This window comes from Gossypium arboreum, chromosome 2 (genome assembly GCF_025698485.1).
Source record: "Gossypium arboreum isolate Shixiya-1 chromosome 2, ASM2569848v2, whole genome shotgun sequence".
NCBI lineage: Eukaryota > Viridiplantae > Streptophyta > Magnoliopsida > Malvales > Malvaceae > Gossypium > Gossypium arboreum.
Genome location: NC_069071.1, coordinates 68,508,661 through 68,652,839, shown reverse-complemented (window position 1 = coordinate 68,652,839; position 144,179 = coordinate 68,508,661). Strand labels below are relative to the sequence as shown.

At 34.7% G+C, this 144,179-nt stretch overlaps 5 protein-coding genes and 1 long non-coding RNA gene across 13 annotated transcripts; 3 read left to right on the top strand and 3 right to left on the bottom strand.

The window, feature by feature from the left end:
* Positions 1 to 1,389: 1,389 nt before the first annotated feature.
* Positions 1,390 to 3,308, top strand: LOC128284177 (uncharacterized). Its single transcript, XR_008274528.1, has 2 exons — positions 1,390 to 1,621; positions 3,024 to 3,308. It is a non-coding gene; the product is annotated as an uncharacterized LOC128284177 (long non-coding RNA).
* A 31,590-nt stretch (positions 3,309 to 34,898) lies between these two features.
* LOC108461166 (quinolinate phosphoribosyltransferase [decarboxylating] 1a) lies at positions 34,899 to 39,335 on the top strand. Of its 4 annotated transcripts, none has more exons than XM_017760897.2 (11): positions 34,899 to 35,091; positions 35,326 to 35,435; positions 35,526 to 35,674; positions 35,882 to 36,015; positions 36,106 to 36,169; positions 36,241 to 36,323; positions 36,723 to 36,806; positions 36,887 to 37,039; positions 37,370 to 37,546; positions 37,990 to 38,057; positions 38,975 to 39,335. In XM_017760897.2, the coding sequence occupies exons 2-11, from the start codon at positions 35,377 to 35,379 to the stop codon at positions 39,069 to 39,071; spliced, it is 1,068 nt and encodes a 355-aa protein (XP_017616386.1). In that variant the 5' UTR covers positions 34,899 to 35,091; positions 35,326 to 35,376; the 3' UTR covers positions 39,072 to 39,335. The 4 variants fall into 4 exon arrangements, with proteins under 4 accessions (XP_017616386.1, XP_017616395.1, XP_052880940.1 ...); XM_017760906.2 differs by having other exon boundaries at positions 34,965 to 35,091; positions 35,262 to 35,435; XM_053024980.1 differs by having other exon boundaries at positions 34,971 to 35,091; positions 35,323 to 35,435.
* A 14,272-nt stretch (positions 39,336 to 53,607) lies between these two features.
* On the top strand, positions 53,608 to 61,791 carry LOC108466927 (putative 1-phosphatidylinositol-3-phosphate 5-kinase FAB1C). The gene is made up of 11 exons (XM_017767309.2): positions 53,608 to 55,131; positions 55,360 to 56,148; positions 56,264 to 56,417; positions 56,521 to 56,865; positions 57,298 to 58,017; positions 58,095 to 58,426; positions 58,511 to 58,637; positions 58,720 to 58,884; positions 59,030 to 60,490; positions 60,605 to 60,871; positions 61,057 to 61,791. The coding sequence occupies exons 1-11, from the start codon at positions 54,650 to 54,652 to the stop codon at positions 61,309 to 61,311; spliced, it is 5,097 nt and encodes a 1,698-aa protein (XP_017622798.1). The 5' UTR covers positions 53,608 to 54,649; the 3' UTR covers positions 61,312 to 61,791.
* A 30,227-nt stretch (positions 61,792 to 92,018) lies between these two features.
* LOC108466423 (threonine dehydratase biosynthetic, chloroplastic-like) lies at positions 92,019 to 95,611 on the bottom strand. 5 transcript variants are annotated; one of them, XM_053024974.1, is made up of 7 exons: positions 95,456 to 95,611; positions 95,104 to 95,373; positions 94,328 to 94,499; positions 94,003 to 94,161; positions 93,268 to 93,450; positions 92,980 to 93,096; positions 92,019 to 92,437 (listed from the first exon to the last, which is right to left on the bottom strand). In XM_053024974.1, exons 1-5 carry the CDS (start codon positions 95,480 to 95,482, stop codon positions 93,437 to 93,439), a joined length of 642 nt encoding a protein of 213 aa, XP_052880934.1. In that variant the 5' UTR covers positions 95,483 to 95,611; the 3' UTR covers positions 92,019 to 92,437; positions 92,980 to 93,096; positions 93,268 to 93,436. The 5 variants fall into 5 exon arrangements, with proteins under 5 accessions (XP_052880934.1, XP_052880933.1, XP_052880938.1 ...); XM_053024973.1 differs by having other exon boundaries at positions 93,344 to 93,450; XM_053024978.1 differs by having other exon boundaries at positions 93,344 to 93,450; positions 94,003 to 94,112.
* A 5,692-nt stretch (positions 95,612 to 101,303) lies between these two features.
* Positions 101,304 to 102,713, bottom strand: LOC108466773 (uncharacterized protein At1g66480). Its single transcript, XM_017767142.2, has 2 exons — positions 102,048 to 102,713; positions 101,304 to 101,614 (listed from the first exon to the last, which is right to left on the bottom strand). Exons 1-2 carry the CDS (start codon positions 102,636 to 102,638, stop codon positions 101,528 to 101,530), a joined length of 678 nt encoding a protein of 225 aa, XP_017622631.1. The 5' UTR covers positions 102,639 to 102,713; the 3' UTR covers positions 101,304 to 101,527.
* A 2,094-nt stretch (positions 102,714 to 104,807) lies between these two features.
* Positions 104,808 to 108,118, bottom strand: LOC108462031 (U-box domain-containing protein 11-like). The gene is made up of 4 exons (XM_017762038.2): positions 107,584 to 108,118; positions 106,726 to 106,842; positions 106,241 to 106,636; positions 104,808 to 106,119 (listed from the first exon to the last, which is right to left on the bottom strand). The coding sequence occupies exons 1-4, from the start codon at positions 107,881 to 107,883 to the stop codon at positions 105,049 to 105,051; spliced, it is 1,884 nt and encodes a 627-aa protein (XP_017617527.1). The 5' UTR covers positions 107,884 to 108,118; the 3' UTR covers positions 104,808 to 105,048.
* Positions 108,119 to 144,179: the final 36,061 nt, after the last annotated feature.

Sequence of the window (144,179 nt, the reverse complement as noted above, 5' to 3'; positions counted from 1 at the left end):
AAAATCAGTAAACCAATCAAGACAATTAACTTGTTTCAAGGTTTGTAATCAACTTTGAATTAGGTTTTAGGGTGGATTAGCTATCGATTAACCAATTATTACCTCCTGGCCTCTAACTAATTAATCAATTGGTTGGTACTCGTTTATCTCCTAACCTTACTTTCTCAACCAGGATAAACTACGATTTACTTGGTTCGACTTATCTCCCAATCTCATCTAACCTATGATAACTTCTTAGGGTTGTCAAGCTTAGGGTTTAAGAACACGTAATCTATACCAACTAATGCTATCGGGAAACTCTAACTCCTCCATTAATCACATCCCCATCCACTCGTTAATCTCCCCTAAGGAATTTAGCCACTCACGTTATTCATTATCTCTAACTCAATTGAATAAATCATATAAGGAACACGATTGAATTGGAAGAGAAATGAGATTAGAATAATTATGGATTTGATATTGAATGGAGAACGAAGTAACAAATTGCTTGATCAGAATAATGAAATATTTTGATTGCAAATAAGAAATAAACGTAATACTTTAATAACATAAAATAACTCTTGGATCGAAACCAATTCCAATATGAAAAACAAATAGTTTAGAAAAGCTTAAAGAAAACTAATATAATCCTACTCCTAAACTACTAGGGTTTTTTATTGCGTCTAAGATAACTTATTTACATCAAACCCATAATGTCTTATTTATAGGAGTGTTGGCAGCCCAAATTAGATCTTCAGCATGTTCTAGGTCTTCATATAAAGTTAACTGTAACAAAAATAGCCTTGATATCCTTGGGCCTCACATCGACCTATGTCGCACTATAGGCCTTGCAGGGCGCGACACGATGATAATTTTATGCCTTCTTGGTTCTGTTTCATGCTTTGACAGGTCGAGAACCTTGTGCATCACTCGTCCCTTATTTCACGTCAATTGGCCTATAATTCATCATCCTACACACTTAATTTAACATATTAGAACTACCTAAGGCCCATGTCGGCTTAATAGGTCACAACACTCTCAAAATGTGTTAAAAACAATTATTTTTACTAATATTTAATTCTAACTACTAAATACCGAAAATATAAAATTAAATACTAAAATGCATAGAAAATAAGCATTTTAAGTGCATAAATGACTGAATTAATTACTACATTTGACTACAAGTCATTTACCCTGAAAAGGCATTTTGGTCATTTTCTAATAATTTAATTTCAGAAATAATAATGGAATGAGATATTGGATAATAGAAATATATCTTTGGGCCATGAAATAAAGAAGTGGGCCACAAATGTTTTACACTTGGACTTTGAGTGTTGGACATGGGGTTTTTGGTCCACTTGGTGTATTTTAAAAGAAAGAAGAGATGGTAAGAGACCCACTTCCATCCTCTTCTCTTGTTGTCGCCCCACATCTTCTTCCATGGTTTCTCTCTTCTTTTTTTCCTTTTCCTTTTCTCTTCAATTTTTCTAAAAACGCAACCACAAAATTTTGAGATTTTGCTAAAATCTCATGGGAAACAACCTCCATGCTAGTTTTCAATTATCATTCCTCAAATTTCAGCAAGGGTTTTTATAAGCTTTAGTGAAAGAAGTTGAAGCTAAAAAGAAAAAGCTTTAAGAAGGTAAGAAATTATGTTTTCTCCTTCTCTTGGCTTAGTATTCGTGAATTATGTCATTAGAAACCAATGAAAGCTTGATGATTAATATTTTTATCATATTTTAATTTATGAGAAAAATTAGAAATGATGGTAATAAAGTTTGCAAGCTTGGATGAAAGAAGATTCAAGGTCTTAGGAATTTAATCTTTAATTTTTTTTTACAAACAAGAGGTAAGTGCCTTTAGATAATATTACTTTTTCTATTTTAATGTCTAAAAATTGATGTAATGGTATAATGATGTGAGTTTAGTTATTTAAATGGATATGTGTATATCTTTCAAAAAAAAATGGATGTGTATAAAACTCGTCTTGAAAGTGGTTAAAGTAATAAGTTGGGATAATGGCTTGATTATGAAAAGTTATATTAAGTAAGGTGTTATGGTAAAATTTAGTTTCCATGAATTAATTTATCAAAATTATATGGCATATGTGATTATGTATGAATTATGATTGTAATAAGAACAATTGTATTAGTATGTTAATGATTAATATGTCAATATGGCCACATAAAGGAAATTGGCATGTGATAATAGATATATGATTTATTAATGAAAGCATAAATTAAAGATTGAATATTAAGAGTAAATGTGGAAATGTTGTTAAGAGCACCTAGTGCTTGAACATCTTGATAAATAAATATGCTAATTGATGTGGAAATTAAGAATGTGAGATAATAGATGAATGCTTGAAAAGTACCACTGTTGAAATTTTGATATGGGCTCTATATCATTAACTATGATATATCTTAAATTGTATGGAAACCATACTATAACTTTGGTGAAATTATGTTGTGGAATATCGTAATAAATTTACTGATTAATGAGGATATAATTGACATGACATAGGAATCATTAATGCGCGTATGTCAAGAGATGCGATTTCAACTGTGTTTAAAACCTTAAGGCTTAGCACTTTTGTGTGTTATGGATCTGTTTCTTCATGTCTTCTAATGTAAGTGCTTTTAAAATGTTATTATTGATGTCTTTGGGTTGAGTTCCCTGCGCATCCAGTCTTATGTTACTAGTTTATTAAGGGTGAAACACATTCAAATTCCATAATGAATTATTCTAAATTTGAATATAAGACTTTAAAAGAAAGTAATGTGTTGCATGCTAAGAGAAACAGACCTAAAAGGTTTATAACAAAAATAAATTAGTGCTTCATATAAGAATTTAATATATCATGATATTAAGTTCTGATTAATGGTAATACAATTATATTAATTGTTCTTAATCTTTGCTCTATTTTAGTCCCTTGTATTTAAAAAAATTGGAGACATTAATTTTTGTATTTTCATTTTTAATAGATTTTAGTTTTAGTTTTAGTTTAATTTTTTTTTTTTTTGTTTTTATTTTCCTATTTTTAGGTATTCACCTCACTTAAGGAGAATTTGTTCAAGATGGGACTAGTTAGGCAAGGATGGGCGACTTCAATCTACATTCTGAATGCTTATTCATGGATTTTTTCTTAATATTTGCTTTGCTTGGTACATTGAGGACAGTGGTCAATTTAAGGCTACGTTTGTTTCAATGTAAAAGTTTTTTATGGAAAATATTTTCAACCTTTCCCGCTGTTTGTTTCATGTAAAATAGGATGGTTAACATAAAAGGTTTTCTAGTCAATATAAAATTATCCTCTTATTCTCGTAAAATGTCTTACCAAATTTTTTTCCGTAAAACATTTTCCAAACTGATAAGGCTTTATTCATTGTAACACATCCATATCCGACCTGAGCATCGGGTCAAAACACTAAGATGTTACATTCCTTACTACATTTTCACTTATCAAATATTTTCTTATAAACTTTTATAACTTTTCAATTTAATTTTTGTCATAAAGTTCAATATTCACTAATTAATCATATTAAATCAATTTTCTGTCTTGTTACACTTTGATCACATAATTTATCTCAATATCTTGTCTCACATATCAAATTTCTATATTTTCAGGAAATCTGTCAAACAACAAAAAAAATATTTTATATTAATTCATCCAAACACCAGAAAATATTAATTTTTCCAAAAATCACTTTTCGGAAACCGTTTTCAGTGAAACAAACGGAGCCTAAATGTGGGATGAATAGAATTGCATGCATTTTTAAAATTTTTGGAATATTTTTCTTATTATTTTTAAAAAAAATGCATTTAGTTTGTATGAAATTTTGACTTGATTACGTAGTTGGAATGTTTTGTTATATCCCTTTCGAGATCATGAGCTTATTTAGTGAACATTTTTGAAACTTTTAAGTTGACTAAACATGGTATGTAGCTTTGATTTATGTTCTTGGGATGTTTGGTAGAATAATTGATTTTTCATATGATTTTTAGAGTTAAATCCCTTTTAAAATCTTACTATTTTTCATATGATTAATTTTAGGATTTTCAAAAGAATGATTTTTGTTTGAGTATGATTCTAAGGTATGACCTAAAAAAATTTTCTTTAGATTGATTAAACTTCATGAATACTTTTTTTTTTTTTTTGAACTTAAAATAGAACTAAAATATATGAGCTTTATTGAATATATAGTACGAAGTATGTGATTACACCATTGCCTATTTTATGATATTTTTTTAATGTAGAAGTTAAAGGCTTAGCTAAGTAAACGAGGTCATGTGCTTAGCTATCATCTACCTTCATGCCAATAGGTTTAGTGTTTCTTAGTACATTCCAATGTTATAACTATGAGTAAAGTCAAAAGTTGTTTAGATATGACTGATCGAGTAATTTGGGGTAGGTGCTTTGAGTTTTCATCTACACTCACGTTCAAAGATAATCACTCTAAATTAACAATAATATAATTATTATTCTCGAATAAAAGGAGGAAAGAAGAATCAATTTTTATTCTCAATTCAAAGAAAGTTAAGTTACCTTAAAAATATGAAAGTTACCTTAAAAATATGTTCTAACTCGGTTGTTTCTGTTGATTATTTTGAATTTGGTTATGTCTTTCTCATTTCATAAATTATTGTTGATGTTATGTTTTATTTAGTTTATAGAATTTCAACTTTATTCATTGTAATTTGTTCATGAAATCTAGTTGTATATAATTATGTTTCAACTATCGAAGTTAATTAGTTAAATATTTTCATAGGATACAGTAGTTAGGATCATTGTTTTTCTTGAAGGCAAGCAAATTTAAGTGCAGGGTATGATGAGTCCTCATTTTTAAATATAATTATACTCTTTTCACTTGTATTTATATAAATTTTAAGTAAAATGTAGTATTTAGTTGCATAATTAGAATAGATTCCAAGCATTGCATCATATTTACATTTTATATTATTTTTACTTGTTTTTATTTAAATTTTAATTATTTTAAGCAATAAATTTTTTAATAAATTTTTTTACTTGAATTAGGTCTAACTTGGCATGATGAGAAAGCTAGAATATGAGCAGAAGTAAGACGGGAATTGGGCATGCAACACAAAAAGGCCATCTCATTGGTCGTCTTTTCACGCACAATTTAATTTTTTCGCGCCTGAGTCAATTTAAGCCCTAATTAGGTCAACATAATGTTATAAATAGTCATCTTTAGGTCTCAACTAAAAAGGTCGAGAAGAATCAACATTAGTTTTATTTTTATTAAGTTGTTATTCTAGGTTTTCTTTTTAATTTTCTTTCAAAATAAATGTAGTTGCCATGCTAGCATGAGTTGAAGTAATGCTTATATTGATATTTGAGTTACAATTATTCAATAAGATTTTTCTTTTCTCTTAATATATGTCGAAACCATTTTTTAAAGAGATGTTTGAAAAACGGGGATCGACTTTTGAAAAACGAAAACGGGAGTCGCCACCAACCTTTTTTAGGTGTGATTGGATCACCTTATAAAACGTTTTGCTCTATGAAAATTAAGAAAACAGGTTCGGGAGTCGGTTACGTACGAGGAATGTTAGCACCCTCACAACGCCCAAAATTGGTACCAAATTGAATAGTTTTCTGTCTTAATGTCAAAAATTTGAAAGGATTTAAAAATAGGATCCTTTTTTTAAAACCGGAATTATTTAAGTTGAAAAATCAAGATTCCTTAGCTCTGAAAGAATACAAACATCACATCCAGCATGATAGGACACGATATTCTTAAACTCTCGTAACTGAAATCATCTCATGATTTACAAAATCTATTTAGAAGGATACTTTAGGCATTTAGATAAACGGAAAATCGCAACCCAGAATGTTAGGGCACTATTTCCCGAATTCCTAAATACAAAAAACATTGCCTCATTTTAGAAAACCTTTTGGATAAAATATGACAATTAAATGAAATATATTTTTTAAAACAATGATTTGAATAAAATTTAAAAATAATTTACTAAGAGTAATACTAAAAAAATTATTTAAAAATGAAAGAGTTTGATATGATACTAAAATTATTAAAAATTAAAATATATAAAAAATCAGGAAACATGGATTAAATCAAAATAAAAGGGTTGAAAAACGAAGATGAACAAAGAATAAAATAAGAACAAACCGTAGAAAATAAGAATGTAAGAGGAGAGAAATTTGAGTGAAAGCTCTCAAAAATTTTATTGTTTCCCAAAACTCCAATGTGTTTACAATGAAGGAGAGGCCTCTATTTATAGTTGAACCTCCTCAAATCCAAGCAGTGCAGATCAATTACATCAACAGCTTAAGATTAAAAGGTATCTACAAATTAAATCTCTAAGATTACAAAATCATATCTTCTAAGATTGCATATCATATCTAAGATTGCAATCATATCTAAGATTGTATCATATCTAAGATTGCATATCATATCTAAGATTGCATATCATTGAAGATTATATTTCCATATGAGTCAAGCTTGTAGATGGACCTTAAATCTTTTCAAGTAATGGGCCATTCCGATCGGGCCAAATTATATTTGTAATTCTGGACTGAACTTGGACTTCGGTTTTTTTTTTAGGGTTTATTATTTTTGTTTTTAGACTTATTTCTGGGCCCGGGCAAAATTGAGTGTCTCATAGTGCCCTCTTTGCTCATTCATTGTAACAGGAATAGAGCAAAGACTATAAAAGGACCAATTTTGTCCGGGCTCGCCGAGTCTTGAGTTCTTGATCCTTGATCTTCTTTAAATGGCCTCTTGACAGCTTCAATCTGCTTCACTGCGACTCAGGAAGGCAATATCTGCTATCTTTGATCTGCTCCCCGTCTAATACAGAGACGAAACACGTGAAAGCCAAATCCGCTATGTCTTCGATCTGTTCCTTGTCAACGCAAGGATGCCAAATCATCTTGGATCTACTTCGATGTGAAAACATCCGAAGGTTAGATCTGCTATGTCTTCGATCTACTCTCCGAAGAATATGGAGATGCCAAATTTGTTTCTTCGATTTGTTCCCCGACTAATACAGAGACGTCAAATCTGCTTCTTCAATCTGCTCCCTGTCTAATACAGAGATGCCAAATCTGTTATCTCCGATTTACTCCCCGTCTAATACAGATATGCCAAATCTGTCATCTTGGATCTGCTTTGGTGTAAACACATGAAGGTCAGATCTGCTATGTCTTCGATCTGCTCCCCGTCTAATACAGAGATACCAAATCATCTTGGATCTGCTTCAATGAAGGTCCAATCTGTTATGTCTTCGATCTGCTCCCCGTCTAATACAGAGATGCCAAATCATCTTGGATCTACTTCAATGAAGGTCAGATCTGCTGTGTCTTCGATCTGCTCCCCGTCTAATACAGAGATGCCAAATCATCTTGGATTTGCTTCATTGAAGGTCAGATCTGTTGTGTCTTCGATCTGCTCCCCGTCTAATACAGAGATGCCAAATCATCTTAGATCTGCTTCAATGAAGGTCAGATCTGTTGTATCTTCGATTTGTTCCCCGTCTAATACAGAGATGCTAAATCATCTTGGATCTGCTTCAATAAAGGTCAGATCTGCTATGTCTTCAATCTGCTCTCCGTCGAATATGGAGATGCCAAATTTGTTTCTTCGATTTGTTCTCTGATAGTACAGAGATGCCAAATCATCTTAGATCTGCTTCAGCGTAAACACGTGAAAGCCAAATCTGCTATGTCTTCGATCTGCTCCTTGTCAACGCAAAGATGCCAAATCATCTTGGATCTACTTCGATGTGAAAACATCTGAAGGTTAGATCTGCTATGTCTTCGATCTGCTCTCCGTCGAATATGGAGATGTCAAATCTGTTTCTTCGATTTGTTCTCTAACAATATAGAGATGTTAAATCCTCTTGGATCCGCTTCAACGTAAACACCTGAAGGTCAAATTTGCTATGCTTTAGCCTGTTACCCTACTGATTAGGGGGTTAAGGCGCATCAATCTTCATTGTCCTTGAAGGACATAACTCAGATAATGTGTATGAGTTCATGCCTAATGATTAGGATGCTATGATCGAAGTGAGTCAAATGCTCCTAATTAAACTCGTTATAATGCAAAATGTTTATGAATATGACCCTATTCCGATGTCACCACTCATTCTTTCGTCAAGTTTATCCTTATTTCTCTCAAAGTATCATTCCTACTCAAATTTGTGGGTTTGTACCATTCCTCAAATGCTATGACCCACCAAAATGTCTCAGAAGATGATCCTCTCTTAGGATCAAATCGTTTGATTTGTCCAATCATCATTTTGGACTAAAGAAAGAATTTCCTCGAGTTCTTTCAAACCTCACTTACTTGAATTCTTCGAACAATTGTTCTGTTTTAGTTTCTTGTATTATCTAGAAATTTCCAGAGTAATGAGCAAAACTTCATTTGTGAAAATTATTTAGTTCATCTATCATTATTTTAATGCAACATACTTTAAGAATAATGGAAGATGAATTTAATCTTGAGAATAATTAGATTTGAATAAATTTGTCAAAAATACAAAGGAAATTAATCTAAAAGCCTATCTTTGAGAAGAAAAAGAATCTAAAGATAGCAAACAAGACAAAAGTTAAATGCCCTAGATATCGCCTCTTGAGCGTTTATATGCCAGCTCTATGAAGACTTTCTTAAATTCAACATGTGTTTAAAAGATCTAAAGTACTTTGTTGATGCCCCGATATGCAATGCGCTTCACTCTTCGTTGAATCAGATATAGCAAGATTACCGTGTGCTTTTCAAAATTTGAGCTGCCCTTTCGGGTTTTCAACTCAAAACTCCTTTGGTCACAATGCGCCCTTTGCGAGTTTTCACCTTAGCCTCTCTATTTTTTTTTCGAAAACTCAAGGCACCCTTTGCGGGTTTTCACTCTGAATTCTTCTCTCCTTTAGACAAAGTACTTTTTTACTGAGTCTGAATTCACTGGATTGGGCAAACTCTTCCCATCCAGTTTTGTTAAGATCAATGCACCCCCAGAGAAGGCCTTCTTCACAACATACGGCCCATCCCAATTTGGCATCCATTTTCCTCTAAAGTCCTTCTGAATAGGGAGGATCTTTTTTAGCACAAGATCCCCCTCGTGGAATTCTCTTAGTCACACTTTCTTGTCGTAAGCTCGCATCATTCGCTTCTGATACATCTGACCATGACGAATGGCCTTTAGCCTCTTTTCCTCAATCAAGTTCAACTGATCATATCGCGATTGTATCCATTCAACTTCATTCAACTTTATCTCTGCCAAGACTCGAAGAGACGGTATTTCCACTTCAATGGGTAACACTGCTTCCATCCCATAAACCAACGAGAAAGGAGTTGCCCCAGTAGAGGTTCTGACAGACGTTCGGTAAGCTAAGAGTGTAAATGGTAACTTCTCATGCCAGTCTCCCCCACTATTTTCTTGATGTTTTTGTTAGCAACTTCCACTGCCTCATTCATCTTTGGGTGATACGACGAAGAGTTATGATGCTTAATCCTGAACTGACTGCAAACTTCTGCTATGGTTTTGTTGTTCAAGTTCAGTGCATTGTCTGATATGATCTTTTCAGGCATCCCATACCGACAAATAATCTCTTTCTTCAAGAAACAACTTATAGCCGACTTAGTAACATTAGCATAAGAAGCAGCCTCTACCCACTTCGTGAAGTAATCAATAACCACAAAAATAAAGCGATGCCCATTTGAAGCTTTTGGTGATATTGGCCCAATGACATTCATGCTCCACATAGAAAAAGGCTATGGAGAAGTCATAACGTGTAGAGGTAAATGTGGTACATGAATCTTGTCTCCATAAATCTGACATTTATGGCATTTTTTGGCGTAGTGGATACAATCCCCTTCCAAAGTAGACCAATAATATCCAAACCTCATGATTTGTCTAGCCATCGTGAAACCATTAACGTGCGTCCCACAAACACCCTCGTGAACTTCTTCCAAGATTAACTTAGCTTCCACGGCGTCAACACATCTCAACAGTACTTGGTTCTTTCTTCTTTTGTACAAGATGTCCCCATCCAAAACGTAGTCGCAGGCTAATCTCCTTAAAGTTCACTTATCATTTTTAGTTGCCTGTTCTGGGTATTTACGATCTCTCACATATCGCAATATATCCTGATACCAAGGGTTATCATCCTTTTCTTCTTCCTCAATGTTACAACAGTGAGCTGGAGCCTCGAAGATACTCATCTGAATGGGTCTCATCTCCTCCTCTTTATTCACTTTAATCATTGAAGCCAAGGTTGCTAGAGCATCTGCCATCTGGTTTTTGTCTCGTGGGATATAATTGAAAGTGATGTCATCGAACTCCTCAAGTAACCCTAAAACTACCTTTCAATAATTGATCAATTTAGGATCCCTTGTCTCTCATTCACCTTTAAGCTGGTAAATTACCAACACAGAGTCTCCATAAACTTCCAAGGTTCTTATTCTTCGCTCTATAGCCACTCGGAGTCCCATGATGCACGCTTCATACTCGGCCATATTGTTTGTGCAATAAAAATCCAACTTGCACGTGAATGGATAATAATCACCATTTGGGGATACCAAGACTACCTCAATTCCATTTCCCACTGCATTGGATGCCCCATCAAAGCTCAACTTCCAAGGATAATCCTCTGTAGCTGCTACACACATCAACTCCTTATTTGGGAAATCAAAATTCAACGGTTCATAGTCTTCTAGAGCTCTCCTAGCCAAAAATTCCACTATCGCACTTCTTTTTATAGCCTTCTGGCTCACATAAACTATGTCAAACTCTGAAAGCAGAATTTTCCACCTCTCTATTCTTCCATTCAAAGATTAACTTAGCTTCCACGGCGTCAACACATCTCAACAGTACTTGGTCTTTTCTTCTTTTGTACAAGATGTCCCCTTCCAAAACGTAGTCGCAGGCTAATCTCCTTAAAGTTCGCTTGTCATTTTCAGTTGCCTGTTCTGGGTATTTACGATCTCTCACATATCACAATATATCTTGATACCAAGGGTTATCATCCTTTTCTTCTTCCTCAATGTTACAACAGTGAGCTGGAGCCTCGAAGATACTCATCTGAATGGGTCTCATCTCCTCCTCTTTATTCACTTTAATCATTGAAGCCAAGGTTGCTAGAGCATCTGCCATCTGGCTTTTGTCTCGTGGGATATAATTGAAAGTGATGTCATCAAACTCCTCAAGTAACCCCAAAACTACCTTTCGATAATTGATCAATTTAGGATCCCTTGTCTCCCATTCACCTTTAAGCTGGTAAATTACCAACGCGGAGTCTCCATAAACTTCCAAGGTTCTTATTCTTCACTCTATAGCTGCTCGGAGTCCCATGATGCATGCTTCATACTCGGCCATATTGTTTGTGCAATAAAAATCCAACTTGCACGTGAATGGATAATAATCACCATTTGGGGATACCAAGACTACCTCAATTCCATTTCCCACTGCATTGGAGATGCCCCATCAAAGCTCAACTTCCAAGGATAATCCTCTATAGCTGCTACACACATCAACTCCTCATTTGGGAAATCAAAATTTAACGGCTCATAGTCTTCTAGAGCTCTCCTAGCCAGAAATTCCACTATCGCACTTCCTTTTATAGCCTTCTGGCTCACATAAACTATGTCAAACTCTGAAAGCAGAATTTGCCACCTCGCTATTCTTCCATTCAAAGCTGTTGACTCCATCATATATTTCAGAGGATCTAGTTTTGAAATAAGCCAAGTAGTATGATACAACATATATTTCTTCAACCTTCGAGTCGTCCAGATTAAAGCACAGTACAATTTCTAAATTGGCGAATATCTCATCTTACACTCTGTGAATTTCTTGCTGAGGTAGTATATCGCCTTCTTCTTTCTTCCCGACTCGTCATGTTGGCCAATCACACATCCCATAACATTGCTAAACACTGATAAGTACAGAATTAATGGTCTACCTAAATTAGGTGGAGATAACACAAGAGCATTTAACAAGTATTGCTTAACCTTATCAAAAGCACTCTGGCATTCCTCATCCCAAGTACCTTGGTTGTGTTTTCTAAGGAGGTGAAATATAGGGTCACATTTCTCAGTTAATTGTGAAATAAACCGAGCAATATAATTCAACCTTCAAAGAAAACCCCGACCTTCTTTCTGAGTACGCGGTGAAGGCAAATCTTGTATGGCTCTAACTTTGTCTGAATCAACTTCTATTCCTTTTTCACTGACCACAAAACCTAGTAACTTCCCCGACCTGGCTCCAAAAGTGCATTTTGCCGGATTAAGTTTTAACTGAAATTTCCTTAATCTCAAGAATAGTTTCTTTAAAACCTCAATATGTTCCTCCTCTGTTCAAGATTTGTCAATCATATCATCAACATACACCTCAATTTCCTTGTGCATCATATCGTGAAATAAGGTCACCATAGCCCTTTGGTATGTTGCCCCTGCATTCTTCAATCCAAACGGCAATACTTTGTAACAAAAGGTGCCCCACAATGTTATAAAAGGGGTTTTATCTATGTCTTCTGGATGTATCTTTATCTGGTTGTACCCCGAGAAACCATCCATGAAGGAGAACAATGAATATCCCGCTGTGTTGTCTACCAAAGTGTCTATGTGCAGCAGAGGGAAATTATCTTTTGGGCTAGCTTTGTTCAGATCTCTGTAACCAACACACATTCGTACCTTCCCATCCTTCTTAGGGACTGGTACAATGTTAGCTAACCATTCATAGTACTTCACCTCTTGTAAGAATCCTGCATCGAACTACTTATTGACTTCGTCCTTTATCTTCAATATGATATCTGGCCTCATTCTTCGCAACTTCTGTTGGGCTGGCTTACAATCCTGTCCTATTGGAAGACAATACACCAAAATATCGATATTTAACCTTGGCATATCTTGATAGGGCCATATGAAGATATCCTTGAACTCACGTAGCAACTCAATCAGTCATTGCCTTGTGTCCTCGGCAATATGCGTGCCGATTTTCACTTCTTTCCCTTCCTCTAAGGCTACATTCTCTATTGCCTCTTTCTCATGGGGCATGATTTATTTCTCCTCCTGTTTTACCATCCTTAACAGATCCGGAGACACATCACAATCCTGGACATCTTCAAAATCCTGAAATTCCTTTAAACACATGTCTTGCTCACAAGAGAAATCAGGATTTGCAATATCAGTGCTCATGTCATTGATATCTAGGGACCTGTGAAGTATAAAGAATATACAAAGAATGAATGAATTTAAGAATGATTATTTATGTGCTACGAATGAAAGAATAAGAATTGCAAAAGTTTAACGGAATATTGGTTGATAAAAATGAAACAATACTCGTTCAAATTGATAAAAGTTATGTTTTATTAAAAAATAATAGATGATCGTAAGCCCATTCCACAAATGTAATCCTATTACTTCTAGGCCCTAAAGTAACAAGAATGTTTCGAGAATTATTCTAAAAAATTCCTAAAGACTACAGGAAGTTCCTCCGCAGTCCAATTGTTCAGAGAGCTTCCCGGTTCGTAAGGGCGAATGCCTTCAAGGTTTCCTTAATTATTCCTTCTTCATGTATGGCATTGATGGAATGATTTTCATTTCCAAACACCCCCAACTCCAGGTAAGTTATCCCTCCTAATACAAAAGTCTAGGATATGTAAGGGAGTGTCTTCTTTTCGCTCAGTCGTGACCCTCTTCTCTCTTTCTTTCTTTCTCTTTTTAACCTTAACTAATTAGGGTCTTTTTATAGATTTAAATGCATGTGACGTGATGCAATGCAAATGCATGAATGTAAAAGAAAAGGAGATGTTGATCTTGAATTCAATTCTATTAGAATAACTTTTCTAGAAAATAGATTTCTTTACATGAAAATAGATTACATATGTGGTCTTGCCCTTCATAGTCCAAATAAACGCTGATTTTTTCTTCATGGTCGAATCTTGTAAATTCTCCAAAATATGCCTTTGCTAGCTTCTTTCTGCTTAATCTGAGCCTCGATCTCTTGCTCTCTTATCTCATGATACTCATCAAAAAATGTCGGCTCTTGGATAATTTTCGTTGGCAATTAAATCAAGTCATGATTCCTTCGTAGAATTTCGGCTTTCTCTCGTCATGCTCTTGGATAACCTTTGTTGGCTTGAATCTCTGGCAATTACATCATGTATTCCTCCGTGGACTACCAGCTTTCTCTCGTCGTGTTTACTTGGACTATATTCAGACGACCGCACTATAATCTACTTTATCAAGAAATTCGTTTCCTTATGACAAACTATTCTATTTAGGAATTGAATTTCGAATCAACACCTTCTTTTCTTTGATGTAATGTAATGCAAATGTATGAATGCAAAAAGGTATCGATCTCGATTCAGTTTCATTTTAAAAAACGTTTTTTAAGGAACAAAAGTCTTTTTATAAAATGGATTACAAATACGCTTTCACTCGTAGGCCCAGAGTCTTAACCCTATCTAATAACAAAGCTAACTCTCAACCTCTATCTGAACTGCCCCGCTTTATATTACCTTAGGACGAGTAACGGTGCATAGCCAACGACTCCCCAAATCCCAGGAAGAGGTACCCAATCAAAACTACTGCAGCGATAAAGGACTTCATTAGGAGTCATCCAAGGTGCTTTCCACAAAACCTCCTCCTCTCGTAGATTCTGAAGAATATCTATCCACCTTTCTTCTGTAATATCGTCTCTCCTTGGTGTAGTTGCTGCTTCCATTAAGGGGGAATAACCCTCAAAGAACACTCAGCAAGGAACCTTCTCAAGCTTCCAAAAGTGACTATGGAACCATACTAACAACAACTGTGCGCATCCAATGAATCTACTTCACCGGCTCTCCGACATGTACTTCAGGGATCTAAATGTCTCAGCTAGGATTGCTAGCACCGGTGTGTTCTGTTTACCAATACGATCAAAAAAATCTGCGACTACCTCATCTATTGCCTTCGGGAAAATCACCAAGCCGTAAATACTTAAGGCCAAAACGTTGACCTTCTTCTTCACATCTGGGTGTGTCAATATCAGATCCCTCAAAATGGCCCACGGAATGCACTTACTATCGTCTTTTTGCTGCACTCGAGCTACAGCCCACTACTCACTCATCCCTGTGATCATCACTAATTTCCTTACAAAAATTGGGAGACTAGCAGGCCTAACATAAGCTTTGTTACCTTAAATTCTCGGACAGCGAAGCAAGGTTGTATACTCTTCCAAAGTAGGCACTACATCTACCTCTCCAAATGTAAAGCAACTATAAGCAGGGTTCTAGAACTGTACCATAGCTCGAAACAAATGCTTATCTACCTTAATGTCTAGCAAATAAGAAAGATCTCCATAAGTCTAAAAGAAAAGCTATCTAGCCTCGTCATCTCATTGGGCCCAAATATCCTTCATCTCCCGAAAATATTCTGTGTCGAACTGATACGAGTAAAGTCCCACAACTCTGATGTATATCCCTCGGTGACACTATCTCCTTTCTCTAACTGGGTTTTCTCTGACCACGCACAAACGGAAGAGTTGTCCTCCACTTTAAGATATTCGTTCCTTTTTACAAAACTTCCTAACTCAGAAATCGAACCTTGAATCGACACCTTTTAATGATGAATGATATGCGATGATGACAAAATAAAAAAAACAAGTCAGTATCATATAAAAAGATGTAATAAACAAGCACTTATAAAGGTAGGTACTAAAGGTCATCACCATACTACCTAGAGCAAGCACTTAAAGTTCACTATATGTAGTTCAGTTCTAAAGCAAGGGTACCTAAACCAGCAGATTCCTCGATCCTCACCCATTATAGGCTCATATGGACCAAGTTCGATTTAGAAGGATACATTTCCCTATGACCATGCGAAGATGAAAATCTCACGAAGACATAGGTACAGATATATCCCGGAAGTAATCCACTAACTCATGCGGAGGTGAAAACCTCACGAAAGCTTAGCTTCTCACTCTCACTTAAGGGTGGGACCACAACAGTCATGCAAATACAATGTGTGTGAGAAAAATAACATATGCAGCAAACACATGAAAAAAAAAAAGTTCATAGTTTTCAAATCGAGTTTTCAAATTTCGATAAAAGGACAGAAATCAATCAATTTTACGGCTTGACTATTTATTGGTCCCTAGCGGAGTCACCAAGTTGTTGAAACCATTTTTTAAAGAGATGTTTGAAAAACGGGGATCGACTTTTGAAAAACGAAAACAGGAGTCGCCACCAACCTTTTTTAGGTGTGATTGGATCACCTTATAAAACGTTTTGCTCTATGAAAATTAAGAAAACAGGTTCGGGAGTCGATTACGTACGAGGAAGGTTAGCACCCTCGCAACGCCCAAAATTGGTACCAAATTGAATAGTTTTCTGTCTTAATGTCAAAAATTTGAAAGGATTTAAAAATAGGATCCCTTTTTTAAAACCGAAATTATTTAAGTTGAAAAATCAAGATTCCTTAGCTCCGAAAGAATACAAACATCACATCCAGCATGATAGGACACGATATTCTTAAACTCTCGTAACTGAAATCATCTCATGATTTACAAAATCTATTTAGAAGGATACTTTAGGCATTTAGACAAACAGGAAATCGCAACTCAACATGTTAGGGCACTATTTCCCGAATTCCTAAATACAAAAAACATTGCCTCATTTCAGAAAAACTTTTGGATCAAAAATGAAAATTAAATGAAATATATATTTTAAAAATAATGATTTGAATAAAATTTAAAAATAATTTACTAAGAGTAATACTAAAAAAATTATTTAAAAAATGAAAGAGTTTGATATGATACTAAAATTATTAAAAATTAAAATATATAAAAAATCAAGGAAACATAGATTAAATCAAAATAAAAAGGGTTGAAAAACGAAGATGAACAAAGAATAAAATAAGAACAAACCGTAGAAAATAAGAATGTAAGAGGGAGAGAAATTTGAGTAAAAGCTCTCAAAAATTTTTATTGCTTCCCAAAACTCCAGTGTGTTTACAATGAAGGGAGAGGCCTCTATTTATAGTTGAACCTCCTCAAATCCAACGGTACAGATCAATTACATCAATAGTTAAGATTAAAAGGTATCTACAAATTAAATCTCTAAGATTATAAAATCATATCTTTTAAGATTGCATATCATATCTAAGATTGCAATCATATCTAAAATTGTATCATATCTAAGATTGCATATCATATCTAAGATTGCATATCATTGAAGATTATATTTCCATATGAGTCAAGCTTGTAGATGGACCTTAAATCTTTTCAAGTAATGGGTCATTCCGATCGGGCCAAATTATATTTGTAATTTTGGACTGAACTTGGACTTCGGTTTTTTTTGGGGGGTTTATTATTTTTGTTTTTGGACTTATTTCTGGGCCCGGGCTAAATTGAGTGTCTACAATATATTTTCAATTTTTGTTCTTATGATTTTTTTTATTTATTATTTTTGTTGTTTCAATGTTCATTATGAACTGACTACTCAAGCAATGGTCAAGTGAATCAAAAGCTAATAGGTTATTAATCAAAATAACTTAGAGGTAAGTTTAGGTTAGTGGCAAGATTATTTTTTCAATTCGTTCTTCATAATTTGGGGGAGATTTAAACTTCGAGAGTGTTTGCTTAACCTTGGCAATCTAGTTGAATAGTCACCTAAACCTGCTAAGATATACACCAACTAACAGTGCTCCCAATAATTTATACACTAAGTTAGGTAGTGAGAGTTGATTAGAGCAATGGTTTAAGGTTTAGTTAATTCCTATACAATATACACTAACATAAGGTTCTCTAAACACCTGTAAACCATACACCAACGCAGGTACCTATATTTTGATGTTCATCTCAACCATAAAGCTTAGACTTATCAATAATTGGATTGTATAGTAAACCAAAACATATGAATAATAAGCTAACCCATAATTAATATATAATGAACCCTAAACCCTTACCTCAAAATTAAATAACATAAACTACAACTAATGAACCCAAAACATTTAATGTAATCTTCTTCATGGAAAAGTGTATAAGTCCACTTCACCAGTTTCTTCACTTCAAAATCCACATAAAAAATAATGCAAGAACCAAGAAAATAGCTGAAAATATTCTCTTCCTCTTCATTCCCCTCTCTAATGTTCTTGTCTTTCTTAAGAGCCCAAGCATTACAATTTTATCACAAGGAACCTTAGGAGGATCATACTAAGAAAAAATTAACATAAACAATGTTGAGTAATATTTTCTCGTGTCTTATTGATAGGAATGTCGAGGTATTTATACATGCGGTTACAGGTACTATTACAGCTCATAGCAAGCCCACTACTTTGTCATGATTCTATTACCTTCGGTACTAACATTTGTTGTCCCTAGTACCGACATTTGCTGTCTCTAGTACCAATATTCTCTGTGAACTCCAGGCTTGCTGGACACGTGTCTACAGAGCACACGGTCCTTTCTGTTCCTAGGACTGATATCCTAAGTGGGATCTTTACCTGTTGAACACGTGTTTAGGTGGCGTACGAGGTACGCAGCCCTTTCTGTGCACTTCTTGGGTGCATGCAAGCTAAGGTCAATGCCCTCCCTAAATTCCTGCGAGCTTGATCTGTGACCCATACTCGCAGACCCCTTTAACGAGTCATGTCTATGAGCTCTCCTTACGAGCTATGTATGTGAACCCGTCTCGTTGTCCTCTTGTTATTCTCCCTCTACTTACTCTTCGAGTGGGATCTATTCAGGTTATGGATCAAAAACTCGGATCCTTTTTATGGCTCGTGTCATGGTTACTAATGTATAACAATCTAGTCTCCCCCTCAGTGGGCCTAAAGGGTGTTATAAAGTGGCACTTCTTAAGTCCACTTGTCAAACTCAAATGCAGCTTTCTAGGTACGATATGAGCTGTGATACACAACAGTTGTTTTACCATGTGGGCGTGCTGATATCAAGTATATGTATCTAATAGTTGAGATTTGATACGTTTTTATCTATCCATCTTTGGGTCATCAATCTTCCTTGGTCATGTGAATTGTCAAGAAGCGGGAAAGGAAATCCCTCTTTAAAAGAAGGACCTTCGGTGTCCTAATTTTCACACTCAACATTTTCAAAAATTTGTGACAAAGGTAATTCCAAAAAACACTTGCTCTTTGATTTCTATTTTTCTTTTCTTTCATTGATGGTATGGTGAGAATGAGAGGAATTGGTAAGCGCCTCGTCTTAGTCTATCCGTCGTGGGCACGACCGTCTCTGATTCTGGAGACAGAGAAATCCGACGCTTACACCACTAAATAGGTGGAGTTGGAACGAGTCCTGGAATGTGGAGAATATAACTCCCCAACTTTGCGTATTAGTTCTACCTTCCGGAAGGGTCACATCAGCTATGTGAGACCACTGAAGATAGCTTACTATTTCCGATGCATGCACTTGAGGCTGGGTTTCATTTATCGCTACATCATTTCTTCTGCAGCCTTCTGGATGACTACAGCATTGCTTATGTCCAAGTCTCAAACTTTTCTTAGTAGCTTGCTATGGCGTACTTCCTTAACAGCTGTCAACGCAGTGAGGTACCTATGCTCGATATTTTCCAACATTTGTACTAGTTGAAGGGCTATGATTTGGAAAGTTCGTCGGGATTCTACTACTTCTTCCCTGTAACAACCTTCGCCTGAACCAAAGAAAGTATATTTGGGTTCACAATTTGCTTGACGAAGACTTTGGGCTCCCCATAAAGTTGTCTTCACCTAGTAAAGATATGTGCATGTTTTAATGAAGCCTCGCCATGGATGAAGTTATTACCCAGTTTCAAAGGCTTCATGCTAGTCGCCCGCTGATTATGCAGACTCTGATCACAGTGAAGAATGTCTTCAAATATTGTTTGAAGGGTTTTAGCCCTATGGATGGAGGCCTAGTGATAACCAGGAGGTCGTTGAGTTAGTTAGTGCACTGTCTGAGTGTGCTACTTAGCCTCATGACTCATTCGATCGGTTGGCTCAGATACTATTGGGTTATATGTCGAAGCCCTTTAACTTCTTCTATGACTTTGGCCAGATGAAGCTTCATCTTTTTGCTCTTACTGAGTTTACACAATGGGGTTGTTAGGCCAGATACTGATTTGTTAACTTCTCCCACTGATCATAGGGTTATTACTGGTGCAGGAATTGATCAAAGCTCCGATGACACTTTAAATAGGATTAATAGAATATCTCACAAGTTCAACGAGGTCACTGGTATAGATTTCTTGGTAAGTGGGGCGTGTAAGAAGTGCAAGACTGTAACACCCCTTACCCATGTTCTAAGCTGGAACAAGGTACGAAATATTACAGATCATGAAAACATGAAATCACACATTTACCTAATCTTACGTAATTAATTCCTCTAGCTTGAACAAAAATAGATAACATTAACAGATATACATAAGTAAAAGTAAATTATCAAATTTTGAAAAGTAATATTTTAAAACAAATTAATTATGACACATAACAAAATGATTCAGCCCTCTATACATGCCATAATTCCAAAATAGTGTTTACAAAATACCAAAAAGTATTGATAGTGTAGATGGGTCTCCGACGATCTCCAAATCTCGAGTTGGCTTAGTAATTCTATAAGACAAGAAAAAGAAAAGAAGGTAAGCATATAGCTTAGTAAGTAAGTACGAAATTGATATTCAATTTATCAAAGTAAAACAATCATACTAGTATATAATCACATATTCAGGACAGGCTGTTTTCTAGAGTCCCGGTTTAAAAAAAATCATATCTCGAGCTACAAAACTTGAAATCCAATTCTGTAAATTTTCCCTGAAACTAGACTCATATGTATACTTACTAATTTTTTTCTAGAATTTTTTTGGTCGGGTCAATTAGTACAGTTTATTAGTTAAAGTCTCCCCTGTTTTAGGGTTTGACTACTCTGACCCCTGTGCACTACGAACCAAATTTCTCCCTATACAAAATTCAAACGACCATGTCGTTTGTTTCCCTTAAAAATAGACTCAATAAGGAATCCATGAATATAAAGTATGACTCTTAATAATTTTTTTATAATTTATGGTGAATTTCTAAAGTTAGAACAGGGGATCTCAAATTCATTCAGACCCTGTTTCACAAGAATTCAAATATCACACAATATAGAATTCTTTTGCCTCCCCTGTTTCTTTTATGTGAAAATATACTCATTAAGCTTTATTTTCATATATCATTTGATTTTTATTCAACTTCCATGATTTTTGGTAAATTTTAAAATCATGCAACTACTCTGTCAACAACTTTTTTTATTTCTAACATTCACTCTTGCATAATTTCACCTAGTCCTTTTTGTTATACCAGAATTCACTCAATTATCGAGCACATAGCTCCTAAATTTTCATAAACATAAATTGGCACATATCTACCTTATAATAACTTTCACATATTACCACTTTATCGATTTTCCCCTTTGAACTCAACAGAAAAATAACAAATATACCATTGTTTACACATATTTCCCCTTTCTACACTTATAGCCGAAGCTATCGTCGACACGATAGCTTCGCACTTAGTACTACACATGCGGCCAACAATCCGGTACACGTAGTAACCTACACTTAGTACTACACACGTGACCTTACCATCTGATGCACGTAGTAGCCTGCACTTAGTACTACACACGTGATCGAAGTCATTGAGTACGCATAGTAGCTTGCACTTAGTACTACACATGTGACTTAACAGTATGGTACACGTAGTAGCCTGCACTTAGTACTACACACGTGTATTCACAATAGCTCATTCGTATTGTTCCTGTTCCGAGGGTTCAACTTGAAAATCTTTCCTTTTTCACCGTTAACACTTATTCATAATCTAATTAAATTTGCAAGTTTCCATCATTTAATCATTCTATGGACAGTCACCAATTCATATGATAACAAAATAAAATAACATAAAAAAATTGATAAATTATTCATGTACAAACTTACCTCGGTGCAAACTTTAGAAATGTTATAATTTAGTCCGAAAGCTTTTCTTTTCCCCGATCACGATCGATTCCATGTCTTTCTTGATTATGAAGCTTGAAAATTGAAGAAACCCTAGCTATGAAGGAGAGCAAAATTCAGCAGCAACGAATTGAGAAGATGACCATTTTTGTGTTATTTTTCCCATTTTATTTCATTTAATATACAAATGACCAAAATGCCCTTACTACTAAACTTTCCAAAAATTCTATCCATGTCCAATTTTTGTCCATAAACTTAGAAATTGGTCAAATTACTATTTAAGACCTCCTAATTAATATTCCAAAGCAATTTCATACTAAAACTTCTAGAACACAGGTTTTGCAAATTATTCGATTTAGTCCCTAATCTCAACTTATGCGCTTAATGCATAGAATTTCATCACGAAATTTTCACTCAATCATGAAATCATATCATAAACCTCAAAATAATTATAAAACAATTATTTCTATCTCGAATTTATGGTCACAAAATAACTATTCCGATTAGGCCCTAAATCAGGTTGTTACAAAGACTACCGCGGAGCTGTGCGTATTGGCTCTGCGAGTAAGGAGGAGGGGAATAGTGCATAGTAGGAGCATCGTAATAAAAGGAGAGCAGAACTTGTTGGGGTTGCTGCTACTGTCGCTATAACCTCGAGTCCTTCCAGTTTTCCACCATTTGAGCTTGCCATATGTTTCCCCTGCTAGTTCGATGATTACCATTGATGTGGATACCCCCACCTGCTGCTTGTGCTTCCCCTTCTGTGCCCGTCATTAGAGAAGTGTCGATCAGGGGTAATAGAGGTTCGTTCCCTTGGCATAGGGACTCAAGCATACAGGGGTACCCTTACAACCCTGATGTTATGACCCTTAAATAGGAGGCTTTAGTGCTAGAGGCTGCAAGACCAAGCAACGCACAACTACCGTCAACCTCAAGCCTGTGTTCTTCTCTACAATTCTTACTTTCTGATGCTAATATGGTGGGATTGAGGTATGGGGAGGCCCGTCAAAGGGAGCTCATGGACACTAAGGTGGATTTGGCGAGAGTTCGCGAGCAGCATCACCAGATGATGGAGGAAAATGAGGTTATCATTACGCAAAATGAAGATCTCACAGAATGTTTGGCCATCGTTGAGACTAAAGTGGAGAGGTTAGAGCATACGGTGCTCGCTAAAAGGGAAAGCAAAAAGGCTTTGCAAGCTAAGCTATATAGACTTATAGAGGAGTACGTAGCAAAAATGAATAGGATTATCTGGAAGTGCTAAGATCAAGTAGTTAACATGATCAAGGAGCAACTTTGGGTCCTAGAGGATTTTAAGAAAAAAATAGCTAAGAATAGTTTAAACTCTATGTCAAAGCTGAAGATCAATATACTATTCCATGCCCAAGGCATTGGTGGACCCTTCGATGTTCGTAAAATGGATCTCAATGCTCCCGAGGGGGTGAATATGAATAAGCTCGCTTTGATGTGTTATGTCCATCGGGCGCTATGTGGGACTCCTTTGTGTCTTCCTAGAAAAATTCTCCAGCTTTCTACTTAAAGGATGACTCAATTGAGTATCACACTTTGGTCCCTTCTACTGGAAACGTGACCTCATTTGTTGTTAATGGTGACATGGCCCGTACTACTGGTAATGATGATGTGGTTCAGAGAGCCGAAAGGGAAACTGATGTACTTTAGCTTTCTAATTTTTTGTACATCCTTCATTGAATAAATTAAAAATATTTTTCTATTATTATAATGTTGTTATCTTTCGTCTGTTTTTTATATCCTTTACACGACTTTATTTTTATTGTAAAAATATTAGATAACTTTGCAAAAGTCGTTAGTTGGGAACGTTAATTCGCGAGCTATTTAATACTTAAGAAAAATCTTGAAGGATAATAAACTAAGGTTGTGAATCTGCAAGCTATTTCATACTTAAGAAAATTTTGAAAGATAACATAGCTGATTTACTCCGCGAGTTGTTTTATACTTAAAAAAATTTTGAAAGATAACACAGATAGGGATGTTACTCAATGAGCTGTTTATAATTAAGAAAATTTTGACAAATAACATAGCTGGGGATGTTACTCTGTGAGTTGTTTTATACTTAAGAAAATTTTGAAATATAAGATAACTGGGAGTTTTTAATTCCCACTAACTATATTGAAGGCTGTTGCTCTTCGCTTATGAGCCTTAATATGACAATTGGGAACTTTGCTCTTGCTAACTGTGTTGAGGCTGCGGCTCTTCATCTGCGAGCATTAAAATGAAAATTGGGAGCTTTTCTTTCACTAACTCTGTTCAAAGCTATGGCTCTTAGCTTGCGAACCTTAATATGATAGCTAAGAGATTTGCTTCCACTAATTGTGTTAAAGGCTACGAATCTTCGCGTGTGAATCTTAATATAATAGTTGGGAGCTTTGCTCTCACTAACTGTGTTAAAGGCTATGGCTCTTCTCCTACGTACCTTAATATGACAACTGGGAGCTTTGCTCTCGCTAACTGTGTTGAATGTTGTGGCTTTTCTCCTACGAACCTTAATATGATAGTTGGGAGCTTTGCTCTCGCTAAATTTGTTAGAGGATGCGGCTCTTTGCCTACAAACCTTAATATGACAGCTGGGAGCTTTGCTCTCATTAACTGTGTTAGAGGCTGCAGCACTTCATCTGCATGCCTTAATATGATAGTTGGGAGCTTTGCTCTCACTAATTGTGTTGAAGGCTATGACACTTTGCTTGCGAGCCTTAGTATGACACGAATGTTATTTGGAAAATTTTTTTATATGTTATTTGGAAATTTTTTTCATTCATTAGATAAGGAGTTATACATAGTATTTTTTTAGATGCCAGGTATTCCAAGTTCACGGTACAACTGTGCCCTCTATCCTTGCTAGTTTGTATACTCCATAACCTATTTTTCTATCACTTTGTATGGCCCTTCCTAATTTGGGGCCATTTTTCTTCGTTGGGAAATGAGTAGACTAACCTCGTTATTTCTTAAGACAAGATCGTCAACTTGAAATTGTTTGTTTCTGACTTTGGAATTATAATAGCAAGTTACCTATTGAGCGCACACTACGTTTCTGATTTCGGTTGTTTCTCTAAGTTCGTTAATCAGATTGAGGTTAAGCTTGAGAGCCTCCTGAGTAGCTTCCTCCTTGAAATGTTGTATTCTGTGCGACCTTAAACCAATTTTTGTAAGGATTACTGCTTTTGCATCGTAGACAAAAGAAAAAGTTGTTTCTCCTGTTGCTATGTAAAGTGTAGTTCGTAAGGCTCCTAAAATTTCGTGCAATTCTTCCAACCAAGCGCCCTTAGATTCTCCATCTTTTTTTCTTAAGGGCTATTAGAATTTTTTTTTTCATCGCTTTTACTTGCCCATTGATCTGTGGCTTTTTACTGAGCTTTGAGCTAGAGCTATTTGGAGGTCAATATAGAATTTTTTGAATTTTCCCTGAAACTGTGTGTCATTGTCTATGATGATCATGCGAGGTATCCCAAACCTACAGACAAGTGATTTCCAAAGGAAAGACACCATCTACTTTTCTGTAGTGGTTACCAAAGCTTCAGCTTCAATCCACTTGGTGAATCTACGGCCACTATTATGAATTTCTTTTATGTCGTGGCTATAGGGAACAGACCAAGGGTATCAACCCCCCAAATTGCAAATGGCCAAGGACCCAACATGACTAGAAGAGGCTCCATTAGTTGTCGTCAGACTTTGGCATTTCTCTGGTAAGAATCGCATGTACGAACTAACTTGTAACAGCTCATTTTCAGTAGTGTCAAAAATAGTGGCTTTGGGACCAAGACTCCAATGAGTGAGTAAATACTTTAACATTTATTTAATGTCTATAAGGTTAATTTAATTAACATTAAATTTTCATTAAGAAATTTTGAAGTTTAAATGGTTAATTAAATAAAAAAGATTAAATCGTAAAAGTTACAAATGTCAATGTTTATTAGCTAAAAGTATTAAATTATTATGGAACATTAAACTAATAGACTTAATGGATAAATCCACCATATCATTAGTTAATGGGTGAGTATGGCAAGGTTTTTGGTGTTATTTTGATAATTTAAAAGGGTTAATTTTGTAATTATGTAAATTAGAAATTAAGTAAAAGATGACAAATAGTGTATATCATCTTCCTCCTTTCTTTTTATTTTTTGAAACCATGAAACCCATAGCCAAGGGAAGAACTAGGTTCAGCCAAGCTTATTTCTATTGCATGGTATGTAGTTTTGCCCCTGATTTTTATGTTTTTGAGCTCGTATTAGCTTAATCTTGCTAGCTTGAGGGTCAATTTGTAAAACTGTTAAATGTTTAGGGACTTTCCATGAATAAGTTTGTAGTGTTAGTGAATTTAATTGATGGATTATTAAGCTTGGTTGTTAAACAAACATATTTTGTTAAGTGATTTTTAATGAATTTGAGCTAAAGGACTTATTTTAAAAAATGGTAAAATTCAATGATAATTTTATGAATAATGAAATATATGGGTTGCAAAAGGACCTTAAAGAAAATCAGCTATCATGATATTTCATTAATTGTGGTTTAATAGTGAGTTTGAGATTTAAGGACTATTTTGCATAAAAGTTAAAATGTTAAGGGCAAATTAGTAATTTTACATTAAGATGGATTATAAGTTAGAATCTATAAAGCTAAGCTATTGAATTATTTAATTGAGTTAAATTATTATTTAGATCAAGAAAAGAATCAATCGGACTTGAATTAGGGAAAGGCAAAATATCGGGTTAGCTGTCAATTTAGTTGTAACAACCATGGTGATCGAGGTAAGTTCGTATAGAGATAAAAAAAAATTGTCATTTGATGTTTAGAATTGAGTTTACTTATTGTAATATATTAGATTTACTTTGACTCGATGATTATGATAATATTTCGGAATGTTGAAGGTTAATTAATCTCGTTTGAACCTTAAGAATTTTAGGATACAAATGACATGTCATTAGGGATTTAATGTTTTGGGTGCTAGTCTTGAATGTCCTACCAATGGCTAAGGTCCTACATTTGTTGCAGATTCTCCACAACTCGTGTGAGCAGTATTGTGTAGCTAACATTCCAACCCACAGTTCGTGTGAGCATTATGGAAAAAGGAAAGGTTACAGCTATATGGAAAGGCACACTCTGTGTGAGTATTCCAGAGTATCCAATGTAATTCTGGGTAAGAAAAAGGAAATCAAAAGACTTGTATACAATATCGTAGATATTTATGTTCATAAGATAAGAAAGTTAATATGTGCCATTGATGAAAAGATTATTGAATATTCATATGAGCAAGGTAAATTAATGCAATTCACTTCGTGGTATTTGTCGTGTTTTATGATGTTATATGATTAAATCTTCTACTAATAGTGTGGATTATATTTAATAGGAATATCAAGTATTTGTATGAACTACTAAGTATGATTGAATGTTTAATGTGGTGAAATGGTAAGTTTAATTTTCTCTTTCACGAGCTTATTAAGCACGAGTTGCTTACATAGTTATTTTTCCTCTATTTCGTAGATTGTCGGAAGCTCGATCAGTTGGAAGCTTATCGAAGTTCTATCACACTATCCAACAATCACTTTTTTAGCTTTTGATTATCTTGGTTATGGTTAGAAATGGCATGTATAGAACTTTTTATAATGGAAGTTTTTGAATATGCTAATAATCAACTTGGTATGAATATTCCTTTGGAGTATACATTTTGGTTGTTTGGACTTATAATGCTTTGGCAAGTTTATGTCCTTTGGTTATTTTTAAGTACTTTGAAATATATGGTTTAGTTGGCTTGTTTATATGTTAAAAGCCAAATGATTATGGTCAGTTTGGTATGTTTATTTTGAAATTTTGTTATTAGGTAGCTAAATTATCTATGTTTTGTGTTTGGGATGTGGCATGGTAACCTTGTTTTGGTTGATGTTGTTTTAGTATAAATGAGGTGTCTTTGAATGGCATATTAGTTAAGAGAACTAGGTTGATTGAATTGGTATATTTATATGTGTTTGAAATGTGTTTGGGTCTATTTAATGTATGCACAAATGATGTAGTTTGTTGGGCAAGGTTTGGTCTTAAAATGGCTTGTTTTAAGGTCTAATTATGGAGAACAGGGCCTGGACACAGGCTGTCACATGGCTGTGTATTGTTTATTATTTCAGGGCGAGTATCACACGATCTAAGACATGGTCGTGTGTATCAAGTTAATGAGGTACACGGTCTGGCACGGAATCTGCAACACGACCATGTGACTCAAGTTAATGAGATACACGGTTTAAGACATGGGCTGGGACACGACCGTGTGTCCCATTGATCAAGTACTACACGGTCTGGGCTATGCGACACAGCAGAGTGACCCCTATTTTCAAATTTCTAAGTTTTTTTCAAATTTTCTGCATTATTTTAAATTAGTCCCAGATTGATCCTGAACTGTTTTTCAAGCATCGATGGCTCAATTTAAGTCTCAAATGTGTTTGTTTCTTGGGTTTCTAATGAGCTTTAAGTAATTAATATTAAATAGCATTATTAATCTATTTTGATGTTATTTGTTTTGATTTGCACGGCAATACTCTGTAAACCTAGTCTAGCAACGGGAACTGGTTAGAGGTGTTACATAACTGGTAGGTGTCTTCCTAAACTATAGGCCAGTAGTACCCTTTTCTAAAGATTTTCTGTGGAAGCAATCTACCTCCTAAGTGATTGCCACAAATTCTCTTATGGATCTTTCTCATAACATACTCCATTTTAGATGGCGATAAGCACAGCAATAGTGGATATGAAAAGCCTTTTCTATACAGTACACCCTCCAAAAGGGTGTATCTATTAATCGTAGGATAAAACATGTTTTAATTTATCATGCAATGAGCTTGCAGTATTCAAATATTCAATTCATATATTGGGATTTTAGCAAATATTAACGATTTGTGATAATGGCATACCTCGCAGCCTTGTGTTGTAGTTTTACGAGCTCTTTTCTATCTCGAATGTCTTGTTCATCTTGGACTATGCAGATTATTGGTGTCATCTAGGTCTCCTTCTAAGCCATGCAGTGCACTTCGGGCTCGTCGTAACTCAAGGTTTCCCTATTCTCGAGCAGGATTTTTCATCTTTGGTTGATGATGACAAAAGATGTTAATTTTGACAAAGCGTCTGCGCGTTGTTGTCATTTCTTGGGAGCTATTTAATTTGAGCTTTGTTGAATCCTATGAGTAGCTGAGTCACCATTGTATGATATTTTTTAGCACTGCTTCTTTTACGTCGTATTCACCATTCATCTGATTTGCCACCGATTGTGAATCTGTATGGACAATTAGATCCTTTGCCCCTAGTTGTCGTGCTAACTGCAATCCTGACACCAAGGCTTCATACTCAATGATTTTATTCAATGTTTGGAAGTCAAATGATAATCTATACTGCCACTCGTTGCCACTAGGGTCAATTATGAGTGCTCTTGCCCCTGATCTTGCTTTGGCTGCGAAGCCATCAACATAAACCAGCCAACTTTTTAGATTGTCAATTACATGTGTACTTTCTGGGGAGGGGTTAGCTATTAAATGATGTTCAACAAATGAAAAAGCAATTTTAGTATAAAATGTGAAACACGTGGTGCCTCATCATAAAATATAACTCATTGAATCATTAACATGTCATGCTTTGTCATAATTATAATAGATCAAGGTGTTAACATTCGTAAAAGTTCATATAGTGTACCATTTTTACAAGACATATGTTATCCACCAATTTGAATCGTAGCCCACATTACCTACGGCGTCGACAATTCTTTCGAAGGAACATTACACTATGAAATCAGCCAGCACCTTTCCCTTTATTGCAATTTGCGGGGTGAAGTCAATCCTATATTCAGCGAACTCAATACTCCACTTCGTTACCCTTCCCGAAGTATCCGCGTTGGATAGTACTTCTTTCATAGGTTGATTGGTGGTCACAACAATCAGATGGGCTTGGAAGTATGGTCATAATTTGCAAGCTGCAAAAATTAAAGCATAAATGCATTTTTCTATTTTTGAGTACCTCAATTCACCATTTTGGACTACCTTACTGACATGTATACTGGGAACTAATGGACACCCTCTGGCTTAACTAGTACCATTGCAACTATCTCTTATGAGGTAGCGAAGTATAGATAGAGTGTTTCTCCTACATAAAGCGATTTCAACAATGAAGGGGATGAGAGGTATAGCTTCAGTTCCTCGAAGGTTGCTTGACACTCTTCTGTCCATGAGAAGGAGGCTCTTAAAGCTTTAAAGAATAGGACGCACTTGTCTGTCATCCTCGAGATAAATATGTTTAGTGCTACTACTCTCCCAGTAAGACGCTCTATATTTTTTATCATCCGCGGAGGGGATATTTTCATGATTGCTTTAATTTTCTCTGGGTTTACCTCTATTCCCCTTTCTAAAATCATAAAACCTAAGAACCTGCTGGCTCACACCCGAAAAGCATACTTCTCCAGATTTAGTTTCATGCCGTGAGCTCTTAGGATTGCGAATGTCTCTAATAGGTTTCGCACGAGCTCACCCATAGACGTACTTTTTACTAACATGTGATCAAAGTAGACTTCTAGGTCGCAGCCTATCTGGTCCTTGAATATCCTATTTACCAACCTCTAATAGGTTGTGCCCGTGTTCTTAAGACCGAAGGGCATAACTTGGTACCAAAATAATCCCTTTTCTGTTATGAAGGCTATTTTTTTCCTGGTCGTATCATTCCAACATGACCTGATTGTAACCCGAGAAGGCATCCATAAAGCTCATGAACTTGTGGCTCGCTGAAGTGTTGACCAATCGATCGATCGAGGGTAGGGGATATTATCTTTGAGACATGACTTATTGAGGTTGGTGAAGTTGATACACATCCTTTATTTACCGTTCACTTTCTTCACCATTACCACATTCAAGACCCAATCTGGATATTCTACCTCCAGATGAATCATGTCGATAATAGCTTAGTGACCTTCTGTCTCATTACTACTACCACTTGAGGCACAAACTTTATTCTCTTCTATTTTACTGGCTTCGCCTCTGGGAAAATGTTCAGCTTGTGAACAATTACTTAAGGGTCTACGCCCGGCATGTCTGCTATGAACCAGGCAAAAACATCCTTATTTTTCCTTGAACATCTTACTAGCATGTTCTTCTCTTCCTCTTTCAATGCTGAAGAAATTTTGACAGTTCTCTCTTCGTTGTCATAAAATAGCTACAAGGTCTCAGTATGCTCTGTAGCTTTAGGTTTTTTGCTCATGTACTCGTCTCTTACATCCAGACTATCCAAATCTAAAGCTTGAGTTGCTAACTTAGCCTTTTACGAGCTCTGTCCCTCAACCACAGGTTCTTTCGCTTGCTTGACTGATAACATGTGACATTGCCTTGTGGTGCGCTAATCAAATCGTGGAAACCCAACCCTAGTCTTTGTTGAGAACTTAATTTTCATATAGAATATTGCGATCACCATCCTTGCCATCCTCATTATTGGTCTTCCAAAAATGGCATTGTATGGCATCAGGTAGTTCACCATATAGAACTGAATATACTCTATGGTAGTGTGTTCCCCATCCCCCAAGATGACTGGCAATGTGATTGAGCCTTTCACCTTGACTAGATGGTTCATAAAACAATACAACAGACCAACTCTAGACAATACTTGGTCTTTTAATCCCATTTTCCTATATGCTTCCCAGGATAGCACTTCCACTACACTAGAGGTGAGCAAAATTCAATTCGATTTGAAAAAATCAATAAAAATTCAAATTTTGAATTAAATAGTTCAAGTTATTCGGATCAACTCGAATAAAAAATTAAGTTTTTCAATTCAACTCGAATATGAATTACACAATTTGAGCTATCCAAAAATTCTAATAAGAAAAGGCAAAACTACGTCATTTTGGTAAATGTTTACCTTTTCTAAAGTTAAAAGTCAAAGCCATTAAATTAAAAGGCAAAACTATGTCATTTTGATAAATGTTTACTCATTAAGTTAAAAGGTAAAACCATTATATTTGTTTATGCAGTTAAATAATCTTGTACTTTGTCTATTAGTTAAATAAGCAGTCCATGTAAACGCAACATTGAGTATAAATAATAGGAATCGTTAACTCGATTCAACTTAACTTGAAATTTTTTTACTCGATTCGGTTCAATTCGGAAAAATTTTAAATTGAGTTCAGTTGCTAAAATAGAATTCATCAACTCGACTAAATCAAAATTTCTCACTCGATTTGACTCGGTTCGATCGAATACTCACCCCTACACTACACTGCCGCTATCAACAAATATTCTTTTAACCTCAAAACTGGCGACCGTTGCTAAGACCACCATTGAGTCATTTCCTTCTTTGTCACGCACCAACTCCTCATCATCACCATCAAACTCGATACTCTATTTTTCCTGTCAGCGCAATCTCTTGAGAGCGCTAATTGACATTACGTTCCTCATGTGTGCTCTTATTTTTGTGTTAGAACCTGCCCATTCGTCGTCTGTTCTTACGATCACATGGATGGTGCCTCGAACCTTTTGATTGCCCTTAGGGTCACCACACGAGCTTTGACCTTGTTGGGCACTACTTTGATTCACGTATTCTATGAGCTCACCATTCCGAATCGCTTCCTCTATGGCATCTTTTAATGTAAAACAATCTTTGTTCTTATGCCCCATATCATCGTGGAAGGTACATTGATCCCTCGAGTTCACCCTTCTCCCTAAACTCCTCATCAAGGATGGCTTCGGCAAGATGTCGAAGCTCTTAACCTGACTGGGGATTTAAGTTCACGTAGCATTCAGGGGGTATAAGCCTCAAACCTTCCCTAGCGAGTGTATCTTCTGGCGTGCTCTTGCTGTGGTCTTTGGGATGCCCTAAGGGTATCACTCTAGGTCTGACTTCTTTGCGACCTGTCATTTCTTACTCACAATGACTGGCTAGGGGGTCCTTGCCAGTTGCGAGGTCTCTCTCTATTCCAGAACTACCTTTCTTCCCTAAAAAATGTGGTATGTGATACTCTCTTGATTTATTTTACTTCTGTGAACTTGTGAGCTCGCTCATACAAATTAGCTAGACTCTAGAGTCTATTATCCGTAAAGGAATATTGGACATGGTTGTTTTGCACTCTTATGATGAATGCATTTATGGCCCACTAGTCCTCTAAGTTTTTTGTGTTTAGGGTCGCCGCATAGCATCTTTTTACGTAATCCTAAAGGGACTAACCTTCCCTCTGCTTCACGGACATCATGCCCATAAGTGTATTCATGATTTCCCTATAGGCCCTAAATCTGCCCAAGAACATTTGACCCAACTATGAGAAGTTTTGGATCAAAACTTATGGAAGGAAGATGTATTAGTCATTGGCACTTCCTTTGAGTGTTGTGGAAAAAACTTTACACTTTGCTGCGCCCAATTCTCCCAGCACGTTCATATAGTCTTTGTACTATATCAAATAAGCTCACAGGTCCCTTCTTCCTTTGAACATATCTTTCGGGACCTTGAAGTCACGTGGTAAGCTTACTGTCAAAATATCAGTGGCTAGTGGGTTATTAGAACTGAATAACCAGTCCATGTCTTGCGCTTTAGGGTGTAACGCCCATATGTCCCTCCTTAGCTCATCCATCTCGCTTTGCCATTCTTTCGCTGGGGTTTCGTCCTATTTGCCTACGTTGTCTTAAGAATTAGAATTATCAACATGCATCTTCCTTCGCAACTCATCATTCTATTTCAACAATTCATATTGAAAGGCTTGTTGTTCCACAAACCGTGCCTCTTGAGCGAACATCTATTCCCTCATAAACTTCAATTGCTCTTGGATGGCCAAGAACTGTTGGGGGTGCCTATTGGTTGAGAGTGGGAGACAGCTCCTGGCCAGTAGAAAAGATCAAATCCAAAGGAACAAATGTTCCCCGATAAACAGCATTGTCAAAGTTTTTCAGTCTATCGTCGAACCATCCAGCAAACAAGTCTGTTTCGTCGTGCTGGGCACCAGAACCTGACACTTCAGCCTGTCCTGGTGATGATTTGATAGGGGGATTTTCATTCGGGTGAGCCATTTGTTTCCAAAAATAAAGAAACTTAATCAAACTCGAAAATTCTAATGATCGGAAGTCTGTCCATGTTCACCGCACCAATTGTTGAGTAATATTTTCTTATTTCTTATTGATAGGAATGTTGGGGTATTTATACATGCGGTTACAGGTACTATTACAGCTCATAACAGGGCCCCACTACTTTGTCTTGATTCTATTACCTCCAGTATTGACATTCTTTGCGAACTCCAAGCCTATTAGACACATGTCCATGAAGCACGTAATCCTTTCTATTCCTAGGATTGATATCCTAAGCAGGCTCCGTGCCTATTAAACACGTGTTTGGGTGGTCTGCGAGGCACGCGATCCTTTTTGCGTATTCCTTGGGTGCATGCGAGCTGAGGTCGTGGCCCTCCCTAGATTCCTGCAAGCTTGATTTGCGACCCGTGCTCGCAGTCTCCTTTAGCAAGCCGTGTCCTGAAGCTCCCCTTGCGAGTTATGTCTGCAGACCCTCCTTGTTGTCCTCTTGTGATTCCAATAAGATTGGCAACCAAAAAATCTCTTACCTAATTTTCATTTGACAAAGACATTTTCAAATCAGTCGGCAATCCACAATGACATTCTCGAATCACACTAGTAACCTCACTTTTTCTTCTTTCCCTTCTTTCCTCCTATTTCGTTCCCTTGAAGATTTCATTAGTTCAAGTTTGAAAAGATGACGAATACAAACCTTACTTTTAAATATTCTAAGGTTCTCGTGAGATTTATGGGTTTTATAAATAATTAGGTTTATGATTTTTTATTAAATTAAATTATGTGGCTATTATTTGGAAATTAAGTTGCATATTAAAATGGCCACGTAGGATTTCGTTATTGACAAAAAAAATAAATTTAAAAATTGAGTCCTCGTTTTGTAATATTTCATGGTTGATTCATGATAAAGAAAATAAAAAGTAGTTAAGTGTATTGCATTTTATTCTTTGTTTATTCAATTGGCTAAAACGATTCTCCCCGCCCCAACACCCGAACCCCCAACCCCCCAAAAAAAAAAAAAGGGGTAGAATTGCGTTTTGGGTTTATACTGTTGGGGTTAAGGAGAAGGGTATTGGGCAACCAGTGCCAAATTCCGAAAATTGGGTTCTCCATATATCAGTTACCAGTAAGGTAGTAACCTTCAATCCACCTATTTATCTTGTTTTCATGTTCTTTTCTTCTTCTTTTTCTAAACTACTTTTCTTGGCTAGAATAACTGTATGGGTCGATATTCTTAATCTAAAACCCTTCTGGGTGGCCTTTAAAACATCTACTATTTTGTTTTTATTCTGTTGCTTCAGGTAGCAATTTCGCATATAGTTTTCTGACGTTTATGGGCTGTTACTGAGAGGTATCTGTTAGCAGGTAATATCAGAAAGCTCACTGGACTACAAGAGCTTAACACAGAGAGATTTCATGTCTGGAATTCTTTCTTTTTCCTCAATAGTTTTGCCTGATTGGTGTTCAACTTCAAGGTAAATTGTTTTCTTCTTTTTTTATTCTTTTAATTATAGAATGCCCTTTTTGTTTAGTAGTTGGTTGAGCCTGATTTTATTGGTCCGTAGTTGTAGGCGTGGTGTTAGAATGGCTGCTGCTCGCACTACACATGCTGGACTGTCGTTGGAAGCCATGGCAATAAAGCCTCCCTCACACCCTACATATGATTTAAAGGGCATCATTAAACTTGCCCTTGCTGAAGATGCTGGAAATCGAGGTTTAGCTATCTTTTTTTTTTTTTTAGTTTACAATGTTCTTCCTTGCTTTTATGGTGTTTCCGTTATCAGTGTTTTCATATTTCATAATCTTAGCTCCCCTAAGTTCATAATGATAAGCTAAAGGTTTTGGTGTAGAGGGTTCAAGTATTCAGTTATATCTCTCTCTTTTTTTTTCTACATTATGTTTCATTTGGGTTCATTTGCAGGGGATGTAACTTGTATGGCCACCATTCCAGTTGACATGGAAGTGGAAGCCTGTTTTTTGGCAAAGGAGGATGGTATCATTGCTGGCATTGCACTTGCAGAGATGGTGTTTCAAGAGGTTGATCCTCCTTTGAAGGTAAAGACCTGCATTTTCTGTCTTTGGATCATCTTTATGGTTTTTGTGCTTGGACCACACACTCCATCCTTTTGTACATTTTGATATCAGGTGGAGTGGTCTCGAAAGGATGGAGAGTATGTTTGCAAGGGACTGCAGTTTGGAAAAGTTTATGGTAAGTCAATAAGGCGGTTTCTTAAATTTTTACAAGAAGGACTACTAAAATTACACACTCTCTATATATAGGAAGAGCACACAGCATTGTTGTAGCGGAAAGAATAGCTCTCAACTTTATGCAGCGGATGAGTGGTATAGCTACACTAACTAAGGTGCTTCCATTTCTTTGAATTTTGTAAATGAAGTAAACAAAAGAGTTCTCATAATCATAGCTATGTTTCTTTGTTGTAATCAAACAAATCTTGATTTATCATATAGGGCAGATGGCAGGATGGCAATAGGAAAACCCAAACTGCTTATGTTTCATTTTAGATTGCTGTGGATTGAATGCAAAACATTATGGTGGATGAGTATAAATTTTACGGACAAAATAAGAATCATCAACTGTTTATGTCATTATCTAGTCAACTATTTTAAACTATGTCATGAATTGCAAATTATAGCATGCATGTTCAATAACTATACTAAAGAAACAAGACACCTAGCAAAAGCTTATCATTGCAATAACTTTTTGAGGGTAGAGTGTTTTAGAATGTTAATTGTTCCTGCAGGCAATGGCTGATGCTGCATACCCTGCATACATCTTAGAGACAAGAAAAACAGCTCCGGGCTTACGTTTGGTGGACAAGTGGGCAGTAAGATCATTTCCTTGATCTTACTGTTGGTTCCTTCTCTTATGCCTTCGGTTGATATTGTTGAAATTTTCTTTCTGTAGGTACTAATTGGTGGAGGAAGAAATCATAGACTGGGTTTGTTTGATATGGTGTTGATAAAGGATAATCATATATCAATAGCTGGGGGAATCAGCAATGCCCTTAGATCTGTTGACCAGTATTTAGAGCGGGAAAATCTTCAAATGGAAGTTGAGGTAATTTCTTCATATGTTAGAAATATAGTCAATTAAATTTTTGTGCAGTGGACTAGTTTAACATAATTGGGTACAAATCTGTTAATTTCTGTGTGGTAAATCATGTATGCTGTTACATGATTCAACTCTCTGTTCCGAAATTCGAAGCATTGCCGAAAAATATATTCAACTGGAATTTTGTGATCAAATACAGCTTTCTTCTTAATTTGCAATGCTTTGGAGTGGTTCTCTTCTCTCTGCATGCGTGTCTGTGAGTGTGTGTGAAAATGAATTAATCTGTCATTGCATTGTGGCAACTGTAACAGATATGTTCACAATGTCTTTTTGAAGGTTGAGACCCGTACGCTTGCGGAAGTAAAGGAAGTATTGCAGTACGCATCACAAATGAAGACTTCATTGACCCGGATAATGTTGGATAATATGGTTATACCTCTTCCAAATGGAGATGTTGATGTGTCTATGCTTAAAGAGGCTGTGGAGCTAATCAATGGGAAATTTGAGACAGAGGTATCTCATGAATCATGATTTTATTGTGTACTTCTCAGTTCATTTATTTAGTGCCTGCTGACTTTGCAAGAAGGTATTGCAAATGAATTACTCCTGCTGAAGTGATGTGTTACTTATCAGATGCTTGTTCTTTCATTTTCTTTATTTGAGAGTCATGGAGGGGTGTGTGGCGCAATGGTTCACTCTATTTGCTTGCTGTTTTGGTCTTTAAATATGTGAAACATGAGCAAATTATACAAAAAAGATTTATATGAAAGCTCTTGCTACTTAAATTTTTTTTAAGAATTTCTAAATTGTAATTTGTTTTTGGTGATTTACCTTGGCATTCTTGCTCATGTAGTTGTCAAATGCCATCTATAGTTTTACATGGTAACTTCTATTTTAATGTTCTACTTTGAACTTTTCTGATGCTTGTAAGTGATGTATCTATTTCATTGTGGTAGGCATCCGGAAATGTGACTCTTAAAACCGTACATAAAATCGGACAAACTGGAGTTACCTACATATCCAGGTAAGGCAGTGCAACTTTTTTATTTTGTAATGTATATTGTTCTTGTAAACAAAAATATTTTAAGTTACTGAACTTTAGCTTGAACCATGGAGGTGATTATCCTGGAAAAATCTTATCATCCTCTCACTGGGTTTATTTTACTTCTAAAACTGGTTCTAGTGGTATTGAGAAGTGCCAGAATTCAGTATAAAGATAAACAGATATCACTTTCCTAGACAGATATATACATGTATATACGTGCAAGCATCAAATATCCTAATATTTAACAAGGGCACTCAAATGAGTGAGAATGGGCCCCATTGCTGGTAATTAGGCTGTGCTACTATTTTCTTTGGCACCTTTAGGGGAGCATGTCTCTAGACCTACAAAGGTTGATAAATTTCTTTGAATCATTAAAAGTTCTATTATAAAATGCAGGGTCTATTCTTACACCAACGATCTATTCTTTTGCATTTAGACAGTTGAGTTTATTTTAATGGAACTATTTATCACTAAGTTATCCATTGCTCCAATTCAAATAGATATGGGGGTTAGGCATCAAATTTGAACTTTATCAAAAGCATATGGATTTACCTACATTTGAAATGCATGCCAAACTATATCAATTAGAGATGTAGGAGGAAGTGTGGATTTCAAATCCATGATTTCTCATTATTGGGTTTTGTTTTTCTTTCAAAAAGTTATGACTGATATTGGTACACACTCAGAGGGATCCACATTTTAGTTGTATATAGAACTTGAAAATGTTGAGAAACTATGCAAGCCACGTTGTTTCAAATAGTATAAGAGGGTTCATTCTGTAGGAAGTTGTTTAGAACTTTCTGACATTTTTATGGAAATGTTAGCCTAAGTTATTAACCAACTTGGTACTAAAACTCTTGGTATGTCGTACTGTTCTAACCCTTGGGTGTTTGCAGCGGTGCACTCACGCATTCTGTGACAGCACTTGATATATCACTCAAAATTGATACAGAATTGGCACTTGAAGTTGGAAGGCGAACGAAACGGGCATAGTCGGTTCATCTTTACGCCCTTATTGAATAAGGAAAGCTCTTATCTACCCCCAAAAGGAATTATTTACGAATTACATCATTAGTTTTTCTCTTCCCATGCTCTAATAATGGTTTAAAGAATTGATAGACGATAAACCGCTTTATGAAAGATATAGGGAGTATAATTGTATGCATGTTGCTAATGTTATTTGGACTCTTCTTAATGTACTTACATGATGTCTTGTAAAATAAAATTTGGTGCAACACATGATGTCTTGTGGCCCAAGTGAAGCATTGTCTGATGATGATATAATACCACTTTAAAAGCACAGTTTTAATTAAGGATTGGTTCAGAGCTTTAGTGGGGGGAATGGGGATGGTTAAGCACATGACTTTGCATCATCATGCATTACCATTGCCAACCATTACTTATCAAACACTAAAAGTTAACAAAAATTAATAATAAAAAACTAGATCACTTTGCCATTTCCAAAAACATGGACAACTTTCCTTATCTTTAAAGGAGTCACTAATTTATTATTTCATTTTAATTATTCTAATTTAATTTATGATTTTGACCTTGCAGTGCATCCTCACCTTTTCTATTTGATGGAAAATTGTATCTATTGTCAGATCTAATTGGATGAAGTCAATTTTAGTTTATATATATATATATATATATATATATTCAACAACATTTATCTTCAAATAATAATTTGAATAGAATGAAATTAGATTCTCAGAAGTTAGTCCAGTCCAAACCTAATCCATCCACAAATTTAATCAAAAATGTGAGGCTCGTTATTATTATCAAATAACTATGAAAGTAATTATTCTAAAAGTAAATAGGAGGGAGGGGCATCAACCATCAAGAACGAGTCAAATTTTGGAAATTTCAAAATAAACAAAATGGAACTCATGAGGGTTTCTTCTCTCTTTTTTTTTTTTTTTAAATAAACACACTTGTACAACTCACTATCATGTGTAATAAAAAAAATTTAATTCACACTTTAGTTCTTAAAAGTATATATATTTTTTTAGTTTGGTCTTTAATTTTTTCTATTTCACTTTAATCCCTAAAATTATCAAGTATTCACAAGTTAGTCCTTTAGACATGAAAAACTAACGGTTGAGATATCCATTAATCATATATTGTCACATTTCATATGATGATTTCATAGTGATATCATCATTGGAAAAAACTTAGAAATGAAAAAGAATAGAAAATTTTTACAAAATTATTAAAATTATTTAAAATAGAACAAATTTATAAGATTACAAAAGAATAGAAAAATAGAAAAAAATACTAAAATTTTTAATATATATTAGGAATTTTAATACTTTTAAAATTTTATAAATCACAACTCGCTGAGAGCTTGAACGTGAGATGGTTGTTTTTGGAAGGATACAACATACGATGATTGCTTTATAAATCAATCAATTGGAATTTATAATTGGTAGATCTTTTAGGTGATAATTTGATTTTTTCTAAATTATTTAAACAATGAAAAATAATTTTATTTGAATTAAATAATAATCTAAATAATATTTTAATTGCTTCAAATAATTTTTAATATCTCAATACAAAATATTTGTCTCTGGATTAGTATCTTCATAACTATTGTCAAGTGTTTAACCATTTTAAAGAAATTTGATATAAAATAAAAAGAGCATGTGCACAAAGATGTATGAAAGAGGCTTACTCCAAACATTAAATACAGAGCCGAGTCAAATAAAAATTTTGCTCATAACATTGATAAAATACTAAAAATATATGTATTTAAAATATTAAAATTTTGGTACAAAATTTATTCAATTTTATTAAAATATTTTAAAATATTATTTTATAAAAATTAATTGTATTATGATATACAAGTTTAAAATCAATTTTTAAGAATTTACATGTGATTAGAGAAGGTAGACTTTATTCCAAGTTACAACAATTTATAAAATTTTTAATAATATGATTTTTATATTTTTTTACAATGTTCTACAATTTCTAATATTTTATATAGTTTTTACTTTTTACAATTTTTTAAAAATTCTAACATATTTTAATTTTTTAGATATATATTTATCATTTTATTCATTTTTGCATTTTTATATTTTTGAAGTTTGTTAGTTTTTACTTATGATGGTATTATTGTGGTATTGATGTATGCTACGTGATAATTTATGATTATTTGGATATCCCAGCTAATTTTTAAACTTCAAATGATTGAACCAAAACGTTTGATAACGTTAAAAACTTAACTAAGAATGTTGAATAACATTAGAGATTAAAATGAACGAAAAAAACCTTTAAATATTAAAGTGGGAAAATAATATACTTTAAAAACTGAACTAAGCAATAAATCTAAAAATCCACAAATTAAAGAGATAAAATTTTACAACTAAATATTGGGTGCAATGGTACATTGTGCTTTTAATGGGAGGATTTTGATTCCAACCTTTAGTATAAGGTTGTTAGGAGAACAAAACATACAAAAATAGACTTCATTTGGTTTTAGGAAATTAATTGAAATCTTTTTCGTTTTCTTGAAAAATGGAAAACATTCAATAAAACATGTATGAGTGTTTTGTTTTTATTTATCAAACATATTTTTTAATTTCTAAAAAAAAAATAACAAATATTTTCAGAAAGCAAAAACAACCCTGTACTTCTTTATTAGAGTTGTTTTATTATATTGACAATCCAAAAATAAAAAACATAATGTTAAGCGAAAAACATCCAAATCGAATGAGGTAAGAGTTGATTATCATCATCATCATTTATGAGCGCCTACCCGTGAACTATTTGAATTAAAAATTCAGTTCTATCTCTTTTGAAAGCTTGCGAAGACTAATTTGTAAAAATGATTAGAACTTTCTGTCATCTTCTTCCTCTTCTCTTAACATTACATAAATAAATGTGAATATATACAGAAATTTTAAATTCAAGCCTCTTTCTATAAATTTAATTTGATATTTATATAAATATATATATTGAAAACCACTTTATTATATTTTTACTCAAGAATATAATCTTACAAAAATATAGAAGTTGATGTAAATTTTGACATCTTTAGTTTCAGTCTTACCTTATGTAAAATGTATTGCGTATTTATTTTGGTTTGATAGTTATTTAAATTTATTGTTAAGTTCATTATCTGAACCAATGCTTGTAATAATTAATTGTATTAGAATTGTTATAAGTTGTTGATACTGGGTAACAATGAGGAGAAGGTGACTTGGAAAAGAATAATATACTTGTTCTCTTGTGCATTCAAGTTTACATAGGGGGTTGTCCTTATCTTATAGCGCCACGTAGCAAGCTGCATGGTTGTGTGGACAAGTTAGAGGCTAGTGGTCGCATGCTAAGTGCCAAACGAGTACTACTATTGCAGGTAGGTTGTTGTTATGATACGTGTTGTGTGGATTCACTTGTGTCATAGGTTGTCTTGTTCTGACCACCATACTATTATTAGGACATCACTGTTTTTTGAGAGGTCATCATAAAGAATTCAAATCAAAATACTCAATGATCGTGTAATGTAGAAAGGAGTATAACATATATTTAAAAAATTATTTTACAAATTTATAAAATAATATTCATATTTAATATTTTAAAATTTTAAAATTTTCAATTTGATTGATAAAAGACATTGTATGGGAGAAGGAAAAATAAAGGTGTTTTGTTGATGGATAAGTTTATAGAAACAAAATGATTAGGTTTTTGGAAGTAGAAATGGGTAACTATAAGTTTTGTATTTCTTTAAATGAAATTTCTTAAGAGATTTATGTTTCTTCAACAATTGAATCTGATCCATTCAATCAATTTTTTGTTAGGTAAGTTAAATATGCAAATTTTACAACAATATTTTTATTATTTATTTCAGTAGGTGCTGTTATTCAATTTCTTACCAAAATTTCATTTTTCAATAAATATTTTACAGTACATTCAATTAATTTCATAATCAAATTTTGCACGCAAACATTTAAAAATAAAATAAAATACCATTCTAAAACACAAATACAACAAATATTTTAAATTACATGTAATATATAAATCATTATTAATTTTAAATTTCTTAATAAATTATATATTTATATGCAAATAAAAATTTAAATATGATTTTTAAATTGTTTAATTGAACATAAGATAAGAACGTGGTAAACTTTGAAATCTTAAATTCAATCGTCTCTGTATAAATTTTCATCCAATTTATAATAACGGTAAAATAATATAATATAATACATTAATTTTTATATCGAAATAAATATAAAAGTTCTTATAATAGGAGAGAAGAGAAGGAGAATAAGGATGAAAATTTGTCATAATTTTTAAATACCAAATACAAGCACGTGTTAATTCAATGTATTAAATTTGTATGTATAGTGATATGAAAGCACAACAACACTTTTTCCCCAAATTGTGAAGCATAGTTTTGATGGAGTACCAAAAGGGTTATTTTTAGTGCTAAACCCTTTTTCATTTTTAAGACTAATTATTCCATCATGAATAGCAAAAAGTGGATAATGACATTATAACATCATCACTGCTCTTTCTTTCAATTTATTTTGTTGGTGGATAATGGAATCAAATTACATTAATAATGGACTAAATCTTTTATTTATTATGTGTAACATCACCAATGCACTATTATTTTATAATTATTTAGGTAAATTGTATTCTGGAGGATGTTGTGCTAAAAATTGAATTACATTTTGTTCCCTCTATTTAAAATATGGGTAAACTAGTTATTATACATAAGATCAAAGAACTAATTGGTTCTTTTGTTAAAAATTTCATCTATTTTTATTGTTAAAATTATTCCATGTACGTCAGCATTAGATACACATGACATCTCAAATTTAACTTTTTGATTATTTCGTCAACCACTCTAATTTTTAATAGTAGAAATGGATTATTTTTTTACAGAAAATATCAGTTTGCTCTTTGATTTAATGTACATGGATTAATTTGTCCATTTTTTCAAGTAAATAAGACAAAATACAATTTCACTCCTACTACAAGTGTCACAGGGCTAGAATTTTAGTTTAGCAAACCAGACGGCCTTAAGCGATTCTTTGCTTCAAATCCACCTAAGTCAGCCTAACTCTCGAAAATGAGAATTCACAAAAGAAATTGTCTAGGGCACTGAAATAAAGTGGAAGCAACTCGAAAAGGCGAAGGGACTTGAATCGAACAAAAAAACCACAAGAAAGATAATAGCACACCAAGTGTTTGAGTAAATTCTTTCAAAAACATTTTTAACTCAAGAATGGAAGTGATTACAAATGAAGGAGGGGGGCTCTATTTATAGTTAAGTTCTCTCAGATCTAATAGTACAAATCGAATTACATTAATGACTAAGATTAGTTCTCATCTACAATAAGAGAGCCTTAAGGGATTAAAACTTTATACATTTTTATATTTTATGATTTACAATAATTATCTTGGTACAAAAATAATTTACTAGAGTGTTTACATTTTAACTAGGATCCAAGTAGATGGACCTTGAGTCTCTTTCAAGCAATAGGCCAATATTGTTGAGCCGAATAACCCTAAAAGAACATGAAGGATCTGAAATGTGCGCATTAGTTGTAGGCTGCTTTGCACGGCCCATGACATTCTCCCCCACCTGTTCTTGTGATGCCCTTGTCACATCTTCAAAATGAAACTAACTTATCTTCTCTTGGAATTGCCATAAAGCCTTATCAAGTTCCTAACTAGCCTTATTATTAGAAAGTCCCTTCCATCAAATAAAGTACTCATGACTCGACCTATAATACTTCCATCGAATCACTCGGTCTACCATGATGCATCCAACTTCATGATCATAAGAGACTTTTACCCCCATTGGTGATTGTTCGAACTTATCTCGATTTGGATCCTCTTGATCCTCATAGAATGGCTTAAACATACAGACATTGAACATCGAATGAACCTTGAGTTTTGTTGGCAACTCTAGGTTGTAGGCCACCTTACCTGCCCTTTTCAAAATTCTAAAAGGTCTCTCATACCGTATACACCTCAAACAGTTTAATATAATTCAGCAAGAAAAGCACAAGCTCTTTATGATGGATCTGGTGCCCTAAGTGGAGTATATTCGTTTGTATACTTGTATTTTTCAAACAAATTGGTTTAATAAAATTATTCATAAATTACAGTAATATCATTTGTATATTGTCCTTAATGATTTTTGTATGTAAAGCAAAATAGAAGAAAATATTAGCTCACTAACTATCTAATGTTTAACTAATACTAAGCGATATTACGTGATTAAATTGTAATATGGAAAGACAACTTATATTAGTAGATGAACTTAAACATGTCCTTAGTCTAATCGAAAATGAGCAAACTGATTGAAAGACTAATATGTCGTTTATAAAGTCCAATTGGAGAGATGTTTTGTCCTGAGCATTAGAGTGAATGACTCCTAGAAGATAGAGACATAGATGTGATTGACTGGACTGACAGCACATTAGATGGGACCTAAGTAGAATAGATCCTGAATTTTTTTGTGGATTTATTTACTTGTGACGTTTATAGTGTGGCATACCTTAATACTGAATGAATGATAGACTATATATGTGTGACTCGTATATTTTGATGTAAGTAAAAGTCTGAGTTCAAATAGATAAGGAACTGAAAGTTGGTGCATTTGGTATACGACTTTTGTAGTATGTATCATCATTCACAATAGTGAAATTCATAAACCAAGAAATGGGTCAATGATATCCTCTCATTGGCATTACATGATAGATGAAAAGTAAATGTGGCCACAAGTCATTTGTCTTTGTGATAAATGACTTAATTACTATTTAATAGTAATTGACTTTTCATTAATGAAGATATAATTATTACTATGAGATAAAATAGGATCATATTAGTAGAATAGATTTATCTCAAAAAGATTAAGGATATCCTGTGAAGGTAACACACTTATGACAAGGTCAATGAACGAGCACTGATCGAGTAACTTTTGTAATGGTATGTAATTGAGGAGAGCTCAGTCATGATACTATAGTGGAATGACTTCATGACTAAATGAGTTTATAATTAATAGGTGAAAAGCTGGAACTTAATTATAAACAATTTGAGCCCTAATTACATATGGCCAATCAGTTCATCCACTAGCTCGTTGAAACCATAAATAAATTGCATATAGATCCAAATGAATAGAAATGGATAGATATGATGAAATTAGAGAAATGAGTTAGATTAAAAAATGAATATGGTTTTTCATTAAGTGTGAAAATGACTTGAGAATTAATTTAAGTTTTTGAATTATTATTTAATTAAATAATTGAAGTTCAAACATGGAATTAAATTAATTGGTCATTGTGAATCTATTGAATATGAAAATTAAATATATTTTCTCATAGATTCTTTTACAAGAAAGTTACCATAACTTTAACGGACTTAGAAATAGATTGAAAAATTATTTAATTGAAAAATTAATTTAATAACTAATATTTATTTTTGGAAGTAGAAAAATATATACTAGGTTGGATTAAATTATAAAGTGCAGGGTTAAAAGTTCAATAAGCACATATAATTGGACCAAATACATGAGAGGCCCAATACTACCCCCTCTCTCTTAGTTGACCTAGGAGACTAGTTTTTCTATCAAATAAGTATTATTTGTATTCTACAAATTCAACTAGGATTCTCCTATCTCACCTTATAAATAGATAACATTGGTATGACTAAAATAACATAAGTTTTCAATATTATTATTCTTCTAAAAAACAATCAGAATTTATTTCTAAGTATAAATTCTATTTTCTGGAAATAACAATTCTACTAGTTTCTATAAGAGAGAGTTCGACTGAAAGTAATAAAATTATTTTTGGTTGTATTTGATTCAAAGCTGTTTGAGCTCACACTCGAAGCTATTCATGATACGAGAATAGCAAAGAAGATTGTTCGGTTGAAAGCCAAGAACATCAATGATTCGTCTCACTCAAAGCATAGATATTTTCAGGAAAAGTTTATTTCTATAAATATCACAAACCGGTTCAACTTTCAAATTTTCATTTTTTCACTATGCAAGAAAACTATTTTCAAATCGGATTTTTTTCAACACTTTGGTCATTACTCGTTTCACTTGATCAAAGGCTTTCTGACGCTGTTCATTCCAATCCCACATCTTATCCTTCTATCTATTATATCCATCGGTTTATTCAATCCATCTTTCACTTTTAAATTTCGTTTAGTTATTTATTATTTTTAATATTTATTCTTAGTTCTTAAATTTCTTCTTTTAGTGTGTTTGTTTTCTTTAATTTCTAAATTTGTTTATTTCTTCTTTTAGTTCAGATCCAAATCTTTCTTTTTCGAGTCGAACAACTTAAACACGATCCTTTTTTCGCACCTACTTTATCATTTGGTATCATATTTTGGTGTCTTAGGTGTTCTTTATGTTCTTATAAACTGATTTTTAGCAAACGGCCTCAATTTTTTTTCTTTTTACCTAGAAAGTTTTTCGAAAAAAATATTTTTCAGTTGGTAAAAGTTTTCCAAACGATTTGACATTTTACATATTGATTTTTGGCACACTCTTAGAATATAAAAAAAAAGTATTTCCAATAAAAAAAGTGATCGAAAATGTGCGAATGGAAACTAATAATGATAAACTTTGGGCAAAGCATAGATGTCATATTTGTAAAAAAATCTGTACGAACATGTTGTTTCTAATGTCGTTCAACCTTCTATTGTTCATGGACTTGTCAAGAAAGACATTGGTACAAAAAAAAAAATCTTCTACTAGCTTAAACGACTTATGGCAGAATAAAGAGAATCAGCTAACAAATGCATGTGGTGTGATATGAAGGATCACAAAGCCTCTAAATGTCCAACATATTCATTTAAGAAAACATCCTTGCAAGCCGAAGAATGTAAGTATGACACAAAGCCTATTGAGGAGTCTTCGTCTACTGCTATCATTGACAATGATAATATAAGTGAGCAAGAAACTTCGAGTGACACCGTTTGTAAAGACAATAAGTGTGATTTTGTGCCTATTGTTGAGTCTAGATCTAACATTGCACCTTGTTTCAAAGTTGATGTCGAAGAAATTGATAGTAATAGCGGGAGCTATTATGATAGTAATAGTGCAAACTATGATGATAGTGATAGTGAGCTTTGTGAACTGGAAAAAGTTGATAGTGAGATTGTTTCCTAAAGTGTATGAATCTGGATGGGTTAGATATCTATTCTCCTCATACATGGTTATATTCTGATGAATTCAATGTTCAAATTTTTTGTGAGGGGTTGAATGAAAATAAGGATGATTTATGGAAAAAGATTGAGAGAAAAGAGACTTTGAGCGATAAAAGTCAATTTGATGATTGAACTTTGGTGAGTAAAAATTCCTATGAGGTAAAATTAGAGAGTTCAATTCACATTGAAAAATAGAAATAAAAGACAGAAAGAACCTAAAGAGAGGAATGGTTGTGTTTTCACTAACCTTAACTTGAATTTGTCTAGTGGACTTGTTTCATTCTTTTAGGAATTTGTTGATCCTTTATGAGGAGCTCTATTAAACCATTCCACCTATGATAAAGATTCTTTCTTATTCAACCAAAGACAAGATTCGAGTATGAATCTTTTCAAGGAAAAAGGGAATGATACATCCATGGATGGGGTGAAATTTATTAAATTCCCTTCACTAAAGCTATTAATTTTCAAGTTTAGAAAATTAATCGACTTGCGACGACTTGTTGGATAGGATCTAGACATTTCTGGCTTTATATGTCTTCATAGAGTTTGAATATCTATAAACGCACTTTGAATCACTCAATTTTGATTTCAAGAGTTCAAGTTACGACTGTTTTAGTAAAGAATGTGCGAGCAGAATTTCTGGACGAGATAATTATGAAAATTACAAGTTTCTGGCTTTTAATTCGTGTTTAAATCAAATTGAGTTCAATTTTTAGGCTTAATTTTTATTATATATAAGTCTAAAATTTTATTTATTAGGTTTTATTATTTTCTTATTTATCTATTCGAATTTGGGATATTGTTTAAGTATTTTTAGTTGTTTAGGAGTTTTTGTTTCTTAATCAAACAAGAAAGTTTAGTTTAAAACTACGTTTTGTTTAGATTAATTAAAGTTTCAGTATACTTTAGAATTTTATTTTTATATACTTAGCTAGCCTATATAAAGACTTCTTCATCGTTCATTAAGCAAATAATTGTTTTTTATTAATAAAGTTTTCAATTCTGGGAGTTAGTTTCTTTGTGCAAGATTTTTTTCTTATGATTTTTAGAAGTAGCTTTTTTCTTGATTTTTCTTCAAGGAGTCGTGAGAATTTATTATTCACCCTTCAATTTGCCAATAATTATTTCTTAGAGGGTGGATTAGATCCATTAATTGAGTTTGTTGGGATTTAGGTTTAATTGGACATTTGTCCTTCTATCTATCATATCTATCATTTTATTCAATCCATATTCCACTTTTAAATTTTATTTATTTATTTATTTATTATTTTGAATATTTATTCTTTATTTTTAATTCTTTTTGTTATTTTTTTCTAAATCTTTTTGGTTTCTTCCTTTTAAGTCACATCCAAATCTTTATCTCTCGAATTGAACAAATTGAATACGATCTTGATCCGCTTCCTTTAGCCTCCTTTTTTTGCCTCCTTTCGCTCAATCCTTTATCATTATGGCTTCATTTTCTTACTTCATCCTAGTTTCAAGAGCATCATTCTTTCCCCGTCAACTTACCCATAGTAATATTGAAGAGCGTTTGCAACGTGTCCATATTGGAACTAAGGGCGTTTGCCACATATTTCTTGAACTACTCTTTCATAGGGTCTAACTCATTTATATCCCTCAATTGTCTCGAGTGTTTACTACATTTCACCCATGGATTTCTCGAGGTAGATTGCATGATTTTCCAAAGTCGACAACATACCCTTGGTCTATTATTTTTCCTGCCCTTCCCAGCACGAGTCTCCATTGGGACATTTTGCTCTTTTACTCCTTTTGTCATTTTAACCGGTGCCTTTGAACACTGGCTTGGGTACCAACCGTGACGGGGTTAGAATTTTAGTTTGGCAAACTGCCCGACTTAGGCGATTTCTTTGCTTCAAATTCGCATAAATTAGCCTAACTCTCAAATTACATCCATGACTAAGATTAGTTCTCATCTACAATAAAAGAGCCCTAAAGGATTAAAACTCTATACATCTTTATCCTTTCGGATTTACAATAATTTTCTTGGTAAAAATACAATTTACTGGAGTGTTTATATTTTATCTAGGATCTAAGTAGATGGACATTGAGTCTCTTCCAAGTAATATGCCAGTCTTGTTGGGTTGAATGACCTTAAAGGAACATGAAGGGTTTGAAATGTGCGCATCAGTTGCGAGCTCCTTTGTGTGGCCCGTGAAAACATGAAAACAACTTTATTTATTATATATACAAATAATTATATTTATCTAACATGAAAACAACTTTATTTATCTGTTTGTTTTTTAAATATGCACAATTAAATAATTGAATTAAAATTAAAGTTTCACGTGAGCAAATGTTAAAATTAAATTTTTAATATTATACTACACATTAAATCAAAATTCATCTATAATTTTAGATTTAATCAATTTTTTAGTTTTTATTGTATGTAGAATGGTATGGTTCTAATGAAATGCAATCAATATAATTATATATGTTAATTTACTATTTGATCATTGAGTTTGACTTTAATGTTTAATTTAATTTTTGAATGTATTTTTTCTTAGTTATTGAGCACATGTGTTAAAGATTTATTTAATCACATGATGCCATTTAGTTTAGGTGCTAAAATATATATTGAAATCAAATATAAGTATAAATTAGAAAAAAAAAGTTAAAAATCAAATTCATCATTAAAACTAAATTTAAGAAGGAAATAATATATTAAGTTGATAAGGGTATTTTAGGATTTTCAATTTGAAAAGACAAAAAAGAAAAGAGGAGAGGGAAAGGAAAAAGTTTGTTTTACCTCTGATTTCTTTTCCGTCAATTTTAATCTGCAAAACTAGAACAAAGGAAATGTATGAGTGGGGCCTTGTAGTCATTTGACAGCCACTATCACATTTATTTATTTATTTTCCTTAATAAAGGAGAATGGCATACACCAAAAGTAAATCAATAAAATATATTCTGATAAATTGAGTGTAATAGTAAAATGTACTGGTTGAGATGACATTATCAAAAAAAAAAAAAAAAAAACAACCTTAATTGTTAAAAATAAATATGATGAAGAAGAAGAAAAAAACTAGGGGTGGCTCATCCCTTGCTTTAATTGATTATACTTTATGTACAAATTAGCAAGGCTGTAATTTTCAATGCTATGGAATATATTTCAACTTCTAATTTCAGAAATTTGGGTACAATAGGCTGACAAACAAATGGAATAAACTGGAATCCAGGTATTTTTGTTTACATTATAACTTAAAATTGCTGTTAATCATTTGATTCCTTTTCTAATTATTTTAAATACTTTTATGATGTGAAAATGGATATTTTATATTCCAAATAATTTAAAATTTTATATAAGAATATTTTAAAAAAATTCATATATTCTTATTACCTCAAATATTATTATTCTTAAAAATTATTTACTTCAAAATTTTATCATTAAAAATAATAAATCCAAAATTTTAAAACTCAAAATAAAAACTAAACCAAATAAAACAATTCAAAATTTAAAATCCATTGAATTGAATTCACACTAATTTTATATGATTGACATATGCTTAAAATTTTGTTGGAGATTGTTAGTTTGTAACCTACAATATTATCTTTGAGTATTTGGTATATTGGTAATATATATATATATATATATATTTATTTTATAAATAATTTTAAAAATTAATATGTGTTTTTAAATATATATTTTAATATTTTATTATCTCCATATGTGATACTTGTCAACTTTCTATTTATGCTTATGGATTTTAAAACTCTATTGATAGTGTGCTAAATATTTTCTCTTGTTTTATAATATTCATAAATATCCACTTAAAATATTGGATCAATTTAAGATAAAATTTTGAAAATAAAAATATTTAAAAAAAAACTGGAATGAGTTGAACTCTAAATCTAGTATTAAATCAAATCAATTTTATCTTATCTCCAAGACCTATGATTGATGTGTAGATTTAACTTGTATGACAATTTTGTCGTATGTATGTGTACATGCGAGTTATAATAATATAAAACGATAAAAAATATTGTAGCATGATAATGTGTAGCAAAAAAATAATGAATTGTTGATTGAATATTAGTTTAATTGGTATGAATATTGTTGTTAATGTAAGAGAACGTGAGTTCGAATATGTTAAAAGCATATTATCATCATCTTTTTTATTAGTTAGAGAGGAAGAATGAGTAATTTTAAATATTTCAAAAAAAAAAAAAAAAGCCGAGAGAGTGGCAACACACAAATATGCACAAATAATGCTTTACCAAACCCACCTTACCTGTAAAATTTGGTCATGAGACATGCCTTACTACACTACCTCTATATAGAGATCTGTTAAATTAAAAAATAAATTTAAACATAAGAATTGAATCATTAATAATTTATCTAATTAAAACAAGACTCATGGTGAAATTAATACTGCCAATTAAAAACCATGAAACCATGTCGTTCCGTCCATTAACAGCCACCCGTAATTAAATATGCATTCAATTTAATTCATTAAATGCTATGTTAAAGTTGAATTCGACTCCCTAATTCAGATTACTTTGATTTTTTTTATTTCTTTTTATGATTTAAGATAAAATATATCAAATAATTTTTTTGTACAACTAGATCGTGAATTTTATTATATAATAAGTTAAATATGTAATTATTATATTTTGATAAAATTTGAGATTTAATTTTATATTTAAAATTAATTTTTATTTTTATTTAAAATCTAATCGTAGTATTTCTGTTAAAATTTAATATTTTAGAAGTTTGATTAAGTTATATGATATGTTAAATTAAAATTTTGAGCAAAATTAATAATTAGATTGAAAATTTTAAATAAAAAATAAATATGAATAAAATCTTAAATTTTCAATCTAATTATTAATTTTGCTCAAAATTTTAATTTAACATATCATATAACTTAATCAAACTTCTAAAATATTAAATTTTAACAGAAATACTTACGATTAGATTTTGATGTTATGAAAAGCGTTGCTAATATTTTAATTTAAATTAAAAATGGATGAAGAAGTTTGATGTAATAAAACGCATGGTTTTTAAGTGTATTTATGTTAACAATATTCTAATAGTGTAAATAAAAAAGAACTAAAATTTATTTTTCATGTCGATAACAGTTTGTAGTTAAAAATAAAAATAAACAATTTGTATAAAAATATGTTTATATTTAAATAGTTCGTTATGTTATTTTTATATTTATTAATTAAAATAAAGATAAGGGTATAAGAAAAATAAAAATAAAATTGGTACAAAAAGAATAAATCATTGATGACCCAATCAGATTGATCTCTCAACAAAACCCTAGTTAAAACAAAGAAGGAAAGAATTAAAAAGGAAAGAGAAATATTATTATAGTATAGAGAGAGCGAGGGGGGGTTGAAGGATAGGGGGAAATGAAAGAGGAGAGAAAAGGTGATAAAATAATAATAAGGAAACGAAAAGGGGGAAGGAAAATAATAAGAAAAGGGAAAGGAAGAGTATAGTTGAGGAAGAAAAGGAAATAATAAGAAAAGGGAACCTTCTCTGCACTTCTTCTTTTCCTCTTTTTTCTTCCTATTTTGCCTCCTAATCTTCTCTCTTCTCTTTTACTTTTAATTTCTCTTTCAATCACTAAGCTAGCTTTCTTTCTTTATTTTTTTTCCCTTTCCTTGCCTTGTTTTACTGCTAAATTTCATCTTCTACTGTTTGAACTTTAGTTCTCTTTATGTTTCTTCTGAAAAACTAAAACCCATCATAAGTCACTGTGATTTTGGTGCTTGACTTGATCTATGGATGCATAAATCTGGGATTGGTTAAGCTCTGAACTTTCCTTTTTCTTTTTTTTCATTTTGGGTCAATTTTCTGCGGGATTTTTGAATTTTAGGGTTTATGTTGTAGTTGAATTCGTGTTTGAATTTGTTGGGTTGTTGTTGTTGTGATTTTTTTATGTGTAAATGTTGTTATTCTGTGATTTGTGATGTAGTGAAAAAGAAAAGTTGTGGGGAAGATCGATTTAAGTTTCTTCCTTGGAGTATTTTTATTCCATTTTCTTAAATTGACACCTTTGAGAAAAGAAAAAAAAATTGAAGGGGTCAAAATAAATCAATTTTAAGCTCATAAAAAATACTTACCCTGAAAAATAATTAAAACTCACCCTGAAAAATAATTAAAACTCACCATTTTTATTGTGGGTTTTCTTATATTTTTAATATTTCCATATTAAACTGCTGATTATTATTATTTTCTTAAATACTGATTTTTAGAAGGAGGACTAGGAGAAAGAGCGTAGTTTCTTATTGTGTGGGGGTTGTTTGGGATTCTTCTGGGAGTACCTGATAGTTCACTATTAGATCTAATAGATAAAGCTAGGTCTTGGATTTCATTGGGAGCTAGTGATCTTTCCGGTTTCACTGGTGAAGAATTTCTGATGCTAAAAAACGGTGTTTGCCAAAAAATGTGTTGCTCTGAATGTTATACGAAGTTTGCTGATGAATTATCTCATAGATACCCCTGCCAAAGCTGTGGTCGCTGGTTATGTTCTAAATGTGTTGAAAGATATGAATCCCATGTTGTTGATGATGTATATCAATCAGATAATGCAAAAAGTAATGATTTTTCAAAGATGATGAGTGTTAAATGTTGCAAATTTTGCTGTGATGGGGTTAATGCAAGGCCTGAAAGTGGAGGAAGGAAGTATTCTGAGAAGGTGCATCCTTCTGAGTCTCCCCGGGAGAGCCTGGAACCACCATCTCCTTGTTCTATGAATAGTGAATCCATTAGAAGTGATCATCTTGCTCAACATCTTGAGGCACATGATTGTGGGTTTCCTCTGCCGGTGGTAGCTGGCAAGAGTATGACTTCAGTTAATACTCATCGTTCTCCCATATCTACTCAGCAATCTGCCAGCAGGTATACTTTTGCTCAGATAACATAATTATGCTAAAAAAATATTATTTATGCATATAGGAAACACCTCATTAACCTCCTAAAGTTGTTATTTTTGTTATCCTTATTTTGTCCCTATGGGGACAACCGATAAAATTTAGCCCCTGGTAGTGGATTTGTTGTTAGTTTTTATTTATTCTTCTAACCCTCCGGCAATGAATGTATTTTTATCTGTGGGTTTCTTTGGTGTAGGAGTGATGAAGAAGATGCTGATGGTTCTGGTAAGCAGTTTTATAGCCCTTCAGCTGAATACAGTCAAGATGTTTCGGATATAGATTCTTGTAGTATTAGTGCTAGACATGAGTTTAATAGTTGTAAATCTGTGGGATCAAGTCCTTCAGTTAGCCCCTCTAGGAACAGTTTTACTCCTTATAGAGATGGGCATTCTGTACAGCAGAGGCAAGAAGGGAGCCCAATGGCTCAATGTGTTGGTCCCTTTGATCAAGAAAACATGGCTGTTTTAAGAAAGCCACCAGAGACAGTGATGGAACAAGAGAATACTGATGATTACTCTGATGATGCGTCTATTGTGGGTAATCAATCTTCAAAGTTGCAAAAGCCATTAGATTTTGAGAACAATGGCCTAATATGGTATCCGCCACCCGCCGAGGATGAGAATGATGAGGCAGAGAGCAACTTCTTTACATATGATGATGAAGATGATGATGTTGGGGATTCTGGTGCAATGTTCTCATCAAGTAGTAGCCTTTCAAGTATGTTCCCAGCAAAGGAGAAACAAGAGGGAAACAAAGAACCTATTAGAGCTGTAATACAGGGACACTTTAGGGCTCTTGTGTCACAACTTTTACTGGGTGAAGGTATCAAAGTTGAGGATAATGCTGGAGGATGGCTTGACATTGTGACAGCAGTAGCATGGCAAGCTGCAAATTTTGTGAAACCAGATACTAGCAGAGGAGGCAGTATGGATCCTGGGGATTATGTGAAGGTCAAGTGTATAGCATCAGGAACACCCAGTGAGAGGTGGGGGCTGCTTTAACTTTCTTCTATTATTCAATAGTTCAAATGTTCTATTGTTTTTCTCTTTTTGTCTCTTATTATATGGGTTCTTAACTTGTGAATTCCATCATTCTTGCAGCACCCTTGTCAAGGGAGTGGTCTGTACGAAAAATGTAAAGCACAAGCGTATGACCTCACAATACAAAAATCCTAGATTACTTCTTTTAGGAGGAGCCCTTGAATTTCTAAAAGTTCCAAACCAGCTGGCTTCTTTTAGTACATTACTTCAACAGGTTCATTAAAAAATTTTATCCTCTTTATGCCAGTCAATTGAAGCTTTTTACGTGATCAAAGCAATTGCATATATGTGTGTTCTGAATGTTTGCATTTGGACAGGAAAATGATCACCTCAAGATGATCATTGCAAAGATCGAGGCCCTACGGCCCAATGTTCTGCTGGTAGAAAAGAGTGCGTCTTCATATGCCCAAGAGTATCTACTTGCTAAGGAAATTTCGTTAGTGCTCAATGTGAAAAGGCCATTACTTGAGCGTATAGCAAGGTGCACTGGAGCTCTTGTTTGTCCATCTATTGATGATTTATCTACTACACGATTGGGGCACTGTGAACTGTTTCGGTTGGAGAAAGTATCTGAAGAACATGAGATGGCCAATCAGTTTAACAAGAAACCATCAAAAACACTGATGTTCTTTGAAGGTTGTCCAAGGCGTTTATGTTGCACGGTAACTTTTTCTTTTTATGCATGTGATTCATTTGTTATGTCATCTGAGTTTTGGTTTTTGAACCAAGCTTCCATATTCTTCTGTAGGTTCGATAGGGTGTCTATATGTTTAAGTTATGATCATTTTGATGCTTTAGTTCCTTCCAGTCCTAAAACTGTTCTTGTTATATATTCAGTGCTGAAATTGTAAAAGGAAAGTAGTGTAGAAAGATTGCAAGTAATCTTGTTACTTTTCCTCTGATCAGTATTGGCTGTTGAGGGTTGTAATTGGTTTGTTTATGTGAATGGTGAAATAGCATGGAGCAAGCAAATATATAGACGTTTTCTTGTTTGATAAGATAAATGTTAAACTTTCTTATGAGAATGTACTGTATTCATTGATCTGTATTTTAATGAAATATACGTGATCTTCTTGCCCTGTTTCTCTTTATAGGTACTGCTGAGGGGCAGATGTCGTGAAGAACTAAAGAAGGTTAAACATGTTGTTCAGTATGCTATTTTTGCTGCCTATCACTTATCTCTTGAGACTTCCTTCCTTGCTGATGAAGGTGCTACTCTGCCTAAGATGAAAGTAAAGCATTCGATTTCCATGCCAGAGAAAATTCAGGCTGACAGTAATTCCTATCCTCCATCCAGTTTTGATGCAATAGTCAATGCTTCTGCTCAGAATGATATATCTCCTTGTCTTGATCCAGCGCAAGGAGGAATGGGATCATTGTCTGAGCAGTGCGATCAAAGTCATCTTTTTCCTTCTTCTGGTGGTTCTATTCTTGATGTATACAATGATGATTGGTCACCAATTGCGGGTTTGGACACGTACTCTTCAGAAGATTTCAAGGATTCAAAGCTGTCCAGTATGTTGCCTGATATTAGAGATTTTCCACGATCTGAATTGCAAGAAACCATGACAGAAGAGGAGACTCGTCTTGGTGAGATTCATGAATTGGTAAAACCTGAAAAGATTGATGAAGATGAGAATTCCAGTGAATACTTTTCAGCCACTGATACACACCAGAGTATATTGGTTTCATTTTCAAGCCGGTGTGTGCTGAAAGGAACTGTATGCGAACGTGCGAGGCTCTTGCGAATAAAGTTTTATGGTTCTTTTGATAAACCACTGGGAAGATATCTTCATGATGATCTGTTTGATCAAGTAAGTCATTCCGATTTTGCTTCATCCGAAATTACTGGTTCTATGTTTCACTTATTTATTTTAATTGTTCTTTGCAGGCATCATGTTGTAGGTCATGTAATGAGCCAGCTGAAGCCCATGTAATATGTTATACCCACCAACAAGGAAATCTCACAATCAATGTAAGACGCCTTTCCTCTCTTAAGTTGCCTGGTGAACGAGATGGGAAGATATGGATGTGGCACCGGTGCCTAAAGTGCGTTCATATAAATGGGGTTCCTCCAGCAACTCGTAGAGTAGTTATGTCAGATGCTGCATGGGGACTTTCTTTTGGAAAGTTTTTGGAGCTTAGTTTTTCAAATCATGCGACTGCTAATCGTGTCGCAACATGTGGTCATTCATTGCAGAGGGACTGCCTTAGGTTCTATGGGTAAATTTTGAAAAACTTTGAATATTTAACCATTTTTTACCATTAAGTATGATGTTGGTAGTTATGAGGAGTATCTTTTCCTAGATTTGGCAACATGGTTGCATTCTTCCGCTATTCTCCAATCGATATTCTATCGGTACATTTGCCCCCATCAACACTTGAATTTAGTGGAAACATTCAGCAGGAATGGACTAGAAAAGAGGCAGCCGAGGTTTGTTATGTATTTTCCCTCTTGTTCTTATACCTTTGGAATCAGCTGATTATGAAATGACTGACTATTCTTTCTCCTGTAGCTAATGGTCCAAATGGAAATGTCATATATGGAGTTATCTGATGTACTCGACAGCATTGAACAGAAGAGTAATTCTGCTGGCTGTCAATCATCAAATGCTAGTGATTTATCAGATCACATCGTGGAATTAAGAGAACAGATTCAAAAGGAGAGAGATGATTACAATGTAAGAACAACTACATACTAGTTACCCATGTGACCCTGAATATTACTTGGTAGCATGTATTTGATATTTTTTATGTATTTTATCTTTGGTCAGTGCTTTTGAAAGGTGAATTTTACCATTTGTTGACCTCTTTTTTCTTTTTTAGGGTTTGCTACAACCAGTTGTTATGGAATCTTCACAACTGGGTCCAACAGCTGTAGACATCCTAGAGCTGAATCGCTTAAGGCGTTCACTTCTAATCAGTTTTTATGTTTGGGATCAGCAACTTCATTCATTGGAGTCCCATATTAAGAAAGGTTCTGCTGTCAAAGTTAAAGCAGATCATTCCAATGATGGTAAACTTGGTGCTTGCGAGCAAAATGTCTACAGATCCCCAGATTCACAGGAGCCTTCTAAGAATGACATACAGTCAGAGAATAACAATATTCTATCAAACTTGGAATCTGTTGTGCCAAAAGAATCTGACTTGGTGTTGTATAATAAGATAGACGAGGGTGTGCAGTCAGATGGAAACATCACGTCTCCTGCATCTGCTTTATCTGAACGAATAGATTCTGCTTGGACGGGTACTGATCTACTTACCTTGAAAGTTCAAACCACAGAAGCATTTCAAGAAGATGAGCTCCCAGCTGGTTTGATTAGGCAAATGAACAAAATCAGCGATATTCGTTTGAGGAATGTAGCATATCCAAGGAGGCTTCACTCTTTTGATTCTGCATTGAGATTCCAAGAAAAAATTAAAAAAGGATTGCACCCCTCTTCAAGTCCTTTGTCAGTGCTTAGATCTTTCCATGCTTCTGGAGATTACAGAAGCATGGTTCGAGATCCTGTTTCTAATGTAACAAGGACTTACTCCCATGCATTGCCACTAGAGGCACAGAAGTTGAATTTGTTACTCAGTTCCACACCCACTATGATCACCTCTGCATCTCATGTGGCTGAAGGGACTCGGCTGCTTCTTTCGCAGAGGGGTCATAGTGATATTGTTATTGCTGTTTACGACAATGATCCTGCAAGTATAATATCTTATGCCCTTAGTTCCAAAGAGTATGATGAGTGGGTTACTGGTAAGTCCAGTGAAATTGGAGGAGGCTGGAGTGTTAGTGAAAAGAGCAAAGAAGATTCTGCTGCTTCCAGCTTTTCACCCTGGCAGTCATTTGGCTCTCTTGACCTGGATTATATACAGTATGGAAGTTTTAGCTCTGAAGATGCCTCATCATCTGTGGGTTCCACATTTTCTGATACAAAAAGGTCTCCACATTTAACAGTTTCTTTCGGAGATGATTCTGCTGCTGCTGGTGGCAAAGTGAAGTTTACAGTGACTTGTTATTTTGCAAAACAATTTGATTCTCTTAGAAGAAAATGTTGCCCCAGTGACGTGGATTTTCTGCGCTCCTTGAGCCGCTGTAAGAAATGGAGCGCACAAGGGGGAAAGAGCAATGTGTATTTTGCCAAAACATTTGATGAGAGATTCATTATAAAACAAGTGCAAAAGACAGAGTTAGAATCATTTGATGAATTTGCTCTGGAATACTTTAAGTATTTGACAGATTCTGTTAGTTCAGGAAGCCCTACTTGCCTTGCGAAAATTCTTGGCATTTATCAGGTTTGTCCTCACACTTTACCTTTTAAAAGCACAGTTTTTGGGCATCTAGTCGAGTTGTGGAGGGTCAAATATATAGAGCCTTGTTATAATTCTTTGTGGTTTGCTTGTTGACAGGTCTCTGTAAAACACCTGAAAGGTGGCAAAGAAACAAAAATGGATCTTACAGTGATGGAGAACCTATTTTTCAGGAGAAGTATCTCAACAGTTTATGATCTTAAGGGTTCCATAAGATCACGATACAATCCGGATACATCAGGGACAAACAAAGTACTGTTAGATATGAATCTGTTGGAAACGCTGCGAACAGAGCCTATTTTTCTTGGAAGCAAGGCAAAGAGAAACCTCGAGAGAGCTATTTGGAATGATACATCTTTTCTGGCAGTAAGTTGCTTTTTCCCATGAGACCTTGTCAAAAATGGTTTGTAGTCTTTCAAATTTATTACTGGTATGCTGGAGTAATAACAAGATTTGAATGTGACACTGTATCTAAAATATTCACAGTTTTCAGCAAGTTCTTCCACTGATTTAAGATTATTAAGTAATAAACATTTGCTGTGTATTTTCAGTCGGTCGATGTCATGGACTATTCATTACTCGTTGGGGTGGATGAGGAGCGCAAAGAGCTGGTTTTGGGAATTATCGATTTCATGAGACAATATACTTGGGACAAGCACTTGGAGACATGGGTTAAGGCATCAGGGATACTAGGTGGCCCAAAGAATGCATCCCCAACAATAATTTCTCCGAAACAGTACAAGAAAAGATTCCGAAAGGCGATGACTACATATTTTCTAACCATACCCGATCAATGGAGTTCATGACCTGTTTCATCATTGATTCATTGGTTGATTAATAACGGCATAAGAAACTGTAATTGCCTGCTAAATTTGAAGCGAGCTCGCTCTCCCTCTCCCTTTGGGTATTCTTCTATTCGATCCTTGTGTTTTTCTGTCAACAAATTCTTTTGGTTGTGGTTAGTAAATAGGCCTACAACTAAAAAATGTACACTATGGGGAGAGAGGGGGGGACATTGTTTTCTTTTTGAGGACTCCTTTTAATGACCTCTGAAGAAAGGGAAGAATTTAGGGCTGTGTGTGTATATTTTGTTGTGCATGTGCTAAAGTACTTTTTTTTTTATTTTTTATTTTATTTTTTCCTCCTTAACATTAATTAATTAGGAGTTATGGACTCTGTGGGAAACAGCATGCGAACAAAACTTTTGTACCGTAAGTTGTAAATTTGTAAGCAGTGGTTGAGATGGAAAGGCTATTTAATTTTCCGTATAAAAATAGGTTTTGAAATGGGCATCTCAAGTACTGTTATTAGTGTCCCTTCTAGAGGATTTAAAAATCAGAATATAAATTTCTTATTAAGGACTTCAATTTGAACCACTAATAAATTTAAGAATTTTATGTTTCTTTATTTTCTTTTTGCAATCCAAATTTAATTATTAATGGAGGAGCTATTTATGCATTAAAAGTTGAAGGACATTTTGTTACTACTTTTTTAATAAATAATACAAAAAAACATTTCCAACAAATAACTTATTTTAAAGAAATAATGTGGGAGATAAAATAGCATTTTGAAACTGTACCTCGCCTAGGCGAATCCAATGATGCCAAAATACAAGTGTTTTTCTTTCACCATATATGATGAATTTAATTACTACTAGTTATTGGTTAAATTATGTTGCTTAGTATATGTACTTTTTTATAGGATTTGAGATTTAATTCTTACACTTTAAATGTTTAAAATTCTAGTTCAATTATTATTGTTGTTAGTAGTTTCCATCAAAATTTGTCCACGTAACACGTTTATTGTCTATCAATCATATATTACTTATGAGAACAACCTAATTAATATGTCAAGTTGACAATTTTGACAAAAATACTAACAATGTTAATTATTGGAGTGATGTTTTAAATTTAAAAGGTAAGATTTAATTTTAACCTTTTAAGTACATGGATTAGATCTCAATTTTTTATCAAAGTACAAAAGCTATCGGATATTTTAACCAACTTAATTGTCCAAACTACAACTAACATCATATATATATATATATATATATATATATATATATTCTTTATTTTCTACTTTACTGTAGTTGTAAACTATTAATCAAGGTGTCACGCCTCAAAATATAGGGATTAATTGAAATAATTAACCAAAAATGACCAAGGCTTGATGGTTAATTAGTTAGTATTCCCTTAATAATCTAAATTTTAAGCCACCCTCTTCCCATTTTCTTTTCTTTTTCAGCAACCAAAGAACAAAATCATACTAGGATATCTAACAGTTTGGGCAAAAATATTACAAGTATAAGTAACATCCCAAATGGTTAAACATCTATTTTCCCCGATTACCTAGGTTTGAATCACGCCATTCTCCTTACTATTTCTTTTATTTTCTGTAGAATGGATTAATTGCTCAAACAACCCCTAAAGTTTGAAAACCCTAGATATTTAGTCTCTTTTCCAAATCATAATAGAACTATAATTTCCCTTTCTCAATTAAACTAAAAGTTTTGCTTCATTTTCCCTTTCTTTTCCATCTTCTTCTTTGTAAATATTTTTCTCCCATTGCTGAAAATTATCTTTCTTTATGTAACCTAGATCAAAGTCCATCCTCGATATTAACTCGTTTTCTTGACGGAATCGAAATCATTGTTAGAAACGTTCCCAATCCTTGTCAAGAATCGGTAAGTTCAATTCAAACCTGATTAATCTCGAATTCTTGTAGTAATTACATCCATTGTTAATCGTTCATCCAAATTAATAAATCCTCTACGAATCTTGCCAAAAATCTTGATTTTTCTTGAAATCTGTTATTAATTCTCGCATAGTTTTTGGTTGAAAGACTCGTTGTAGGTATCCCAAATCAGATTTAAACGTGAGGATTATCGCTTAGTCTCCTAGTAACAGATGTGTGTTCTTTTACAAGTGAATTGAGACAAAACCATGCCTAGGATAGGGCCACCTGTGTGGACTATACGACCCCCTCACATGACCATGGCCACTTTGAAACCCTAGGAGTTTGATTCGCACACGGCCTGAACCTCTCCCCACTGCTTGCGACACGATCGTGTCTCCCAGGTACAATGATTTTGCAAATTCCACACAGCCTCAGTCTGTTACACAACTTGGCCACATGGTCGTGTACCCCCTCCACACAGCCTAGGCTTCTCACATAGTTCGGTCACACGGCCGTGTGTCCTTTGATTCTTAGATTTTATAGTTTTGCCCAGAAAAAAAGAAATTATCTATAAATCTAAAAAAAAAAATAACATGCAGAAAATACTGCCAAAGGAAAACCTAATCTTTAAACTCAACAAAATCTCAGCATGGGTGATTAGCTCGTTTCAATGACTATAACTAATTCCTATTTTGGGTTTCTACTTAATCAACTAGTCGTTACCTTAGTAGGATCTCTCGATCTTCCACTAAACTAATGAGTCGACAATAACTACTTATTTCTCAACCTCACAGTCCAGACCGGATTAGGGTAAGGGGTTCATGAATAGGCAATACCTATTTTGGGTTAATTCTCACCTAGATGACTTTCTAGGGTGTCAGACATAGGGTTTAAGAAGTTCTTATCCCAAACAACTACTCCACTAAGAAACCCTACATAGAAATTAATTAATCACACTTCCACTCACTAATCCCCTATAAGAGGATTAGTTCCTCATGGATTTCATAAACACAATAAAATTGATAAAATAAATAAACATTAAGAACAAATTAAGAATAAGAGTTTAAAGAGAAATCCTAATTGTATTCAATAGATGAAGTGCATAATCCACAAATCAGCTTTGCCGATGAACACGACTGAAAATAACTAAAAAGAAAACCTAAATCTAAAAAGAATTGAAAGCTAAAAACTAAATTACAAAGAAAGTTCTAAATTATGAAAAGTTGTCATTTTTCAAGTGTCTAAAGAGTCTATTTATAAATTTATGGTTGACTGTCGTCCTTAGCCCTAGGTTGGCTAACTTTTTTCTATAAAAATACATTATGGGGACCAAAACGCCCTCAGCTCATAATTCTTTTTTGTACAGGGTCGGTGTCGCAACATTTAGTGCCTGTGTCGCGACATCAAAGGCAGTTTGCTTGGATTCGAGTTCAACTTTAAGGGTGTGTTAAGACATCATTTGGCTGTGTCGCGACACCAAAGGCAGTCTTGAAATTCTTGTATTCTACTCCCTATATTACGACATTAAACTCCCGTGTAGCAACATGGCGACTAGCCTTGAGCTATTATGCCTTTGAATGGTGTCCTGCACTCTCACTAAGTACGTTAGCCCTCCTTTAGGCCTTATTCGACCCCTAAGGTCATAAAATGACTCAAATTACATTTTTTATTAAATTAAAACTAAATTGGAAAAACTACTTAAAACATAACAAAATTGTTTGTATTCAAACTCATTAGGTATGAAAACTAGTTTAATCTACTTCAATGAATTGCGACAGATCAAATCCAGAATTGGGCTTCGAACCTTCATATTAGAAAAGACAAATTCATAAGGGTCATCAACACGCTCGAAACTAAGTTCAACTTTCCGACATTCTGGTCTCTATCCCGAGAAGATGTTTGTGCACAAAATCAGCCTGTTGACACAAAGATTGCATGGATCTAGTATAAATAGTTAAGAGTGGGACGTTTACTAGAATTGAGAGAGATTATTATTGTTAGACATGTCATAAAATATTGTTTGTAAGGATTAAGCCTCAATGGTCACCAAGCTAATGAACTTTTAATGTGGACGAATTCTCAGAATGTCTTTATTGCTGAAGGGGTTTGGCCCAATAACTACTCCAATGAAGATCTGGCATGAATACTAGTAGGGAGGATGAGAGAACATCATTTCTTTTTATATGACGCTTGTGGGATTTGCCCACGACACTGGAATATTATAAGTCATGGTACATCTTCTACTTCTCCCAGTCGAGCTAACTCTCTTATTGATGGTGCAGGGTCTTCTTCAAATTATTACACCACTACGCTCGTTCTAGCAAACAATATAGAAGTCTTAGCTATTTTATATGAGGCTCATGCAAATGAATGTGCTACTGCTGCTCCACAGAGAAAAATAACGGTTAAGAAAACTCAAAAGAGACCAAGGGTGGAGGGGATCACCCAAGATACTGAGGACAGTGATCACCCACAGCTGGCACTATGTAGACTTAGAAAAGGGTCTGTTCATCTGAGAGTTAACACTTCTTTGTTTGCTGTTGGCAAGTTCTACCTTGATCTGCTGAACACGAGGTCCATTAGCAATAGAGAATTGTTATTTAATCCATAAATCTTTTGCAATCTCCATGTAAGTTATAGTAGATCGTAGGGTTGGCTCGATTGTGTTGAGCATCCATGAAACCAACATAGAGTTTACAGTCCACCAATCCTCCAATTCGGAGGAATTATCATTAGTTTGTTCAATCATTCCATCAATAAATCCAAATTTCTTCTTGGCCCTCAACACAATTCGCATCGCTTGAGCCTATTCATCATATTTGTCTCATTTCAATTGCACTTAAGTAATTATGTTACTAGGATTATTACTCGAAGTCAACATGTAGGTGGAAACAGGTTTTTTTCTGTCGCTATTTATGACTATTTTTTTTCTCTGGCTCTTGATATATTCCTTGATTTCTTTCCTAATAGTCATTTATCAATGGAAAAAGAAAATCCATTGTTTGATATCATTTTGAAGCCAGAGTTACATCTAGAAATCAAAGAAAGATAACCTTCCATTGCTAACATTAAGAAAGTGAGAATTATTTACCTAGATGTTATCCTAATCAATCTTTGAACTAACTTTTCTTTTCCTTTTTTACCTTGTAATAGGCCCAAGATAACCCTCCATTGCTAGCTTGCCTTTGTTCTTTGTAATACTTGGAACATCTCAACAAGGGTCTGTTTCACATGATTAGTCCAAAAATTAGTTTAAGGTATTAAACATACCTTTCTTGATTAGGACAAAAATTAGTTTAATATTGACTAGGGTTATATCTAAGTAAAGAATTCTCACTTTGTTGATGTTGTAGTTAGAAAACACTAAATAAATTTTCTAAAGAGAAATACCAATCATAATCATTTTGTGAAATATATGTTGGTAGAAGATTTAGATGCCACAACGCCACCCAAATCGACGTCTTTAGTGTTGAAAACGATATCGTATTGATTGTTGCGACAAAAATGACATCAACAACCTTCCACCAGTGAGACAAGGTCAAGGGTGGCCGAGGAAGCCTGAAGTGGGGAAATGGTGGATACGAAGTTGCATATAGTGGCATCCCCATAGTGGAGACCATACCAAAATAGGGGAGTGGTAATAAAGCCTCCATCATAGCCAGTGGTGAAATAGGAGAGTGTTGTGGCAAAGGTAGTGCCAACGATGGATACGGTGGTGAAAGTCATTTGTGTTCACACTAAGTCATATTATTCACTATCATGGGGAACAAAAATTTGTATTCTTCAAGTACTAGTGGATTTTTAATTGAAGGAAAAGAGTGTTAGAAAATACTCATTAGTGGAACATCAAACTTAAGAGAAGTTGAAGAAATTAAAAAGTGAAGATGAAGAAAATAGGGTTTGGTAGTAATTACTTGCATAATATTTTGGTTACTGGTATTGAATGTGATAGTGGTTAAGGGTGCATATTTTACTAATTCGGTTATTATATATCAAGAACTGAATAAATTAATTAATTCATCAAAACCAATTTAAACCGAATCGATTTTGAATCAAAACTGAATAAATCAAACTGAAATTTTCTAGTCCAATTGAGTTGATTTTTTAATTTTTTTTATGATTTATTTATTTATAAAAGAAAAGAAAAACTACCATTTAAATGATTTTTAGAATTTTATTTGATTCTAACCAATTTTTTATATTATTATATTTCTAATTAACAAATAAAAAGTAAAATAGTTATAAAGTAAAATAATATGCTAATAGATTTATATTAAGTAATAAATAGTGGAGGTACTCTCATAGTGTTGGAAGAATTGTAGAAAATATTGTTGAGACTTTGGATAGTGATTCATGACTAGCACTTCTATTCTAATGTTCTTTTATTTGATTTGTAAGTTCTATTGTGAACTTAGGCATGTGCCTCATTTTTCATGAAAAAGATAGTGTCCTTGTTTGGAAATTAGTTGATAGTTAATTGCAATGGCTGATTTGATTAACTAATTTGATCAACTGATTTTATTGATTGTTTGTTTTTAAGTGTTTGGTAAAATTTAGCTAAAAGCTGAAAGCCGATATGTGTAAAATGATAAATAATGACATGACACATTTTATTATTAAGTATATATTTGTTTATAATCTTGTTGTCTTCATTAGGTGAAATTATTGAGATAAAAACACTATTTCCAATAAATTAAAATATCCATTATAGAATTAATTAGTTAATATTTTTGAAAATTTAAATAAATAAATTTCTTAATTTCTTTATTTGCAAATATTAACATTGTGGAAATTGATAAATATTAATAATGTACAAATATAATTGTAAACTATCTTCTTAGCGATAATTATGTCATGTTCTTAGTATGTAAATTAATGATAATTATGTCACACTCTGAATAAATTTGTCAAGTAGCATATTTCAATTAATATAAAGTTGAATAAGAAATTATTTACACAAGTAAATTGAAAATAAATTAAGAGTACATAAATATTCAAGGATGAATGGGCTCGATTAAAAATTTCTTGCAACAATGTTGATTTTTGTAGATTCACGGTGGATTTTTTTTTTAGATTTACTTTGGACTTTGGAGGTAAAAATGAAAATGGGAAAACGAAGGCTACTGATATCTTGACACCCTTATTAGGTTTGAGAGCATGTAGCAAAATGAGTAATTTTTGAGTAAGCATGGTCAGATATATCATTTCACATATCTCATTCCCAATCAATTATTGAAAAAAGTTGGTCATCCAAGTGTTTTCTGTTTTGGAGGTTTTAGCTCAACAAGCTCTTGCAAACCTCCATTTACCAAACACTACAATTAAAGAGTTTTACTACCCAATCCTTTATTTGTGCCCAAATCAACTAAAAAATGGCCAAAATTTTGTTTACCAAACACTTCGATACTTTTTAAAAAGCATTGGTTAATTTAATTGTAATTTATGGTTTGTAATTTAAAATTTTGAATTCATTATTTGAATAATTAGATTTATATTTTAGTCTAATTGGTTTGGGTTTTGTATGGGATATTACTTATTTGGTATTTGGGTTTGGATATAAGCGTGGGTATAAGATTTATTAATTAAAATTAATCAATTTATTCTATTTATTTGTTTTGAAAATTTAAAACCAAAAGCCAAAAGAATAAACCACTGAAATCAATTAACTACACCAAATAAACTAGAAAACCAATTAAATTGAAAATTTTAATTGGTTCGGTTCAGTTAAACTTGATTAACCAAAGTTTTGTGCACCTCTAATATTGGAAAGCATTCTATTAATTTTTTTATAATTTTTAATTTTAAATAATTTTTAAAATTTAAAATTTTAAAATTTTATTAAAATAAAAATTTAATCTAAAAATTACAACATAATTGTTAGCGTGTCATGCCATCAATTGATATGACATGTCACATTGGATAAAATATTAATTGTCGGTTAACGAGATAATTTAATTAATTTTAATCTTATTTGAAATTTTGTTCGTGGCATTACTAATAAAAGTAAAAAAAAAAAAATTAAAGATTAAAGTGAAAAAAATACAAACGTAAACTTGATTTTGCAATTCCACCTCCTTTAAAACATCATTTTGAAGTCTGTTTTGCATGGATGATTATTATATTAGTTTTTTTGATGATTGTTGCATATTCACTTAAGAATGCATAATTGTGGCTAATGAAAAGTTTGAGCATAATTGATGATTGAGTTTATATAGCTAGGGTTAATATGTTGTTAGCTAATCTAGTCCTGATCAATTCGTTTATTATGTAATAGGATTATGTGAGTTTTTTTGTTATAGGTTTTGTCAAAAATGGAAGATTTTTTTAGAAATTTTGACTATTCAACTTATTGTTGCGACATACATTTTAATAGATTTGTATAACAATAAATATATCTTTTGTGATTTTGATTTGTAATATTATGAATAATTTGTTATTATTTTGTGTTAAGCAATAAATGCAAAGTTTGCTATAAAAGGAATTAGATAAAATTTTGTTAGAGTCCAATTGTTAAAAGACAAGAACAAAATTAAAATTTTATCTTTTAAAAGTCAAATTTGATTTAAGTTATGAAGTGAAATTCGAAAATTAGAAATAATAACATTACATGATTACAATATTAAGCATAGACTAAAGAATTGAAGAACTATTTCTATCCGCTAATAATAAATCACGCATTGAACTTGGGAGCTCTTCAAAGTAGAGTAATCCTAAGAAATTATTAGGAGCATATTTTACCATTTGGTCAGCAACTTCGTCTAAAGATCCCCTTTTCGTATACCACGGGATGGCCGAAAAGGCTATGCAATTCCACTATTCCAGAGAACCTAAAGTGATGACGATGACACACAATTTAAAATCATCATGATCAACAAACACGGTTGCCCAACTTCGACCAGCATGTCCTCCAAAAAAATCCCATCTGGTCCTATTATAAGCTATTTCTAGATCAATCTTCAAAGTCATTCCTTTGAAACTCCACATAAAATGAACAACCTCCTGTGCAATTACAATGTTATCCGATATACTCCTACCAGGAATAAAGGTTGCTTGACTCTACTTAACAAGCTTTGCCATCATCAAGCTTAATCTGTTAATTATTACCTTCGTAATAACCTTATATAATACAGTACACAAGCTTGTTGACTGAAATTGTGTAATTCTTTTTGGAACTTGAACTTTTCGTAAAAGAATCAATAAAGTTCTTTTAAGCCATGGGGTCAATTGACACCCCTCTAAAACTTGCCTCACCATACAACAAACCGAAATGCCAAGTATATCCTATTGTGGCTGATAAAATTTGGCATAAAAACCATCGACTCCTAGTGCTTTCCACCAGGCCATTGCAGAAACTGCCTTGCAGATTTCCTCATCACCGATTCCCAATAATAGATTAACTTTCTCAGTTAATGAAATCGAAGGGAACCTTCCTCGACAAGGGTAGACTCAACTCATTGAATAATCCATAGAATAAGGATCCTTAAAAAAATCCACCACATGTTGTTGAAGGACCTCTGCATCGGAACACCATTCCTCATTTTTAACTTTAAGACCTTCAACCTTATTTTTTTTCTCGCCTAGCCATAATACGGCTATAAAAATATCTTGTATTTCTATCACCACTTGTAAGCCATTCCGTTCTTTATTTTTGAAACCATAACAACTCTTCATGCTTTAAAACATCCTCAATATTTTTCCATGATTCTAACTCACGCTCTTGAAGTCTTTATGAGTCTCTGAATTCCAAAATTCCTTGTATATGCTCAAGTTTCGAAATCAACCTCTGCTTATGGACAAAAATATTTCAAAGAACACGCTTATTCCATTCTTGGACCTTTTTTGGAAATGCTCTAAGTTAGTAAACACATCCATATAATTTTTCCAACTGCTATTTACAAGACCCTTAAACTCCGCATGAAGCAACCAATTAGCCAAACAACGAAAAGGTCTAGTACCTCTGCTTTGCAACTAATTGTGGGAAACCAAAATTGACCAATGATCCGACTTCAGATGATACAAATTACTTATTGAGCAATTTGACGCAAAAGCATACCAACTCAAATTACATATAGCTCTATCCAAACATTGTGCAAGATTGGCTCTGCTTTAGGTGAATCGAGGCCTGCAGAAACCAAGTCTTGAAGACTATTATCAAACAGGAAATTCTGAAAACCATTATATCCATTCTTACGCTTGTTGCACCACATGCCCATTTCCAAAGCTCCAAAATCAAATTAAAATCTCTTTTTATAACCCATGATTCCCCAATAGTTTTAGCAAGAAAATCAAAATACTTATATAACTTCCGTTGCGTTGCTGGTTGTGGGCTAGCATACACTATTGAACACAAAAACTTAGAGGGTCCTTGTCTGTTTCTCACCCTCATAAGAATCACCTATGGATGCAAATCCAGAATATCAACGAAGACATTGTCACACCAAAGAATCAAAATCCTCCCAGAAAAGCCCATTGCTTCAATTCTTAATGAATTTGTGAACCCAATTTTGTAATAATTCTATTCGCTTGAATACCACTGACCCGTGTCTCAAAAAACACATTACATCTAGGCAAAACTCTCTCCTATAGCCACAAAATTATGGAAAAAGGGATGCCCTATTCCTTGGCAATCCTAGAAAAAGAGTTTTAAATCCATAAACCGAATAACAATAGAAAACACGAACAAGCCAACACAAGTTGTATAAAAAAACTTAACAACTAATCTCATTATTACCAATATCATCATCATCCATAACTTCCACATCCAAAAGTAGCACATCCGTCAGAAAATCAGTATCATGTTCCCGCATAATACCCTCTACTCCACCATGTGATTCACAGAACATCCTAGCTCGTGATTTGATGATTTCTTCCATTAAATGTTACCGTCCTTAAAAGTTTGCACATATGGGTTTAAACACCCAATACTTGACTCTCCAAATTGAAACACACTTTTTTCTTTCCCTTTTATAGCATCGTACTCTCCACTCTCAACCACTCGAATTACCCCATGTTTGTTTCTGTCCAATTTCGACTGGAAAGTTACAAGCGAAAATTTGAAACTTTTATCCTAACAGTTGGGACAAGTGGGCCTATTCCAGAGGCATCATCAAACCCATTTCCCCTATTCTTAACAGTTGACCCAATATTGGTATTAGTGGGTCGTTATACTTTTGGACCAACTCTAGGTTTACCTCTAATCACAATCCCTTTACTATTAGATTTAGCTTCATCCCCAAATATGTCTCTTTTTGCCCAAATTTCCCAGCCTTTGTGATATGGTTCTTCCATAAATCATGCCTTTTGATTTGATTAGGCTGGCTCCCTCTATCCACGATGCTAATTTTGGGATTAGATTCACTCAAATCCACTGTCAGAGCTAAAAACCATGAGCCTCATTGCCAGAAACATCATTTCTCACTATTCTCGTACTCCGAACCTTCCATATTTGTCAAGGCTCCACAAGCATCCATGGCTCATATGTTTCCTCTTCTGCACACCATTGAGGACCAATTTTTTTTACCACTGGTTCTCCCCTGCCAAAACGTCTTTAATGAGTTGCTCTTATTTCCCGTGCACAAATCTATATTATGGCCATAAATCCCACATTTAAAGTTGACAATTAGAAGTGAGTCATATTCGATTCTCTGAATACAAACACTAAACTTGATTTTCGAGACAGTGGTTTCTTTAAGTCCACACATATCACTAACCTAGTGAAACATCCCTGCCTTCCACTACTTGTAGGGGTAAGTGTTTGATCGAATCGAGTGAAACAATTTCAAGTTAATTGAGTTGACAAGTTGATACGAGCAACTCAGCCTAATTCAAAGGCCATAATAGAGATGAGCTTAGTTTCCTTCAAGGCTCAATTACAAGATCCAAATCTAAACAGATAAAGTTAAAACTCAACTTAGTGGTTCAAGACATTATCACGAAGAAAATTCTAGAAGAAGAGTTGAAGTTTCAATATGATGAATTCTGGAGTAATGATGAATTAGAAGAGACTAATTATGTTCGTAGGCCTAAACTCTCAATCTATGATGACAAGCTTAGGCATTTCACTTCAAGTACCCCATTTGATCTCACAAGCCCAGACGTTTCATATTGGGTTTGAGTTTTAAGCTTAATTTTTATTATATATGAGCCTCATATTTTATTTATCAACTTTTGTTATTTTATTATTATTTTATTCCAAATTTTGACAATTATTAAGTACTTTAAGTTATCTAGGAATTTTATGTTAACAAGAAAGTTTAGTTTAAAACTACTTCTTGTTTAAGATTAAATTAGAATTCTAGTATACTTAGGAGTTTTATTTAGAATTATTTAGCTAGCCTATATATAGGCCTTTGCATTGTACACAATACATTCAATTCATTATTATTCTATTCCTCTTTTGAGTTAATAAATTCTCTCTGGGTTTTTCTTTTCAAGAATTTCTCTCGAGTTTCTTTTAGAAGAGTTTTAGCAATCTTCTTAAATTGTGGGGATCATCTTCAAACTTTTTCTTGCCAATGTTTCTATCTTGAAGGGGAAATTAGAGCCGCTTGAAGGGGGTTGTGGATTCTTCGTGCTTCCAAGGCTTCTTAGGACTTCTACGTGCCACGTTCTATCTTTCCATTTATCTTCTTTATTCGCTTCCTTAATCTTTGATTTATTATTTTATTTTAGTTATTTATTTTAATTGTTTTATTTGACTTGGATTCAATTTCGTTTCAGGTTGTGTCAAAATCCAAGTTTCTTTCCAAACGTCTAGAGCCTTAAGTCAAATCTGCGACTTTGACAAACTTTACGATCCACTTTCATATTCATCCATCTCATCCTTTATCATTTGGTATCAGATTTGGGCGCTTTAGGTGTTCTTTTTATTTTATAAACTGATTTCTAGAAAACAGACTCAAAATAATTTTTTACCCCTACAGTTTTCAGAAAAAAATATTTTTCAGTGGGTAAACGATTTTCAAACGATCTGAAATTTTACATACTATTTCTTCGCACTATTTTAGAATATAAAAAAAATATTTCCCACAAAAAAATGTTAAAAAAAGTACAAAAAAATAAAATACAAAAAAAATAAGAAAGAAAAAAATTCTGTAGGTTAAATTTTGTGCTGAAACTTTCTAGATCAAATCTACATAATTTGAGGAGGTTTTAGTTTAAATTTTGTGGTTTTTGGAAATCGAGAACACCTCGAACGAATTTTGTCAAGTTGCTTTGCAGTTTTTCAGGTTTTCGGGTTTCAACTGTAACACCCTATACTCATAACCCATGCCGGGGAGGAGCACAAGGTATTACCTAACTTGAAATCATGCATACAACCAATCTCAAGTCACCGAGACTCGATCCAAACTTAAAACTTTTTCTATTTCTACCTTAAACTTCTTATTATGGGCCTATGAGCCTCAAATCGATCATTAAAAACCATTCGGGATTATACAGGGTCCTTAAACCAACTATGAAAATTTGTCCTTAAAACAGGGCACATGCCCGTGTGGAAGGGCAATACGCCCGTGTAACTGACTCAGCATGGTCGTACTGATGGCCCGTGTGGCTCACACGGCCTAAGCACCCTGGGACACGCCCGTGTCCCACACCTGTGTAGAATTAATTTTAATTCACACCTACAGGGGTTTTCACATGGCCAGACACACACCCATGTCATTGGCCTGTGTCCCTCACACGGCCACGACACGCTCGTGTCCCAGCCCGTGTGTAAAAACCTGGGTATTTTGTTTCTGACGTCAGCATGCTCATAATGTCACACGGCCAAGGCACACGCCCGTGTGCTAGGCTGTGTCCTCCACACGGCTGAGACACACGGTCGTGTCTCTGCTCGTGTGTTTATTACCATGCATACTGACTTGAAATTTTTACGTGCAGGGGACACAGGACCGAACTAGATCCCCATGGGGCAGACCGTGTGTCACACATGGCCTAGACACATGCCCGTGTGCCTACCTGTGTGGACAATATAAGGCTATTTACCAAGCCTCATTGCCACCCTTACCTACCTATTTTCATACAAATGCCAACCAATACCAAAACGAGCAAAATTTCTATAATCCAATCAACCAAATTAGACATTTATTCAACCATGATAATGCATATTTTATAAATTCAAAATGAATATTACTGTCATTCAAAGCTTAATACAAATTAAAGGGTTTCCAACCCAAGCCAACACATTTGGCTAAGTCTCAAAGACACAAAATAATAAAGTCTGAGTCCTATACATGCCATATTCAAAAATATAAATCCAACTATACAGAATGCTTCGATTGATAGTGTGATCGATATCTTTGACTTCTGGAATTCTTGAGCTAGTTAGGCGGCACTGTAAGAAAATGGAAAGGAAAGGAAGTAAGCATAAAAGTTTAGTAAGTTGCATATAAGTAAGTACACAACCACATGCTCATGATACCAAGGTAGGCATAGGCATAACTTACTCATTACCATCCATACTAGTCACATATTGTTCAATGAGCTCATATATCATACGTACCAATTAGGTACTTGTACCACTCGCAACACAGTTATGCTTTCCTCATTAGCTTAAGGACATAACGTTCATCGTTGAACCATTTGGAACACTACCGGATATTGATTAAGCCTTAAACGTAGGTAAGTTGCCGATGCCATGTCCCAGACATGGTCTTACACTGGCTCACATCTCAAGTCGATGCCATGTCCCAGACATGGTTTTACACTGACTATCATCTCGTAGACGATGCATGTCCCAGATATGTCTTACACTGACTTACGTCTCGAGGCCAATGCATGTCCCAGACATGTCTTACACTAGTTCTCATCTCAATGTTGATGCCATGTCCCAGACACGGTCTTACACTGGCTCTCATAATATGGCTGATGCGTGTCCCAGACATGTCTTACACTAGCTACAATAACCCATATGTCACGGCATGAATATTCAATTTATTTCCTAGGTTCAAACAGGAACTCTACTATCTCTATTATCATCATACCATTTCAATTCCACAATCAAGAAATTCATGCTATATTAATTCAAATACAATTCAACACATACATTAGTAATGTAGTTGTATTATTTACATACAACTTACCTCAGATTACAAAATGTGATGACTAGTCAATTTAGTCGATTTGCTTGGCTTTTCACAGATCTAGATTCGGATTTGGCAATCTTTGATCTAAAATAGAAAAACGTACTCATTTAATCACTAAATAAAATTAAGCAATTAAAAATTCACATCTTCAGTAAAATAATTGTTTTGCCCTTAAACTTTGGAAAAATAACCATTTTACCCCTATGCTCGAATATTGATTTTTATCAAATTTCTTTGCATCTTAAGCTTAGTTGAACTCTTTTTACTCTTATAACAGCCTCGCATTCTCTCTATTTCACACATTTATCAATTATTTTATAATTTGTGCAAAATAGTTCCTTTAGGTGTTTTCATGGTAACACCTTTCATAAAAGTTGTCTATTACACAACTAAGACTCATATTATTCCATAAAATTTCAGAAAACACCCTAAATTCTCTCATGAAAAAACCCTAGACCTTCAACCATTTTGGAAGATATACCCCTCATTTGAAAGCTCATGCTTTAAGGGTCTCAAAAAAAATAAAAATCATCAACAAAGGACATGGAAATCACTTACTTGTAAGTGCTTCAAGTTGTTGAAAATTTTAAGCTCTCAAACCCCCCTTTAATGGCCATTTTTTGGTGGAAAAAAGAGATGAGAAAGAGATGATATCATTCTTCTTTTATTTATTTCTATTTTAGTCAAAATTGGTCACCTAACCCAACAAATTTTGAAAATTTTGACCACATATGACTCCTATGGCAGGCCACTCTATTTTTAGGGGTCTAATTGCCCTTTAAAATCCCCCAATTTTTCTTCTCTAGCAAAATTACACCTTTAGCTATCAAAATAGAACTTTTGTACTTTATGCGATTTAGTCCTTTTTCATAATTGGGCTCATAACTGTCAAAATTAACTCTCCAAATTTTTCATGTACTAATATAAGCATGCCATGACTATAAAATAATAATAAAATAATTTCTCTGACTTCGAATTTGTAGTCCCGAAACTACTATTTCGACTAGCCCCAAAATTAGGCTGTTCCATCAGCAATTTTCGTTGACTTTTAGCTTTAAGTTTTCATTTGTTTTTATTTTTTATTTGTTACTTTATGCATTCTAACACTTTCTTGTTTCTTGTGTTATTAGGTTAAAGCACGTTGCATATTACTTCCTCCATGCAACAGAATTCTTTGATATCTAAGCTAATTTTGGACTCATAGTGCTATTAGGTTTGCTTTGATAGTTTGATTCTAATACATTCTGATTGATTGATATAGACACTTTTTAAAAGACTCACAAGATTAATTCTTACCTTATTGAGAATTTTTTTTTGAGTGCATATAGGTGAGGTTTGCTTAATTTTTTCTTTTGAAGTGTTGTGCTTTTCCAGGCTTTCACTATGACTCCTGATACTCGTGCCCGTAAAAACCATGATGAGATACCATTTGATGACAAAGAACAAGATGTTACATTAAAGAATATTGTTGTAACGCCCCAAATCATAAATATTTATTTACGTATGTTGTGACATACAATTGTGTATCTGCTTCAGTGGTTATGTGTTCTTGGAGAGTCTAAAAAGTCTTGGGTTCAAACCTTGGCTTGTGTAAAAAAAATTGTTTTGATTGGTTAAACCCTTGGCTATAGTCAGTAGGCTTTTAAATAAATGTGCTTAAAACATAACAGAAAGGGCCTGCTAGTCTAGGGGGTAAGTGGTGTGTTACCTATGCCAAAGGGCTGAGGTTCGAATCCTGGTGGGCGCAGTGGGTGTTTTATTTTGGTACTAAGTCGTGGGAGTGTTGTGGGTTGGCTAAAACATTGATGTGGTTGAGGGGAATTCAAATTGAGTAGTTGATAGGAGGTGTGATCGGTTGGAGGGATTTTAGGAGAGTATTAAGGGATTTTGAAGTTGTAGGGAGTTGGTGTCGAATGGGGACTCTAGGTACTCAAAGGAATCGACCTTGGGAAAGAATAGGGTTTTGGTACGTTTTGGCACTTCGTTTTGGCTGCTTCTGTTCTTTGTAAACCGATTGGTACTAAGAGGTTTTTGCTGTATCTTTCATCTATTTTGCTTATTTCGGGTTACATTTTAGGTCGCTCTCTCTTTTAGTTTGGGGTCTGACAAAATCGCCTCTTTTGCACTTTGTTGTTGTGATCGATTCTGATTGCTCCTCTCCCTCTTCCAAATCGGTTTTGGCCTTTAACCGAATACTCCCTTCTTTCTTTCTCTTGATCCTTTCTCCCTTTTCTCAATCAATTTCCTCTTTGGCCTAATACCCCATACTTCTTCTTCTTCTCTCTCTCTACTCTTTCAAATTTTATCAAGTATTCCCTCTCTTATACTGTTTGAGCTAAATATCCCTTTTTCCTCTTCTTTGACACCGTTTCTCATCTCCTCTCTCTTTTATTTATGACGTTTTTTTTCGGGTTCTAGAACTTCTCGAGGAGTGAAGGAGTATACAGTGATTTTGAAGAGTTCAAAACCTTTCTCTTATCACTCGATTGAAGGTAACTCTATTCTTAGCCATCGGGTTCAACCGAAGTATTTGACTTGCATCATAGGGTGTTGGCTGAATGCTTCTTCCCTACTTTTGGGTTTTGAGTTTCTATAAGTTAACATATGTTGACTTAAGACTTGTGTTTAAGCAATCTTGATTAATAAAATCCGTTTGTAAGGAAAATATCCGTCAAGAAGATTATAATCAACCTTCGTCAGTGGTTTAAGCGGGCTAAACCACACTCGTTCAATCAAGGCAAGTATCAAATATTATTTTGGGTTAAGTGTTAAAAAGAGGGTGATTAACCCTATTGATTTAAAGATTGGCAGGGTGTCTTGATTGAATATAGGTTTGGTGCTCGTGGGCTTCTGCGCCTTTTTGAAAACAAGGTGTGTAAACACTACCAAATCGTAAATCAGCGAAAGCAGGAAAATGTGACCATTGACGCTACACGAGCATGTGGTCGCTCGTATGTTAATCCTTATTCCTAAACCTTGGCGATTGATCGTGGAGGCCACTGTGAGCGATTTCATAGGCTTAGGCTGTTTTGGGCCTTATTAGGCCGAACTAGGCCGTGTGGGCCCCACGGGCATGTGAGCCCTCATGGGTCCGTATTATGGGCCTTGGGCCCATCTTTACTGTTTGACTGTTAAGGTTGCACGGGTCACTGAGACGACTGTAGACCTACTGTTAGGTCGGTAAGTATACCTAGGCCCCAGATTGATAAAATAATTGTTATGCCCCTATGTGGTAAAATAACTATTATGCCCTTATGGGATGTATCACTGTAATTGAGCATGCCATTTTATATATATTACATACATGTATGATATTATGACATGACGCATGATATGTTACATGGGGATGGGTTTATTATGATTGGAGGAAGTGTACTGTACTGGCAGCTCTGCTGTAAATAATGTTTAGTGCTGCAACTGGTGCTATTGTGGAGTGTAGGGATGGGTGGGTTAATTTTTTCCCCACATGAAGTGTAGGGTTGGACGGAGTGGAGTGTAGAGACTGGTTGGGTAGGATCTTTGATTGCATATCTATACTGTTACTATCACTAAAATAGGTTAAAGCCCACACTGATACTGATACTGAAATAGGCTAACCCCAACTGAAACTGAACTGTTACTGAGATGGGTTTATGCCCAGACTGTGTTTGCTTATTGTATGATTAACTGATTGTTATTAAGGGATTACATACTGAGTTTCGTAAACTCACCCTTCTGTTTAACTATACAGGTAATCTCCAGGCTTAGACAGGTTGGTGCTGCGAGGGACTCGAAGGTGGCTACACAGCCACACATGCTTCCATATTTGACTTTTAATTTATAAGTAATTTTAATTTGGGTATTTTTATGTAATAAGGCTTCTTTAAGTTTTTTAATCTTTAATTTGGGGTTTTATTATTTTGGTTTATATCTGCTAGTAGTAGGACGAGAATTTTCAAAAAATAAAGGCTTTCCAAAACATCATGATTACGCAACATAGTTTAAAAAGCTTCTGCAAGAAATATTGTTTTAAAATTAGTAACAATTTTATGAGGTTAACATTTCGATAAATGACTTATTTTTGGAAACCAAATAAAATGTTTTTAAAAGTCTCATTAAGAACCCACGACTAAGGTAAACGAGGAAAAGGTTTTTCGATGAAATCACCCTTTTTCAAAAAACACTTCAATGGGACATTGCCAGATTCGACAGTAACGTCTAGGCCAGGTTTGGGGTGTTACATTTAGTGGTATTAGAGCCATGTTGCAAAAACTCAGCTGTGGATTTGAGTTTCTTTAAACTTAGAATTTTTAAAAGAATCATTTTAAAGGATTTAACGTATTTTGAAATGTTTTATTGAATGTGTGGTACATCGAGTCTCAGGCGTCGACTCTGTAAGTCTTCTAAAACTATTGCTTGTTTTAAATTGAAATACTGAGACTACTGTAGGTAGTAGACTATACTGAAATACTCTATTTAGGGTAAACTGAAATTGTAGTAAGACTGCGATTCACGAAAACGAACTCTGAATTACTGATACTATTTTTTCATAAAATATCCGTTAATAAACACTGGAACAGTAAATTGATACATAAAACTGTTAATAAAGATAAAGCGTAATTCGATAATGAGCATTAGAGGTACTCGTAGAAGGGGTACAAGAGGCCATGACGAAGGCCGTGGAGGTGCTTGGGCTGGGTCTTCATCATCTGGCCACATGTCTAATGTTGAGGCTAGGGAGGCACCGGCTTCACCGGAGACTGAGACTAGGTCTCATGATTGTGCAGTTGGGAACGATGCATTGTCCCAAGCTATGTTACGAATTCTGGAGAGGATTGCTAGGCCCAATACTGGTACTGTGGGCAGTGGGTCAGTTACGAAACGACTCCGGTCTAATGGAGCTGAGATTTTCAGGGGTATTGCTAGAGTAGATCCTAATGCGGCTGAATATTGGATTGAGGCCACAGAGAGGATAATGGATGACCTCGACTGTACCCCTGAGTAGAAACTAAAGGGTGCTGTGTCACTACTGCGAGATGAGGCCTATCAGTGGTGGCTTATAGTTAAAGAAGGTACTCAGCCCGATCGGTTGACTTGGGAATTCTTAAAGACTATTTTTCAAGAAAAATATATGGGCTCTAGTTATGTGGATGCCCGAAGGAGAGAATTTCTAAATTTGACGCAGGGGGATAAATCAGTGGCCGAATATGAGGTTGAATTTTTACGATTAAGCTACTATGCGCGAGGAATGGTGGCGACTGAGTACAAGCGGTGCGTTCGTTTTGAGGACGGCCTTAAGGATAGTCTAAGGGTTCTGATAGCTCTGCAGAGTGAGTGGGATTTTACTATTTTGGTCGATAAGGAGAAGATCGTCAAGGATGTAAAGCGCGTTGAGCGCCAGAACCGTGAGAAGGAAAAGGGTAGGAATAAAAAGGATTCTGAGCCCTCATGTTCATTTTTGAGGCATAAGAAAAAAGCCAGAGTTGATAGGTCAGTTAGAGTTGGGCCTCCTGTTGCTGCTACTAGATTGCAGCCCTATGTTGATTGTGGGAGACGCCATTAAGGCGAGTGCTGGAAAAGGATTGGGGCATGTCTGAGATGTGGGCCGTTGGAGCATCGTATCAAGGATTGTCCACAGAGGCCCGATCAGATGTAAGCTACTAGTATGGGTACTGTACAACCGCCGAGAGGTGTTCAACAGCCACCGAGAGGCCATGGTCAGGCCAGATGTGGTAATGGACTGGGCCGTAGTCAGAGGGCACCGGGTATATGTGCTGGTCGTACTGAAGCGAGGCAACAACTCTGGTTTATGCTGCAAGTCTCCAAAAGGATGGAGATGCTCCAGATGTTATCACGGGTACGTTCTTTATTTATAATCTACTCATTCCTATATAGCCTGTAATGTGTCTAGGACTTTGGGTATCTTGGTTGAGAGTACTTTGAGTGAGGTTATTGTGTTAAGTCCATTGAGGCAGTCAGTCAGGGTAGATAAACTGTTTAGAGATGTGCCTTTGGAGGTACAGGTAGTTATCTTTTCGGCAGACTTGATGGAACTCCCTTTTGGAGAATTCGACTTAATTCTAGGAATTGACTGGCTGGTTAAGCATCGAGTGAGCTTGGATTGTGCTACGAAATGGATGGTACTGAGAACTGCAAAGGATGTCGAGGTAGTTATAATTGGGGAGCATCGAAATTACTTGTCAAATGTGATATCTGCATTAAGGGCCGAGAAATTGGTTCGTAAGGGTTGTGAGTAGGGGTGAGTATTCGATCAAGTCGAGTCAAATCGAGTCAAAAATTTTCGAGTTAGTCGAGTTGACAAATCCTATTTTAGGAATCGAACTCAATTTTAAATTTTTTCGAATCGAATCGAATCGAATCGAGTCAAAAAATTTCGAGTCAAATCGAGTCGAGTTAACGAATCCTATTATTTATATTTAATGTTGTATTTAGATGGACTGATTATTTAACTAGTAGACGAAGTACAAGATTATTTAACTAAATGAACAATATAATGATTTAGTCTTTTAACTTAATGAGTAAACATTTATCAAAATGACGGAGTTTTACCTTTTAACTTAATTATTTTGAATTTTAACTTTTAATAAAGTAAACATTTATCAAAACTACGTAGTTTTGTCTTTTCTTATTTAGATTTTCGGATAACTGGAATTATGTAATTCATATTCGAGTTAAACCAAAAAACTTAATTTTTTATTCGAGTTGATCTGAATAACTTGATTAACTCAAATAACTCGAACTATTTAATTCAAAATTTGAATTTTTTATCGAGTTTTTTGAATCGAATCGAATTTTGCTCACCCCTAGCTGTGAGGCATATCTAGCTTACATCGGTGTTTTAGATTCTAAGGTTTCTACTGTTAGGGATATCAAAACAGTTAAAGATTTTCTGGATGTTTTTCCTGATGAACTGTCTGGGTTACCTCCAAGCTGTGAAGTTGAGTTTGGATTGAGCTCTTGCCTGGTACAGCTCCGTGTCCATCGCCCCTTATAGAATAGCACCGAAGGAGCTTGTGTAGCTTAAAGCCTAGATTCAAGAGTTACTGGATCGAGGGTTCATTCGCCCTAGTTTATCTTTATGGGAAGCACCGGTTGCATTTGTGAAGAAGAAGGTTGGATCCATGTGTATGTGCATCGATTATCGTCAACTGAATAAATTGACCATTAAGAATAAGTACCCCTTACTGAGAATTGATGGTTTGTTCGATCAATTTCGAGGAGCTTCGATTTTATCTAAGATTGATCTCTGATCTGTATACAATCAACTGAGGGTAAAAGAAGCTGATGTTTACAAGACAGCATTTAGGACTCGTTATGGTCATTACGAGTTCCTAGTGATGTCATTTAGACTGATAAATGCACCAGCGGCTTCTGTGGATTTGATGAACCGAATGTTCCAGCTCTATTTGGATCGGTTCGTAGTGGTGTTTATTGATGACATTTTGGTGTATTCGAGAACTGAAGATGAACATGATGCACATCTCCGAGTGGTTCTGCAAATTCTGAGGGAGAAACAATTGTACGCCAAGTTCAGTAAGTGTAAGTTTTGGTTACGAGAGGTAACCTTTCTAGGCCATGTGGTATTTGCTGAAGGGATTACATACTGAGTTTCGTAAACTCACCCTTCTGTTTAACTGTACAAGTAATCCCCAGGCTTAGACAGGTTGGTGTTGCGAGGGACTCGAAGGTGGCTACACAGCTACACATGCTTCCATATTTGAATTTTAATTTACAAGTAATTTTAATTTGGGTATTTTTATGTAATAAGGCTTCTTTAAGTTTTTAAATCTTTAATTTGGGGTTTTATTATTTTGGTTTATATCTGCTAGTAGTAGGACGTGAGTTTTCAAAAGATAAAAGCCTTCCAAAACATAACGATTATGCAACATAGTTTAAAAAGCTTCTGCAAGAAATATTGTTTTAAAATTAATAACAATTTTATGAGGTTAGCATTTCAATAAACGACTTGTTTTTGGAAACCAAATAAAATGTTTTTAAAAATCTCATTAAGAACCCACGACAAAGGTAAACAAGGAAAAGGTTTTTCGACGATATCACCATTGTTCGAAAAACACTTCAATGGGACATTGCCAGATTCGACCGTAACGTCTAGGCCAGGTTTGGGGTGTTACAATTGTGGGGATGGTAAAATTTCAACATCAACAATTGAACGAGGTAAGTGATACATTTGAGGCCAATTTGACTACGTGTCGAACGGAACTAGAAGAGAACATTAATCAGCTTTCCAATCATATTCAACTGCTAACTCAAGCTGTTGTTCATTTAGAGACTTCTTCGAATCGACGGTCTTGTACTCGTGATAGTGATGATGATGAACAACTTCGTATTCGTTCTAATACTGGTAGACATGAATATCGTCACATTGATGAAACTTTGGGTATTTCTAATCGAAGCTATCCTTTTGTCGCTAAACCAAAGTTCAACATTCCACCATTCCAAGGAAAGTATGATCCAGATGCATATTGTGATTGGGAGGATAAAATGGAGATCATGTTCCGTTATTATAAGTGTCCGGAGGAGGAGAAAGTTCCATTAGCTATATTGGCATTTTCGAGTTATGCATTGAGTTGGTGGTCTCAACTTGTGTTGAACCACCAAAGGAATTGTGAACGAGATGTTGATTCATAGGAACAGTTGACACAAATCATGTGAAAACGTTTTATCCCACCTCACTATTATAGGGATATTAAATGGAGACTTCAACGCCTTGTTCAAGGTAATCGATCTATTGATGAGCACTTTAAAGAGATGGAGACGCTTATGCATAGAGTAAATGTCCAAGAAGATGAAGAGACTATCATGGTGCAATTTATAGATGGTTTGAACGTTTCGATAGCCAATGTTCTTGATCTTCAAACCTATATTGATCTTGAAGAGATGGTATGTAAGGCAATTGAGATTGAGTGACATTTTCAACAACGTCAATCTCGTCCATTTAGTATTTCACAATATTATAGAGGTACGAGTTCTAATTCTACTTTCAAGAATTCAAAATTTCCTTCTGCTACTAATAAGTTGCTGCCAAAACAGGATGAGACTAAACCTTTTGAGTGGAAAAGTGGGGCTCCTACAAAACCTCATTCTTCATCTTCTAAGCAGCCCACTTCTACCACTTCACCAAAACAACAATGAGCTCGTGAAATTGAATGTTTTAAGTACAAAGGGCGTGGGCACTATAGCGGTGATTGTACCAACACAAGACTTTTGTTGATCAAAGAAGATGGTGATTATACCTTTGATTTTGATAAAACAGATTCAGATATGCCCGCATTAATTGATGATGTCAATGGTGGCAGTAAATTTTATGGTGAAGAAGAGTCGGTAGAACCACTAACTCATCCTCGTTGTCTAGTTGTGAGGCGCACCCTCAACGTTCAATTGAAGATGATCATGATCTTCAATGGAGTAATATAAAACTTTGCTCATTTATTATTGATAGTGGAAGTTGTGCTAACGTTGTGAGTAGTTACCTTGTGGATTCTCTTGTTTTGCCATGTAGCAAACACCCTACACCATACCATCTTCAATGGCTCAGCGAAAGTTCAAAGGTCTGTGTGGTAAAACAGTGCTTGATCACTTTTAAACTTGGGACTTACATTGATGATGTTTGGTGTGATGTCGTTCCCATGCATGCCGCCCACTTGTTACTTGGTAGACCATGATAGTACGATTGTAATGTTATTCATCATGGTAAATTAAATCGATATTCTTTTATTTTCCATGGGAAGAAGTACACTTTCACCCCCTTTGAATCTGAAAGATATTCACAATGATCAAATCGACATGATAAATTTTTGTAAAGACGTTATGGGAAGTAAGACACAAAATTCAAAAAAGGCTGAAAGAATAGAGGTCTCTAGTGAAAATAGCCAAATTAATGTTGACCCAATGATGAGTGCATCCTCTTGTGAGAAAAAAAAAGTGGTTCATAATTTTTATGCGAGTGGAAAAAATGTGTGACGAGCATTACTAATTAAACAACCTTGCATCATTATCTAATTTAGGTAATATTGTTTATCTTTGACTAACCTTCACAACTCTTTGCCTAGTGTTTTTGTGTCTCTTTTACAAGAATATGAAGATATTTTTGAAGAAGCACCTAAAGGATTACCACCTTTGAGGGGTATTTAGCATCAAATTGACTTAGTACCTAGGTAAAAAATTCCAAATCGACTAGCTTATCGAAGCAATCTCGAGGAGACGAAGGAGTTACAAAAGCAAGTAGATGAACTTTTGGCGAAGGGTCATATTCGTGAAAGTTTAAGTCCTTGTGCAGTGCCGGTAATTTTGGTGCCAAAGAAAGATGGTACGTATAGAATGTGGTTGATTGTCGACCAATTAACCAAATTACTATTAAGTATAGACATTTTATTCCAAGGCTTGATGATATGTTTGATGAACTTTATGATGCTTGTATCTATACAAAAATTGATTTAAAACGTGGTTACCATCAAATTCGAATAAAAGAGGAGGATGAATAGAAAACAGCCTTTAAAACTATGTTTGGTTTATATGAATGGTTAGTCATGCCTTTCGATTTGACTAACACACCTAGTACTTTCATGCGCTTGATAAACCATGTTTTGAGACCTTATTTGGATAAATTTGTGGTAGTATATTTTGATGATATTCTGATTTACTCAACTTCTTTAGATGACCATGTTTTTCATGTTAAATCTATTTTGGATATTCTGCGATCTGAAAAATTATTTGCCAACCTTGATAAATGCACTTTTTGTTGTGATAAACTAATCTTTTTAGGTTTTATAGTAAGTGCTCAAGGTATTCATGTCGATGAGGACAAAGTAAAAGCAATTAGAGAGTGACCCACTCCTAAATCAATTATCGAGGTGAGATCTTTCCATGGATTAGAAAGTTTTTTTATAGACATTTTGTAAAGGATTTCTTCACTATTGACGCTCTATTAACTGAGATTATTAAAAAATATGTGGGTTTTAAGTGGGGAGAAACTCAGGAAAAGGCTTTTCAAACTTTAAAGGATAAGTTATGTTCAGTTTCGGTTCTTAAATTACCTGATTTTTCTAATACTTTCGAACTTGAATGTGATGCTTCAAGTATTGGAATTGGCGCCGTGTTGATGCAAGAAAAAAGGCCAATCGCATGTTTTAGTGACAAACTGACAAAGGGCACAATTAAACTACTCAACTTAAGATAAGGAGTTGCTGGCTTTAATTCAAGCTCTATAAGTTTGGCAACATTGCTTGTTGCCAAATGAGTTCATTATCTATACAGATCATGAATCCCTAAAATGGTTAAAGGGACAAGGTAAGTTAAGCAAGAGACACGTTCGATGGGTAGAATTCATAGAGACATTTCCATTTATAATTAAGTATAAAACAGGTAGAAAAAATGTAGTTGTTGATGCCTTATCTCGTAGATATTCTTTGATAACTACATTAAATGCTAAAGTCTTAGGGTTTGAACATATAAAAGATTTATACTTAAATGATATTGATTTTGCAAATGTTTTTTTCTAATTGTGGGAATGATGCCTTTAACAAGTTTTATCTTGTTGATGGGTTTCTTTTTCGCCTAAATAGGTTATGTGATCCAAAATGTTCTATGAGAGAGTTATTAATTAGTGAGGCACATAGTGGAGGCCTAATGGGACACTTCGGTATCGCCAAGACACTAGATATTCTACATGAACATTTTTATTGGCTGCACATGAAAAATGACGTTGAAAAGGTATGTTCTAATTGTATTACTTGTAAACAAGCAAAATCTAAGGTAATGTCTCATGGACTTTATACTCCTTCGTCGAATCCTTCTTCGCCATGGGTAGACTTATCCATGGATCTCATTCTTGGTTTACCATGAACCAAAAAGGGTCAAGATAGTATCTTTGTTGTTGTTGATAGGTTTTCAAAGATGGCTCACTTTATTCCTTGTCACAAAATGGATAACGCTACACATGTGGCTGACTTATTCTTTCAAGAGGTGGTACGGCTACATGGGATACCTCACACCATTGTATCGGACAGAGACGTAAAGTTCCTAAGCCACTTTTAGAAAGTATTGTGGGGTAAGCTTGGTACTAAATTATTATATTCTACTACATGTCACCCCTAAACCGATGGACAAACTAAGGTAGTTAATTGAGTCTTAGGTGCTTTACTACAAGATGTTGTAGGTAAAAACCTTAAAAATTGGGAAGAATGTTTGCCATTTGTTGAGTTTGCATATAACCGATCTATTCACTCTACAACTGCCTATTCCCCATTTGAACTTGTTTATGGTTTTAATCCACTAACTGTACTTGATCTTGTACCATTGCCTATAGAAAACATTTCTAGTATAGATGGTGAGAAGAAAGCTGAATTGGTTAAATCCATGCACGCGAAAGTAAGACAACGAATCGTCAAAACAAATGAAGTGACTACCAACAAAGCTAACAAGGGGCGCAAGCAAATTTTCTTTGATCCCAGTGACTGGGTTTGGGTCCACATGAGAAAAGAGCTATTTCCAACTAAACACAAAATAAATTTGGACCCACATGGTGATGGACCTTTTCAAGTACTCAAGCGCATTAATGATAATGCATATCAAATCGACCTTTCCAGTGAGTATAATGTTAGTGCCACTTTTAATGTCACTGACCTTTCTTCTTTTGATATTGCAAATTAGAGGATGAATCCTTTTGTGAAAGGGGGGAATGATACGAGCAACTCAGCCCAATTCAAAGGCCATAATAAAGATGAGCTTAGTTTCCCTCAAGGCACAATTACGATATCCAAATCCAAACAGATAAAGTCAAAACTCAACTTAGTGGTTTAAGACTTTATCATGAAAAAAATTCGAGAAGAAGAGTTAAAGTTTCAAGATGATAAATTATGGAGTAATGATGAAGTAGAAGAGATAATTATGTTCGTGGGCCTAAACTCTCAATCTATGATGACAAGCTTAGGCATTTCACTTCAAGAACCCCAATGGATCTCACAAGCCTAGCCGTTTCATATTAGGTTTGAGTTTTAGGCCTAATTTTTATTATATATGAGCCCCATATTTTATTTATCAGCTATTATTATTTTATTATTGTTTTATTTTAAATTTTTATAATTATTAAGTATTTTAAGTTATTTAGAAATTTTATGTTAACAAGAAAGTTTAGTTTACAATTACTTCTTGTTTAAGATTAAATTAGAATTCTAGTATACTTAGGAGTTTTATTTAGATTTATTTAGCTAGCCTATATATAGACCTTTGCATTGTACACAATACATTCAATTCATTATTATTCTATTTCTCTTTTGAGTTAATAAATTCTCTCTGAGTTTTTCTTTTCAAGAATTTCTCTTGGGTTTCTTTTAGAAGAGTTTTAACAATCTTTTTAGATTGTGGGGATCATCTTCAAACTTTTTCTTGCCAAGGTTTCTATCTTGTAGGGGAAATTAGAGCTGCTTGAAAGGGGTTGTGGATTCTTCGTATTTCTAAGGTTTCTTAGGATTTCTACACGCCACGTTCTATCTTTCCATTTATCTTCTTTATTCGCTTCCTTAATCTTTGATTTATTATTTTATTTTAGTTATTTATTTTAATTGTTTTATCTGACTTGGATTCAATTTCATTTCAGGTTGTGTCAAAATCCAAATTTCTTTCTGAACGTCAAGAGCCTTAAATCAAATCCGCGATTTTGACAAAGTTTACGATCCACTTCCACATTCATCCATCTCATCCTTTATCACGAGTCCTATTTTATCATCCTAACTTGATTTGAATTTTTTCAAATCGAGTCGAGTGAAATGAAATTTGAATCTAGTCAAATCAAGTAAAATTATTTGAATTAAATTAAAAATTAAATATCTCAAATTAAAATCTTGTTATAGTATAATTAATTCCATATTAAACCACATAAATTTCAAACTATATATATTTGATAACTTTTTCAAAGCAAAATAATAATAAAATATTTTAGTGTAATAAACTTAAATCATTAATTAACTTATTTAGTTCCCCAAATTATTATTTTAGAAATATTTTTATTTTTGAACTTTCTTTATATATTTTTTAAAATTTAAAAAATATATAAATTTTAAAATTTTATAAATATTTTGAATTTTAAAATTATTTTGTAATTTATGTTTAGAGAGAGATCAATTTGTTCATGTTCAAACTTGACAAGGACCAAAAGGGTATTTACACCAATCTGTTATTTGAATTAATCGAGTTATTTGAATTGTAAAATTCAACTTGATTTGAACTCAAAACTCGAATTACTTACTCGAGTTGACTCGAATAATTCGAACAACTCTATTTTCTTAACTCGAAATTCGAATTTATTTTTAGTTTTTTCGAATTGAATTGAGTTTTGCTCACCCCTAACTACTTGTATGAACATCAAGCTTGACCACCGGCCCTATGGCTTGGCCAATAGCACGGAATAAGAAATTTGAGTAGTAGCTTTCCGACAGACCAAGTAACCTAATCCACACTACTTGAACATCCACTTTATTGTCTGACATTGAAAAATCTAGAGACCATGGTCGTATGATCAGATATTGACAAAAAAATCATCCAAGGTCCCCCCAACCAATACCTTATTAAAATCTCCCTCATCTTAGAAATAGATTAGATAGTAGTCATTTTCTAAGTCAATAAGTTGCATATGATTTCTGGGACTCCATAGTGTTGTCACTGTTCAAAATAGAATGTCCGGTAATGACAATGTATCTCAATAAAAGAGAAAGAATAATAAAGAACACATATTTTTCATGTGGAAACCTTTTGGGAAAAAAATCCACATGCAGAGGAGAAGATAATTCACTATGTTGAATTCAAATGATTACAAGAGGAGTAGACTATACCTATTTATAGGCTTAGTAAAACCATATTCTAATAGAAGGAGTGTAGTAAGGTTGAAACACTTTATTCTAATCAATATCAAATAGATGAAGTGTAACATGGTTGAAAAATCTTATTCTAAAATAAAATAAAAGAAGTGTAGCTCTATATGGATTTTAATTTCATTTTATTTTACCACCGTATTTTATTTTAACAAGAATTCAGGTTACTCAATTTTAACAATCACCTCATTAGGAGGAGTATTAAAACCAATCTTCTTGCCCAGGAGTTTGACAATGATGGTCCTTGCCATCTTTCTCTCGATGAACAAAAAAGGTAATCAACGGAATTCCCTCAACCAATTCCGTGACCACAACCCCCTCCTGAAGATTAAATTCCTCCTCCATCCTATTCTTTGAAGTGGCATCTGGTGGAGTCCCCTTCAATATAGACTTATAATAAATCTTATTAACTCTCACAACTTCACTACAGGAAAACAGACTTTTAGCGGCGTTTTTTTGGCCTTTAGCGGCGCTTTTAAGCGCCACTAAAACTATTAGCGGCGTTTTCACAAGCGCCGCAAAAAACGCCTCTATAGCAGGCGCCGCAAAATTTAGCGGCGCTTTTTTGCAAACGCCGCTAAAGGCCATGACCTTTAGCGGCGCTTTTCCCACAAATGCTGCTAAAGACCATGATCTTTAGCGACGCTTTTCTCAAAAATGCCACTAAAAACTATAACCTTTAGCGGCGCTTTTTTATAAACGCCGCTAAAAACCATGACCTTTTAAAAAAAATTATATTATATTTAATTTTTGGAATTTGAACTTTAAACTATATACTTTTAAGAATAAATAAAAAATATTAATTAAATTAAATTTTCCATTAAAATTTAAACTTCAAAACTAAATATAAAAATTAATGAATTTAAATTTAATACATAAATATTGATTCAATATGTAATTTAATACAAAAAAAAATACACACAAAGTATTACAATTACAAAAACAAAATTCATCCTGGTGAAAAGATAATGCCAAATCATCATCACCTCTCATTAATCAAAGGAAAAATATCAAAAAAGAAGAAGAAACAATATACAACAGAGGGCTGGCTCAAGCTTAGATGAAGCCAAAGTATTGCAATGCCTGCATATATAACTTAGTGAAGTACTTTGATCTTGATCTTGGTTAAGACTTGTTCCAGCAATAAAGAAAATTGTTAAACGGAATCTCGGTCACTTGATTGAGCAAAACCATAAATTATTTTATGGCCAAACCATTAGATGCAACGAATGACCCAACTGATGACATGGCTGTGAAAGTGGATGCCATCTTACTCTCTTAATAAGCTGAAAAATATTCAAAACCATGGTTTTAGAATGAAGGTTATCTCAAATGTAAATTGATGAATAAGTAATTTTTTTTCAAATATTTTAATTTCTACAACTAAAACACAGAAAAAAAAACAAATGAAGGTAAAATTCACAGTTAAAACCAATAATTTTTGAAGCATTTCAAGTTTTAACAAAGTTCAAATACATAAACGAAGAATTTAATAGAAAGGACACACACCACATATATGCATGTATATATATATATTGTTTAATATGCTCTAACTGACAGAATAAATAGACAAAATTTAATATTAAAAAGAAAAGAAAAGAAGCATGCCTCTTGACAGCATTTAAGGCACTATAATAAGTTGTTCATCCAAATGAATTATTTAAATTTCAGATCATAAATACATATTAAAAAGCATAGTAAACTTAAAGCAGAATTGAGTCATTGACAATCCTGTTTTATCGCCTAAACCTTAAGTAGCTAACAACTGACAGGTAAAAAATCAAAAGAAAGATCCAAAAGAAAAAAAAAAGAGATCCAAAAGGTTCACCTGGATATTTACTATAATCCATAACATGGGGTGTATCTGTGTATAATCGGCAGCCATCTCACAGAAGTGATTTGCAATATCAAAGGCAACAGGATTATAACTTGCATACTCATAATCCTATAAAAGTAGGCAGCCAATCAACATCAAGAGAATTACATAATCATTACTTTGAGAGAAAACAAATCTCGAACAAAAAAGAATGATCACTTATCGAGTAGCAAATTCAAGATCATATGAAATTTCTATCATCCACTAATTATTTAGATCTCTTTCTGCTTGGTAACTTACATACAAGTACAACTTGCTCTCTTCCTTGCAAGTAGAATGAGTAAAAAGAAATCAAAGTAACTTATAAGTAGCATACTTCTTGGTATAGAATGGTTGAAATCGTAGTAGACATGGGGGCCATGGAAAAGGAAATGTACAAAGCTCTCCATATAGTTTCTGGAGGCAAATTTCAAGTCTGACAATCTGAATTATATATTGAACAAATCAAAGTAAAATTAATAAAGGGTGTAAAGGAAAATTCCAAATTTGTGTAAAAAATCAATGGAAGCTAATTTAAAACATTATATTCTGTTTTGTGGGCTGTGGCATATGCTCAAAAAAATTACAACAATTCTTTACATATTTTTGTTTGCAAAAAGTATGCTACATGTGTTACAGTATAAGAGGTTTTAGGTAACAAAAATTATTTAATATAATGAAAGGTGAGATAAAATCAATTAATATATTATAGCATTAAAAGAGTTTTTGCGAAAAAAATAAACTCATCCACAATGGTGGAATATTTACGTACTACCAACTAAATTGAAAATGAAAATAAAAAAGAGAGACATAATATTTTAAGAAGGTTTGCAGAATTTAGAAACCTTGTGGTTGTAAAAACATAATGAAATATAATTGCCCAAAAAGAAGACAAAACAGCAGAGGCAGATACTAATTTAGAAATGCACTTATAACTAACTACATATTTCAACTCATAACTTGGTAATTAAAAAGAATCAGGTAAAATCAGTCTACCTTGAATATGAAGCACCCTTCCTTCCAAGTGATTATCGCTCAATCTTAAATTCTTCAAGAATGAAAGATTTCTCATATGGAGAAGAACACTATTCTTCAAAGAATTCCCACTTAAAACAAGAGTTTCCAATTTGGTGAGTCTTGAAATCCATTGGAAACCTTATATATATTAAAATTACTTGTTAACTGTTTTTACTTTCTCAACTATATGAAAATTTTACTAAAGCAAAAGCAGAGTTACATTACAGGGGATAAAAAGAATTGAAAACCACTGTCAAACGCCACAATACAAATAAAAACTAAAACCGGACCATATTTAAATTACCTCTTGAATGACTTGATCCTTCAATTCGATTGTATGATAGATCTAAATATCGAAGAGATGAAAGCTCACTCAGAGATAGCAGAATGCTATCATTCAAGTAATTGTATTTTAAGTCAAGCATCTCTAAATTACTCAATGTGGATGATAGCTTTGTAAAACCTGCAAGAGTGTTCTTTTAAATATAAACAATGGGTTAGTGGTTTTTCTACAATAAAAAAAATAAATAATAAGTAATTGTACGTAGTAGAATAATAATATATGAAATTAAGAGTAAATTAAAAGTAAGACCTTCATTTTCAACACAACCAGCTATACTGTTTTTACTTTCTCAATTATAAGCTTGCTCGCCTATTAATTTCTAAAGACTGGAAAATGAGACATGCTTCTAAGTCTTAAACTATTCTAATTCATCTATGTCTATAAGGTGAAATTGTCATCAATACGTAACATTCAATTGAAAACTTTCCTAAGTCAGCTTCTATGAAGATCTTAAGTATCTGACCAGGGACGCCTATTATGATATGTCAACATAATTGCCAAGGTCAGATCAAGTTATCTAGCAATTAGCAACAAACTAAATTCCCAACTTTAACAAAAACCAATTGAAATTTCAAGTCTTGAAATATATATGATGATTTAAGGCTCGAAAGTAATAAAAAAGGAAGGAAACTGAATATATGAAGTGGCAAGTGCTTGTCATCTACAAAGAATGAAAGAACTCCAAGCTCCCACGCAACAATATGCAATAGTAATGTTTACAATAAGAAACCACATACCTCTGGGGAAACCCTCTTCACATAAGCAGCAATGCCAGCTATGAGCCCACCACCACCAACGGGAACAAAGATTGTATGCAATGGGCCTTGCATTTGGCGCACAATCTCCATTCCAATAGTACCTTGTCCCATGATAATGTCTGGATGATCAAAAGGGGGTATAAAGGTACGACTTTCCTCTTTAGCCCGCTTTTTAGCATATGCTTGTGCCTCATCATAAGAATCTCCAACGAGAACAACAGTTGCACCCAACCTCTCAACAGATTGCCACTGCAAAAAGAGAAACCCACCATTCAAATTAAAATATCCTACAGACGGCACAATTGATATGAGAAACTTCACAAAGAAATACCTTAATTTCAGGAGTTGTAACAGGCATAGCAATAACAGCATTGCAACCAAGCTTCCTGGCAGCCAATGCAACCCCTTGGGCATGATTTCCTGCTGATGAGCAAATAACCCCTTTTTCAGGAGTTTAAACAAAGCTTGTCCATCGAGAAGTACAAGAATCCTCCGTCGGCGTGCGTCACAAACGACCCAAAACTCTTCCCCACTATGCAATGCCATGCCGGTCCGTACAACGCATCAAATTCCTGCATCACCCAAAAAACATTTTTTTAGGAAAAAAAAAACTCAAAACCCCCAACATCCAAAAATGTGACTGAAGAAGCAAGATTTTAGGTTTACCTTCTTAAGGCACATTGCGACCTGCGTAGGTTTGGTAATACCTGGGTTGTTAGCGTCGACTAAAGCTCTGGCTCTCCGGATAGCTCGCTCTTGCATTGCGAGAGGCATATCGGCGAATCTCAGGCGGACGTTCAAATCGATGGCCATTGCTGCTAGTTTCAATTGGTTTGGAATGCCATCACCTCCTATCACCATCTCTTCCACGACCTCCTCTTCCTCTCCCTCTTCCACCATCACCTTTGCCCCTAAACCCACCACCACCACGGCCTGAAAAATGATTAAACCATTAGGAATGCCATAACGGGAGTCTGTAACTAAAAATGATAGGAAACGTAAGAGACGTTGGTTACTTACCTCTTGGAGGTCTCATCGCTGAGAGAGTTTGAAGTAATGAAAGTGAAGAATCAGAAACTAAGTGAAAACAGAGAGTGTGAGGCGATAAAAATGTGTTAAGGCAAATGCTAGGGTTTTGGCGAAAAATGTAAATGGATATTACTGGCGTATATTATGTAAATGGATTAAAATTTGCATAAAATGTAAATGGATTAAAAATTGCATCGTATATTATATGCACAAACTGTAAAAATATAATTTTATAATGTTTTGTATATTATGTAATTCGTATGTATTATAAAATTTATAATACATAAAATTAAATTTATAATAATATTATATATTACTACAATGTCAACATTAAAAATGCTAATACAATTACATATAAAATTTTAATACAATTACATATATAGGATATTAAATATTAAATTAAAAATAATATAAATATATATATTAAATTGGGTTTAGGTTAAGCCTTTTATTAATATGGGCATACTTAGATAAAATTTTAGGCTCATATATTGAATGAAGTGAGACTTGAATAAAAATAAAATATATTAATATCATGCTTAAAGCACAATCATGTTTAAGTTAAACAATTATATTTTTTATTAATATATATTCAATGACTTTAAAAATTAGGGTTTTAGTGTCGGGCATGAGAAAAGAAAACATTTCAAAAGGAAAACGACCCGTTTAAGTTAAATTTCCAATTAAATTTATAAATACTTAACGTAAATTTACTTAAACCTAATGATATTGTTTTAATTTTTTTATAAATATATACATGTTATTTTCATTTGATATTTATTAATTTTTAAATATAAACAAGTTAAATATTTTTAATTATTATTATTTTTCTATTAGTCATTGAATTATATGTAAGTTGTGGATTTAGTCATTTTACTTTAATTTTGTTATTTTTAGTCATTGTAATTTTGAAAATTTGAAATTGTAGTATTAATTAAATGGTAGCTATTAAATTCATTAAGTTTTGCTATTTCTAAAATCTAATGTAACAAACATATTACTCACAAAAAGCCGATTCTGGATTTAATGGTTGTCATTTGTGTCAAAATTAAAATTTCAAAAGTCGAGAAGTATAGGGACCAAGAATGATCTAATTGGATAACATGAACTCAACCTACAACTTTACGCACAATATCAAGACTAATAGCAGAATTTAACCAAACATATATAATTGCTATCATTTGAGTGATCATGACTAAAATTTTAAATTTTGAAAAGTACAAAAGATAAATTTGATCGATTTGAAAAATACAGGACTAAAACTATCAAATTAAAATATAAGGACTAAATTTTAAGTTTAAATTTCACTTAAATAAATTAAGTGTAGAGGAATTAATTTGAATTGAATTATTTTAATATATCAAAATATTTTTAGATTAAATCTTAAACCATTTAATATATATATAAAGTTTATCTATTATCTCTTAAATAATTTAAACTATAATCATAAGTTTAATATATTCAAATTAAGATTATAGATCTCTTTTACAATTATATAAGAAATTATTTAATATATAAATTAAAAATACTAATTAATGTAAACCCTGTAATATCCTCGATTTTGGGCCTAGTCGGAATAGTGGTTTCGTGACCACAAAATCCGAGATATAAATAATTATTTTATGATTATTTTAAGGTCTATGATATGATTGCATGATTGTGTGAAAATTTCGTGAAGAAATTTTATGCATAAAGTGCTTAATTTGAAATTTGGGACTAAATTGAATAAATTGCAAAACTTGTGTTCTAGAAGTATTTTGCATAAAATTGAATTAGATTATTAATTAGAGGTCCTTAAAGAGTAATTTTACCAATTTCTAAGTCTATGGACAAAAATTGGACATGGATGGAATTTTTGGAAAGTTTAGTAGTAAGGGCATTTTGGTCATTTAGGGGTAAAATGAATTAAAATACAAAATTAAAAGCCAATTTTGCTCATCTTCAACCCCATGGCCGAATATAGCAAGGAGAAACCATGGCTAGGGTTTTTCAAGCTTCCAAGTTCGATTGTAAGTTCGTTCTAGCCTCGTTTTTAATGATTTTTACGTTTTTGGAGTCCCGATAGCTCGATTTAGCTTATGCTAGCAATAATTTAACCTAGGGTTTATATTTGGAAAAATACCCATAGGTGAAATTTGTGTATTTTGGTGTTTTATGATAGAATATGAAGTTTTAAATTATGTTAGACAACTTGTGCTACTCGGTTTTAAGTGAAAACGAGCAAAAGGGCTTAATCGGTAAAAATACCTAATAGTCATAAGTACATGTTAGAGTGAGAATTTGATGTTGCCATAGAAGGGAAAAATGATCAGCATGTCATAAAACATAAGAAAATAGGCTGAAGTTTAATTTACGAGCTTTGGGGCAAAAGTGTAAATATGCAAAAGTTTAGGGGCAAAATTGTAATTTTTCCAAAATATGATTTTGGGTCAATTTGAATAATGTGAGTCCTAATTAGACTATATTTTAAATGATAGAGCAAGGAAAACTGAAATTGGGCTAAAATGGGGAAAATACCAAGTTGTGGACGAAATGGTAAAATAGCCATTTTCAGCATACGAGGTAAGTTCATATGTAAATGTTGGTAACATAGTTATTATTTTAAATGTTTTAATGTTTTTAAATGATATGATAATTATTATGAAATATTATACTTGTGATAATTGTTTGATAATATGTCAAATTATGTGATATACTTGGAAAATGTGAAATACTACCGAGTATCGTATCGGCATTCCGTAGAAGATGGTTGAGACACATGATTGGGAAAAAGGTCCGTTGAACCTCAGGAATGGATTAGGATACAAGTGACATGTCACTTTGGGATATTTGGGCATCCGAACTCGTTGAGTTGAGTCCGAGTTCACTTATGGATGCGAGCGTCCGAACTCGTTGAGTTGAGTCCGAGTTCGTGAGATGTAACTAGGCATCCGAACTCGTTGAGTTGAGTCCGAGTTCACTTATGGATGCGAACGCCCGAGCTCGTTGAGTTGAGTCCGAGTTCACTTATGGGCGGGTTACATGGTAGCTTGGCTACATATGTGGCACTTATGTGCAAACTTTCCATGTATCCGAATTATATTCCGATGTGTTCAACGGGTAAAGTTCTACTCAAATGGAGGAATACTCAAGATGAAAGGGACGTATTGTGTTGACAAGCTAGCTCGGAAATCAGAAACGGTCGGAGGCACGCTCACACTATCCGTATACCATCTTGGCATAATGGCTTGTATATTTTGAGTATGGCATGTATAGCATTATAATCATTTTGTATATATGGTCTTATGATATGGTTATTGAGTGGTATGGAAATAGAAATGCTTGGTAATGATTAGCCATTGGAATGGCTAATCATGATCATATTTGGTATTATGTATGTCAAATTGCTAGCTAATCCATGGAAACCATGAAATAGGTAAAATTTACCATAAAATAGATTCAGACAGCAGCAGTGATGTGAGTTTGAAAAATCACTAAAAATAGTAGAAATGGAATTAAATAATGAATAAGTTATGGAATCGAAGCTTAATGAGTCTATTTTCATATGGAATAAGCGAAACAGGTATATGAGCTATATTTTATGAGATGTTTAAATTTTTGTGGAACAGGGCCAGAGCGATTTCTGGATCCCCTGTTCTGAATTTGAAATTCACCATAAATTTTACAAAGATAATTAGAAGTCATGCTTTATATGTACAGATTCCTTATTGAGTCTAGTTTTATTAGAGATAAACGGCATAGTCATTGAAGCTCTGTACAGGAGATATCTGATTCGTAATACACTGAGGTCAGAGTAGTTGAACCCTGAAACAGGGAGACTTTAAGTAATAAACTGTACTAATTGGCCCAACCAAAATTCTAGAAAAAATTAGTAGATATATATATGAGTCTAGTTTCAGGAAAAATTTACGGAATTGGATTTGAGTTTCGTAACTAGAGATATGATTTTTAAAGCGATGTGATGCAGTTAGCCACTTGTCTGAAATTTTAAAATGAATTGTATGAGTTGTTTAATTAATGAATTAAGTCCGTTAACACCTTGTGTTCGACTCTGGCAACGGTCTCAGGTACGGGGTGTTACAAACCCTAAATCTCTTAACCCCTATCCCATAAACACTAAAGTCTAAACCCTTAACCCCAAACCCTTACACCTTAAACTCTAACCCTAACCCTTAAACCATAATCCCTAAACCCATAATTCATCATAAACCTTCAAATACTAGTTAACTCCTAAACCTTAAACCCTAAACCATATATCTTAAACCATAGTTAACTCATAAACCTTAAACCCTAAATCATATATCTTAAATCATAAACCATAAACTATAATGATAATTAATTCAATATTTTAAATTCAATACTATCTCTTTTACGATTATAGAAGAAAATATTTAATATATTGTATAACCATAAATTTTAATAATTATTATTTTAGGGGTTATAGATTAGTGTTTATGGTTTTTTTGAGGTTTAGCGGTTATGTGACTTTTAGCGGCGTTTTTCCAAAAGCGCCGCTAATGCTCTGGGCTTTAGCGGCGTTTTTCCAAAAGCGCCGCTAATGCTCTGGTCTTTAGCGGCGTTTTGCCAAAAGCGCCGCTAATGCTCTGGTCTGTAGCGGCGTTTTGCCAAAAGCGCCGCTAATGCTCTGGTCTGTAGCGGCGTTTTTCCATAAGCGCCGCTAATGCTCTGGTCTTTAGCGGCGTTTTTCCAAAAGCGCCGCTAATGCTCTGTCTTTAGCGGCGTTTTTCACAAAAACGCCGCTATTGCTCTGTGTTTTACAATTTTTGTGGCGTTTTTTGATAAAACGCCACTAAAAACGCCGCTAAAGCCCTATTTTCCTGTAGTGCTTCAACCTTCTGACCATTCACATCCATTGTCGGATCATCTGTGTCCAGTGGTGCTTCTGTCCTCTTGATTCTAACCTTCTTAGTTGCACGACCAACGCCACTATTCGAACCCGTAATGCTCTTCCCGACCACCAAGTTCCTTGAAGATAGAGGATCACTCATGGCTATCATTAACGACGTAATACTTTTGTTATTATTTATCCGAAAATTAACTCATTGTTTCAATTTTGAAAAAAAACAAAGCAAATAAAGGGTAATCTTCTTGTTATACATTGAATTGTACTCAAAAAAAATTATTCTCTGTGATAATAAAATTCTTTAAATCAAATTGCGTCTCGTTATTTATTTTGGAGCATAAATTTTGACAAATAAAATAATGGGAAACCAAAATGTTTTTTCATTTCATCTCTAACTCTTAGCTCTTATAAAACTAACATTCCCCTACATTTGTTGCTACGTATGTACACAAAATGCAGCAGCATATAGGGCGAGCTCAGAGAGGATATCTTCAATCTTCCATGGCCTCATTAATTTATTTGATTTCTCTCTGCTCCCGAACCTACTTCTATTTGGCTCCCACCTCCTTCCTTCACTGCCACGAAACTCACCCGTTTCTGCAACACCAAAAATAAATCTACATTCTTTAAAATATATGAAAAGACGTGCATGCATGTTTAGAAAAGAGTTGAAAGTAAATCTAGTCAAAATTAATTTTCTTCCTTGCAGTAAAGAAAAATAAAGGTCCAATATCTTTTTCAATCACAAATAATATTATATTTTAAATATAATATTGTGTTATTTGATTCAATAAATAATATCAATTCAATGTTGATCTTACAAAAATACTTTAAATTAATAACCGAAACAACTTGTTTTATATTTTCTGAAAACACCATTTTCCATAGGTCATATCGTTCACACTATGCAACTAAAGAGATAAGCAATAAATGTCAACTCCAATAACTATATTCTAATTAACACTTTGTAAATAAATAAATAAAGTGCGTGCCATGAAAACAGGTTCACTGTATATGGGAATGAACTAACCTCACGTGCCTTGAAACCTTCTCCGGTGCTTCCATGGCTACCCTCCCAACTCACTTGTTGTTTCCCCTTCACCACACCTTCACGTGGGTTGTTCCCCCCATTGGCCGTGCAAAGCTGCATGATTTTCTCAGCTACCTCTTCTTCGTTTTCACTATCTTTCATCAACCTCTCCACCTCCGCCTTGGGCACCCTCAACCTCACCCTCATTGCCCTACTTTCACCTTTCTCGGCCCCCGTGCTTTCCCCTTTCATCAGCGTGAGGTCCGATACCGATCTCCTCGACAACATCAAGCTCTCCAGCCTGTCTTTAGCACTCATGTTCACACCCGACCGAACCCTCCTTGGAACCCTCTCCTTGGGACCTTCGGGCAACACTACCAAGAAGTAAAGCCTCTTAGGCTCCAATTTGTGATGTGCCTCTAATGGCTTCGCTCGAACACCGAAATGTTTAACAGCTTCGGATTCAAGCAACACATGCCCTGGATAATCCTTCACCACATCTTCAGCTCTCACCGGCGTCTTTAGCTTCAATGTTTCCCCGTTTATTTTCATCACCTTGGTCGTCTTTTTCCCTGCCAGGCTATTCCCCATTTTCAACTATTAAAGGGCACAAACTGGGTTTGGTTGGTTGATAAAGGGTTTATAAGGGGATCACTAGTCAACAATGAGGGCAAAGGTTTTGAAAAAGAATGGCCGTAATTTATGTTTGACAATGCAAAATATGAAGACAAAAAAAAAAAAAAAAAATTTAAGTACGTAAGATATCGCTTTCCAATTTTGGTGTTTTTTAAACTATTAAGTCCTATAACGAGCTCCATTTTCAGGGTTTACAAATTTACCAAACACTAAAAACGTAGGTTTGGAATTTACGGCCAACCCAACCACGAAATGAAGATAATTTGTATTCGATTTCCCCTGATTTGTGAGGAAATTAAAATTCGTGTTTGATAAATTTAAAAAAATTATTTAATAAATTTATTAAAAATCAATTCAAACTTTACAAATCTATACATCAACTTCACTATTTAAACCAATAAATGTGATAATTTTAAATAATTAATGAATTCCATCACGACAATCGGAATAAAGTTTAGAAAAGTAGTTTAGTCCACCTTACGAGGTATTAAAACGACAGCTACAAAATATTGATTTGTCTCATCAAGTGAAAGACAGCTTCTTCTTTTTTAATTATTTTTCAAGGACACAAACCAAGGGTCCAATTTGACAGTCGGCTCATCAACTTGGAACTCACTTCTTTTCTATGCATTACACTCCTCTCTCATATTTTCTTTCCCTTTTTTTTTTTATTTATTTATTAAATTTCGACCTTATGTTATGTTGAAATTAGAGCTTTATGATTGGTAAGTTTTGGGTTGCCTTTTATTCATGATCTAAAATATATGAAATCTTTTTTGTTTGCTTCTATACCCAATATTCATGGGCATGGTCAAGTTCTACAACCAATCAAAATTTAGTCCATTTTTTGGCATAGGTAAATTTCTTCTAGAATATTATATATTTTGCTAAAATGCCCCTAGGAAAAACATATGTAAAAGGAGTTGGTCCAATTGGTGATTTAGGAATAGCTTTGCTTATGAAAATTATTTCCTTAAAAGCCTATCCTAGCTCAAGTGATATTAGATTTATTTGAGTTGTTTTATGGGATTATAAAATTTTCAATCACATTACTTATTTTATTCTAAAAATTCACATCAAATCATATAAATTTTTTTAAATCAAATTTCTTCGAAAGAAAATTTTTTATTTTAAAATTATTGGAGTAAAAACATGTGTCTTTAAATTCAAGTCTTTTTATTATTGAAATAGAAATAATGTCTCAAACCACAACATGTTTTGATATTTTTAATTAGGTTTAATATATCATTTGATACTTAAGTTTAACACTTTGTTTTTCTAATGTGGTACTTGTATTATTTTTCGGTCTAATCTAGTATTATATTTGAAAAAATTATATATTTTGGTGTCCAAAGGTAACAATTTTAACTTTTTAGTATTTGATTTGAGTTTTAGGACTGATTTTATAAAAGTTGATTGCTAATAGTATCAAGTTTGAATTTTTCATGATGTTGCTAATAGAGTAATTTTAGTGTTAATTGTGAATTTATTTAATTTTGTGTTTATTTTATCAAATACGGATAGATGTGATTTAATTCGATTTTAAGGTTGATTTGATGAAAGTTAATTGTTAATGTTATTAGCTAATTATAAAATTTCATTAAATTAAACACTAAAAATTAACAATGTTATTGTTAGATACCAAAATATATAACCTTTTATCAAATACATGTACTACAATAGACAAAAAATAAAACAAGTACCGCATTAGAAAATGTTAAACTTATGCATTAAGCATTTTAATTATTAGAAAGAAATTATATTTTTAAATTTTAATTTTTAGAAGCAAACAAATTCTTAAATTCTCCTATCAAGAATAAGGATTGGAGAATAAATGCCGATGGCTTAGCTACCAGTCCAAGCTCACAATTTCCATTACTTAGGGCTTTTAAGTAAATATCTATAAAAAAAATTATTGCATACAAATTAGTGTTTCGTTTATTGTGCTTTTGCCAAATGTAATTCGAGTGTGCGATAATAAACTTTCATCAATCAACACAACCTTTTTAAAGTTAAAACAAAAAAGGTTCTAAATTTCATGTATTAAGCAAAATATCTAAACTTTTCACTGTGATAATAAATTTACTCAGAAAATACTTGCTAAATTAAAAAATGACAAAATACTAAAAAAAAATTATTCTTTAAGTTAATCATTATTGAAATCAAATGAACTTTTTACACACTCATCAATAAAAGAAATGAATACTTAGAGAGCAATGAGAATGGCTTTGTATCTCATGCTCGTCTCCTCAATTCTCATGACTGAAAGGAATAGAATTATGCCAGTTTTGTCAAACAATTACTGTTAAAAGAAAAAAAAAAACTTTTAACAAACTGAACTCTCTGCTTAACAACCAAAAAAGGGTCAAAGCTGCTGTAATTTTCGAAGATGCTCCAACAATGAAGTAGCCTTCCGCTTGGCCCTTTCTGTGCCACCCTTGGTGAGCTCCGTCAATGGTACGGCAGCACCAAGCCTACTAATGCATGCCAGATTCTCAGCATCTCTCTTACACAAACAAAGTAAAATGGCAGCTGCATTTTCTTTGTTTCTAGGTAAACCTGTTCTCAGAAGATCGATCAAAACAGGTATGGTGCTAGCCTTTACTATAGCTGCCTTAGCATCATGGTTGCTAGCCAGGATTGACAGTATTGTCAAAGCCTCATCGACCATGCAGTTTCTTGAATCCGTAAGCATCTTCAGCAGTGCTGTAATAATTCCGGCTCTGACAGCACGGCCCTTGTTCCCCTGATAAATGCATAGATTGAATAGAGCAGTTGCGGCATCTTTCTTCCCTCGATTGCTTCCATTTTGTAACAAATCTACCAAGGCTGGTATTGCCCCTGATGAACCGATTATTATTTTGTTCTCATCTGCAAGTGATAAACTAAAAAGGGTAGCCGCTGCATTCTCTCTTGCTTCCATGCTTCCTGCACGGAGGACTTGGACAATGGAAGGAACGGCACCAGCAAGCATTATGAGAGACTTGTTATTTTCGAATATGGAAAGGTTAAGAATAGAAGTTACTGCATGTTCTTGTATTGATGCATCATCTGTTGTTAAAAGGTTGACCAGAACAGGTATCGCTCCTGTGTCTGCTATTAGTATCCTGTTATCTGTGCTTCTTTTTGATAGTGATCGGATTTCAGCCACAGCTGCCCTACGTTCCTCTAAGCACCGGCTCGACAGCTTAGAGACCAGTTCCTGGATGGCTGCCATGTCGCCACTAACATCACAGAAAGACCCATCGCTCTTTTTGAGCCTACCATTTGCTAATCCGCTTGGCTGCTCAATGTTATGTTTAGCACACCATTGATTTATTACACTTCTAAGAACATAGTTTGGGGTTAGAGTTAAATTCTCCAGCTTCTGCTGAGTTTTTGGACACGTTACATTGCCACAATCTATCCATCTCTGTATGTAAGATCTCTCATATGTCTGTAGAGTCAAAACAATGATCGATCAGAACGCAGGGCAAAAAGGAAGGGCAGAAGGCAAAAGCTGATCACAGAAAAATGAAAATCGAAATGATAAGTAGTCGTCTCAGGCACAACTATACCTGTCCTGTAGCCACAATCACTGGATCCCTCATTAGTTCCAAAGATATAGGGCATAGAAAATCAACAGGTATTACTAGTGTATCGGGTTTCTTGGTTTGTTCAGCACCCTTAGCAGCCAGATAGTCTTGCCCTTTGGAATCAACCTCATTTGATAGGCAGACCACAGAAGGAATTGAAGAGCTATTCATCCTTTCCAATATCTTAGTTGCCTTATCAGCAGCATGTCTTAGAGTAGTACAACTTTCTGGAATGCTATCCAGCTTCGCTGAAATTTCATGGTTGGTATTGCTGCGCTCTTTTTCCGGTAGCTGGGAAATGGCATTCGAAACTTTTCTTGAATTCAAAGATCCATATCTTTCAGTCGCTCTTCTCAATTGTGCTCTCACCAATGCGACCTGAAAAAAGAAATGGAAGTTGGCGTTAAAAAGGCAAAGTCAATGTAGAAAAAGAAATTAAGAGCACATTATAAATTTTGGAGCTAAACCTGTTCCTGAACCTCCTCTGAGATTTGAAACTGATCAAATGGAATTTTGGCTAAACTTTTCTCCAACTTCCATGTAACACATTGAAATTGGAAAGAGATCCTTTTGGCAGCTCCATCCTTAAATTAAGATATAGCAAATTTCAGAGACGTACCTATAACATAACATATTAAGAACAAATACATATAACCACAATAAAATCCCAGCAACAGTCACTCTGGTAACAACAAAAAAAAAAAAAAAAACCTCTAAATTTAAAAAAAAAAAGACATAATTTCTTCTTCATTTTTCATGATGCGCAATTCAATTAGTTAATTGGAATTGTGACAATTAGTGAGACAAAAACTAGCAATCGACAATATTGCGGAGAAGTTCATATTAATAAAATCAAGAAATAGACTTAGCACTCGGATAGATTATGTTATTCAAACCCTTATTTCTCTTAAAATACTCTATCTAACACCTATATTCAACACATATATAGAGGTAAATGATCCTAAAAACTTCACACAAAATCGATGTCAGTTAATGCATACTTTTTCCGAAATGGAGCTTAACTCGAAAATTTTTAGCCCAAAAGTTATTTCTATATGCATACTTTTTTCGAAATGGAGCAAATCAATGTCAGTTAATGCAAACTGAGCCAGTAATTAGAATGTGGAACATTATCCGAGGAAGAAACAAGTCGACAAATTCTGTCAATTTTGCAACACAACTGAGCCTGTCAGTTAAAACCAAAATGAAACATATTTGCGGGACTTGGCAAAGCCAATTATCAACATTAAAAGACGTATTAATCGAATCATATACTAGCACTTAATGTTCTTTTAGATATATAAGAAGAGGAGATGGGGCTTTACAGGGGAATTAACGGAATGGTGAGCGGAGGCGGCGGACAAAAGACGCTTTGCAGCCTGCAGAGCAACGGCGAGATCAGCCGACCATGAAGAGGAAGAGGAAGAGGAGGAGGAAGCGTGAGGATGATCAGACGCTGCAAAATCCCTGATTTCCTCAAGCAAATGCGTGAATAGAGCTATCCTCCTTACCAGATCCGTGCAATCCTTTTTAAACATCCCGGCAGCCACATTCCCGAGGACAATATCGTGGACAAGGCTGAGCAAGAACGCGGCAGAAGCGTCGGAGACGACTCCAGCGGCCATTAGTGAAAAAGCCAGGCGTCGGCTCGTGATTAGATTGATAGGAGTAGAACAGAGATGTGATTATGATGATGTTGAAAGAAAAGGAAGGATATGCATTTTGTGAGAGAGAGAGAGAGAGAAAGGATGAGTTAATAAAAAAAAAGGGTATTAAGAGAGAGATTCGCGGTGAGCCAAAATGGAAGGAAAGGGGATACAGTTGGCTTTGGAATCTTATGATTTGTATTTCAACAACTACCCCATTATTCTTTTATTCTTATTGATGTGGATTTTAAGATATCACGTACTATTCATTACACCTGTTCATAGTTGACCTAAAGAAATATAAGTTTAAAAATAAATTTAAATAAAAAATAAAATTTATTTTTAGGTAAAATATTTTTATCACTGTCTGATCCGAATTCATTAAAGAACAACAAAAATTTATTTTCTTTTTATTTTTAATATTATTTTCTTATTATTTTCTATCTATTTTATTATATTTTATTATTATATTGCTATTATTTTATTGTTATTATTTGGATATTGTATCAAATTTATTTTATTGTTAGTTATTATTTTAGAGTCATTTACTTGTTAAGTTGCATCTATATTAATGTTATTTAAGTATACATATTTTATAAAATTAATTTAAATTAGTTGAGAAATATTTATTTTAATATTTTTAGTATTTTAATGTATTATATATATTTTAAAATTATATAAAAATTAATATTGGCGGTCATTTGGATCCAAATTTTAACATTTTTATTCGGGTCAACTTTGAACAAAATTTTAAACCTATTTTTTAGCCTAAATTTTTAGTTGAGCCTAGCCTAAATCCAATCTGACCCATACACACGGCTACTCTTCATTTTATGATGTCATCCAACTATTTAAAATTGATTAGCATTTTCCCTTCAATATATTTATGATTTTAGATGTATTACAAATTTATTCTTACTATATTCTTGCTAGCCTGTAAAGTTGTTCATTATTGCCATGCTCTCATTTTGTCCACCACCAGCTATATATAATTAAAATAAAGAATGTCCAAACTATTTTACTTTATTTATTTTTGCATGTTGTACAACAACTGCATTAGTTTTAAGAAATAATATTTAGGGATCATCCTTTTTAATCCTTAATAAATAATTAAGTTTTTATAGAAAATAGAGTTCTCTAATATACATAAAATTTGGGTGTGAGAAGACGTGGTTAGCAAAAACTATGCCGACCAAGGAACTTCAAAAAACAAAACAAAACAAAGGTTTGACGATAACAAACAACCGCAACGAATTAGAAAACGAGTAAAGCTGGCAGCTTACAGCTGGGTTTCTCTGATTTTGCGGCGGCAAATATTACTTTTTCGTCCTTTTTCCCCTTTAAATCGCTATATATATAATTCCTCATAATCTCTAGTTTTTGATGGCAGATAAAATTAAGGGCAGGCGGAGGCCAACTCTTATATATGGGATAAATTATAAGAGTGAGAAATCTTAACAATAATGTGATTAATGCTTTGGGGTTCAAAGTACTTTTGAAGTTAGAAACAATACTAAACAGACAATTTTTTAGATCAGAAGATTTTTCAACCTAGAAGTAAAAATAGTTTTTTTTAATTTTTGTTTTTGATAAAAATGCTTTTAAGAATAAATGACAATTTTAACCATTATAATGTATTTTATATAATATTTATATAGTGTATGTAATTACTTTCTTATTAAAATTTATTATATATATATAATATTATATATTTAAATATTTATTGGTCACATTTATTATTTAAAATGGTAACACCCTTTACCCGTATTCGACGCTGGAATAGGGTACGAGGCATTACCTGACTTATACACAAGCAATCACGCAGAACAGAGACGTAAATTTTCGTTCAAATTTAAAACTTTTCACATACATTCATATCGTCCCTTAGACAAGTCTACGACGCCCAAAACATACATTGGGAGCGGTTTGGGACTCAATTGAGAACTTGAAAACTCCCCAAACACTTAGAAATTTTTTCATAAAAATAGGGTTCACACGTCCGTGTGGTTTGGGACACGCCTGTGTGGGTAGGACATGTGGTCACACACGCTCGTGTCCTTAACCCGTGTAACTCTCTGTTTATGATGTCATCAACAAATTAAGGTCACATGGCCAAGGCACATGCCCGTGTGCTAGGCCGTGTGGGCGATTTAATTTTCATAATTGTTCCTAAAATAGGTGTAAACTTCACACGCCCATGTCCCTGGGCCGTGTCATTCACACGACTGAGACACACAACCATGTCTCTACCCGTATGGCCAACTTGAAGCTAATATTCAAAATACAGGGGACACACGACTGGATTACACACCCATAAGGCAAGTCGTGTGTCACACACAGCCTAGACACAATCCCGTGTGTCTACCCGTGTGGACAAAAAATAAGGCTATTTACCAAGCCTTTTTGCCACCCTTACTTGCACCAACCCACACAACATCAAACAACACCAATCTAAGCATATACACACAACCAATTCAGCCACAACCAAGGCATCTACACATCAATTACATGTTATTTTCTATCACATACAATATTCATAATTATCATCACAAACCATACAATAACTCTATCCATGAAAGGCATAACTATATGTATAAATACTTAACCAATATTAGCCAATACCAAATGATCATTTACAAAATGAATCAAATACCATTACAAGCCAACACATTTGGCCAAATAAAAAATGACACATATCACAAAAAGACCAAGTCCCTATACATGCCATAACTTAAAATAATGTAATAATAAGTACCCAATACGATAATTTGATAGTGTGAGTGGATCACCGACCGTCTTTGATCCCCAAGCTGGCTTGATGACATTATAAGAAATGAAACAGAATGGGGTAAGCTTTAAGCTTAGTAAGTTAGCATGTAAATAATAATCAACTTTAAACATACAATAACCTACACATAACATAATGTAAATTAGCACAAAATCGTCAAGTGATCATAAACATATCTTACTCATTTGCATCCTTACCAATAGTGCATCTTAAACCGAGATAATTTTTTATGAGTTTTGTGTACGTACCTGTACCACTTCATAACATAATCATAACCTTTCACATCTTTGACATAATCTTTAAATCACCAGTTGAACCACTTGGAATACTAAAGGATAATTGAGAATCACATACACATAGAATCATACCAATGCCATATCCCATATATGGTCTTACATGGGATCTCATATTGATGCCAATAGCCCAGCTATGGTCTTACACGATTTTCATGTCGATGCCAGGTCCCAGACATGGTTTTATACGAAATCTCATAACGATGTCATATCCCAGATATGGTCTTAGAAGTAAACTCATAACCCTAATGTCATGACATTTGTATCCTAACTATTCCTAAGGTTCAACCGGGAATTTTGCCTTATTGAATCTTTTCCGAATGAATCCATAATGATAATTGTACAAGTCATGCAATAACAAAATATTAAATACATAATATAAGTTTCATTATTTACACACGAACTTACCTCGTTACAAAAATAGTAGGAATGGATCTAATCGTCAATAACCTTGTTTTCCCCCCGATCAAGGTCTGAACTTTGTTTATATTGATCTATAATAGAAAATTTATCTTATTTAATTATCACATTACTCAATTCAGTCCAAAAATCATACTATGAAAAATTTACAATTTTGCCCCTAAACTTTGACATATTTACATTTTTGTCCCTGGCTCGTAAAATGAAATGCATTCAATTTCTTTGTTACCTAAGCCTAGCCGACCCACGCACATGCTCATAGCAGCCCACATTTTTCTTCAAATTATATTTTTACTACACATTTTACAACTTTTACAAATAGGTCCCTTTTAGGTATTTTTCATGAAAAATCACCTAGTAAAAGTTATTTATTACACATTAAACTTTCATTTTCTACCATTAAACATCAAAATACATGCATGTCACACATGGGTAAATTTTTAAACATGAACCCTACTTCAAAATAATGGTAGAAATGGAAAGATCGGGTGAATACGACTTCAAAAACGTAACGAGCATTAAAAACGGGGCTAGGATGCACTTACTATCAAGCTTGAAAGTTGAAGAAACCCTAGCCATGGTGTCTTGAAAATTTCGGCTAAGGGAGCAAGAAGATGGACACAATTTTGACTTGTTTTTCCCTTTTTATTCTTTTATTTACCAAATGACCAAAATGCCCTTTTAGCCTTTCTTTGAAATTTTATCTCTCCATGCCTATTTTTGTCCAATAGCTTAACAAATGGTCTAATTGCCATCTAAGGACCTCTAATTTAGAATCTCATATCAATTGGACACCTCTAACATGTAGAACTTAACTTTTGCACTTTTTATGATTTAGTACTTTTGACTAAACTGAGTGCCCAAACGTCAGAATTTTCAAACGAAATTTTCACGAAATGATTCTGTGAAATTATAGACCATGAAAATATAATAAAAACAAGATTTACTACATTGGATTCGAGGTCCTAAAACCACTTGTTCTAACTAGACCAAAAATCGGATGTTACAAAATATAGTTTATATATTCAATTAAAATTTATGAATAATTAATCTTAATTGCTTAAAAATATTTAAAATTTATATTTCATATATTAAAATATTAACAACAAATTATAATAAATTATATTTTATATTCTTACTAAGATCATAATATTAACCAATTTAAACATTATTTAAATACATATTTATTACTTTATAACACAATATCTAAAATGGACATTTTATTTATCAAAAGCAATTTTTGACAGCAATACTAAACACTTAAATATTAAACTAAACTTTTTAAAGATACTTCTGAAAATCACTTTTTCATAGCAATTTTTAAAAGCACTTTTCAAAAGTAATACTAAACTAGCCTTGACACGACACAAATCTGAGTAGCACTTAAAAAAATTAAACATTCTAATCATCATATCAATATAGGTTTCTCCAACTCTCATATTTTATTTTAATATTCACACTTGTAACTATTTTTAAATATTTCGAAATGTATAAATCATTTATTCCCTTTTTATAAATGTTTAAGTGTTTAAAAGCGCTAATTTACTAAAAAAACGCCTATTTCCAAAACTATTTACGGAAATGGGCCAATTTTTTGATTATTTATTGGAAAGGTCCAAATTCCCCGAAAGGCATCCACGTCAGCGCGAAGTCAGGGGCTATGTCAGCAAAACGCGTCCTTGGAGGAGCGTTTTGTCTGCGTCAGCACAAAGCACTTCCTTGAGGGCACGTTTTGTGCTGACGTGGAAAAACGCTCCCCCAAGGACACGTTTTGCCTCACTCCAACTGTCACTTGACCGTTTGACCTCTAACAGTAAAAAAAAAAAAAACTATAAAAGGCCCCTTTCATTTTTTCACACAAAAGTCCTCTCATAATTCTCTCTAAATTCCCTCCAAATTCTCTCAAATTTCTCTCAAATTTTCTCAAAGCTCTCTTTAATATTTGCAAAAAAGCTCAGTTTAAAATTTTTTTGAATTAGTTTTTTAAATTAAAAAATATTCGATCGTGTTAGCAATGGTCGGAGAATTAATTCGTCTCGATAATAAACACATCTCCATCTATCAAATGACAATGGTAAGTGATAATTTTAATTAATATTTCAATACTATTTAATATTTTTTTCATTTATGCAATTTTAATTCATTTTTATTTTATAATTTTTTTATAGCAGTTTGTAAATCGAGTGTTGCAATGCTATATATGTCTGGTCCTCTATCGCCATTGATAGAAAATTATTTGCGGGACGCGAGTTTTTGGCACGTGGCCACGATAGGCCGGGGGTGCAAGTTGGACCCGAAACTAATCAGTGCGTTGATAGAGAGGTGGAGACCTGAGACGCACAATTTCGATCTTCCATGTGGAGAGTGTACTATCACTTTGGAAGACGTGCAATTGCAATTGGGATTGCCGATAGACAGGTACGCAGTCACCGGGTCTGTTCAATCTGTTGATTGGGGAGCCGTATGCGACGAGCTTTTGGGTGCTATTCTCGATAATATTAACAGAGGTCAGATCGAGATGGGCTGGTTATGAGACACATTCTTGGAGCTGGATAATGATTCGACTGAACTAGGAAGAATACGATATGCTCGGGCATACATTCTTCAGATGATTGGAGGTTATCTGATGCCAAACTTGTCACGAAACTGCGTACATCTGAGATGGCTGCTGAAACTTGTTGATTTTAGAGCAGCTGGTGAATTTAGTTAGGGGTCTACTGTCTTAGCAACATTGTACAGGGAGATGTGTAGGGCGACGCGTCTGAATAAAGCCAAAATCAGAGGTTGCATATCACTATTGCAATCATGGGCACAGTTTCGCTTTCCATTTTTACGTTCTCGAGTGAACCACCTATATACATTCTTACTGATAACGGGGTAAATTTTATATTAGATTTTACAATTATTACGTAGATTTATAATATAATTGTATGCTAAAAATTTATTTAATTAAGTGGAACCATTCGGCGAGTTATGTTGGAATACCCACCTCTCTTGAAGATATACGGCTTCTATTAGACCAAAGGTCGGAAGCACAAGTAAGTATTAAATAAAATATATATACATAATAAAATAGTTGTTTCGTATTTAGTATTTAGTATTATGTATATAACTAATATTTTTATCATATTCATATAGTTTCAATGGACACCATACGAGGATCCGGCAATTCGGGCAGTAATTCTGGATGAATTTTTTCAAAATCTGAACATTTGGCATGTGAAGGTCCCATTGGTTAATTATGCTATCGTGGAGATGCACCAGTCAGATAGAGTATTGCGGTAATTTATATTCTGACAATCGATTCTCGTGGCACTTGAGGTGCTCGATGATGAGCATAAAGTTGACTTACGGCTATTGAATACGGATTGGCCGAGATACTAGTTAGAATATATTGAAATGTGGGAAAATCGGTATGATTATATACCTACTTGGGAACCGATCATCGTTCTTGAGTTAACGTGCATGCCAGAATACATGCCATGGTTTAGGATCCATGGCAAGCCATATTTACTGTCGAAAAAGGAGAGGCGATGGAAAATTCATGTCTAAAAGGAACGACGGGGCCCTTTAAATCCAAGAAGAAGGGATGACGACACGGGTCCATCAACAGCGCCCACACAGTCACCCGGCCCAACATTTCAGCCGACGACACCCATATCATAGCCTTTTCAGATTATGCCAGGTGCGTATCCTAGCCCTTATATGTATCCTAACCCTTATATATTTCCTTTTCCCAGTCCTATGGCATGTTGGAATGCATGGTGTAACATCCCGAAATAGAGCCTAGTTGAAATAGTGGTTTTGGGACCACAAATCTGACATCAAAATATTTATTTTATGAGTATTATGAGGCCTAGAATATGACAATATGCATGTGTTAAAGTTTCATGAAAAAATTATTTGAGTAAGGTGTCCAATTGGAAATTAGAGACTGAATTGAATAAATTGCAAAACTTGGATTCTAGAAGCAATTTGTATGAAATTGCTTTAGATTATAAATTAGAAGGTCTTGGAGAGTAATTTCCCCAAATTTTAAGTTTTTGGACAAAAATGGGTTTGTATGGATGAAATTTTAAAGAAAGGGCTTAAGAGCATTTTGGTCATTTGACATTTTAATAAAATAAAATGAGAAATAGAAGGCAAAAATCAGCCATTTTCTTCTCTATGGCTGCCGAAAATTGAAGGGACACCATAGCTAGGGTTTTTAACATTTTCAAGCTCAATAGTAAATGCTTTCAAACCCCGTTTTTAATGTTTTTTGTATTTTTGAAATTCCAGTAGCTTGCTCTTTCCATTTCTACCCATATTTCATGTTAGGGTTCATGTTTAAAACTTTACCCATGCATGAGCTACTTGCATTTTGATGGTTTATGGTGGAATATGAAAGTTGGGTGAGTGTTAAACATGTTTTTCTAGGTGGTTTTCATGAAAAACCCCTAAAAGGACCTTTTTGCAAAAGGTGTAAAATATGTAGAGGAAATGAGAAATAATGGAAAATGTGGGCTACCATAAGAGGGAAAAACATTCGGCTAGGCTTGGGTAAGATAGAAATTGCATGTGTTTCATTATACGAGCCTAGGGACTAAATTGTAAAAATGTGAAGGTTAGGGGCAAAACAGTCATTTGGACCGGGGGTGAAATTTAGACTTGAAATGTATAACGTGGAGTGTTAATGATTTAATTTTGTTGTAATAGACCCCGAGGAACAAATTCCGGAGGTCGATCGAGGAAAACGAAAGGTTTCGGAATAACCGAAACACAACACCTAAACGAATACCAGGTAAGTTCGGATAACTTAAAGTAAACTCCTAATATGCCTAATTATATGATTTGTGAATGAATGATGATTGCATTTATTGATAGCATAAGATTTCATGAAATGCATTCCTAATAATAATGTGTTGAAAAATTATCTCGGTTGACGTTAAAAAGGAAATTCGATGGATAAACCATGTTTTACATGTGTAATGAGATCCTGCATGTGTTGCAGATAGGATTTAGCCCAGATGGGTAATCCACTGACCTCAACTATGAAAAGGATCTTGCCTGAATGGTGTTCTTTTGGATGATTGAGCCTCTTGAAGAATACATGTGCATTATGGATTTAGCCTGGACAGGTAATCTGATCAAGGTCTGAATTTAACCTGGTCTGGTAATTCAGATTTGGGCTCATTAAAGGTTTTTGTTGCAATAAGGGACTTATCCTGGACTGGTAATCTTGACATCACCTATGAATTTACGATATAGGGGATTTAGCCTGGACTGGTAATCCTACCATAAGATGTGAGGTTCGTGGGAGTGCACATCTAAAATGATCATCCTTATGAATTGACAGTTAATGGATATTCCATCGAGATTTCCTAGACACTCAAAGAGATTAACATGAAAGACATGTACAAAATGAAATGTTGAATGATGAGCTTATCTAAGATAAATTACATGGTGTTTTGTCATGTGACTAACTCATTGGTTGAGTGCATGTGATAGGAAACCATTTCATACTTGTTGGTTTCCTTATCTATTATGGATGTATGCTAATTACTTAGTAAGTTGACTTTTCGATTATTCGAGCTTACTAAGTATGAAAATGCTTACCCTTCTTTTTTCCCTGTCTTTCAGAGCTAGAGGACTCGTAAAGGTTGGAAGACAGTTGGAGAGTCAACACACTATCAACTAGTCCAGCTTTGGTACATAGATACTTTATATTGTTCAATGGCATGTATAGGTATTTTTGGGTCATTTTGTCATATGTGTCATTTGGCTAGCAATGTAAAGGCTTGATTGTTTTGTCTATTCATTTTGTGTATGGCCTTGATAAATGGCCTATATTGGTGTAGGTTGCTATCCTGCTAATCAGGCAATTTTTACTTGTTGAAATGATTACATGCTGTATTATGAATGGATACGATAAATGTGACCAATTCGTTTGAAATTGGGAGGATCACAGTTGGCAATGAGTTAAAAGACGAGCCAAATCCGATATTGTGATTAATGAGACTATAATCCTTAATAAAAAAAGGGTAACCTAGCATGTGCAAAACCAATGATATGAGGTTTACATGCAATTGACAATTATGATAGAACTTGAGTGCGACTAGGGCATGTTAGATATCAGTAGAAGATATAGATGAGAGTGGCCAATTGAGGGTGGCCAAAGGCTTGAAAAGTAGCCTAATAAGGTCCACACGGATCGCCCTTAGGCGTTTGGTATGACCGTGTGTCCCTTGCACCTAAAATTTTAAATTAATGTCGAACACGAGCTAGACACACGGGCGTGTGTCTTAACCGTGTGAATCCAACAGAATGCTCAAGTTTTAGACACGGGGTGACCACACGGGCTTGTCCCAATGCACATGGGCGTGTGTATGATCTCAACACCGGCGTGTCAGGTATTAAACTATAATTTTTCCTTAGATCTTTATTTTGGTCCCGAACCTTTCTCAATGTTTGTTTAGGGCCTCATAGGCCCAAAATTGGGACACTATAATGTTAGTGGATTTGTTTTGAGTTGAAACGAAATTTTATAAGCCGTATTTTTCTGTTTATGCTTGCATATATGTCCAGTAATGCCTTATACATGGCCCAGTTCATCTCCGTTCCCAATTACTCTAAGTCAACTGCCGATCAGTAGGCCGTCGTCGCATGAGGGATCGCAGGAGGTGCCGTCGGGGAGCTATTCTTTTTACCAATCCCCATCGCCATATAGGATTCAAAAACCTCCGCCATGGGTGATGCAAACACCTCTGCATTATTATTGTAACACCCCTTACCTGTATCCTACGCCAAGATAGGGTACGAGGCTTTACTGGACTTAAACACAAGCATACAAACATTTTTGGGTCATAAAATTTCACTCAAATTAAAACTTTCATACTTCCTCTTAACGTACCTAAAATGAACCTACGAGGCCCAAAATATGCTTTGGTAACGGTTCGAAAATAAACTGAACACTTTAGAAAATTTTGAAAATTTTCAATGCAAACAGGGGCACACGCCCGTGTGGAAGGGTGACATGCTCGTGTGTCCTTTTAACATGGCCATGTTGAACTCCCATATAGCTCACACATCTTGAATGTTTCAGGACACGCCTGTGTCCCTAGCCCGTGTGAATTTATTTCTCAATTCGAACCTATAGTGGTTTTCACATGGCCTGGCAACGCCCGTGTCCGTGGCCGGTGTCCCTCACACGGCCATAACACGCCTGTGTCTCAGCCCGTGTACTAAAACCTTGACATTCTGTTTCTGACGCCTTCAACTATTTAGGGGTACACGGCCCAGGCACATGCCCGTGCGCTGAGCTGTGTGGCGAATTTAATTTTGTATTTAAGGGTTAACTTCACACGGCTTTGGCACACGCCCATGTGCTATGGTCGTGTTCTCCACATGGTTGAGACACACGGTCGTGTCTTCGCCCGTGTAGTTACTGCTGGGCATTCTGTTTTGCCAAATTTAGGTGTAAGGGACACATGACTGAGCCACACGCCCATGGGGCAGACCGTGTGTCACACACGGTCTAGACACACGCCCGTGTATCTACCCGTGTGGATAAAAACAAGGCTATTTACCAAGCCTTTTTGCCACCCTTACTTACACCAACCTACAAAACATCAAAGAATACCAAAATCACAAAGACACGTGACCATATCAACCAATACCAAGGCATCCACACATCATTTCCTAGCTATTTTCTATCATATACATCTCCTACTTATCAACACAAACCATGCAACAACCATATCCATGAAAATTCTCATCAAATGCATTTAGCAATAATCAATATTAGCCAACATTAATGGCATATACAAAATGAATATCACATCAACATGAGCCAACATTCATGGCTAAACCAACATGACACTTAACAAAAAGACCAAGCCCCTATACATGTCATACTCAAAATGATAAATCTAACTATACCCAATTGTTCTGATTGATAGTGTGGTCGAGCGTCCAACGTCCTTTGATCCCCAAACTAGCTTGGCGATGCTATAAGAAAATGAAAAAAAGATGGAGTAAGCACAAAACTTAGTAAGTTACATGTAAATAATTAGCAACAATTTACCAAGTTATATCATACTCATAACATATTATACACTTGCACAAGATTCTCGAATGACCATAGACATAACTTACTCATTTTCATCCTTACTACTCATGTACACAACCCGAGCTTATTCTCATGAGTTTCGTGTAGGTCCTGTACCTCTTGCTACATAATCATAACTTTTCTCAATCATGACATAATCTTTAAATCACCCGTTGAACCAGTTGTAGTACTAAAAGATACCCGATAAGCCTCATACAAAAGGGTAAAATGTCGATGCCATGTCCTAGACATGGTCTTAAACTGGCTCACATGTATCTGTGTCAATGCCATGTTCCAGACATGGTCTTACACTGGCTTACATATAGAGGCCGATGCCATGTCCTAGTCATGGTCTTACACTAGCTCTCATAACAATGCCAATGCCATGTTCCAAACATGTTCTTACACTACTTCACATATTGAGGCCGATGCTATGTCCAAAATATGGTCTTGCACTAGCTCACATATTGAGGCCGATGCCATGTCCCAGACATGGTCTTGCACTAGCTCACATATTGAGGCCTATGCCATGTCCCAAACATGGTCTTACACTAGCTCTCATAACAATGCCAATGCTATGTTCAAAACATGGTTTTACATTGGCTCACATATTGAGGCCGATGCCATGTCCCAGACATGGTCTTACACTAGCCCACAAATAACCCTAGTATCATGGCATGAATATCCGATCTATTTCTACGGTTCAACCAGGATTTTTACCATATCAAGTCTTGTAATGTATATTCATAACAAAAATCGCACATTCCATGCAATAATAATTATTCAATACCTAATAACAATAGAATGGTGAAATTTATGTGCAACTTACCTCGTTATACAAAATATGGGCGACTAGTTTGATTTAATCCACTAGCTTGGTTTTCCCTGGTGTAGGTTTAGATTTTGTATTTCTTGATCTATAATGACAAAATTTATTAATTTAATTATCACATAAATCAAGATATTCCAAAATTCCTACTTTGGCAAAATGACCATTTCCCCCCTAAACTTTCACATTTTACAATATAGTCCCTAGGCTGTAAAATATTTTTCATCAAATATTCTCATTAACCAAGCCCAATCAAATTTACTTTAAGCCTATAGCATCTCACAATTTCAATTGTTTCACACATTTTTGACCCATTTTTATAACTTTTACAAAATGATCCCTTTTGGGGGGCTTTTCATGAAAGCCTCTTCACAAAAGTTGTTTATTTAATAACCATAATTCATTTTCTTCATAAAAATTCAGCAAAAAAATTAGTACTCAAATGACAACACCTTAGACTCCCAACCATTTTGCAAAATAGTCCCCCGTTAGTTAGCTTATACTACAAGGGTCCCAAAAATACAAAAATCATCAAGAAAGACCATCAAAATCACTTACTTGTAAAGAAACCAAGTAGTTGAAATTTTCAAGCTTCAAAAACTCCCTTTTTGCTATAATTTTTGGTTATGAAGAGAAGGAATGAAAAAGATGATAGCTAGTCCTTTAGGTTTATTATTTTATTATCAATTAAGTCACCTAACATTTGACCATCCCTTGAATGAAGGCTCCATGTCCAGCCACTAATAATTTATTGGTCTATTTACTCAATAAGGACCCCTTCTTTAATGTTCCATAGCTATTTGACACCTTTAGCTAGTAGAAGAAAACTTTTGCACTATATGCGATTTAGTCCATTTTCAAAATTAAGCATGTAATCACTGAAATTAATTCACCAAAAATTTCAAATGGTCATATAATCATGCTATAACACATAAAATAATAAAAAATTCTCTGATCTCGAATTTGTGGTTCTGAAATCACTATTTCGACTAGGCCCTAGATCGAACTGTTACAATTCTCCCCCCTTAGGGATTTTAGTCCCCGATAATCTTACCGTTAAAAAGGTTTGGATATTGGTCTCTCATAGTCTCCTCGGGCTCCCATGTGGCCTATTCTACTCCATGTCTATGCCATAATACTTTCACAAGTGCTATAGTCTTATTTCTCAATTGCTTAAACTCCCGAGCTAAAATCTTAATCGGTTCTTTGCCGTAAGTCATATCTGACCGAATCTTAATCTCTATTGGTGGAAGAACATGCGAAGGGTCAGAATGGTAATGGCGTAACATTGACACTTGGATTACATCATGGATCTTCTCTAACTCGGATGGCAAGGCTAGTCGATAAGCTACCGGTTTAATTCTCTCAGTCACCTCAGAAGGTCTAATCAAACGTGGACTTAATTTTCTTTTCTTACCGAATCTGAGGAATTTCTTCCATTGGGATACTTTCAAAAACACAACCGACTTGAAACTTAATTTCTTTTCATTTCAAATCCGCGTAGGATTTCTGTCTATCTAAAGCGGCCTTCAAACAGTCACGTATTACCTTTACTTTCTCTTCAGTTTCTTTGACTAAGTCAACCCTGTGAATTTGATTTTCTCTAAGTTTGGTCCAATACAAAGGCGTTCGGCACTTACGCCCGTACAAAGCCTCATAAGGCGCCATTTTCAAACTCGACTGAAAACTATTGTTGTAGGCAAACTCTACCAACAGTAAATACTTTTCCCAACTACCTTGAAACTCGAGAACATGACACCGTAACATATCTTCAAGAATCTAAATTACTCTTTCTAACTGACCGTCAATTTGTGGATGAAAAGCAGTGCTAAAATTCAAATTTGTCCCCAACACCTCTTGCAACTTTTTCCAAAACCGTAATGTAAATCTCGAATCTCTATCTAAAATAATTGACAAAGGTACTCCATGAAGTCTCACAATTTCAAAAACATAAAAGTTAGCCAATTTTTTAAGCGGATAATCCATACGCACCGGTATAAAATGAACTGACTTTGTTAGCCTATCAACCACAATTCATACAACATCTTTCTTTCTTGGAGTCCAAAGCAACCCAGACATGAAATACATAGTAATATTGTCGCACTTCCACTCAGGAACCATGACAGGCTGAAAAACTCAAAGGTACTTGGTGTTCGGCTTTTACTTGCTGGTAAATTAAGCATTTAGAAACAAATTTTGAATTGTCTCTTTTCATCCCCGACCACAAATACATTTTCTTCAAGTCACGGTACATCTTCACACTACCCGAATGGATAGACCAACAACCATTATGTACCTCTTAAAAAAATTTCTAAATAAACTTATCAGCTTTGGGTACATAAATTCTGTCTCGAAACACTAAACAACTATCTGAACCAATTCGAAAGTCTGATTCTATACTGTCTCACGCTGAGTTATCTTAGCTTGCAATTCTTTATCACCTTTCCGAGCTTCACAGATCTCTTGAAAAACATTGGTTTCACTCTCAACTCGGCTAAAACCATCATCGGTTACTAACAACTGAGTGTTCATAACCATCAAGGCAAACAATGACTTCTTACTCAAAGCATCGGTGACCATGTTCGCCTTCTCCGGGTGATAGCCAATCACTAGTTCGTAATCTTTTATAAGCTCTAGGCATCTCTGTTGGCGAAGGTTCACTTCTTTTTGATTCATCAAATATTTTAGACTTTTATGGTTGATGAATATTTGACATTTCTTGCCGTACAAGTGGTGTCTCCAAATCTTCAATGCAAATACGATGACGGCTAGTTCTAAATTGTGTGTTGGATAATTTTTCTCATGCGGCTTCTGTTATCTCGAGACATATGCTATCACCTTGCCTTCTTACATGAGCACGCATCCCAATCCATTCAAGGATGCATCGCTATACACTACGAATTCTTTTCTCAGTTTCGATTCCACTAAAATTAGAGCTTCAATCAACAACGCCTTTAGTTTCTCAAAACTCTGTTAGCATTTTTCGTTCCATTTGAACTTGACATCTTTTTGTAGCAACCTTGTCATCGGAGTAGCAATCATGGAGAATCCTTTAACGAATCGTCTGTAGTAGCCCACTAAGCTTAGAAAGCTTCTAATCTCTGATACATTCCTCGGCGGCTTCCAGTCAACAATAGTTGAGATTTTACTTGGGTCAAATTTAATTCCATCACCCGACAGGATGTGTCATAAGAATCCGACTTCTCAGAGCCAAAACTCACTTTTACTAAACTTGGCATACAACTGCTTATCTCTTAAAGTCTGTAAAACAATTCTCAAATGCTCTGCATGTTCTCTCTCATCGCAATAATAAATTAATATATCATCAATAAAAACCATAACAAATTTATCCAAGTATGATTGGAAAATACGGTTAATTGAATCAATAAACACTGCAGGAACATTTGTTAAGCCAAAGGGTATTACAAGGAACTCATAATGGCCATACCTTATCCGAAATGCAGATTTCGGCACATCTTGCTCCTCAACTCTTAGCTGGTAGTAACTGGACCTTAGGTCTATCTTAGAAAACACCGTGGCTCCCTTTAATTGATCGAACAAATTGTCGATCCTTGGCAAGGGATAATTGTTCTTTACTTTTACCTTGTTATGCTGCTGGTAATCTATACATAGTCTCATTGAATCGTCTTTCTTTTCTAGAAAAAGCACCGAAGCACCCCACAGGGTGTAACTAGGTTTCGCGAAACCTTTATACGTTAATTCTTGTAACTGAACCTTCAACTCCTTCAATTCCATCGGAGCCATCCTATACGGGACAATCGATATAGGTGTAGAACCAATGACCTACTCAATACCAAATTCGACTTCCCTAGTTGGAGGCAATTTGGGCAACTCTTCTAGAAATATATCCGAATACTCATATACTACCGGTACTGAATCAATCTTTACTTTTGATAGTTGTTATTCAACACAAACGCGAGATAAGACTCATACCCTTTTCTCATGTATCTCTAAGCTATTATAGAAGATATCACTATAGGCAGACTATCTGGTTCACCTGATTCAACCCGAATAATATCTCCATTTTCACATTTCAGTTCAATAAACTTACTACCACAGTTTACAAACACGTTATGAACAGTCAACCAATCCATACCAAGAATTAGGTCAAATTCATCAAACGGTAGTAGCATGAGGTTAGGCAGATAACAATGACCTCTAATCATGAAAGAATAGTTTCTACACAGTTTGTCAACTATTACATGCTTGCCTAACGGGTTTGACACTTTTATCACAAATTCTGTAGACTCAACAGGCATATTCATACTAGACACCAATTTCATACAAACATACAAATAGGTAGTCCCCGGATCAATCAAAGCAACAACAGAAATATCGTGAAGAGAAAAAAGTACCCGTAATCACACCTGGTGATGATGCCACTTCGCGAGCGCGAATGGCATAAGTCCTTGCAGGCGCTCTACCCTCGGACCTTAAGGCGAAATCTCTAGGCACGCCTCTGTTGGTAGCTCCACTTCCCGGACACCTGACCTCACACATTGATTCCTATCTTTCTCAACCATCTCAGGATAGTTTCGAATGAAATGATCTAGTGATCCACATTTGAAACAGCCTCTATCATTCCCTTGACACTCACTAAAGTGATATCTACCATACTGTGAGCATTCAAGTCTATTCGGTTGAGTGCTACCAACACTCGCGATAGAAGTGGTTTGAGCTTTAGACACCGTGTACTGCTTACTCCTATTTTTGTCTGAGAACCCAATTAAAGCATTGGATCGAGAAGTAAACTCTCTTGATTTGTTAGACGAGGATTGAAATGATTTCCTTATCTATCTTTTTTTGAGTCACGAGACTCAATATCAACTTTTCTCTACTTTTTGGCCAATTTTTCAGCTTTGCAAGCTCTCTCAACAAGTACTACAAACTCCTTTAATTCTAGAATACCAACTAATAGTCTGATGTCTTCGTTTAATCCATCCTCAAACCTTTTACACATGATGGCTTCGGTGGATACACACTCTAGAGCGTATTTGTTGAGCCTCACAAACTCACGCTCATACTCTGTTGCTGTCTTTTGGCCTTGCTTTAACTCAAGGAATTCCTTTCTTTTTTAATCTATAAATCTCTGGCTAATATATATTTTTCGAAACTCTTCTTGGAAAAATTCCCAAGTTATCCTTTCCCTCGGTACAACTAAAATAAGGGTGTTCCACCATTGGTAAGCCGGTAGGAGTGATATAACACACTTCATACATTCCTTAGATGTGCAAGACAATTCATCGAACACCTTGATGGTATTTTTAAGCCAGAACTCTTCTCTTTCTAGGTCATCATCTATATTCGCTCGAAACTTCTCGATCCCTTACTTTCGAATTCTATCAACTGGAGGCGTTTCTCTTCTAATCATTTCCACCACTTGAGGAGTTATAGAGGTAGGTTGAGGAATTGGAGGGGGTGGAGGAGGTGAAATGTTCGAATTTGTATGAACAAACTCCAAATACTGTAGAGGAAGGCTTCTCTAGCCCCTCCGCCATGACTAAGTGTCACGGGCGCACTTTCAACTAGCGCACTTTCAACTGGCGCAGTCTCTTCAGCGGGAGCCGGTGCATTAATTTCTATATCATTCACCACTGCTCCGTTGGGATCCATTTACTATATAAAAGTTCAATTTAAATTCGCCAGAAGTTGTCACACTATCATATTACTTATATGGCATGTATAGCTAGACTCGTACACACACTAGGTTTGCCTGAGAATTGACTAAACCATGGCTCTGATACTACTAAATGTAACACCCCTTACCTGTATCCTACGCTGAGACAGGATACGAGGCGTTACTGGACTTAAACACATGCATACAAACATTTTTGGGTCATAAAATCTTGCTCAAATTTAAAACTTTCAAACTTCCTCTTAACGTCCCTAATATGGACCTACGAGGCCCAAAACAAGCGTTGGCAATTGTTCAGGAATAAACCGAACACTTTAGAAAACTTTGAAAATTTTCAATGCAAATAGGGGCACACGCCCGAGTGGAAGGGCGACACACCCGTGTGCCCTCTTAACATGGCCATGTTGAAAGTTTGTGTAGCTCACACGGCCTGAGCGTATCGGGACACGCCACTGTCCCTAGCTCGTGTGGATTTATTTCTCAATTCAAACCTACAGGGGTTTTCACACGGCCTGGCACACGCCGTGTCCCTCACACGGCCATGACACGCCCGTGTCTCAGCTCGTGTACTAAAATCTTGACATTCTGTTTCTGACGTCATCAACTATTTAGGGACACACGGCCAAGGCACACGCCCGTGTGCTGGGCTGTGTGGCGAATTTAATTTTAGATTTAAGGTGTAGATTTCACACGGCCTCGATACACGCCCGTGTGCTATGGCCATGTTCTTCATACGGTTAAGACACACGGCAGTGTCTCCGCCCGTGTGGTTACTACTGGGCATTTTGTTTTGCCAAATTTAGGTATAGGGGACACACGACTGGGCCACACGCCCATTAGGCAGATCGTGTGTCACACACGGTCTAGACACACGCCTGTGTATCTACTCGTGTAGACAAAACTAAGGCTATTTACCAAGCCTTTTTGTCACCCTTACTTATAAAAACCTATAAAACATCAAAGGATACCAATATCACAAAGACACGTGACCATATCAGCCAATACCAAGGCATCCATTGTAACATCCCGAATTAGGGCCTAGTTGGAATAGTGGTTTTGGGACCACAAATTCGACACAGTAAAATTTTTTTTTATTATATTTTTATGGTCTAAAATTATAAAAAATTATTATTTGAAAATTTCATTCGAAAATTTTGACGTTTGGGCACTCAATTTAGTCAAAAGGACTAAATTGTAAAAAGTGAAAAACTTGAGTTCTAGAAGCTAGAGGTGTTTAATTGCTATGAAATTTTAAATTGGGAGTACTTATGTGGTAATTGGACCATTATTTGAGTTGTGGACAAAAATGGACATGGGTAGGTATGTTTTAAATTGTTTTTCATTAAGGGTATTTTAGTAATTTGGCTAATAAAGCCAAAATAACATGAAAAAAAAGATGTCATCTTCTTCATTTTTCATGCCATGGTCGAATTTTGCAAGGGGAGACCATAGTTAGGGTTTTCTAAACTTTTCAAGCTCCATATTAGGTCCGTTCTAGCATTGTTTTTAATGATTTTTACGTTTTAAATTGTTTTTCATTAAGGGTATTTTTGAAGTCATTATGCCTAATGGTAACTTTGTAAGTATGAATGATATTGGTCATTATCCATGACGTTACGAGCAAGGATGATGGAGATGTTATGTACATGTGAGGAAAATCTCGTTTGAACATTAAGAATAGTTTAGGACACAAGTGACATGTCACTAGGAATTAAGAAATCTAAACTCATTAAGTTGGTTTGGGTTCGTGATATGTATGTGGCATCCGAGCTCGTTGAGTTGGTCTGAATTCATAATGGATGTGACAAATGTAATTGGGTTCCGAGTAATGGTCTTGTGTGTCCTATCAGTGGCTAGGTAATCCTTGAGTGGGTCGGATACTTGATAGCTTGTGTGAGTAGCCTTTGTTGTTACACCTTGGCCAATAGCTTTTATGAGTAGGCTCGTGAGTAGCTCTGTTGTGAGCGTTACATGTTATGAGGTAGCTTTGGCTACGTATGTATATGTGGCACTTATGTACAAGTTTTCCGTGTATCCAATAGTATTCCGAGTGTTCAACGGGTAATACAATGGATGAGGTGATGATAGTTCTAAAAGGGTATGTCAAAGACAAGAATGAATATGTGAAAAATGTTGAAAAGGGTACAGGTATGTACATTAAGCTTATGGTTATTGAGACTTTGAAATGTCAAGTCCTCAATGAGTTAAGATGTATGAATTATGATTATGAATTTTGTTGCAATATCAGCTAACATACATTGTGTAATTGAACACAGAAACCATGAAATGGTGAGTTCATGATTAGTTGAAAATGAACTTATGATAGTTATCATTATATTACATTAAAACAATTTTGGATAGTAGCGGTAGTATGACTTTGAAAATTCACCAAAAACTTTGGAACTAGTATTAGATACTGAATAAAATATGAAATTAAAGCTCATTGAGTCTAGTTTCGCAAAAGAATTTCATATTATGAGATATTTGAATTTTTGTGAGACAGGGTCAGAGTGATTTCGGGCTCCCCTGTCTTAACTTTGGAAAATCACTAAAAATTTTAAAAAAATAATTATGGATTAGAATTCATATGAATAAATCCTTAATGTGTCTAATTTTAAGAGAAATATACGAGAACATTATCCAAATCCCGTACTATGAGATAATTAATTTTTAGTAAAAAAAGGTTGAAGTTATCCAACAGCAGAACAGGGGTAACTTTAAAGAATAAACTGTACTTATTGGCTTGACCAAAATTTATAAAAATTTTATGGTAAGAAGATATGTGAGTCTAGTTTAAGGGAAAATTAGCAGATCTTAATTTGGAGTTCCGTAGCTCCAGATATAAATAATTTAGTAACTATGACTCGAGAAAATAGCTTGACCAGAACATAAGGAAATGTGTAATTATGATTGTATTACCTTGAGAAGCATGTTGACATATTGCTTATTATTTTCATATGGACTTAATAAACTATAAAGCTTACTCCCTCCTTCCCATTCTTTAGTGTTGTCAAGTTAGCTTGGGGTTGGAGATCGTCCGAGGCAGCATCACACTATCAAATTATCAATTTGGGGCGTTAATAAACCTTAAGTGTTTCAAGTGAGTGGTATGTATAGAAACTTAGCCTTTTGATATATGTGTTTCATGATTTGGCCAAATGTATTGGGCCATAAGATGTGGCTTATATTGATTATTTGGTTTTAACCCTATTATATGTGCATGCACAAGCTTAAAAGTTTCATGTGATGTGAGTATGTGACTTGATGTGGTGTGCAATGTCTTAGACAAGCATGTTAATCTACACATGTGAAATATGTTGGTATGTTATAAAGTTATGAGTTATCCTTGAATATGAATGTTTGATGATTAAGTTGAAATCTTTTGGTATAATGGTAACCATGATATAAAAGTATAAGTCATATCATAATAGACAAGGCCAAATGAGTGTGTAAAACACATGAATCATGACATGCAAATGCTATGTTTGTGGCCTAAATGAAGATGTTTAATCATTAAATGGAGGCCATGTTATACGTCCTTGATGTTGTATAAATGTGTGAGGATTTATGGTTGACCAAGGCTTGGAAAATAGCATAAGTGTTAGCCACACGGGTAGAGATACGGCTGTGTGTCTCAGCCGTATGGGGAACACGACCTTAGCACATGGGCGTGTGACTTGGCTGTGTGACCCCATTTCATTGCTGATGTCATAAACAGAGAGTTACATGGGCTAAGGACATAGGCGCGTCCTAAGCCATAGGGGCGTGTGTGACCACACGGCCTAATCCACACGGGCGTGTGACTCTCTAAACATGGAAAATTCCCTAAGTGTTGTAAAATTTCTGGAAGTTCTTGGTTTAGTCCCGAACCACCCTCAATGTATGTTTTGGGCCTCGTATAAGAGAGGATATGCATGTGTTTGAATGTTTTTGAATTGATTAAAATTTTATGGCTCGGTTTTGCGTGCATGTGTATGTTTAAGTCCGATAATGCCTCGTATCCTGTCCAAGTGTTAGACACGAGTAAGGAGTGTTACATCCACATATCATTTCCTAGCTATTTTCTATAACATACAACATCTCCTACTTATCAACAAAAACCATGCAACAACCACATCCATGAAAATTCTCATCAAATGCATTTAGCAATAATCAATATTAGCCAACATCAATGGCATGTACAAAATGAAAATCACATCAACATGAGCCAACATTCATGGCTAAACCAACATGACACTTAACAAAAAGACCAAGTCCTTATACATGCCATACTCAAAATGATAAATTTAACTATACCCAATTGTTCTGATTGATAGTGTAATCGAGACTCCAACGTCTTTTGATCCTTGAACTAGTTTGGTGATGCTATAAGAAAATGGAAAAGAAAGGGAGTAAGCACAAAGCTTAGTAAGTTACATGTAAATAATTAGTAATAGTTTACCAAGTAATATCATACTCATAACATATTATACACTTGCACAAGATTCTCGAATGACCATAGACATAACTTACTCATTTTCATCCTTACTACTCATGTACACAACCCGAGCTCATTCTCATGAGTTTCGTGTAGGTCTTGTACCACTTGCAAGATAATCATAACTTTTCTCAATCATGAAATAATCTTTAAATCACCCGTTGAACCACTTGGAATACTAAAGGATACCCGATACGCTTCATACAAAAGGGTAAAATACCGATGCCATATCCTAGGCATGGTCTTACATTGGCTCTCATGTATCGGTGCCAATGCCATGTCCCAAACATGGTCTTACACTAGCTCTTATAACAATGCCGATGCCATGTTCCAAACATGGTCTTACACTGGCTCACATAATAATGCCGATGCTATGTTCCAAACATGGTCTTACAGTAGCTCAGATATTGAGGCTGATGCCATGTCCCATACATGGTCTTACACTAGCTTTCATAAGAATGTCGATGCCATGTTCCAAATATGGTCTTAAACTGACTTATATATTGATGTCGATGCCATGTCCCAGACATGGTCTTACACTAGCCCATAAATAACCCTAGTATCATGGCATGAATATCCGATCTATTTCTATGGTTCAACCGAGAGTTTTACCACATCAAGTCTCGTCATGTATATTCATAACAAAAATCGCACATTCCATGCAATAACAATTATTCAATACCTAATAACAATAGAATGGTGAAATTTACGTGCAACTTACCTCGGTATACAAAAATATGGATAACTAGTTTGATTTAATCCTTTAGGTTAGTTTTCCCCTGGTCTAGGTCCGGATTTCGTATTTCTTGATCTATAATGACAACATTTATTTATTTAATCATCACATAAATCAAGATATTCCAAAATTCCTACTTTGGCAAAATGACCATTTTCCCTCTAAACTTTCACATTTTTACAATTTAGTCCCTAGGCTCATAAAATAATTTTAGTTGAATTTCCTTATTAACCAAGCCTAGCAGAATCTACTTTAAGCCTATAGCATCTCACAATTTCAATTATTTCACACATTTATGACCCATTTTATAACTTTTACAAAATGATCCCTTTTTGGGGTTTTTCATGAAAGTCTCTTCATAAAAGTTGTTTATTTAACAACCATAATTCATTTTCTTCATAAAAATTTAGCAAACAACATGAGTACTCAAATGTCAACAGCCTAGACTCTCAACCATTTTGCAAAATAGTCTCCTATTAGTTAGCTTATACTACAAGGGTCCCAAAAATACAAAAATCATCAAGAAAGACCATCAAAATCACTTACTTGTAAAGAAACCAAGTGGCTGAAATTTTCAAGCTTTAAAAACCCCCTTTTTGCTGTAATTTTTGATGGTGAAGAGAAGGAATGAAAAAGATGATAGCTAGTCCTTTACGTTATTATTTTATTATCAATTAAGTCACCTAACATTTGACCATCCCTTGAATTAAGGCTCCATGTCCAGCCACTAATATTTTATTGGTCTATTTACTCAATAAGGACCCTTACTTTAATGTTCCATAGCTATTTGACACCTTTAGCTAGTAGAACAAAACTTTCACACTTTATGCGATTTAGTCCTTTTTCAAAATTAAGCATACAATCACTGAAATTAATTCACCAAAAATTTCAAACACTCATATAATCATGCTATAATACATAAAATAATAAAAAAATTTCTCCGACCTCGAATTTGTGGTTCTGAAACCACTATTCCAATTAGGCCCAAAATTAAGCTGTTACAATTATTCTATCAAGGTGGGTCATCCTCCCAACACCCACTACCAGATCCCCTGCCGGAGGAACCACAATCCCTGCCGGAGCAACCACAACCCCCGCCGGAAGGTGAACCAAGAATGAATCCAGCGCGTAACCAACGACAATCCCCATGTGGCATTGATTCTGACCGGCACCAACATTGAATTTTTTTAATATATTTGTACAAAGTTTTTTTATATTGTTTCATTTAATAAAATAAAAGTTGTTTTCAATATTTTAATTGTAATTTTCTTTTTATAATTTTAATAAAATAAAAGTTCTTTTGAATAAGGCAATATTTTTAATATTTTTAATAAAATATAAATAATGCAACATAATTTTATTACAACAACTATCAGCTATTCCGATTTGGACATGATCGAGTTGTATGGCTTGGGTTCCTACACCATTCGCACAAATTCTGTTGGTTCATTGTTTCTCGGATATCCATATTGTTATGTATTCTAGTCGAGCAAAGTCGACCCTTTGGTTTGCGACGCAATTCTCTATTTAGTAACAACTTAAACGAAGCAAGCGATACAGATGGTCACTTACGTTCATCTGGGACCTGTGGGAATACGTGTCTCCACACGTTGTACATGTATTTCATTTTGTACACCTCGTCGACATAGCTCATGGGATCCAGACGGAGATTCTGACAAGCTGCAATTACATGAGCGCATGGATAACATAGTGGATCAAACGTCCCACAGTCGCAGGTCCTATTTCTCAAATGTACACGATATTACCTGCCAATAAAACCTTGGTTCGGTCTGTCAAACTCTGTCACACGAAATCATAGGTTTTTGCGATCATGACATATTGTGTGCATGGTGTTGGCTCGTACGTTCGCCTTGTTAATTTCTTGCAATACCTTCGCTCACCATACATGACCTCCCTGCATTTGGCCTTTATAAATCGTAGCTCGCTTTGGAAATAGTTCCTCTAAACGAAAATATGTCTCTCTTACAGCTGATGTTATCAGTAAATGACACGTTCCTTTTAGAATAGAATTTATGCATTCAGCCAAGTTTTAGGTCATATGACCATATCGTAAGCTGCCGTTGTATGCTTGTATCCACTGTTTGAATGGTATGTTACAGAGGTAGTCTATGCCTTCTTCATTAACTGAATGTAAAACTGCCAACATCTCATGAAAATGGTCCTTATTTATCTCTTACCCTGCCAATATAAGTTGATAGCAAAAATTACATACCACTCTTCCATTCAGAATAAATTGAATATTACAAACAAAATTATATTAATAGAGATTAAATAGCCATGTTGGTCACTTGTCGTTGTTCAGTTGTAGATCGATATTGCCCGTAGTAGTTGGACGCAATGGGCCTTAGGCAATACTGATGGTGTGTACGATGCCATTGGCTTCCCTGTCGCTCAATTGCAGCTAACATTCTAGTGCCCCAATCCGATATAACGCAAATATCAGGTTAAGGGCAGACATGCCTCCTTAACCTAGAAAGAAAGAAATCCTAGTCATCAGCTAACTCCTCCGGTGTTATTGCAAACGCAATTGGAAGGATTCTCTCACTACCATCCTGTGCCACAGCTAGCATAGCCGATGGGTATATATACCATACATAAAGGTACTGTTAGTTTGTACCAATGGCTTGCAATATAGAAATGCATCCCGGCATTGCTTAAAGCTCCAGAACAGACACTTGAACACTTGGCATCCTCTGAACAATCGGTCGTTGTAGTACGCAGGTACCGTTTCAAGGTCTGTTATGTAGCCTGGGACATATCTCTCCAGCACCTGATGCAACTGCCACACTTCATTATATGAAGCGTCCCACTTACCATGCAACTTTTCCAACGCCTTCTGCTTAGCTATCCAAACCTTGCGGTAAGAGGGCATGTACCTCAATTAGCTATGAATATTGGCAATTAAGACCTGCACTGAAGTCTTGGGATCCGCCTTCACCGTCGGTAGTATTAAGCTAGCTAACATATCTGAATCCATCTTGGGATGATCTTGTGAAACACCTATCAACGAAGTAAGTTAAATAATGCAACATTACGTGATAAAAATTTTATTCATGATAAAAATTTTATTCAAAAACCCTAAACACCTAGTGATACTGTACCACCAACACATGTATGTGGACCTTTATACTTTTTTATTTCCCACAAGCCTGTCCTTTTCATCAACGAGGCCATGATTTTTCATGAACATGTACCGTCTTGCACTGCACACTTGGCCTCAAACTTATCGGATTTGGATTTAACCACGTTATAGTTAACTCGGTTCATGATGCTATGTTGTTTCAATGCACCCATAAAACTACCCTTATTGGAAAACTCCTTACCAACTTCCAATTCACAATTCATCCGAATCCAATGACGAACTTGTACGGTCACACTTTTTGTGTGGTAGATCTGGAAACTCCAACGCATCGTCTTGAGGTAGATCGACATTATGCATGTGGGTTGGAGGCGAGTACACCCTAAATTGCGGATCTTCTTCTTCATCTGAACCCCCTTCAACATCTTCAGGTATGGTTGGAACAGGCTCTGGTTTAGAAAATAATGCAACTTCTGCACCATCGAGGTCGGGCTCTTAAGGTGGATCCACATCGGACTCATCATCCGAACCACTATCATCTGCAACAAATGAGGTCTCCTCGCCGATGGATGTCATAGGGAGTACATCATCCCTTCTTGTGGACGTTTCATAACGTCCCCAATTAGATGTGGATTGCCAACCACTAGAAGTTGATGTCATTCCCCAATACATATTTCCAGTATCAAACATCGACCCACCGAAGAGCATGTCCCATCCACCAACGGAGTGTCGTGCAGGGGTTGTGTATTCCATACTGCTACCAAACAAGGGCACTTCCATGTTTTTCCTCCCACTAACAGAGTGTCAGGCATGGGTCGTGTATATCTCTTGAATAGCAATAGATGTTGAAGTCGCAAATGCATCATTTAGTGACGAAAATTGTACATAGAACTCAAGATAGGTGTTCCACTAGTAAGATGAGTCTGTACCATTGCCTCCAAGCTACGAGGACCTTTGATGTCGAATGAGTCATCTCTCATGGGATCAACCGAAGCACAAAATCGATACTTAATAGACAAAACTTTCATTGGCATTGTTCCGAAGATTTTATGACTAATTCTTTTACGAAGTTCTGTCAAATCTATGTTCTGGTTAAAAACCAGTCACGCTGTGCTTTCTGATAAAACAACAACGTCGTTCTTCGTGTCACGGGCCTCACCATCATAGTAAATAACAACACTAATACATTCACTCATCTTCAGTTTCTATTCTACTTTAGCCTCAATTTCTCTTGCTGTAACTTATGCAACCTGAGAATTAAATTTGACTTATTTATAGTCTAAGGACAAATAGGAACTACTGTAGCAAAAGAGCATCCATGTGGGAGCTTTTTTTCGTAATTTTATTGACAGTACATCCTGCTTGAAGCGTTTTGGACACTATTTATTCAGAAACATCTTCTCGAAATTAATACTATTGTAGCAAAAGAGCGTCCACGTGGGACCTTTTTTCAGTAATTTTGCTGACAGTGCATCCTGCTTGACGCGTTTTGGACACTATTTTTTCAGAAATGTCTTCTCAAAATTATTTTTCCAAATACTACTGAAGCAAAAGAGCGTCCATGTGGAAGCTTTTTTTTTAGTAATTTTGCTGACAGTGTATCCTACTTGAAGCATTTTGGACACTATTTTTTCAGAAATGTCTCCTCAAAATTATTTTTTAGATAAAACTGTAGCAAAAGAGCATCCACGTGGAAGCTTTTTTCAGTAATTTTGCTGACAGTGCATCCTGCTTAAAGCGTTTTCGACATTATTTGTTCAGAAATGTCTTCTTAAAATTATTTTTTTAGATACTACTGTAGCAAAAGAGCATCCACGTGGAAGCTTTTTCAGTAATTTTGCTGAAAGTGCATCCTAATTTAATTAATTAATTTAAATTAATAGTTAATTAAATTAATTAACCCTAAACCCTAAACCCTAATTTGATTAATTTTTTTCCTAAACATAATAAAACCCTAAACTCTTAAAACCTTAACACTAAACCCTAAACCATAAATCAAGCACAAAAAACTCTAACCCTAAAAAAGGGACAAAACGCTCCTTCAGGGACGTGTTTTGTTGATACAGCCCCTAGCTTCGCGTTGAGGTGGACGCGCTTTTGAGGAATTTGACCCTTTCCGGTAAATAATCAAAAAATTGGTCGCTTTTTTTAATAAATTGGCTGTTTAAAAGTCCCATAAAACAAATTAAACAAACAGAAATAAAAAAAATGATTGATGTCACATTTGATATAAGAAAAACTGATTTGAAAGTTTTAATTCAATTACAATTATTTTAAACCTAAAATTGTTAAAATATTATAGTAAATTTGGAAAATTATAAAATTAGAGGAAAACTTAAAATAATTTGTAAATTTAGAAAATTTATTATATATTATTAATATGTTATGAAAATATTAACATTTTAGAAATTATATAAAATATTATAAAATTATGGAAATATTTTAAAAATATAAAATACTATAAAAGGTCATAGAAAATTATATAAAATTTATTAAAATGATAAAATATAAAAAAATTATAAAATCATAAATTCTTTTTGTTCTTCGAAGGTTTGGAGTAGGCCCGACTATGGATAGGGTCGGTCGATGCAACATTTTATGCTCATTTTCTATGCTCGAGCTCGACCGGCCTAAAAAGTGGGCCTAAACTTTTGCCCAAGCCCAACCCACCCATATTAGAATTTTTATATTATTTTTTATATAAAACAAATTAAAAAATATAATATGCCAAATATACTAAAAACATTAAAATAATTTTTCCCAACAAATTGAAAATACATTAAAAATAGTCTTTATACTTAAATAACACTAAGATAGTTGCAATTTAGAAAACAAATGCCTCTAAAATAGTAGCAAAATTAATAATAAAATAAGAGTTATACAATATCCAAACAATAACAACAAATAGTAGGAATATAATAGCAAAATGGCATCAAAACAGCAGCAAACAACAGCAAAAATAAATTAACTGGATTTGGGCTAGGCCTTTCCCAGGTAAAAAAATCTTACCTAAGGCTTGGCTTGTCTAGAAAACAGGCATTTTGTTTTGTTCAAGTTTATTTTTTGAGCCTATATTTTTGCCCAAGCCCTCTCATTTTTCGAGTAAACCTTCGAGCTTGGGCGAGTGACTCGACTCATGATCAATCTAGTTTGGAGTCTTTAATTTTGGTAATAAGGAAATAAAGAACTTAGGGTGCGTTTGGATGGGCGGTGCATATATCTGCGTTAGTGTAAAAACAATGGTGGCAATGAGATTAGATACTATAGAGTGAGACAAAAAGTAAACTAAACACACCTTACCCCACCGTCTATCCAAACCCACCATTAAATTTTGATGGTAAATAAACTTGTATAAAGTGCCAAGTCCGGCCATCATTACACTTTAAGTTCTGTATTTCCTTTTTATCGAAAACAATGATTTCAAATCTTCAAAATAACAAAGGTTTTCTTTAATTTTAATAAATTTTTAAAATCATTTTAATTATTTTTATATAATATTTATAATTTTTCATAGTTTTTGTAATACCCCAAACATGACCTAGCTGCTATAGTTGAATCTGGGAGTGTTATAAAAAAGGGTTTTGAAATCGACGGTACCTCAGTAAAACCACGATTAGTTACTTAATCACAGTGGAAGTTCGGAAATCGTTTGAAACAAAATCAAGCTTGTTTTTCCAAAAAACCATTTGTTAAAACCATTATTTGCTTAAAGTGTTTTTGTAAATGTTTGAAGAAAAGAAAACAAAATGAAATCCAAACCCAACAGTCAGTCCAAAGAGTCCCAAAAATTACAAGCTCTCAAGAAAAAGCTTATTTTTTAAAATTTAAACATTATTACTAAATAAAAGCGTATCTCGATAGAGTGGACACTGTTGAGCCTCCGTTGCACCGATCTACCTAAGTCTGTGGATTACTTGAACAAAACAGACAAACAAATGTGAGTTTTCGTAAACTCAGTGTGTAACCCAATAGAAATAGACATGCAATAAACATAGAAATCTCATATACAGTCAGATACATATTCGGACCTAAGTCCATGACAGATACAGATAGCAGAATTAGATAAGCAGAACAAATATCCAGATTTCTACCCCCATCCTCTACACATTATTTTCGACCATCCCATCACACCATGTGGGGTTAAAAACACCCACTCATCCCTACACACTATATAGTATCGATGTGACACATAACAGATAACACGCAGTCAAGCTGCTAGAATATAGGCGAAAAGTCGCCATACGGATCACTTCCTCCACTTATCCAATTCCAACCCCAATCATAGATACATCATGCAGATACAGAAATATCATGCTTAACATGCTCGTATACAGATAACATATATACTCAAACAGAACAGTCAGTCATACATATCATTGTCCTACTCAGAGCCAGATCACATGATTTAGGGTTTGGTTAGCCCTTACCGACCCTACGATAGGCATACAGTAGATCGGAATGACCCATGTGATCCTAGTGAAAATTTTAAAATTATGGGCTTGCATGCCCGTGTGGCCCACATGCCCAAATTGGCCTTGCCCACACGGCCACATTCATACTATCACACAATCATGTCTTGTGCACGGCCACACCTTAGTTAGTCACACGGCCGTGTCTCGCACACGGCCGGCCGCACGTCCGTGTGGCATTGACAAACCCCATTTTTTATTTTCGTCGAAACTCGACTTTTCGTGTTAAGAGTACACACATGGTTCGATTTTGATGCGAAAGTAATCTCGAGACCTCCTAAACATAAAAACAATATATCAAACACCGTTTTTGGCAATCTAATTACAAAATCATCAATACAAAACTGAGCAACACGCATACACTTACTGCTATCAAACTAGATCACACGCACAGATTAGCCTGATTGAGCAAAACAACTATCTCACCGCCTTCTCCTATACAAATCTTTTACAGAGAATTACTTTCCCTTACAACCCATACTAAGAATACAAGCGAAAAGGAGAACCCAATAGCTTACTAAAACGGAACCAATCTACAAGTGAAAACCTCTCACTTGCCTTACCAAACGAAACACCGAAATCCCAGATTGTACACAATAAACAAAAAGAGGGTACATATTGAAAAGGAGAATGATAAAAGAAGGGAAGAGTGAAGGAAAGTAAAATGAATGTAAAAAATTTGGAAGAGAGAGAGAGAACCAAAATTTTGAAAAAAATAAATTAAATTAAAATTAATCAAATAATATCTATCCTAACCTTCCACTAACCACTAAATCCCACTAACCCACTAACTTTCAACTCTTTTAGAAATTCACTTCCACCTAACCTTCACAACCGAAACAAAAATATCATCCACACTCTCCCAGGGAATCGAACACAGGACCTCAAGCGAGCTAACTCCTTACCACGTGAACCAATAGGCTCATTCTGATATGAGTTTACTAGAGATAAAATATAACCCAACCCACCAAGGATAAGGCTAGGATAAAAAATAACTAAAATTTTCTAAATGTGAGACTTGAACCAAAAACCTCACACACACACCCAGAAAACTTAATCACTAAAGCAGATACTCAATTATGCCAGATTTCACAAAAAACATATTTAAATTATTCAAGGCGTTACAGCTCTACACCCTAAAAGAAATTTTAGCCTCAAAATTTACCTGATCCGAACAAATGAGGATACTGCTGACGCATCGAGTCCTTAGGTTCCCACATGGCTTCTTCAGTGCCATGATTCTGCCATAGAACCTGAACCAACGGTATGGACTTCCTCCTTAGAGTTTAATATCTCGATACAAAATTTGAATCGGCTCCTTCTCAAAAGTCAAGTCCTGTCTAACATCGATCGCATCAGACTGGTACTGCCTTAACGTCAAGACGTGAAACACATCATGAATATGGTTTAACTCTGGCAGCAGCTCTAACTGATAAGTGACCAGTCCTACACACTTTAGAATTAGATATGGCCCAATGAATTTAGGACTCAACTTGCCTTTACGATCGTACCTCAGAACTTTCTTCCATAGAGACACCTTAAGAAATACAAAGACACCCACAACATACTCGATATCCCTCATTTTTAGATATGCATAGGACTTCTGTCTATCAAAAGGTGCCTTCAGATGATCTCGAATTAGTTTAACCTTATATTCAGTCTAGGAAACCAACTTTGGACCCAAAATCTGTCGCTCACCCAACTCAGTCCAACATAGCAGAGTACAACACTTACGACCATAGAAAACCTCGTAAGGTGACATCTGGATGCTAGATTGGAAACTGTTATTGTAGGTGAACTCAGCTAACGACAAAAAATTCTCTAAACTACCTCAGAAATCAATCACACAACTCTGAAGCATATCCTTCAGTATCTAAATCACTCTCTCAGACTGACTATCGGTCTAAGGGTGGAACGCAGTACTGAAATCCAATCTCAAACCTAGAGCCTCATATAGTTTCTTCAAGAACTGAGAGGTGAAGCAAGGATCCCTATCAGAGATTATCAAAACTGGAACCCCATGCAGTCTTACAATCTCGGAGATGTAGAGCTTCACTAACTTCTGCAGTGAATAACCCGTCCGAATCGGAATGAAATGGGTAGACTTGGTCAATCAATCTACGATGACCTAAACAAAATCCTTTTTTATGGGTGCCAAGGGCAACCCACTAACGAAGTCCATTCACTCGCTCTTATTTCTACAAAAGGAATTTTAACAGGTTATAGTAAACCCGAAGGCAACTGATGCTCAGCCTTAACTTGCTATCACGTCAAACAACGAGCAACAAAATTCGTTACCTCTCGTTTCAATCTCGGTCACCAGTACAGTTCACAAAGATCCCGATACATCTTAGTACCTCCGGGATGCAAGTATAAGGGCTACTATGCGCCTCCCTCAGAATCGACTGCCTTAATTAGAATTATTCGATACGCAAACCCGTCCTCGAAAATATAGACTCCATTCTTATTCAGTCCAAAATCAGAAGTACTCCATTTTCAACCTGACGAAATTGTAAACTTAAAGACTTATCCCCTAACTACTTTTTTCAAATCTGCCCAAACCAAGTCGGCTTAACTTGTAACTCAACTAATAGACCACCATCATCAAACAGACTAAGACGAGAGAACAACGCTCTCAAATCAGGTATCGCTTTATGACTAAGAGCATTAGCCACCACATTGGCCTTGCCAGGATGATACTCTATCGTGCAGTCATAATATTTGAGCAGCTCTATCCATCCACGATATCTAAGATGATACACCTCTCACTATACAGATAGTGCCTCTAGATCTTTAACACATATACTGCAGTAGCTAACTCAATATCATGCTTCGGATAATTCCTCTCGTGTGACTTAAGCTGATGGGACGCATAAGCCACAACCTTACCATCTTGCACAAGTACACATCCCAAATCGACATACGATGCACAACTATACACCACAAACTCTTACCAGATTCAGGTTGTATCAGAACATGAGTCTGAGTCAAACAAACTTGAGCTTCTCGAAGCTCAATTGTTGCGCATCAGTCCAGATGAAAGGAACACCCTTGTGCAGAAGCTTAGTCAAACGAACTGTAATCGAGAGAACCCCTCAACAAATCGCCGATAATAACCCGCAAGACCTAGAAAACTGTGGATCTCTGATACGTTCTTAGGCTATTTCTAATCAAGCATAGCCTCAACCTTTCTAGGATCAACTAGGATCCCTTCAGCAGAAACCACATGCCCTAAAAAAGTTACCTTTTGCAACCAGAACTCACACTTGCTTAACTTAGCGTAGAGTTGCTTTTCTCGGAGTATCTGAAACACTACTATAAGATGCTTATCATGCTCATCTTCAGTCTTAGAGTAAACCAGAATATTGTCGATGAAGACTACGATGAACTGATCTAGATACAGCTAAAAAACTCAGTTCATCAGATTCATGAATGTAGCCGGAGCATTCTTCAGACCAAAAGACATAACTAAGAACTCATAGTGCCCATAACGAGTCCTAAATGTTATCTTTTTAATAAAAGCTTCCTTAACTCTAAGTTGATGATACCTAGATCGGATATCTATTTTCGATAACACTGAAGCCCCTAAAAACTACTCAAACAAATCAGTGATCCTTTTTCTTTAAGTTGATGCACATCCTCATGATACCATCCTTTTTCTTTAAAAATAGAAGCGATGCCCCCCACAGAGACACACTAGGATGGATGAACCCATGATCCAGAAGCTCTTGAAGTTGAGCCTTAAGCTCTGTAAGCTCTTCGGTGCCATACAGTAAGGAGCAATAAACACCAGAGCTGTACACGGTAGAAGCTCAATGTCGAACTCAACTTTTCGATTTAGTGGTAAACCTGATAATTTATCAAGAAAAATATCTAAAGATTCCCTTACTATTCTGATATCTGCAACGGAAGAGTCTCCAAAAACTGAAATATTGACGTAAGCCAAATACACCTCACACCCTTTTCGAACCAATTTCCTAGCCACTAGAGCGGGTATTACATTAGACAAATAATTTCGATGATAGTCAATCACAATTACCTCCGTTTCATCCTCGGTCCTCAAAATGACCCTCTTAGTCGTGCAATTAAAGCTAACTCAGTGCTCAACTAACCAGTCCCTACCCAGAGTTGTCGAACTCCCCAAATGGTAGCTCCATCAAATCTGCCGGAAACACAACCCCTTGTACCTCTAATGGAACATTCCTATATAATTTACTAACCTGATTAGATTGCCCCAATGGACTTAGTACAGTAACCTCACCAATAGTACACTCAACTACAATCCCCAAGTTATCAGAAAAAGTACTAGCTACATAGGAATGTGTAGAACCTATTTCTATCAAAGTAGTATATAGAGCATCAAAAATTAAAAATATACCCGTGATCACATTAGGAGCGTCTCTGTCTTTTCAGTGTTAAGCAACATAAACCAATACAGGCTGCCTCGCCTCAGTCTGAATAGCACCTTTAATCGGTGCTCTCTGCCTTCGGCCTATACCATTACCAATCCTAGTCAGTCCACAGCCCCTAGGTTTCTGCTGTGCCGCCCTCTAAGGCTGAACAAAACCTGATCCCATAACTTGCATCTGATCCACACGATGTGGACACTCTCTAATCTGGTGCTCTAAAGACCTACATTGCAAACAAGCCCTTAATCTCCTCCAACACTCGTCTAGATGACCCCTACCACAATCAACACAGGGCTGGATCCTATTAAGAGCAACAGGAACTCCCACTCTAACAGGCCCAGTAAGTATGACTCGTTTCTTAGGCTCCTGAACAGAACTAAAGGATTCCGAATCCCTCTTATCCTTGCCTCTCTTACGATATCTATTCTGGTACTCACGCACTTAACCTCTTTGGCGGTCTTCGCCTTATCCACCAGAACAACAAACTCACCCTCCCTCTGCAGAGCAATCAAAACCCTCAAACTATCCCTCAAACCATCATCAAAACGGGCACATTTCTCATACTCAGATGCCACCATGCCTCGAGCGTAGTGGCTCAATCTTAGAAACTCGGCCTCATTGTAACACCCTCTAACCCTTATCCATCCCCGGAATAGGATTACTTGGCATTACCGGTCTGTACAGTTCAATTATAGTCATTTATTAAAATAAATGTTTCTAACCCTGCAAATTAAAACTTCAACCAATACAATTTTCCAACATTCAAATAATCCAAATACACTTAAATATACTCAAATCTTACCAATCTAAAACCATTTTATAACCTATCCAATGAATCTTTTTAAGTATATCACTTACTTTATCAATTATTTCAACTTCATACTATATACCATTGCCAACCATAATTTACTTATTTCATCAATACTTTCACAACCTAGATGACTCTCATAAGACATCCTGGGTACATGCCATTACCAATACTCAACATACTTTACCTCAACGAATTCGG

Excerpts from the sequence above, each read along its gene's own strand:
- LOC108461166 (XM_017760897.2), top strand. The coding sequence starts at position 35,377 with ATGTCTGGAATTCTTTCTTTTTCCTCAATAGTTTTGCCTGATTGGTGT. Across the intron at positions 35,675-35,881 it reads TGAAGATGCTGGAAATCGAG|GGGATGTAACTTGTATGGCC; the intron begins GTTTAGCTATCT and ends GTTCATTTGCAG. Across the intron at positions 38,058-38,974 it reads GGAGTTACCTACATATCCAG|CGGTGCACTCACGCATTCTG; the intron begins GTAAGGCAGTGC and ends GGGTGTTTGCAG.
- LOC108466927 (XM_017767309.2), top strand. The coding sequence starts at position 54,650 with ATGCTAAAAAACGGTGTTTGCCAAAAAATGTGTTGCTCTGAATGTTAT. Across the intron at positions 55,132-55,359 it reads ACTCAGCAATCTGCCAGCAG|GAGTGATGAAGAAGATGCTG; the intron begins GTATACTTTTGC and ends TCTTTGGTGTAG. Across the intron at positions 60,872-61,056 it reads ATGATACATCTTTTCTGGCA|TCGGTCGATGTCATGGACTA; the intron begins GTAAGTTGCTTT and ends GTGTATTTTCAG.
- LOC108466423 (XM_053024974.1), bottom strand. The coding sequence starts at position 95,482 with ATGCCTGTTACAACTCCTGAAATTAAG. Across the intron at positions 95,374-95,455 it reads TTACAACTCCTGAAATTAAG|TGGCAATCTGTTGAGAGGTT; the intron begins GTATTTCTTTGT and ends CTCTTTTTGCAG. Across the intron at positions 94,162-94,327 it reads AGGATCAAGTCATTCAAGAG|GTTTCCAATGGATTTCAAGA; the intron begins GTAATTTAAATA and ends AATATATATAAG.
- LOC108466773 (XM_017767142.2), bottom strand. The coding sequence starts at position 102,638 with ATGGGGAATAGCCTGGCAGGGAAAAAGACGACCAAGGTGATGAAAATA. Across the intron at positions 101,615-102,047 it reads AAGGTTTCAAGGCACGTGAG|AAACGGGTGAGTTTCGTGGC; the intron begins GTTAGTTCATTC and ends TTGGTGTTGCAG.
- LOC108462031 (XM_017762038.2), bottom strand. The coding sequence starts at position 107,883 with ATGGCCGCTGGAGTCGTCTCCGACGCTTCTGCCGCGTTCTTGCTCAGC. Across the intron at positions 106,843-107,583 it reads ACCATTCCGTTAATTCCCCT|GATGGAGCTGCCAAAAGGAT; the intron begins GTAAAGCCCCAT and ends TCTTAATTTAAG. Across the intron at positions 106,637-106,725 it reads CAGAGGAGGTTCAGGAACAG|GTCGCATTGGTGAGAGCACA; the intron begins GTTTAGCTCCAA and ends TTCTTTTTTCAG.